Below are 144179 nucleotides of genomic sequence, written 5' to 3'. Positions count from 1 at the left end.
CACAATGTTTAGGCTAACAAAAGGCTAAAAACTCAGGCAACTACAGCACATTATATCAGTGCATAAACTTAATTTCAATATGAAATTGATGGCTATAAGTTTAGCCAGTTTGAAAAGAAAGAAAATAAAAAGTTACATAGGAAACACACAAAGTTTTTTGTGTTCTGCAAGCAGCCAGAAGCGAACAAAAATGCTACTGACCTACTGCTACATCAAAGCTTGACCTTAAGTGGACAAAACTATATGTAAGGTTTATGAAGTAAAGTATTAATGAGCTGCAGTTTAGCCCTCTGTGACAATGTATTGTGCTTCCAGGAAGGAGGAAATGAGAAATTCTGTATAAATTCCAAACTTCAAAAAACGGGATGTTTACTACTCCAAAGCTACTAGGTCACAATGACAGATAACCTCACCTTCTTGTAATCTGTCACCCAGATCCAACACGCTGTGTTTTTCTAGCTAAGGACCATATCTCTACCAGGAAGATGTCACACTATGTGTCCTTTAAAAGTACTGCTAGAAGGCCATATGATTTCTAAAAGGTACCAGTCAGGTAAACCAGCATACATCATCAATGTTTAGGTTTTCTTTATTTAAAAAAATCGTTACCAGCAAACAGCACAATGATGTGGTGCTTATGCTGATTCTTTGCTACATCAATCTTTTCACAACCTTATTTTTTCATTTCTGTTAGAAATATGAAGTTAATTTTACTTGAAGCAAACTGATTTTACTGTGATGAAAGAGAACATAGATTTTTTTCAAACAATACCTGACTTTCCCCTACTAACAATAACAGGGAAATAGAGATAAGCTGGATTCTAGTCATACACAGAAAATCTGGTCAAGTTTCTTTAGCAGGGCAAATAAGGAGTTGCATATTTTGTTAAGAGAAACAGAGATAAATGACCTGAAGAGCCAGTGCTGCTGACTTCTAAAAGATTTCAAAGTATAGGTGCTTTATGGATTTCTGATGGATTTAAATTCTTGCTGTTGCTTTTAGTTGATGGGGCTTAAAATTCAAATAACATATTTTTACAGAAGAATACATTACTGGCAGTAATTTAAGGCAGTGTCATCCTCATCTAGTCTGACCTTTCTTATTGCTAGATGCTATGGAGAAGAGAACATAGGCCTGAGCAGTTGTAATTTACAATCCATCTCAAGCCCATCTCCAACACTGGTGAAAATTAAGATGCTGGAATACCAGCAGAAGCAGCTGAACTACAGGCACATACTATATTCTGCCAAGTCTTTCATTGGAGTAGTAGCTTCTAACAGGGAATCTTGGCAGGCAGTTTTGGGAATAGATCTTGCACAGGGGCTTGCATGCAATTGTGCTTTGTATTTCAGGTTCAACCAAGGTTAGAAGTTCCCTGCACATTTGTGTCTTAGTGAAACCACCTGGCTTTGCCTAACTTTTGGCTGAAGCCAGAGTCAGCATTTGGCTCTGGAATCAATGTCTCAGATTGACGCTTTGGTCTAGCATGTCTTAGAACCTAAAGATACACTGAGTTTTTATTTTGGAGAAGAGAGAGAATATTTGCATGATCTCAGACTGCATGGAACTGAGCATGTGCTCATAAAACCTGACTTTTGAATAATGTCATGAATCTCCTGACCTTGTAAGTTTTCTCTATGCTGGAAAAGGCTTTCAGTGGGAACTTTTAGCTAAGTACAGAGATATTAAGCCCTAGGCTCAGTAGCAGGAAAGTATTGCAGCAGATTTCCTGATTGCTGGGACTGATTTTTAATAGTTTGTTCCAAAGCACTGGATGCAATGGAGATTTCTCATGCCTCTTTCCACTGGGATATATTTATTTTTCCATAGTACATTGTTGGTTGCAATAGGATTTTTAGAATTTCCTGTCTCGTCACTGCAGCTGCCTCCAAGTAACCAGTTCACTTTTCCAGACTTAGCAGCATGAAGGCTAGCACTGCATTCTGTTCACTAGATTTCCATTTTCCTGATGAGAAGTTAGGAAGAGAGAGAGAGCAGTTATCTTGCAATAAGCCACTATGAGTTCAACTCAGTGCACATCAAGATCAGTGCAAAGACTATCACTGGCTTCTGTGAGCTTTGGATCTAATGCACAGCAAAGGCTGAGTTCACCAAAGGAGCAAGGATTTACTAATACAGTGCATTCCCCAGGGAGTGCCCTGGAAAACATAAGGAGATCTGTGAAACACAATTGGCTCATCTTCTCAGAAACGTGATCAAAACTGTGCTACCCCAAGAACTGGGACCAGTGCTGAGAGAAGGGGTGGAGCTGCGAGAAAGAACCAGTATGGAGTTGCCTGGACTTCTTGCCCATACAGCCTCATGGGAGGATGAAAGGTGCGATGAAAGTAAATCATGCTTCTAAAGAGCCTCCACCCTCCCAGCCAAACTTAGCGTCTGACACATCCTGACCCCTCCCTCAGAACAGCACCAGCTGCCAGCCTGGCCTGCTGGGACTCAGGCACAGGCAAAGTAGGCAGCAGGGCCACATTTTATCACTCTTGGCAGTCTGATGATTGAGACAATTGTCTGTTTTGCTTAAGTCTCAGACTGCCGCTGTTCTGAACAAAAGAAAATAGCTGTGGGACTTGGCTGGAAATTCCCCAGACTCCCAATATACTTTGACCTTTTCATAGGGCAGCCAGAGAAAGCAGTATTTTAAGGAAATTAGCTTATTTTGATAGATGTGAAGGACTCCTAGGCAGAGGTGCTATTGACCTGATACTAATTGTGAGCATTCCTCACAGTTTGGACTTAAGGACTGATTTAAAGCTGAGGCATTTCGTATTTTCTGTAAAATCTGAAAAATTAAGAGGAAAAGTAATTTGGCTCAGTCACAAATAATTGCATCAGACATAAGAACTACTGATACCTCTTTAGCTTCTTCTGTAATGGACACAATTTCTGAAATGCACAGGCAACTCCTTGAAAAGACATATCTGTTTATGAAGCACTTGATTAATTTTAATTTAACAAACTGAAACCACAAAAGTGATTTACAAGCAAATATTGGAAAAAAAAAAAAAAAAAAAAACGTTTTTAGGTCTTGGGTGTTATATCTATCAAACTGTGTAGCCAACACCAATTCCCCAATTCATATAATTTTCCTAGAGGTTGCATTTGTCTGAACCTTTAACTTCCTGAAGGAGATTGTACTCTCAGGCATTTGCTCAAAAATCTCAAAGAATAATCAAACATAGTGAAACATAAAGGTAAACCCCCTTCTGCAAGCACTAGTAATGTTCAATATCTTTCAGAATTGACCGTTAATATACTTCCATGAATATATTCATGTACTTATTAAGATTTATTTCTTAAGGATCCTCCACTGCATTTATACTTTTCTACCTTGCAGTCAGATTTGATCAAAAGTCAAAGCAAACTTTACATTTAAATAGACTGGAGCAAAGCTATCCAAAGCAACTGCATAGCTATGTGATGCACTGCTTATCTATTTGATACACTTTTCCTGTGTATCAGTCAGGAAAAACAGACGTGATTAAAACAATAAACGGTTACTATGTTTCCAAGAATAACCAAAACTGTAGAATGTTATGCATAAGAGAGCAGGTGGACTGCAAGATTAAGGGCTGTTTGCATATCATTTGGCTAATTTAGACCAGTCTTTCAATCATATCTCATTTTATTGCAGTTCCCACATTACAGCAAGTAAAGTTTAATAAGTGCTTTGAATTACAGCTCCACCATACCATCCTTTGAGGTTACACTGCAACTCACAGAACATCCTTCTAATATCTAACACTCCATTTTGTCAAAAATAGGAATAGTGAGAGGCATAATACTCAGCTTCACACCTCAGCAGAAGGCAAGCAAGGGGTTACGCAGTCAGCTTCTGTAGCTTGTTACAGGTCTAATCTATGCTCACTGGAAAACTTTTCAGAATATTAGTGGCTTTTGGGCTTAGGCCTGAAATGAGTTGTTTTTTCCTTATGATGCTGCCAGGCAATTCTGCATGAAGAGCCTAAGGCTGTTCTTCGATGTTTTTACTTTTAACTGCAAGGCTGTGAAAAATTAGTACAATGTATAGGTTCAGCACCAAGGCAGAAGTTCATGATTCTGAAATTCTGTTCCCAGTGTTGTCACTGTCTGAACACATTACCTTAAAACAAGTGACCTAATCTCTGTGTTTATTCAGCTGTAAAATGAAGATAAAACTGACTTGGAAGTCCTCACAAGGAAAAATTCAGTTATGTTTTGTAAAGTACTTGGAGACCCTCACATGAAAAGTTCCTTAGAAAGGGAATATTGTGTTGGAGGGAGTGGGACATGCCTTATAAAACAGAAAATAATAGCAAATTAAAGCACAAAGATCAAAAATTAAATATAGTATACAACAAAACCACTTGATAACATGGATGGGGAGAAAAAGTGAAGAGTTTACAGCCCAAACCTAGACTTTCTAATACAAAGAGAGTAAAGGAAATCCTTTCTCATTTAGTCTTTGACAAACTATTAAGAAACCAACTGTGTCTGAACTCATTGCTACCAGAGCACTTATAGATGGTAACTACTGGTAACTGCTAATGCCCCCATACAATATAATGCCCAAAGTCTTTGTTACAGGAGGTAACACATGTAGGGCAGAGTGGCTGGCATATCTGAGACAATTTTGATGGTGCTTAAAACAAATGAGTAACAACCCATGCTACTAAAGTGATCTTATTGCTTTAGAGGTTTTTAGAGTTTACTGTTGTAGACTTCACAGATATTTGCTGGGGTTATGCCCAAACACAGTGTAATATTTTATAATGCAGAGCAAACATGGTTGAACACTTCTTCAACAAGTTGAAGAGTCCAACAAGTTGAACACTTCAACCAGGACGAAGCGTTCATTTGCAGTTTGAGATGGGTTTGAATCACAACATAGCCTCCTAGTCCCTAATGGGGTATGTTCACCTCCAGATTCACATCCTGACACAAGGCCAAGCTTATGCAATGCTGATGAAGTAGATGTTACAAATGAAGTAGATGTTACAAATATTAATCTCACTGCATTGAATATCATTGGTTTATGAGAAAATATGAGGGTGTTATACAGTTTATCAACACCTGTGATTTGTTAGCTGCTATTTGGAATGTTCTAATGTGACCTGGATTGCTTTTTAAGGCATTTATCTTCTATTCAGTCACAAATTTAACTCTAATATCTATACAAATGCTTCCTTTGTGTGTTTATTTTTTCACTAGCTTACTTACCATTATTAGCTTTTCTGATTTCACTATAAACTGTTTCAGTCCCCTTCTGTACAGGAGCTGGAAAATGTATTGGCACAGAATCAATTTCTTTTCTTTTTTGTGTTTGCCTTACGAAAAGCTCCTTAAACAAACAGAACACACTGTTTTACTTTCAGAGGAAATAGTTACATAAGCAGCAATCAGCCTGTGGAGCCTGTAAGAAAAAACAGCTATACCCCCTCCCCCAAATCCAGACCATATGGTTCTGAGAGGGAAATGTCTCACCTGCTACATATAAAATGATGACCAATATAACCTTCCATTTAAAAAAAATAACATTCTAATAATCTTCTTGACTTTGTTATTACTTTATTTTTACAAAAACATCTAACACTAGAGAAGAGTTTCTCAGGATCACTTAAAAGAGTTTCTTCAATTTGTTTTATGTTTTTAGGGATCCCAGACCTGACGAGATCTATAATTTGGAAGACTAACTATGCCTGATTTTGGCAACTAACCTGATTAAATCTTAGAGTCACAAAACCAATCTATTTTGCTGTTCTTTGAGAAATATTTCAGAAGAACATCCACAGATTTCACACTTCACATCTTCTATTTAGGTGCTAACTAGGAAGTGTCTCCTCTCAGTTCCTCACTACATCAGAACTCTTCCATTGCTGTGCTGAGATCAGGTGGACATAGCAGAGTAAAGGCTGAAAAGGCTTGTGCAAAGACAGAAGGTAATAAGAAAATGCAGAAAGAAAAGATTTATGCCTCTAACAACACAACTGGGAACACAAATGCAGTGTTAGTCTTAGCCATCCATTTTTCACACCCGCGGGGTTGCAAGCTCTGTAAACTTCTGTTTCTCTATGAGGTGGAAAGCAAAAAGCTTCTTTTTTTTTTTTTTTCCCTCCCTATTTGACATCTGTGAAAACCTACCCACAGAGTTTTGATACCACATGTTATAACTATAGACAGTTACCACAGTAGGGAAGGGCAAAGCCTTGGCCAAAGGCCTGAAAAGCTGAAGAACTCAGTTTCTCTACAGCTAGTGTAAATGCAGCTCTGGCAAGTAAAAGATTTGAGCAATTTCCTTGCTTTCTTGCATAGTTTAGATTAGTATTAAAGCAAACTGCTCCAGAAAATTGTATGCTTAAAATTATTTTCTTCTGTTGGTATAAAAGGCCATCCTGCCTGCATGAGCTTAGGAGCTTGCTGTCTGAGGATCACAAAGCATTTTAGAAACATTCATTAATTTCATTTGAACTGAGTGATTTGGAAAATCTCAGAATTCTATCAATATCTCCTCTAATTTCTGAGTATCTTCACTGAAGTTAGACTCTTTGTTTTGTTTTTTAGATCTTCACTAAGTTAGATTTTTCTGTGTGAAGTAAAAAATAAAAATAAAATGAAGATGGTTGTATCCTGTCTGCTAGAAAATGGAAAGAGAATTCACATTTCTGGATACAAAGTCCTGCATATTAGTTATAAAAAACTCTTGAAGAATTCAGGCATATTGATCTGCAGCCAGACTAAAAATAAGGACTGTTACTGTTCTGCATTGCTCTGAAGAACCTCAGTTGTTCTGGCACTACATTCTAATTTTCTAAAGCTAATTTAATTTTTGTTAATTCTGTTAAGTGTCCATTAAAAGTTGGGACCTAATACAACAGAATCAAGATGGAAAACTACTATTAATTTCAACAGTAGGAGCTACATTTCACAAAGCACCTAATCACAGCGTTCACACTGCAGTTTTAGCATGAATGTTCTTTGCAAAATAGTCTGAAGATCATGAAATGCTTATCCTATACTTATGGACTATTGCTTAAATGCTCAATACAAATTTCCAGTGAAGCAAGACGTATTCTTTTAAGAATTTTAATGAAAGGTAGCTCGTTTCATTTGGAACACAATTTTTAATAGACTGCAATCCCAAATATACTCCTGTTGACTCTGAGAAGATTTGGTGGGAGGCATTTCCTTAGCTTTTTGTTTTGAAAATTCATTACGTTGAATTGTGAATTAATGACAGTGCCCATGTTACTTTCTTTGCTAATCTTCCAAAAGTTGTCTCAGCGCTTGGAGAAATTACTTTCATGATTTGACATTTTGTTCCCACTGACTTTTATAATGTTGCCACCGTGCAGATGACTAACCAGCTACAGAAGTAAAAGCAGCAGCATGTTATTATCCATGATTAGCAGTTTCTCCCTTCTCACTGTATGGATATTTTTTGATCTTACTTTAGTGCTGACATTTGGTTTAGCTCATATTAATAATAAAAGGTCTAAATCATTTGCCATCTTTCTATACAACTAAGCTTTAGAAAAGGTAAGTATTATATTTTTGTGAGGCATATAACCTCCATAAATATTCAATTTAATCATTCTTGAGAATGACTGCCTCTTTAAATATCAAATTAACAATCAACTACAACTACCCCAAATAAAAGTTGGCTTGTGAAGCTCCAGCTCCACCCCATATTTGAGGTAGCCTCTTCACCCCTACTTAGAAAGCAGGTATCAAGTTATTCCCATGTAGACTTTCAAAACAAAGCAGCAAAACTTTGTACTTAACAAGCTTACCACCATGCATAACATTGTAATGAACCCTGTTCTTTTTTGCTTACCACAGAACCACAGCGCATACCAAGTTTTTGATGCACTAGCCTATTCACTGTAACACTGTGTTAAAAATCATTTTATAAATGGCCAGCTACTGCAGACGTGGCTGAAGAAAACAGGGTGAAAACTACAACTGCTTTAAAATGTATTAGTCCTTTACCCGCTAACACAAAGAGTACATCCTTCTACAACTACATGAACTTGTTCTGAGGTGGCATTCAGTTATTCCTGATTTCAAAAAGCTACCCAAAGACTATTGTTACAGCTTACATATTGCACTCTTCTTTCACACGATACACAAAATCTGATTCTCCTACTCTTCAGATTAGTATCACCATTGACAACAGTGGCAGGAGGAACAAACAGACAGATAAAATAAAATGAAGCTAGTCCTGAGTGATCAAAGAAATCAGGGGTTCTCAAAAGGCAGAAGGAACCAGACTATACATGCAGTCTGCTGGATGAGACTTGCATGCCCAGAGAAGAGACAAGTGTGCTATACTTTGTCTTCATTCATAAAACAGGTGATATCAGAACAGAATTGGGATTTGGAGCTAGATGATCATTTCGAAGGTCTGTTCCCTAACAAGGACTGATCATAGCCCACAGAGAGATATAAGTATTTCAATTTGAAATAAAACTCATGCAATAACACCAACATGATAAAAGCACCAGTGGCAGTCTTATGGCTGTTAGTTTTGTGGGTGTGCTTGATTACTACAAGGGTATATAATGAAACAGATTTTTGCTTGTCCTTTCCCAAAAAATAGTCTCATACTCTCCTCATTGCTAAAGGCAATGCAGAACTGAAAGAATTAAACTTGCAGCTTGGTTTCATATAACGCCTTTCATTTAAACAGCAACCTCATGATGCTCTGAAAGATTAATGCATTAAATGTTTGCAGTGCAGTTGCCATTTATGTGACCAAAGTATGCATTCACTTGTGTACTGGGTGCAACACAAGAAATTGATTAGGGAGCTATAACATCTCAATGTATTTGAAGCGTGGTTCAGCCTTACAGAATAAATTAACATTCTGTATGTCATACATAGGTCTGTAACACGAGTCAACATTTAGTTAGAATAGTCTGATCTAATTTATACACTCTCTTTTAAACATTATTTTGCAATTTAACTGGATTCAGCTATGATGGAAGTCTACATAGCACAGACACTTATTACTCAGTCTGGTATACTCGAATCTCAGAAATGAGATGAAAAGCCTATTTTTAGAGATGCTGGTCTTGCATTTAATAGGATTTTTCATTTAAATTGCGATACATTAGTATATCTTTACCATTCTACATTGTACAACGCACACTCAGAAAACATTTGGAACAATTAAGTATTAGCCCTATTCTGAGAAAGAGTACAGCTGTGATATCTAAGTGCAAAACTTAGCAGAGGTGAATAAATAGCATGCTTAGAATACAGGGAAAACTCTGTGATGAATGATACCAGCATGTCAGAAAAGAGCAAAAGAACAGGAGGACTGGCTTTAGCAAGAGAGCTTTGATGCCAAGCATGAAGAGCGAGCACTTTGACCAAACACCTGTATTACTAGCTAAACAAGCATGCCTTTGGTCTCCGAAATAAGTGATTGTTCTTTCCTACAAGGGAAAAGCAAATTTGTCCATTCCTTCATCGCTTTGCTTCTGATTAAGTTAAAACAAAGAAGCTAAGGTATAGCATAAATGTCTCTGGTGGGTTTTATTCACTCTTAGGTACTTGAAACTTTTTCTAAGTGTCTGAAAGATTTAACAGCTTTCAGCACAAGAGTATAATGATATCACAGTTCTCCAGCTGACACAGATTCAAGTGTGCATTTGATGAATAAATTTTAACAGATTTCTCTGACAAGGTTGCAGAGACACATACCTTAGACTCATGGTATGATTTCTGGATACTGTTGCCATAGAGCTACTGTGAGACATGTGGGCCAAAATTATCTGGGTATCAATATTCTAATTTTTCTGCCTGATGTCTCACAAAACCCAGGATGGTCTCCATCCCTCTCCAGACTAAAAGACTAAGTACACTCTTCTCTCTCCCTTCTCTATCACAAGTGTATTACAGCTTTCATCCTTCAGCCAGTTCCTTTATAAACAAAAGCAATTCCTCTGATTTCTGTTCTCTCTGTTAACCTACCCTGTGGCTAACCTCAAACGGCTGTCAATAACTTTGGACTCTCTAACATGAGCATTCACAACAGGCTGCTTTCTGCTCAGAGACACAGATCTAACTGGGAGCCCTGCTCTGCAGAGACCTCACATGAACAGGATGGGCAAGTGAACAAGAGGATCCCTGGGGAAGAAGGATTGCAATGAACAAGAGCATGGTGGCCACAGCATCATCTACATTAAGGAACACTATTGGCATGAAACCGTCATGCATGCAAAGCACAACCTGCTCTTACATTCATAGATGCCAATGTCAAACCAGAGTCAGGGAGTAGTAACATGCGTGGAATTAATACCAAATCATAACCATAGATGCCAGACAGTATATTACCTCTGTGAGGATCAAGCGTTGATACTTCAACTTCAGTGTACTCCACCTCAGCACTCTCAAGGTCAGGTCCTGCCCCAAAAATATCAAGAAGATATTTCTTTGTAGCACTGCATGCTTCACTTGAGCAGTGGGCCTGATCCTACTGCCACTGAAATTAATGGACATGTCCTCATTGACTTTGATAGGTGCAGGATCAGGCCCTATTTACAGCAGACGTGAGTTATCAGAGGTGTAAGGCCTACCTATTCCTAAGGTCCGCCCCTACCTGAGAAGCAGCAGTACAACACAAACCAAAATTCTGAAACTGTGTGATGTGAGAATTGTGCCTAATTCTTACTTTCTATTAAACACCTTCAAAAGTGTCACAACACAAATGGAGTAGGAGGTTATCTGGGATTCTCCCCTATCCCTGATGCAGCTACAGGTTCTCTCTCTTCTATGTCTCTCCCTGACATTACTTTTTCTTCCTTTTGCATGGCTGCTGGGGCAGGACACTTCCCACTGTCCACTTTGCTCATGTTTAAAAGCCTTCCCTAAGTCCTTCATGACTACCCTCATCACCTCTCATACTCTCAATTTCTGCTTTGCCACAAAGCAATTTCAGCACTTTTCCCTCGTGTTCTCCATAAAGAGTTTCCCTTCAAGTTCTCCTTAGAATATTTACAATGGCCACCCATCTACCTCCTCAAAATGCTCCTTTCCACAATGCCCACAAAAAGCTTGACAATGATTAGACAGATGATTTACTAAGACTACTGGCTGACCAGTAACTGGATGTAACAGAGACAAGAAACAGCTGTTATTTCCTGCTCTTTTCCTCGGGGTTTTCCTAGATGGATTTCTACTGGATTTCTGAAAAAGTTGGAAAGTTTATGGCAGACTGGAACCCTGCAGAAATGCTTGCAGGTTCTTTAGAACAAAAAGATCTGATGACTAGAACTGTAAAATTTTGGAGCAGCCTTTCAACAGCATTAGTTTTGGAGCAACATTGCAATAGCATTGGTGAGAGAAGGAAAAAAAAAAAAGTCAAGAAAAAAAAAAACAACAACTGTTTCAGAAGAAATATTAGTCAATAACAAAGTTTAAATGACATACATCCTACAATAGGAAAGATTCTTGAGGATCGATACAGCTTTATGTTCCTATGTTCCAGCTGTCTGTGTGTTTGTTTTACATGAGGGTGTCTCTATTTCTAATTTGACTTATTCGGGCCACAATGGGCTAAGTTCCATACACTGACCATAAGCTCTTTCCTCTTGCTTGCTGAAGTAAAAGCTATTGTCATACAAATACAGAATGGTTACTGTTATTTTTAGAATTATATAAATAATAGGCTTCTGTATCTGGTACATAGATCTGCAATAACCTAGTTGGTTTTAACAAAGCTGCCCAATCTGTAGTGGATAAAGATTAAAACCATTTATTTCCCGCACACATGCAGGTTGCTACATCAGAGCTAACTTGATCTGAAACAGGTAGGATAAAAGAAAAAAAAGAAAAAAATATGAAGAAAAAAAAAAAAAGGAAAAAAAATAATAATTGAGCTAGAGTTTCCAAAGGTTGGTTCCAAGTTTTTCTGTGAAATTATCCACATATTTAAGTGGTATTCTTTGAATAAATATTTTAAAAACACTGGTCATGAAGAATACAATATGCTAGATGATAGTAGTTGATGACACCTTTTAATGATTATAGATATTATCCCATGTGGTGTGTCAAGGCATTTGGCAGGTCATGTTATTCTGATTCATAACAGATTATTTTTAGGTTTAACGCTTAAATATTTCAAGATCTGTAGAAAGGAATAAAAGACAGAGAAATAAAATAAGTCTGTAGAAAAAAAAATAAATAAAAAATGCTTCTTAATATATGTCATATAGAACTTAAAATTCCTACTATTAGTTAGTTGTAAACTGTCCTCCATCTGAAGGCCTCAAATCCAGCAAAATTAATTACACTTCACAATGATGTTCAGAAATGGGTCCTGTCATTTCCATTCTGCACATGAGGAAAAAGATCTATATTTGTCAGTTTTCTCCACTATCAGAGAGGAGGAGGAAAGGACTGAACCTATCAAATCCTCACTGCTGCCACAAGAAAACATTACAGCCTTCAACTGTAAAAAAAAAAAAATAATAATAATAAAAAAAAATAGAATCTATTGTTTAAGTTTGAAATTACCTTTATTTTCATCTGTTGATTTCATGTGATTTTCACCATCTTCAATGTAACCTGATCCTAAAATATTTAAGTAAAAGTTGAGCTGAGAAAATATTTATTAAAGCCAATCAAATGAATGAGTTAAACAGCTGCAGTTCGTATTGCCATTGTTTATTTACATAGGAGAAATTCTACTTTTAGATTCACATCTAAAAGACAGTCACGCAACAAAGGTGAGTAGGACTTCTTAAATAATCAGGTTAAAAAAAAAAAAAAAAAACAGGATAACTTTGCTCATAGCAGGTACTCTAAACAACACGTCCACCTATTTCATGAAGTGCACTGAGATCCAGGAAAGAAAGTGACCAGTAAGGGCAAGTTAACATTGCTATGTTGCTGCCAGACTGTGGGAGCACATGCCACAACTCAAATTTGCTCTCTGAACTCATTTTTTGCATCTGTCAGAAATCTGTCAAAATGAGGAAGTAATTCTCTTTTACCATCATTTTCCATCTGTAGTATTGGTAACTGATTGCCTGGTAGAAGTGCCTGAGCAGATTTATAAACAAGTCTTTGTATAAGACATGCTCATAAAAAGCTATGCAAATTCAAAATGATAGAAGACACTTTGGAGGATGTTATTGTGATTATAGGATTACCAAAAATTTGGCCCCCATCTAAACTACAACCATGCAAGTCCAGATCTTAGAATAAATATTTAATTAGGTCATTAGGTCAATTTACTACTAGTTTTACAGCAAAATATCCTACCAGAATAGTAGTCTCCATCATTGTGCTGTCTTGCCAGTTTTTCATTTGTTGAGTTTGTAGCCAAGGCAGATCTGAAGAGCAAACCAATAAAAGTTTATGTAATTATCCATAACAGCCAATAAAATCAACATGATGATATGCAAATATCAGTCATTGTCTATGCTGACTACTACAATTTCTTAAGTATTGAAGCTAATGAAAATTTTGTTTCTGTCTTTATGATAACCATAAGCAAGCTTTAAATCAAAGGTGGTCCTTCTTGCATTACTTTAAGACTTCGGTGTTTTTAATTTAATGTCTAAATGCATTCAAATGTAGGTCTGACATTCTTGTATTTCTCTTAGCTGTCCTTTTTCTATTTTTAGAGTATTTCCTCATCCTGTTGTTGTGTAAGCAGGTGGTGCATGAAGCACAACCATCTATTGTTTGCAGGTGTGTGCCATAATAAACTACATTCATATGGTGGAAGGCCCCAAACCTTTAAACAGAAATACTTCACCATTACCAGAAAGCAAGCTATCTTACCGAGACATCTCCATGGATGATTCTTTAGCTTGACAAAGAAGAATAAAAGCATCTATTAATATACTGTACAAGTAAAATAATTTAAAAATAATAATTAAAAAAATAATTAAAAAAAAAAACACACAGCAATTATCTACCAAAATCAGAGTAAATTCTCTTAGATATTACAAAATCAATTACTTAGTGTTCTACATCCCATTTAAATGTCTCTTTTGCAGTGAAGCTAAGCTCTTTAACCTCAAATTTCAGCCTGGTCAATTTAAGCTGCCTAGGACATCCAGGTACTCGAAATTTTCCAAAATATTTTGCAATGTACTCCATATCACAGGATGTTCATTTAAACTAGATTTCCTTACTTTCCAAAAGATCAATACCTTAATAATAAAAGACAAACACAAAAGTGAAATTATATTAGTGTGGGGAGAAAAAGAAATCTAATATTCTAAAATTTCCTTCATGAAGACTAGAGAAATATCTCAATTACCTCCAAGTTGGGACACTGAATCAAATTGTTGTAGTTCTGTAACGGAGCAAAAAGCACCTCAGGCTGCTTCTTCCTCTACATTTGAAGTGTCTGAATTCCAGACCTTGGATTGCATCAGAATAGTGCAATTCTGGCCTACCTCCAAAAACATGTGCTCCACTAGTGCCTTTCCAGCACCATTAGTTAGATGTTCTCCCTATTCTGCCTAAGATACCTGAGTAACTTCAACACACCTACAGCTTAATTTGACCCAACCATGCATTTTTAAGCAGACTTTTAGGTTTTTAAAAGCACATGTAGTCATTTCCCAAGGCCTCACCCCCACGGGCCGTTGTTCCTGAAGCAGATACAATGTTTTTACTGCAATACATTAATTACTAAAGAAAAAGAAGAGAATCATTTCTTACCCTTTTTCTTCTTACATAAAAACCACCATACAGTGAGAGTTATTGCTCCTACGATAAGTATGAGGACAAATGCAGCAATGACTCCTTTCTGCCAAGATGCTAAGATGACTGGAAATACGGAAGACATGTTTAAGAGAGTATATACAGTGACTGGTCATCATTACTAACTTCTGCATAAAGTGAGCTTTTACTTTACTACAAATTAACCTTCCTACACAATGCTGAAAGTCTTTAAGGAGACTTGCATGCAAAGGTCGCTAGTGAGCCTTGCTCTTGTGACAGACATCTCAGTACAACAAAGGGTTGCTTTTAATTTAATATGACTCCTTTGGCTTTTGAGCATCTGTTAAGCTTTTGTATGTAGGTAAAATAACCTCTGTTTATAAATGTTTCTCTGTCTAACTTCTGCCAATGGTGGAACAAAACCAAGTAAGGCAGGTATACTTCATAACATCCCTTACATTTAGTAACTTTACATATAACATGACCTCACCTGCCACGATAGCAGAGTATGCAGTTTATTGTAAAAGTTAACTTACCATTGATGGTTATTGGATGGCTTTTCACATTCACCTTAGCTCGATTAGAAACCATGCAGTAATATGTCCCTGTATCCTGCCTGCTCATTGTTTCCTTGTGCCACACGATTCTGTCTGTGCTTTCAGTTTTTTCATATAAAAGAGTATCGTGATCAGTTTTTTTAAAAATCTTGAAGTGGATTGGCCAAGATCCTTCTTCGACAGAGCAGAGAAAAGCAGTCCCACTGCCATCTTCCACATCCCCATATGGAATACTGCCCAAGCTGGCATTCCTGATTGGTACTACAAAGAAAGGCACAAATGAAACATCTCTCTGCTATTAAAAATAACTTTGATGATAAAATACTGTATTGTAGATATACTTGCTTTAATGCCATTTTACTTAGCGAAACAGAGTGAATGCACAGTATTGTTCTGAAATATCTCTGCCAGATTGCATCCTCCAGTAAATATTTCTATACACTCAAAAATAAAGAGGGCATCATAAAGAAGCAAAGCAGACACAGAAGGAAACTATATCCATTTCCACAGAAGTCAGCCTCTTAAACTCCTTCAGATTCCCACCAGGCCCCAACCTAGAAATTATTTGGTTTTCAGAAATAACACACTCTGCAGTTTGATAGTACAAATAATTATAATTATTTATAGTTATATAATTATTATTTATAATTATTTTATATATATTATAAATAATTTATGTACCTATGCTTTCATAGTTATGTAGGGTTACACTGTTTTATACTAACTGCATTATATCTTTCTCGTAACAATAGTAAACATTGTCAGATGATGCATCAAAGGCATGAGCAAGTCCTAAATTCTAAAGATTACAGGATATAGCAAACAAAATAAAATAGTCTACATTTGAACAAATTGTAAGAATATGCATAGTGAAAATACAGTTTTTAGGCTACTAATGAAAGAAATAACATATACAGAGCTATCTTACAAATATCTTACATGTGAATCAACACTCATAACTGCATCAGGAAAAAAAATGTATATACAGTTAACACTTTCTATGGCACAATGCAAGTGGACTGTCACTAGCTTCCCAAAATGCTTTGGATTTGAAGCACCTGCTTTGCTAAAATTACTGAACAAAATTTTTCTGGAACTATTAATGTGTTTGGAGCAGGGTCATGGATAACACAAGACAGAAGTAAATGAGGAGTCATCAAGGCAACACTGGCACAGAAGCAAAACGAGGAAGCCAAATCTGATATGAAAAGACGCTTGTCATGAAAGCTGCGTTTATATTAGGAAGCTGATTTAGATGCAAAATGTGGGCTACTGCAACTGGCCTCATGACTGTGAGAGGATTGCTATATAAAACAATTTTTTTTTTTTTTTCAGAAAATATAGCCAGAATTTTACTTTATTTTTCAGAAAAGTATAGCCAGAAAGGACAGAAAACAGAACTCAGGAGAGAAAACAACCACATCAGGAGAGAATAGCTGCAGAAGATAGTTTCATCAGGCTCCAAAATGCAAGTTTCTATTCAGAATTTCCGAACGGTGTCACAGTATATCCCGAAACACTGCTGTAATGACTGCAATACACTAGTTCTAGCAAGGATGTGTAAGACACTATAGAAATAGACACTTATTAAAGGACTAAGATTATGCTTTGTATTTGTTTGTTACTCGTTATTTCAAATTACCTTGACTTTACATTTTACTGGATAAAGCTTTTCACAGTTTTGTATTTCAGCTTCTCTCCAGTGTTAGCAAAGCATATCCTAGTGGAACTGATGAACTTGATGTGCACTCCTAGCTCTATAATCTAAGCAAAGGCAAATACTGTCAATTGAGACTTTTTTAGAGGCCAAGAAAACGAAGAGCATGTCCTTCAGCTGTGCAATAATCCAACTGACACAGAAGAAATGCAACAATTCTGGATATATCTGTTCTAGTCATGTACAACTCAATGTCAAAACTCACATTTCTTCAGTAAACTCAGAGATAATCCACCTTTTAGCAAGTTTATATTTTTAAAATGAACACAATTCGGATTCAGGCTAGGACACAACACTGAAAACTCCTTTGAACCACTAGGATCTGAACTATTGTGTGAAAATTTACTACCATCTGCTCGGAGAGCACCAAACAAATCTACAGAAATACAGTATGATGGTTAAAATCCCACCAAAACAAGACACTCTTACCCACGTAAGAACCAACACGCACGTATGTTTTAAGAGTTATCAGTATCAGACTCTTGTAGCTTACTATGAAACAGTTTTTTGCTTCCTGAAGTTGCTCTTCACATCTACCAATTGCACACTTGCAAATCACAGCTTTTTCACTAGCATGCTCCTTCTTGAAGTAGTGTTAAGATACCCAGCATATATCAAGCCTCATGCTTTCTTCTATAGCCTTCCAATTCTTCTTTTTAAAGCTTCAGCTACCTCATGGATAGAGGAATTTTGCCCTTTCTAATGCAGCCTCTGTTTTTCCTGCAGTACCTCCTACAGGCTTTCTCATGTTCTAGATTTGAATATCGTCATCCTGTGTTAAGGAATGTCTGTGGTTATTCAGAGATTCAGATGCATGTTTTTTATTTTTTTTATTTCCCTTATTTCAAATATCCCACTACAGCAGGACATTTCAGCAGTGCAATTCAGTCCTCTCACTCTTAAGGGTTATAAGCTAGTAAAGTCATTGTACTTAAAGCTGGGCACAAAAGTAACTTTTCATACTTGCAGATCAGTTTGCTCATTTCCAGTAACTACTATTTGCAGATACAGCATAATAATAGACTGACTTTCAGAGCTCCTAAGGAACTGCAACCTCTGGTGTTGAACATGCTCAGTGCCTCAGAAAATTGCAATTAATAACAGAGATTTTTAGAGAGATTACTGAAAGTGTAGATTTATTTATTTATTTTTACTAGGAATCTAGCTAGCAAGCTTACATGTATTTTGGTGAGGAAATTCATAGAAATAACTTCAATATCATTACATATGCAATAAATCCAGACCCATGGAAATCAAATGTGGAAAAAATTGATCTGGTTCTGAATTTTTTAATCGTTATTTTACTGAAACAGCTTTTGTTGTTCAAATTTTTGAACACTGAAATCATTTATGCTTTGCCAGTAAGACTACTTCTACAACAGGATTTCAAGTCAGATGTCTTTTGCATTAAAATAAACTCAGCTGTAGTTAACTCAGTTCTGACTACTATCAAGATTGTTACTTCATTGATAAATAGTCTGATACAGATCTCCAACTATTTTTACTCCATTTGAACAAGGATTTATAAACATTTTGAATGAAATAATGCTTTTATTATAATAAACTATAAAGTTTTTATAAAGCATCTATTTTGCTTAGTCTATAATATGCCACTTCAAGCAGTTTCAAGAATCAAAATATGGCATTAGACAAGAAGCATTGAACAGACTTACCTATTACTGTGATGTTGAGAATATTGCTAGTTTTCACGCCGCTAGAGTGATTATTTCTAGCATCACATTTGTACCCTCTTTTGTCATTTTGTCTAATATTTTCATCCAAGAATGTAGCATATGTGTCATTAATTACCACTTTCTTAACTTCATTTCCTTTGTAGAATGTGAATGTTATTGGCGGTGTTCCCATCATTAAACGACAGATCAACTGTAGAGGTTTCCCCAGCACCACCTCCGGTAAACCACTGACAACAGAAAGAGTTGGCTTGGAGACTGGAGCTAAAATGGGAAGAAAAAAAGTGTTGCCAATTATATTACATAAGACTCAAAGATACAATATTATTTTATATAAAACATACAAATATACACTATTTAGCTAGTTTCCACACCCAGCCTATATGGGAAGCTCCTGCTCATCAACAGAATGGAAGCAAGAGGATGACTTGAACAAAGAAAAAACAGATAACAAAACATACATATATGATTTAGACTAAAACAGCATGCAAGCAGAATGCAAAGAAAAACAAGAAAAGGTCAGTAAAACAGCTGTGGATCATCCAAACTCGAGAGCTAGCTCTTACCCAAGGAGCAAATATATAGAGTAAAATAATCTGGAGGTAAAGTAACATCACATGTATTATCTGATATGGATACTCTAGCATCTAATCAGGGACCTCTGTTTCTGCAGTGAGTTACAACCCAATTAATCCCCCTTTACAGACTTGAGAACTGACTGTGCTTGTTCCATGATGGGGAAGGAAACTAGGGTGTTTATAAATAGTGTGCTGGTCAGGGGGTTGTATAGATAGCAAAAAATTTGGCTTTTCTGGAGTACAGTCATCCAGATGACCTCTGTCTCTCATGGCTTTCTGCCTGGAGGGTCAGGGGAAGAGATTCAAGGTAGCTACTGACAGAGTTTCAGATCAAACTGGTGAGTTAAATGTTTGCAGATCATTCCCAGCTCCTGCAAATGGTAATGAACGAGAGTTTATTTGGCACCTAGCAGAACCAAGTGAACAGGACAGAAGGGAAGACATGCTATCTCCTTTCCTCTAGGGCCAAGCCTGTAACAGCCTCACTTGACTAAGATAACAATAGGTCAAATCCTCTACAACTAAAGCATGTAAGCACATCTCACAGAAATTAATATTCCAAAAACTTATGAACACCCTTGTAGTTCATGAAGTAGAAGAGACGGATTTGTAAAAAGATGAGCCTATTTATAAGTTTATGGATTTGATTTCTTTTTTTTTTCCACTGGGTTCTAACCTTCTGTATCTACTCACCATAAACACTTATCCTTACAGGTTTGCTCTCCTTGACTATTCCTTTTACTTCAGCCTTACAGATATAGGATCCAGTATCATTCACATTAACTCTCATTGTTAGGTTTCTAGAATTTTTCAACAAGATGTCTCCATTTGAATTTCTCCGTAATATAGAGAAGTTAGCTTTTCGAAAACCACTAATGCTGCAACTCAAAGTTAATTCTTTATTTTCATCAAGCTTGCTCATAGAAGCAGACAATATTGGCTTGGGGAATAACTCTGTAAGATAAAAAGATAAATCATTCAAATTGAGCATAAAAGAATGTGACTGCCTATCCCAAATTATACAGAATGAAGCATATAGAGAAAGATTACAATCAGGACAAAAACCCATCATGCTATTGTAATATAATAATATTTTCAGGGAAAACAGAAATGTAACAATTGCTTGGAATCTACATCCCATATGTGGAAAGTATTTGAAAGTATTATTTTAGTTGTAAAGTATTAGCGGCTGGAAAAAATCAGAAGTCCAAATCTAAATAGCCTTTAAATTAGGGAAAATTTATACTTGGATCTGGACATTACCTTTGCAGATCTACCAAATTCAAATTTAAATATTTCTTCACTGAGTAAAATCTAAGGTGAACAGAGGTCTTACCTGCCACAACAACATTCAGTTTGGTGGTTTTAGATGCTCTCCCTTGCTCCACCTTACACAGGTATTCACCACTGTCCTCTAGAGTAGCAACTGCAGAATATTTCAAAAGTTTCTCATCTCGTACACTATTCAGTATTGTTTTGTTTTTCTGAAGTATGATTTCAATGTCACGCATTCGAGCTACTACAGTTGAGCATTCAAACTCTATCCTGTCTCCTTCTGTAATATTACTTGTGGACTTGATGATCAGAGAAGGCTTTATAAATGGTTCTGAAAGAGAATACATATAAGATCAGAATCCAACTTTTTAATTATGGCAAGCAAAGAAATGTAAAATGAAAAGTTAAGCAACTTACCCTTGACAGTAACAAGTGTTCTGTTGCTGGGTTCTGAACTTTCAAGTTCAAAGTTTGTATGTTTCACAAATCTCTTACCAAAACAGTCAAAGTACAAAATATTATCCCCCTCTTCAACAGAAAATTCCGCTGTAGAAAAATTCCTGTATGCCTCAAATACAAGTTTTTCTTTAGGAGTTGAATTTGTCTTTGTCTTCCGGAAAAGGAACTGTAAAGGAGGTACTTCTTCTGGCAGCTCACAACGTAATTTTACAACTTCACCCTCTAAAACTTCTCTTTTCTCAGCAGTCAGGATTGGTTTGGTCATTCCTTACAGCAGAAAACAAGGAAAGAAATAGTTTGATTTGGGGTGATGCAGTGATCCATCTCTGATGACTATGGTATTGATTTATGCTAATGGACAGATACAAATAATTTGCAAATACTGGATCTGTTTGTTTTGTTTGTTTGTTTTACTATTATTATTATTTACTATTGTAACTATATTATTGTAACTATTTAACACAGAACAAATGTTTTCCTAGTTGCTTTTCCAAGAGGCAAAACATCACTTTCAGTCAAGAATACATGACTAGAAAGAGTATAGACAGAGGTTGCCCCTGTTCTCAGAAAAGATGAAGGAACAAGACAGAAAGACAGATATAAAATTATCTACAAAAGTAGTCCACCACTGATACTAGCTTTGGCAACAGCTATTACAAGGTGACAATCTTTGTTTCCAGCTTTTCCAGTAATTTAGTCTCCCCCACCAATGTATTTCCAGTCTATGGGTGCAAGCTTTCATAAATAACGCTTTCTCTAGTCTCAGGGGTAGAGCATGGGAAGGTGGCTCAGGAGGCATGAATTCAATTTTTGACTGTCACTGATCTGCCAGGTAAGCTTGGGACTGAGATTTCATTTCTGTGCCTTAATATGAGGACTTAGTACTCAACTCTTGTAAAGCACTGGGATGTCAAAGGACAAAAAACCTTTTGCAAGATATCCTATTTAGCACTGGCTATTGTCACTCACCCTGAGAGGTTTCTCTTTTTGTATCTTAGAAAACTGACATGTTTGAAAGAATACTCACCTGTTACCCAAACATGTAACGATTTACTAGATTTTGTCTTTCCATCTGCTTTCACAGTACATTCATAGTCTCCTGTATCTGCAGATCTAGCGATAGGTACTTCATATCGTGCAACTTCTTTGTCTGATACAATCATATATACAAGCTTGCCATCCTTAAAAATTGTAATATTATGCTGTAGGTGGAAATTGGCACTTTTGCTAATATCAGCATGGCATATAATTGACATAGGAGCTCCATTCTTCACTTTGGCAGATGGCTCAGCCCTGATTTCAACATTGTTGAAGGTAAAAACTTGATGGAGAAAATAAAAAGAGAGTTATATTATCTTCAAATTGTCTAACTGTTACTGATTAAAATGTAGTAGCTTGAGATAAAATTAATTCATTGTATCCTAGTAGCAAGTGTTATCATTTTTGTGGTCAGATCTCACAGATGTTGACAGTAGTAGCAGCTTTACCTTTCTCTGCACCAGTATATTAGATGCCCCTACTGATTATCTCAACATGCAATGTTCATCTCCTCACTCTCTGCCTTGGGCGATTGAGAGAATCACTGATTTGGCCAAATCTGCTAAATGCCCTAGAATAGCAGAGAATATTGGAGTAGATTTGCAGCTATTTCTTGTTTTTTCTGATTTCTTGTAGTTTGTTGTCTCCATCTCCTTTTGTCTGGAGATCTGAGAGATTAACAAAAGTTTGTATATCTTTTTGTCTGAAGAAACTGAAGAATGACAGCATAACCCAGTTTAGAGCTGTATTAAACCCCAAGTCACTTCATCCCTAAACATATGACAGAAATCTCTGAAGTTATTCCAGCATTTATTTATTTTTTTAAATCTGAAAGCAAGATTAGGGTTATGTTAAATTTAATTTTAAACATGTAATTTGCAAATATGCAAATTTCATTTTAAACATGTAATGTACATACTTGGGATAATCTCAAATCTATACTTTAGGAAAACTGGAGCATAGCAAAAGATATTTGGGTTCAAGTTCTGCAAGCAAACTTGTACATGCCTAACTTTACACTGTGACATGTCCCATGATCATACACTCAAGAATCCTTAACAACCATATGGCTTTAAATAATCGAAATACAGAATCATATACAGAACTAATGTCTTTATTTAATTTATAATCTAAACTTTCCAGTCCTTGAAAAAATATGTTGAATACAATATTCCTACTAAAAATGAACAAATAAAAAACAGCTAAGTAGTTTAACAAACTAAGTTTATAATAGCATTAACACATACAGTGCTTCTGTGTTTATAACCACAGGAATGATAAATACTATGTAACAAAATTTTATGATTATCAGAATATCAGTATAATAATACTTTTATTCACACAGCTCAATGAACAAGTACAGGGAAAACTTTTGAGTGCACTCATTTTCCCTTCCCATAGAAATTACAGATTTGGATATGCATACTTTTCCCCAAGATTTTTATTAGAAATTAGGTACCTGAACAGTAAAAATTTTCTGCTATGTCCAGTTACCAGATATTTACAATTTGCCAAGGAGATTTTGGGCCATAAAAGTCAATACAGTACTTTTTGCACATGAGCAGACTACGTGACACAGAGGAGCAAGCATTTCTTGATAGATGGAGAAAAGCAAGGATGCAGAGTGTACATGCTCGGAGCCAGCAAGATGACAACATAAAAAGTAAAAGCATTTCTTTCAGGACACAAGTTCTATACTCTGCTCAGACAGGTTCATGGAATATTTTGCAAGAAAAAGAGCAAAAGAGAGTGAACATAACTTTGTTTGTTTTTAAAACTAATAGAAAATACAAGTAGTTGAATTTCCCCTCCCATCTTTTCTCATTTGTTGGAGCAAGCAAATTGGTCTAGGAAAAAAATCACCAAAACATTAATTAAAAATCTGAGCAGCACATATCTCTGCACATATCTCTTTTAAACACTTTACTAAGAAACACCACCAAGTATATATATATATTTTTTTTTTTATGGCCAAATTTTGTAGAGATTTAGTACAGCAAACCAGATAAACTCTGTTATGGATGCACACTAACTAAAGAGAAAGCAGTTAAATTACGTCTTTTAAATACGTATGTGAAAAAAACAAAACAAAACAAAAACAAAACCACAAAAAAACTATCATTACCTACCTCTTTCCTGAGTGTAAACTCCTGAACCTGAAAAAAGTGAAAAGCAATGTTATTTTCAAAGTTTACAGATTGAGAGACAGCATTATAAACACTAAAAAGTTACCAAAAAAAATAACAAACCAAACCAACCAACCAGCCAAACAACAAAACACAGAAGCACATGTACCCATCCAGATACTTAGTTATTAAACTTACACTGCAAGAAAATCACCAGAAGAGCAAGATGCATCTCGTTCCTGAAGAACAGACACTTAATTACAAAATAAAACAATATTCATCATCAGAGGTAATTTGCTACCAGGTCCCCAAAACAGTTTCTTTTTTAAAAAAAAAAAAATGTTTTATGGAAACTAATAAAATTCTGCCATTAAAATTTGTACATTTTTGCAAATCTTCAGCTGAAACTGGCCAGATCAAGTAATCGTTCCCATTACTGGAAACTGGAAATGGCAAACAATGAGAATCTATCTGCTGCTCCCAGGCAGATTACTGTTCAGGAAGTGACTGGACTTTTCCTGAGGGCGCCACCAAATGCATTTGCTTTGTTTAATTTCTTAAGGTGTATTAAAAAAACAAGAAGGTCCAGTGACATTTATCCTGCAGTTCCTGTCAATACGGGTATTTTTAAGTCACAATTAACCATTTACGAACACAAATTACATCCATTATTTGACCTCTGCAGATCCTTGAGCAAATATTTCTCTTCATCCTGGTATAGAAAACTCATTCAGAGAATACATATACATAATTATTCACTTTTCCCCTTTACCTCCATATCTAGCTCACTCGCCTTTGCTATGGCAAACCACAGCTTTACCATTGAGTTCACAATAAATTCAAATTACTTCAGAAACCATAGCAACTGTTGGGTTACACTAGAATATTGACAGGTGGACCTCTTATGCTACCATCATATATCAAAACCATAGAAGGGCACAAGTTTTGTGCAGTTAGGACAGTGAAAAACATACACAATTACAAAACTTTAAACCCACAACAGTTTGGAGTTTCATTTCCCTACGGAGAGCTGAAGGAGCACTTGCACAATCTGAAACAGAGAATGCTCAAGAGTTAAATCTGCCAGTAGCTTGAAACTGTTTGAATTCAGACGTCCCTGAGAGATCTGCTGACCTTTCCTGTGTCATTTAATTTTGTGCAATAATAAAAGTAGCCTGACAGTATGACAGCCATGCCAGAATGAGGGATGATTAATTTTGCATCCAAAATACTGAAAGCATAAACTGAATGTAAACCAAAGAAGAGGAAAAGATGCATAATATTCTACTTCAGCATTTCAGCTGATGTAAATGTCTGCCTGAGATACTGTAAGGAACTGATGTAAAATTCAGAACACTTGAATTACTCAACTTCCTTTAACAAATGGACGGGTTTGGGGGGCTTTTTTATTTGTTTGTTTGTTTGTTTTTTTCTGATTACAGATGAAAATCTGAAGAAAGTAAAAGGCCTAAAGACAAGGAAATCAGTAGCTGAATTTGTGCTGTAAATGATTATTTGTGAAGAAAACTAAAACGTAATAATTATCCAAAACCCCAGTTTCTTGAAATTCAGATGGGAAGGGGGTGAGAGAGATGGGCATAACAAGAAAAGCAAGAAGATTACAGAGATATTGTCCTGTCCCTATCCCTGCTCTTCTACATTCCTTACTTTGGTACTATGCATGTTTTTTAAGTCTTAAATAATCTGACACTGCAGAAGTAGCAAATTTAAGCACCAATATGATATTCCCAGATAACATTTACCATTTACTTCATAACTTCAAAGGAATGTGCAGCACATTTATTTGTTTATCAATCAACTTTTAAGTCAAACTGAAGTCATTCCACTTGAGCCGTAACACTGACTCAGGTTATAGGCTTGATAAAGTGAGGTGAAATCATGTACTTCAAAAAGTGTTCCTCACTTAAGTCCCTACATTAACTCCCTAAGATCTTAACTCCCTAAGTAGTGATTTAGTTATTTGTGAAAATCTAGTGCTCAACTCTTAATTCCTTAGTTTCTTTCATTTGCAGACTGAGTCAATGCTTTATGTTATTTCCAGAGTCATATTACAGGCTTATTAAAACACTACTTAAAACAATATTAAATACATTCACAGAAATCTATAAATGAGACGTACAGTTCTCATAAGCTTCACTGTTTATATGAACCCCCTTTTCCTTTTTTTTTTTTCCCTCTTGGGGACAATGAAAGCTGTATGTTTTGCCCCAAACAATAGTTTTAAAAGTGCACTCTAACGCTTGTATTACACACAGAACTGTGGTATTGTGTGAAGGGAAACAGGAGGGAAACACTCTTCAGTTTAACAATGTATCAGCAATACCAACCAACATCTATTTAGCTATTTTGCAGGGAGAGTGTTATTTTGAAGGGAGAGAGTGCAAAATGGTACAATCATCATAGCATTTAATGAATAAGAACCAAGCTGGTTAACTAGCAATAGTATTTCTTCTGCTTAATCCAGTCTGTTTGAACTACACCACCAAAAAAAGACCGGTGGTTTGGCTAATTGCCAAAAATGGTCTCCAGAGCCAGGTAAAGGAAAGGAGAATTAGGATACACAGCAGATGGAAAACAAAGGTTTGATAAACTTTTGCTATTGATAACAAAAAATAGGAAGGAAGGAAGGAAGGAGATTTACCTCTTCCCCCATAAAAGAATTCAGCACTACATACAAAGTTCAGCAAAACCACACCAATCTTTCCCACAAGGGGACAAAGGCTCTCCTCTACAGAGAGGGAAAGACAAAGTGGGTGTGGGCCAATATTCTTCAGAGCGATCCAATAAGATCAAGTTCAGAACCAGGCTAGTTTCAAACTGGGCTGAAAGGTCATCTTTTAGGACAAACTAGGTCAGTAGTACAGTTTAATGGTGCTAAAACCAAAGGCTGTTGTGAGACGTCACTCACAAGCCAAGGATGTTCCATTTGATCTCTTAGTCTGATTAGACTGTCATATTCTTGATAAGCCCTCAACATTGTTCTGAGGAGGAAAATCTAGCTGGTATTGGCCAAAATCCAAGGGATAAACTCAGCTGCAGGAATTTAAGCCAAAATGTTATGAAACATGGGAGAAAAGCATTTCAAAGAGGAAGGAATGGCTTGAGACTGTCTTCCATTGTTAAACTGGAAATCATATTGACTTAAAGAATATAAACTTAAACGTACCTATGCTAGTAGTATAGCTGTATATTTTCCTAAATCATCTCATAGTCTCTGAAGATGTTTTTCTGAAACAAGTAATATCAGAGAAAATTAAATACTATACATAAACAAAATTAAAAAATAAATACACAAAATTATTCTAATATGTACACCATTAAAGAACTCTCTTTAGTCCCTTATGTTTCTGAGAAAAGAAGGATTGACATAAAAAATGCAACACACCTTCTGAAGCAGACAAAAATAAATAAATAATAATCTGGCACAATGTCCTCTGAGAACTAAAGAAATCTTCACATTTAATCTAATGCCCAATGAATCAGACCCTTGAAGCTGTGCTCATCTGGGAATACATGATGCCTATTTCTGCTGGTTGGGTCTCCTGCTACTTGCTTAAATATGACAATTCCTAAAAAGCATCAGTTCTGTCATCTGAACAAAGCCTATCAGAGTCAAAACCTATTTCCATAACTAAGGATAAAATGCTGAATAAGATTTTCAAATTCTGCACCAACCCCTACTCCCCAAACACACTGTTTTCAGCCAGCCCCTTATGACAGGAAAGGAAGCGAGGAGTTCCTAGCACATTTCAGCTGTTTGTTTTCATTAACTCCCCAGCTGGTTGGCATGACAGTAAAGAGCATGCTGCAGTGCCAATCGGTAGGACTGACATCTTAATTCCCCACAGAGCACACGCTGAGTACAGTGACTCAGCTAGGCTTTGTCTCCTGTTCTCAAATACCCATTCCTGACCAGTTTTACTTTCTTCAGAAAAGATGTGTTGCCTTCAAGTTATATCTCACTGATTTACTAACAAAACATTTCTCTTAAGAGCACAACGTTCTGGGTCATCAGTGCTTGTCCATGACAATGCAGGTTCTGCATAATGTCTTGTATAAGCTCACTAATTCTATTTTAAAAGCAGTTAATCTCAAATGTTTGGGATTTTATAAATTTTACAAATAATTTATAAAATTCTGAGATCTGAGTCCATCTTTTCTGATGTCAGTGCAAGCTTTCCAGTAACCAAATCAATAATAGAAAAAGCAGCTCTGATGTCTAATCACCCAGCCCCTGACACGTATAATCACTTTGGTTCCTTACAACTGTGAACTATTTTGGTTAATTAATACTTCCTCTTTCAATAGACACATAGAATTATAACAAATGTAATTGTTTTCACACATCTAGACAGCTCCCTGGGGAACTGGGAATGAATTGAGTTTGTTCTGCATATATTTCTAGGTTGTGTTTTCTTGAATGTGAGAAATTTGCATCATTTGTCTTTATTTAAAAAGTCTCTATACTTCCCTAGAGAAGAATAAAAACAAACAAACAAACAAACAAAAAAAAAAAAAACACAACTCATGGATTTGAGTATTTACAAAGAATGTTAAAAAAAAAAAAAAGACTTTTTTCCAGAGCTCCAGATGTTCTACAATTTACAGAAAATCTGTATTGCTGAAAGCTTGTGCTTCTCAGACCATTGCATTTCACAACGGTGCCATCTACTGGACGACGACCCAGGACCACATTGAAATACATTTCCCCCCCACATCCATCTTCTGCAATTAAACCAGCATTCCATTCTGGAGTTTTTCCTATAATTTCTGATATCCAACACCTCCTCCAAACTGAAATTTTGGGATGCAGCAGAAAAACAGCCTTGAGTTCTGCAAGAATATTCATCTCAGAGTATGGACTGTGCCAGAAAAAAAAAAAAAAAAAGTCAGAACCTTATGGCTGGAGAGGGAATTAATTCTGGAAATATTTTCCTTCAATCTACATTCCCATCTTTTATATTGCTTGTTGATTCTCAAAGCATTATTGGAGAATATCCAGTTTTATAAATAAAATTATAAGATAAATGTATCAGTAGTGCCAGTCTTTGATGTCTCATCAAATCTGTAAAATGAAATGAGTATTAATTACTTTAAGCAAAAACGACAGAACTTAAAGGAAGTGTGGAATAGCCTTTCTTACAAAAAAAAAAAAAAATCCTTATTTTTCCTTTGGGGGGCGGGAGAGAAGGCAGAAGGAAGACATACGATTTTTAAATATTTTCCAAATAAAAAATTGGAGATTTGGGGGTTGTTAATTTAATTAATTTGACTACCCAACAGGTTCTTTCACCTATTGACATGTTCCTTCCAATCTGCAGTTCAAATACATTTTTAGTTCAATTGGAAAACTTTTGTTACACTAAAATTCTCATTCAGAACCCAAGGATCACTGCAGGGAATTTAAAGATATCTTAAATACTCATACAGAAAAGATCCCTTCCTCTTCTATTCTTATTTGCTTTCTAGAAAATACAATCTCACAATTGTATACCAAGTAGTTAACATAAACAGCAGGCTTGCTACCACAGCCATTTTGAGTAGGAGTGTAAAAATATGGTATTCCGTGATGATCTAGCTAGCTCAGTAAAACCTTTGCAGACAAAGCAGAAGTGCTTAATGTAATTCAGCACCAGACATAACCACCAATATATGGTGATTTCTAGCAAAACCTTCTGCAGACGTCTACTACAGCAGATGCTCTTCCAGAATGGAGGACCTCTCAGGATGAGGAACTGAGACTGGAAATAACTTTTATAATTCTACTGAAACATGCAAATTTCCCTGGAAACCTACAATAAGACAGATACAGTGTGAAGACTGCACGATCTTACTACATAATGTTATCTCATACTATTTTCATTCTCAAGTCAAAGAATTTTGAGTGAAAAATCTTTTGAGTGAAAGCTGTTTGGCTTTTATTCTCATTCACCTGCTTGCCTGAGGCAGAATATTGTTGCAACACCACATGATACACATCTTCATTTCAGACTTTTTAACTTACATGTTTTGGCTGGATTACTTCTGTACATAATTTTTTGTTAAATATATTCAGCACATTATTTCCAGGCAGGAAATTTGTAGAATAATACAAAGGGAACACCAATCTCACACTGTATCTTACTGATGCTATAAAATTCTAAATATACATCCTTAAGAAAACCACCTAATGTTAGCCTAAAGTCAAAAGCCAACTTGGCACACCCCATGCCACCCCCAAAACAAACAAATAAAAACATGGAAGTAAGCTGATTTATTACTTCCCAGGACACTGTTCAAGAGACTAACAAACTAATAGAGTCAGCATTCAAAATGTCAGACAGGTAATGTCAAGTGTTTTTTTCATTTTTCCACTATTTTACATTGACAGTATGGCCAACCGCCAGCCTAGATACTGTTCTCTTCACCCTGCTGAAGGGCAAAATGAGACACTACCTTTTTGACTCAAATCAATAATACAAGATTTAATGAAGCTCATTCTCTAAATTTCGGGACACTCCCAGCCCATGTTGTAGCAAATACTACTTTAGAGCTTTTTAAAAAGCGGTCATAAAAGACACTATCAAACCTTCAGATCAGTTGAATGCTCATCACTCAAAATATCAGAAACTAAAACCATTATTCCAAGAATACTACTTGAGAGAGCATACAGTCCATTGAGTTATACTTCAACAAAAATTCTAAAACAGCTCTTCCCTGCCCAATAGGACTGAATGATCACAAAAAAATTTCTGGAAGCCCCTTTATATAAACCTATCTTAATAATTTACATTTAAAACTTCATCTGAAGCCTCCTTTTCTAATGAATACATCATTACTTCCTCTAGTGATGTCCTAGCAATCACAGTCTAGCTTTCATACAAACTGCAGGAGTCCTTATCCTCAGCTACCATATCCTACCACAGTGGTTCAGAAATCTTTTTACTTAAGAAGCAACTGTATTAACGTTCTGCAAAGCAATTATAAGAGTTAAAAAGGAAATACGTATTTCAAGAGACGAAATGGGTAGGCATAAGTATTGGACAGTTAAAAGAAAGGAAGTTCTTCTCCATCATCCTACATGTGTAGTTGAAATGATTGCCATGTATCAAAGAAAACAAACATGTTTCAGTCACTAAATTGGCATACATCAAAGAAAACATATATATTTCAGTCCCTACATCCAAATTTCAAAGCAGGGTGAGGGAGGGAGAGGGAACAGGGAGGGCAGAGATGTACCTCCAGGGGGAAGCAGCAGGGTTGCAGAAACTGCACCCATGAGGGAAGGAGTAGGCCGAGGCCCTCACACCTCAACCTCCAGCGGCCTCCTGCGTTCTGACGGCTGCTCCCCCTGACAGGAGGGCGCGAGACCGGGCTGCTTCCCGCTTTCCTCCTTCACCACCACCTGGCAGCAAGCATTTTAGGGACTATTCTGCAGTTTTCTGATAGAGAACAGCTTACCGCTACAGGAAAACGTGCAAATGCTCCCAGTTCTTCTCTCAACGTTGGTATTTTCACGCATGCTTTCTGCCAGCTGTAAAAAAAAAAAAAAAAAAAGGTAGTCTTGTGGTTAGTTGTCAGCATTTCCACATAAGAAACACTTGCAAAACGAGGGTAAAGGTTGTTTCATAAGAAATTAAGTAAAACAAACATCACAGGAAAAAAAAAGGAAGTTGTACGCTAAACTGTGTGAAAAAAAAAAAAAAAAAATCTCTGTTAAAGCAGACTAGACTTTGGGAGGGGGTTTGTGTTATGCAGGAAACATGATGTAACACCTGGTCTTGTTACTTTCAGAGACTGCAGAATTGCAGAATATGTAAGAAAAAAGTCAAGTATAACAACAACACTTTTAAGACATTCACTGTATGTCTTTTTTTTTCTTTGATGACTACAGAGCAGCATAATGACTGAGACATTGTTTTGTTGAATATTGTGTCTGACCAGGAGAATTTAAAGATTATGGTCTGCCCTTGAATTTGCAACTAACATTGTATAATGTCCAAATTCTCAGTTTTGACCATGGGCCTTAGACCAAAAAAGACACCAGGGAAATAAAAATAAAAGAACAGTCATGAAGATATAAAACCAATGGCGTTTTTACCTATGCTAAAAGAACTGACCAAAACAACATACTATTTTATGCCACAGAACATTAGCTGAATATTACATTTACTTTGCACAGAGACAGAGAAAGACAAACTAAGAACATCTACTTCTTGAAACTGTAAAGAAGAAATATCAGCAATATTACTGATTAGATGATCAAATTAGTCATCAACTTGTTTTACAGTGGTGTTGAACTCAAGTTTGTGATGAGATCTGTACCTTTTACTATGTGATTTCACAGCTGAATATTTGAAACTTGGCCAAAATATTTCCAAATAGGCAAACTATCCAGGAATACTTAGCATCTTAAAACTTCCATGGTTTAAGTACTTTTTTTTGTGTGCGTATGTCATTTTTTAAAAATTATATTGCTGATAATAAAAGGAAACCACATTCTCCCTTGGTCACAGCCATATTCTCCCAAAGGATCTCTTGCATTCTCTCTAGTAAATGTGTGGCTGTGAGATATGAACCAGTGATCTCATGCCTTTGTAAGAACAATACTAGAAAAATTATATATATTCTTGTATACTGCCTCGTAGCATAGTTCTATTACACAGCTCTCACACATGAAAAAGTTGATTAAGTTAGCTACATCTTGGAACAAATTTACATAACATTTAGTTGTATTCCAAACTGCTGTTCCTCACTCCAAAGCTTTTCCTTGTGCCCACTACTCTAAAATGACTGTCATAGGCTAAATATAAATGGAATATAACAAAAGTGGTTAAGCAAACATCATCAGTTAAGATCAGCACTGTTTCCCTATTTAAGACTTCCTCAACTGCTAGAGCCACTCCTCTAAGATTTCATTAGTATAACGCCATCAGATGTCTTGAAGTGTACCAGCTTCATTTTTGCAAGAAAATGTATTTTCTCGCAATTCTGCTGTTTTCCTACTGTAAGCCAAGGACATACTTCTCACATATTGTGCATTTTTCTAAATAAGAGCCATTGTTTCCTATCTGAAAGCCTTCTTCTCTTCTAGTTCAAGTCTCTCAGCAGATTCAGAATGCAACTGCAGATGGCAGAGGTAAGTTCTTTTTTTTCAGTTTTGGGATGTGTGCTGAAATGAACTGTTCACAAAAAAAAATGGTGGAAAGATTGAAAATTTTCAAAAGCCTTCATATAAAGTTAAATCTTTTGCCTGTCTGTACATTGAGACTGTTTGCAAGTTTTAATACAAAGCTTTCTTTGCTGCCATACTCATATGTACATTAAAAATTGCTTTAAGATGTTAAAATATATTTTCTCTCTTTATAAGAGTCAGAATTTATCTTAGTCGTGACTTTTATATTAACAATTTCTGTGAAAAGACAAGGCAAGTTTTTCATAAAGGTGTATTTGCATGATCTTACAAACCAAACTGATTTGATAGACAATCAAAGCTCTGGCTGCTACTATTCAACATTCAGGGAAAATAAATTCGGCCTACTTATGTGAGATTAATTTTGCCACAAGTAAAATACTGTTTTCACTTTTAGGTTCACATTCTACCACTCAAGTAGCTTGGCTGCTTTCTCATACAGAAGGGAAAAGTTACTTTCTCCTACAATTAACACCCCATAATATTTCTTTTTTATGCTTCTATTATTTTCATTGCTGCTGTAGCTCAAAAGGTTTTCTTGTTGGTTCATCTAGATGCACCTGTTGGTTTTGTGCGTTTATTCTGTATTTTATATGAAGGCATGCATTTTTCATCAAGTGTTATAAGCTATATACTAACACTGAAAAATATGAAGTTGCATTGCCTGCTACTGGAAGTAGTAAAAAACACAAACATCTATTTCGACAGAAATAAGTAGAGCCTGGTCCCCAACATATTCTTGGGAAAAAAAAAGGGGGGGGGGGGGGGAAGGGATTCTTGAATGATAGGTACAATCAACTCACTCAGAAGTTTTTCTTTCCAGAGATACTTTCCAACCCCATTCTCACACCTGTTCAGGGCACTTTGGAAGTAATGTTGAACCAGAACGTGAGCCTCTCCTGTCACTCAGATTCTGGTTCTCCACCTCTCAAATACACACTGTTTAAAGCCAGTCAGAAGGTATCCACTTTAAATAAGACAGACTCGATGCCAGCATTGTTCAACTTGACTATCAACTCTGCCAGTGATGTGGGTGAATACAAGTGCAAAGTTGAGAATGAAATCCATGGTGGAAAATACAGCACAAGTCTCAATTTCATGCTTAAAGGTATGTCTTACTGTATTACTTCTTGACACATTTAATTTTCTTGGATACAAGGAAGAAATTTTTCACAACAAGAGTAGTGAGACACTGGAACAGGTTGCCCAGAGAAGCTGTGGATGCCCCATCATTAGAAATGTTAAGTCAGGTTGGATGGGACTTTGAGAAACCTGACCTAGTGAAAGAAGTCCCTGCCCAGGACAAGAGGATTGGACTAGATTATCTTCAAGGGTCCCTTCCAAACTAAAACATTCTATGATTGTATAATTTTAGATTTGCATAGCCATGCATTGGCTGATCCAGTGTATCTGCAGCAGTGGGACTCAGCAATTTGTTTGCTGAAGGTGATGTTTTGTAGTGCAGTGCGTGCCTGCCTTGGTTGAGCTGAACTTTACTGAAAACTGCTATTGTTCCTTTGGGAGTCAGCAGCCCTATTCTGATATGTCTTACTGAGCCCTCAATCCTTTATGCCCATCTTATTTGCCAGAGTTGCTGATTAATTCAGTCTTGCTTTGGAGTTTGTCCTGCAATCAGCAATGCAGTCTTTTCAGTTGTGTTTTTTTGTTTGTTTGTTTTCAGAGCCACTTTCCAAACCAGTGCTGCGCTCACCCACCTCTCAAGTAAAGAAAGGCCAAAATGCAACCCTGTCTTGTCTCTCAGAGAAAGGGAATCTTCCTATCACATACACTTTCTTCAAAGGCAAACAGAGCATATCTCGACCAGTGAAGATGCAGAAGAAGGAAGCAGCTGTTACTTTTGTACTTATCAATTCCTGTAGCGACTTAGGAACCTATAAATGCAGAGCTGAAAATAACTTTCGCAATACTACAAAATACAGCAACAGTTTCAACTTTATATTAGCGGGTATGCAGGTGTCAAATAGTTTACTACTGCCAATAAACAGGGACAGAAACAAAGTACAGAACATAGTAAGGATACAAGTATTTTAGCCAGAGATTTCATTCCTGCTATGTAATGCTCAAAATATAATGATTACAATAATAATACTGAGGTATTTTAAAATTTATGCAAAAAGAATTACTCTCAGCCTAGATAGTAGCAGTAGTTGAAGTGACCATGAAGGATGATTGTAAAAGACTCACTTTTACAAGAGACTACTGGTCCAGCTTTCTCCATCTTGGTGAGATTCTAGCTTTGTTTTTCTCTCTGGTTCCTATGAAAGGGACAGTCCATTGGCAGCAGCAAAATCCTTTCCTTCCGCTGTGGTGGTGTGCAATTTGCACTCTTCTGAGTAGTTCTATTAACAGTTAATCCAGAAGCTGAAAGAAATGGAAAGTCTTGATTTCATTTACAGATAATACTTAAAATATGAAACATTTCTTTACATAAACACCTTTTTTAAATTTTGTTTTTGGCAGAGGAGAGTTGTGATTCTCAACCCTGGATCATTTTTCTTGGGCTAATCTTACTAGCGTTTGTGATAGGATTTGCACTGGCAATTCGATTTTTCATCATTCCTTCATGTAAAACAGGTGAGTTGTTTGAATACCTATTTCATTTTCCACATATGCTAATTTATGTTCTCAGTATTTTCAAGCGTGCAAACATGTTACAAGTAATACCTAATTTAAGACAGAACTGTTGGAAGGAATTAGGCCTTTTTGTTCTTAGCAAGGAAAGAAAATTCTACTAAAAATGCCTTTGATTAAGGAGTAATTTTGATCACTAAGATAACATTTTTGCGGAGCTCTTTATTTACCTCTAAGATAAATTGATACATGTATGTATTTGTTATGCAGAAAAATCTACATCTGCTGTGTCCTCAACAGGCCTTCCTTCAACGGATAAAGTAGAAGAGTCAGAAAATTATGTCACATACACAGAGATTAGTAAGTTCGTGTTACTCCCCATATAGCCATGAAATTTACCTGCAGAAGTTTGGTGGAAGAATGTTGTTATACTATCTGCAGCCAACATGGGCCAGTTCCTTTAGGCACTGCAGAAACAGCAGAAGGGGACAACTACTACCAATCAGGAAGTAAACTAATAGTATTCCTACTGACCATACCATTACAGATGCAATATTTGAAGTCCCTTGGTATCCATATTTGGCCTCATCTGTCTGCCATGCAGCCAAAACCACAACCGCTTAAATTAAGTTCCATACAAAAACCTACCGTAAACAGAAATAAAATGAATTGCATTAGGGAACTTAAGGAAATGATAGGAATAGCCATTACAGAAGAAAATTAGATGGGCACTGCACCTCAGATTTACTTACTCATTTAATAAAAGCCAAAAATGGGATATACACAAGTTGTAGAAAAATAAAACTTAGAAAGCTCCCGCATTCTGTTCAAAGTTGTTCAGTATACAATGTTTCTTTATTCCATGTTTCTTAGCTTTGAAAAGACCCAAAATCAGTTCAAATAAATTATGAAGTAATTCTAGACAACAGTCAATGAAGCAACTGGTCTACATTAGTAGAATGTACTACTTCCATTTAAAAAAAATACACAGTAATGAAGACCTTGCATGAAAATCACAATGTAATTTTCTAGATTTACCCTATGCATGTCAGTATGTCAGTATGTCAGTATGTCAGTATTCTTGGGGGTGTGTGTGTTTGTATCTAACAGCAAAACTGTAAGATTTCTTGTTTCTAAATACCCAAAAGGGAATCATTCCTTCCCAACAAGTCCAACTTCCATTCACAGAGAGGACAAGTAGATATCTAGCTACACTGCTCCATTAGCTCAGTGCTCTCTACAGCTGTTCATGCCAAATTTCAATCAGCATTCTACCAACATTGCTTGCAATAACAATGAATATAGCTCTGATAACGCCCACAGGTGCTGCAAAAAGCATGACAGATTTATATCCAACCCTGAATGTCGCTGCTTTATTTACATCATAAAAAATATATATATATTAAAAAAAATCAGTCTCTTGTAATTAATTGCTGTTTATTTTTAATACAGAGCTGATTCAAAAACAGGAATGTGAAGTATTTTCTGTTAGTAGAAGAGAAGATGAAAAAGGTGAAAACCTCATTTTATAGTAGTGGGACATCCAGTATGCATAGATATATTTGGGGGGATTGGGGTGAGGTGGTTGTGGGAGGTGGATAGTAGCAGTTAACATACTGAAATTGCTCACTTACTATGGAGAAATAAAAATAACTATGACAAAAAAAAAAAGAAAAGCCGATCATACTGTAAGACAAAAGTTCAAAAGCTTAACTTTGCAACCATGCAGATTTTATTAGCCACCAAGCTGTTGATGGCTTATTAATTCTTCTATTACCTTTACTAAAAAAAAGAACATTGCACTATTTTATTCTTTTAACAGAGAAGAGGGAAAGTCCTACAATCTATTCACAGGTAGTCATAAGAGATGGTATACAAGGTAAGATCTCTTTTCTAATTAATTTAAGTATTTTTAAAGAATATTTCAATCTCCAGATGTTTAGAAGTACCATGCCTGCTGAGAGGTAGTAGAGAGAGTAGATACTAATTGCCTGGCCTAATTATTTTATAGACAGATCATATAGCTAGTTGTCTACCAGCAAGAAAAATCCCCAACTAATAACCTCTAGGGACTTAAAATGACTGGAATTATAAAGATCCAAACAGTAACCCTGTTAAATAAGCAACAGCTCCTTGCTTAAAAAAAAGTAAAAAATAAAAATAAAAAATAAAAAAGCTTAATGGAGTCACTGTCAGGTTAAATCCTGCTGGACACAATGTACAGTCTGGCATCTTTAATAAATTATCCAAAGCTTTCTCTATGATCCAAGCTCCTGTGGATTCAACAATTACCCTGAAATAGAAACTGGACTGTATAATTTAATCAAAAGACTTTAGTCAAGCACTACAAAAAATTATTCCAACTTTGTTGCACTCCAAGGCATGTGCTAGAGGATCAATATTTGACCTTTGGATCTGCTGTTACCTAGTGGTAAGCATGACAATTTCTCAGTACACTATTCTCAGAGCATAGTAAAATTGAAGACAAAGAAATTATAGTTAGCCCTACTGAAGAGAGACAAGTTTGCCTCTTTCCTCTTTACAAGGTAACCTGGACAACCTACATGGTTTAGATTTGACAGAAAACAGATATATCACCAAGTTTTAGGAGAACTATTTCCAATGAAGTGACTGTATCATTGACCCCAGAAGTCAGTTTCAGGCACAGAAATTCCTTTTATTAGATGAATTTAAGTTTACACATTTTTAGCTGATGTTACGTACTTAGTTAAGAAGTCTTTTAACCTAGATATGTGCATCATTTCCTTCATGGTGGTGTCTCTGCTTCTCAGCTGGACCACTCCATTCTCTAGAGTAGCATCATTTATCAAGACCATGAAGAGAACACTCATCTCATCATATCTGCAAAGAAAAGACCACACCTATTACCACTTTTGATGTATGAAAAAAAGGACTGATTAAGTTATGTACAAATGACGACAAGCTGCAAATATATTTTTTTTTTGCTACAGTGCACCAAGTTTTGTGAAGACACCCATTTTCTTAATGACATTCCTTGCTTTCCTAATTATATTTCTTTAAATTATTAGGTCACTTTAGTACATAAAGTAAATGTTAGTTTTGTATTACAAGAGTATTTTCTGTAGAAGCAGAGTATAACTTTCTTCTGTTATCTAATAAACAGACGATGTAGACTACTGCTCATGAACCTATCAACATACGTATTTTTTTCTTGGGAAAGAAAATATTCATCAATATGCTCAAGGTCCACAGACACAAGCAGTGATATGCTCAAAATTCACTCTTGATCAACAAATCATATATTCCCTTAACTAGAATATAGGTTTTTATCTGCATAAATAACATCGCATACACCAATGGTAATCATTCCAGACGTGAAGAACTTTTAAGTTCAAGACTAGACACAGTGTGCTATCTGAAACAGTACTTAAGAATGGAACACAGAGCCAGTCAAAATGGTTTAAAACAGAACACAGCACACAAATGGGGAAGACATGACATGGTTTTGCAAGTTTACTCATCTTAAGAAATTTATTTTCATAGAAGAGTCTATAAAAGGCATCTCACACTTTCAGAGCAACAACAATAGAAAAAGCGTGAAAGGCTAATAATTCATACAACTCTTAAAACAAACTGTCATTTCTCTTTGTAATAAAATCTACTGAGTGAGTTTCTAGTTTAGGATACATGTACATGCCTTTATTCACACAGTTACTGCACTCAATGACTTCTTACTGAAAATAGGCATATTTTTGCTAGTCCCCAGGAGGCCACCTTTCACCTTCATAGTTTTAACTTACAAAATACTATTTCTTCTTACTTTGTATAAAGCTGTTCCAGGGATACTTGCACGGTTTCAAGATAACCTGGCCATACGGAAATTCTATTTTCTGACAGGTCGTTGAACAATCCTTGACAAACCTGTGTTTAAACCAGATTTAAAAACAAAAGTATAAGTAAAGATTTTGAGGGTATGAAATCCTAGACAAAGAAACTATTCAAACTCCAGAACTTGCACTATTAGCATTTCTAGTTGGTATTAATTTACTTGCTGAAATAATCTCATAGTAGAAAGCAGCTTGACAACTAATCTCCATTTTTATTTAAAAAAATATGCCAGTGTAAGTTTCTTCCCTTCTGTGGGGACTGGCTTAATGATTGACTTTAACAGAAACTTCTGAAATTCTGAAGATGTGACCCACATGTTATAATAACTATGAAAGATTAAGAATCAGAGGGATTTTGTTATTTGTTCTCCTTTAACATTTCATTGAACAAATTCAAACTTTATTAACAATACTAAAAGCAGTGTATTAAAGCAGAGAAGACATCTACTTCCCCACTGTCTGTAGTTCTTCAGCCATGACTCACTAACTGCACAGTGGAAGCATCGTGAAAACTGTACAACTGTGAGCCTCAGAGAACTGAAGTAGCAGCATGATTTTCACCAATGTTAACAGAGTGCCTGACATAACAAAAGGTCACATGGGAAATTAATGCTCAAAATTAAAACACTTTCTTACAACATACCTGTCGCAGCTCTGTTGTTGGGCCTTTCCCTACATCCAAGGCTACTTTGATAGGTGCCAGACAAGGATGAAGTTTAAGTACCTAACAATTTTAGAAAAAATAAATAAATTAGAGTGTTTATTGTGAACATTTAAGCAGAACTCCAGAATATTTAAAAGCCAGTGACCATTGCTTATACTTCCCCCAGAGTTACCTTTCTTTGTGAATTCTTCTTTTTTGTTAATGGATTCTCAGCTAGCTGTAGTGAATCAAAGAGATATGCTAATACTCCTCGGTCCAGATTTCCACTCACAGACAGGACATGAGGAATAACATTCTTCCTTCCATCTCGGCCCTGATGAGGGGAGAAAAACGACATACAAAATAACACACAACAATCAAGAGATACTTCAAAGTCTGTCTCAACTGGCCTCTTGTTTACTTTAAATGTATAATGAGGCATTGAGCTCAAGCACCCTTGTTACATTCAGATATATGTTAAATCACACATACATTTTAAGGTTACCAGCAATCTTGAAGCGTAACCATTACTAGATAACTTTTTAACACTGGGGAAAAGTATATAGTTCGTTGCTAACTTAGAATAAGTAACTCCATGAAAAAAATATTTCATCTGTTTTTGACAGTAAGATCTGCCAATGAAGGTCTGACAGCAGAATTATACAGATTTTACCACAGAAGAATAAGACAGTCACATGCTAAACAACCACCTCTTCAAATAAATTATTCCTCTCATCTTTATAATAAAAAGATTCTCAATAAAGTAAGTTAAAGCTTACCAGTAATTTTGATCTATCCCCTGGATACATCTCTAACAATTCAGTATCACCAAGGTTCTTCAGTGTTTCTATTGTTTCTTTTCCCCAAGGAAAGTTATAATGCAAGTTAAATCCTCTTCTTCCTTCTTCATCCTGAAAGTCACTGCTGCTGAAGTTAGATGGGCCTACTGCAAACTGAAAATTGAAGATATAAGATGTGTTCTACTATTGTGCAAACTCTACTAATTAACAAACCAAATCTGTAAAGCCAGATGTAAAGCCTATAATTTGCAGCACATTTTTTTAAATAAATTACAACCCAAATCAATTGTTCCACAGCTCTTTGATCTCAAGTCATTTATAAACACAAAACACTTGCTTTTCTGCAAGTCTGTTACAAACTACTTAAACTACAAATTTAAAAACTTAAATTTGTCTTTCTGTTTGCTTGTTTGTTTCCTGCAAGAAATACAATATATTTTAGTGATAAAAATTGGCAACATCTGCCAAAAACTTAACAGGGTGTCTATTTCCCCTCTCTTTGAAAAATAAAGGGGCAAGCCAAGATTTGCCATCTGTACACTGCTGTTACCTTTCTCCACCATTGCAGTCTCTGACGCAACCAGTAGTCGAGCCACTGTCCTGCAGTTCTAGGAGAGCTAAACCATGCAAGCAAAGAGGTAGTCCTTTCGCCTATTCTTTAAACAATAGCAAGGTCAGCAAGTTAACTCCTTCAAAAACAACAGGGGAAAAGCAAGAGACAGTATTCAAAAAACAAATTCAAAAGTTGAAACAATTGTACATAGCTTATTTAGGTACTATAAGGGATTAGTTGATCTTTATTAGTCTACCTTCTGAGGTTTTTGTTGTGTAGCTCACTGTCTGGAATAGAGTGAAAACATACTCCAACTTCAGCAAGGCCACAAGGCAATCTCTTGTTTGCAAATTCTAAACAGCTAACATATTGTGCCAAAACACCTGCCAAAAGACAAATAATTAGTTTTAGTAGCCAGAGGAAAATCTTCAATTTTTTAATTATACTGAGAATTAATAGTATGTTAGCTTATCCACAATAGGAAATGAAGGCAATGACAGTGATTGAAGATCACAATGCCATAGATAGTGTCTATATGTGCAATCTAATTAGGTTTCATGTTTTGCAGACATCAGCTCAGCAGCTCACGCACAGCCCGTACCTCCGGGTACTTTGGCAACCGTGACTTTAGCGGGCCTATCCCCTAATTACAGGGCAAAGTGTCAAGTGCACATTAGGACATTTACGCTGCTGAGGTGCTTGAGAAAGCCACGCTCTCGCAGCGTGCAGACCGGACCTTCCCAGCGCGCTGACATAACGGGAGGATGAATTAAGGCCGGGAGCTGGCCTGCAGGGGGCACGGAGCCCCGAGAGCCGCCTCACCCCGGCGCTGGCGGGGCCGTACCAGGCAGCAGCGTTTCCCGGAGCGTCCCCGCGCTGCCCAGCGCTTCTTCCAGGGCGGGCCCGGCCGGCTCCTGCACAACCTGGCGGAGCGTCTCGGAGCTCAGCAGCCGCAGGGCATCGCGGGCCTGCGGGACGCCGGCGTTGTGGCTGCCGTGGAGCGGAGAATCCACGGCGAACACCTGCTCCCTGCGGGCCAGCGCCGAGTGCCACCACTGCTCCGCCAGGTTGCCCCGCAGCGCCGCGCCCAGCGGCCCGAAGCCCGGGTGGCAGCCGCTGAGGTAGGAGCGCCAGGGCCGCGGCTCCGCGCCTCCCCGCAGGAAGCGCCGCCGCCTGCACAGCTCCAGCAGCTGCCGCTGCTGCTCCTCCTCCTCGTTCTCCCCCTCCTCCTCCTCGCCGCCGGCCGCCACGTAGGGCCGCCTCAGCGCCGGCCGCCCCAGGCGAAGCGCGCTGCCACAGCGGGCCGCCCGCCTGCCGCCCAGCGCCATCTTCCCGCCCAGCGCCTCCCTCACGACCCGGGGTATGAGGGGGGGAAGGCAGCGAGCACTGCGCATGCGCACTGGGTGCCGTGTTTCTCTCCCGCTTCCCGCTCCGTGCCCTCAGCCGCCGCCGCCGCCATTTTGTGCCCTTGGGCTCAGCCCCAGCCCTGCCCGCCGGGACCCCGGCTCGGCGCCCCTCAGCGAGGGCAGGCTGTGATCGCCAGGGGGCGGGAAGAATCCTCTAGGGATTTGTCCTTGACACATCAAGTTCTTTGTATGTACCCAGGGAGATTTCTAGGGAAAAAAGCCAAATGTGGATCGCTTGAGAACAGCTACACGTTGATGTGCGTGGTCTAAGGCAACATAACAGCTTTCTAACGAGTTAAAGCTGCAGACGTGAAATCTAATATTACTGCAGTATATTCAGCTAGCAGCGTGGAGGGGGCAAAGTTTGCTTGTTAGCATAGTAAGAGCTTGCAGCTAGCAGCCCAGCCCAACAGCAGAGCAATGGAAATTTCCATACATGCTTAATCACGATTCTGTACCACTGCCAGAAGGTGGAGCTTAAAGAGGAGATACCGCTCTGCACTAGCTGCAATGAAAAAAATCATGCATGCTAAATCCCCAGGAGCTGGGATTATCTCAACATCCGCTCTTTAACATACACCCAAATCCCAAAAGGCAGAGAAGGAACAGACAGAGAATTGAAAAAGACAAGGCATTAGTAGGCCAGTGGGGCAGCTGGAATTGCTGCCAGTCCAGGGAGAAAGGAATGCCCTGTTAAAGCCTGCTACCCTGACCCAGTACAGAAAATCCTGCTAGATAGAACTTCATTTCTCATGCAAGCCCACCACAATGCAGCCCTAGTTCCAAGAGTTTAGTCAGTATTTTATTTTCATTTTATGTGCAAATGTTAAGGGGAAAGATTTCCTTACAGCAAGGCCCTCCTGTGGGGGCAGGTTTACCCTACCTCATGTCCCTTTGTAAAGAGAGGATATAAAACTAGAGGCCTTTCACAGGATGATATCCTTATTGGATAGAAAAAAAGTCTCAGAAATGGTTTTAGACATGTCTGAGTCCAGTAAGATAGTCAGAACTCAAAAATATTTCATCCATGTCTGATTCTGTCTAAGCCCACCAGAAATCTACTGACCTTTAAAAAACAGTATCAGAAATATTACTAGGTAGCATCTCTCCCACTTTTTAAACAGTGCTACTTTTAAGCTTAAAATGAAACAGATTTCACAGTTTCAGTGCTATCCCCCTTCTAAAGGGGAAAGGAGCCTATTTTTTCCTTCCACCACAGTTGATTTAGCTTTGCAAAGTTAATTAACATTCTTTCTACATTACTAACTACAGCTTTAAGTTTACTGTAGTATTATGGGACTTCTGTTGAAGCTCTCATAGCAACAACAAATAATCACAGAAAATACCATCAAGTAATGAAATTCCACCAGACAAACATATAAGAAAATGGATTATGGATTACAGTGTACTTAAGAATATCACAAGCTTAGCCTCAGAGGAAAGTCACCAAGAGCAAAGCACAGGCAGAAGAAAATGGAAGTTCAAGAGACTTGAAGTCAGGGATTTGGATTCACAATAGCCCAGATAGAATCTTGACCTGACTTTTATAGGCAGATTCAACTGTAATGCATTAAGTGGTAGTTAAGCATTGAGTTTAAAACTAATCAGTTACCAGTAAGCGGGAAGAGGGAGCTGAAGATCAGTAGTAAGTGGAACTTTAAGCTACTGTACATGAAAGCATTAAGCACTTTAAACTAGGATCAAGGTTTTTTTGCTTGTTGCCAGATAGGCTCCTAATGAAGGAAATGCTTTAGAACAGTTGCCCACTGAGCATGGGCAGTGCATTGAGATGAGTTATTAGTGCATGTACTGAATATTGATAAAGATTCATCATCTTCACTGATGAACAGCCCACTTCCCTCCCCCCACTTTAATAAAAAAATCACTGCTCAATACCAGTTTAAGTATAATTTGAAATTTTAATGCTAGGATCTTCCCATTTCTCTGAAGCTCATAGTAAGCCTGCATGCTAACTCACAAGGCCTGACAGCTGTAGACACATTACACTCAAGCCTAGTCTGCACATATGCAACAGTTACGGTGCTGCAAAAAAGCTTCCTACACTTGTAGCAGAAGCTCATTAGCAACACCACTTTAGCAGAGTTTTGGTTAGCAAGACTTCTAGCTATACCATTACTCCAATGGATCTTTTCCAGAAACTGGCCCTATGCTAATGAGACGAGGAAGAGTACTGTTTCTGACTTATTCAGAAACCAGCTTTAAATTTCTTCCCCATCAAATAGAGCCTGCCATGCTAAGCAATCTAGCCCAATCAAGGCAAGGCTGGTTTTATATAAGCTTAAATGTTTAATCAGACACAGTTGAGAAACCTTTCTAGAATTTAATATAAAAACATTTGACATTCCATTAATGTAAAGTTGTGCACATGTTGAGAAAATTGCCATCTGAAAGAAAATTCGGTCTTCAAATATCTTTATTGGAAGGCCATGCACTGCCTTCTGTTACTGTATTTCAAATCACTGTACATTTACTTTGAAAACACTGTCTGCATTTTCTAGTACAAAAAACTAAAAATTGTTTCAGGAATGTAGAGAAATATTCAACTTAAATAGCGAAAAAGTGCACCATAATTACTGCTGCACTGCAGTCATTTCTGCGTTTCCCATTTCTTAAATAACTATCCTGTTCTGATAACACACAATATAAAGAGCAATTATGAAAAAAACTGAGACATTTAAATACACTAAGTTATTGAGAATAACTTGCTGGCATTGGGTAACCTATCATAGGAGCAGCACCAGTGGCAGGATATGCATACTGCTGTTGGTTCATGCCATTGTGCATATTTGCAATGTTACTTCCATACTGCTGGTCATAGCCATTCTGGTAAGCTCCCGCAGGGTTACCAGCCCTGAAGCCAGCTTGCATGCCTGCAGCTGCAAAACCATTTCCAAAAGGAGTTCCGTTACTGAAACTTTGGGCAGTGTAGGCCCCATTTTGAGCTTTTGCTCCAAAGTCTCTCTTTCCTAGTGCACCATAGGTTCTCTCAAAATTCTCCCTCTCTCTAAAACTACTAAATCCACCCCTTTTGCCCGCAGAATATCTGTCACGTCGGTCACCTCGGGAACGACCTATTAAAGAGACAAGACATAGTTATATATACATATACACACACACACGATAGAAACTACATTTCATGTACCACCCAGTGAGTTCAGCTAGTAATGATATTTACTTCCTGCCCCAAGCAAGGCAAGTCTATTAGAAAGCTTTCCAGTTACTAACTGGACTCCACTTAGGCACACTGAATTATATGAAGATATGCTAGATTCCTTTCTCTAACCACTGTGGAATCATGCACTCTACTGCTGTAACATGAGCAGCAGCATGAGAACAATGCTCACTAAAAGATGCTCCACAGCACATGGAACACTGGGGGCAGGCAGTTTTGTTGTTGCTAGTCAAGTCACCATAACTGCCCAATAAGCTACCTTCCATGTCCATTTTGGGGAGGCTGGAAAGGTAAATTAAGCTTCCAGTTTGTTCTGGGAAGAAAGCTATGCACCATGCCTGACAACAGCACTTACCTGAACCTCTGTCTTCAATCAACTGAAGCAATTTGGGGTTGATGGCTTGATTAGCCTCCCGAAGCACAGAGATGAGGTCATTTACTTGCTTAATATTGTTAGGAGTAAAGAATGTGTATGCTGTGCCTGTTTTGGTACTGCGGGCAGTTCGTCCAATTCGGTGGATATAGTCCTCTGAGGAGTTAGGGTAGTCATAATTGATGACAAATTTCACATCTTCCACATCTGTAAAGCGTTGCAGTGTGGCAAAAAGCGAGGTACAAAGTTTTGCACACCACAACAGCCAAATCGAAGATAAACGTTAGACAATAGCACTTTAAATTAAATAATGGCTGCAAAGAACAGTGTTAGAGTTATCCATTTCTGCATGAATATTGTGGAAGAGAAAGTTATGCACACTCCGTCTGTTCCCGTCTTATCACCCACCCTGTGATCCAAAACCTTACCATAAAGGAGTATGCATTTGCTTGTCATTCCCAACTCAAGAGTCCCCTTTACAAATCATCAAGTGACATCTGAATGCTTCTTGCAGTAGGGCCACTAAAGCTCACAGCAGCCTCTTCATGTGCTCATTTGAGGACCTTAGAGTAAAAACATACAAGGTCCTTCACATACACACTCATCAGAAGCTCAAAAAAAAAGGGCCACACTGCTCGTCTTGCCAAGACCTTTGAACTGCAGCTGCAAGAAAAACATACCTGTCCCCCAAAAGTCACCAAGTTGTTTTTATGCACTGTGTCTCGTCTAGGCAAGCGCTTCCAAGAAGCCAGGGTTCACTTGAGAATGTGTCTCTCTCTCTGGCAGGTCTCGACATGACGACTACATATAGGTGGAGGAACTTCGACTTTCAAAGGCATTTAGAAAAGCCATTGCTTTCCTGCCCCACTTGCTAAAGTGAGAGGTGGACTTTTTCTCAGATTTCATGTGCCAGTACTCACCAATTTGTACAAGGCTTAGTACATTTTAAAGCTGCTCTCTCCATTTCATGGTTGAAAAAAAATTTCATTGAACATTGTAATTATTTTCTTCGACATTTCAGCAAACTCACTGAAATTCAAAGACCCACAGATCACAGCAGACAGTATGCACAAAACTAACAGTACTGCACCATGGCAAATCATGCAAAGCATGGAGAGAAGAGAAATACCAGGGCAAAGTGAACTGTGAATGAGACTGCTTATTTCATGAGAGAACAGTTTATGGGGTAGTAGTTTAAAGGATGATCTTTGCCTTTTGAAGATTACTGGCACACAATGCTCTCAGCTTTCACCTCTCTATTTGACTGGAAGCAGCCAGCCGATCATTTCCACTAGTCCTCCATCCCCCTCGAGTCCTCCGATTGTCATGCCTAGGCCTTGCCACAAAGACTGCACCTTTATGTGAAGAAAACTTAGAAAAATGCAGAGGTTAAAGAAAGCAATAGACTTTCTTTAAATAACTTTGGGCAACTGGCATTACGAGTTTTACTAACCTAGACCTCTGGATGCAACATCTGTAGCAATCAGGATTGGTGCTTTTCCATGTTTGAACTCTGTAACACAAGCAACTCTCATCAGTTTCTTCATGTATCAAGTAACAAATAGAGCTTACCAAAATTGCTCAAGTACTTACCATTTAGAACCCAGTCTCGTTCCTGCTGACTTTTATCACCATGAATACCCATTGCTGGCCACCTGAAAATACAGAAGATTATCAACTTCAAAACATTCCTTGAGTACTTCCATTAGTCAGTTACCAACAAGTTCTAAACAGCTTCTGGATTTAACATCTCAGCTAACACTCGGCGCAGTGTCAGTTTTGGCACCATAGTTTTAAGTGGTCACTCATGAAGTATCGAGAGCATGTTCGGCCCTAGTGGGGTAGCTCACTTCATTTCAAGCTACTATTTAGTACTATTTAGACTTACCCATCTCTCCTCATTTTTCTGGTAAGATCATCACAGCGTCTTTTGGTTTCCACAAAAACTATTGTTTTGTTTTCCTTCTCACTCATGATTTCTTCCATCAGACGAATAAGCCTGTCATGAAGACATGGTAGTTAGAGCTTTCATTACTTACACTATACAATCACTTTGCTGCCAGCTTTGCCAGCCTCATTTTCAACATAGAGTTTTCTTAGGGGTATCAGACTGGTGTCAAAAAATCCGCTGAGACAAGTTCACCTGAGTTAATATGTAATCTAAAATTAACCATTAAAAAAGCCTGCTGAAGGTTCTGCCACTAACTACTTACTTGTCATCTTTCTCTACATCATGGCACACATCAACAATCTGAAGAATGTTGTGGTTTGCACTCAGTTCTAATGCACCAATGTTGATGTGTACATATTCTTTTAAGAAGTCTTCAGCCAGCTGCCTTACTTCCTTTGGCCATGTGGCACTCCACATCAGAGTTTGCCTGTCAGGCTAGAGAAAGAGACTGTATCAGTACAAGATTCAGTGAAATGCCCAATCAAGTCTATCCAGACAAATCTGAGTTAACTGAGACATCCTTGTTTCATTTAACAGTGCCATTTGTTTCTGGAATGCCAACAAATACCACTTATACTCACTCTTATCTGATCCACAATTTTTCTGATCTGAGGTTCAAATCCCATGTCAAGCATCCGGTCAGCTTCATCAAGAACAAGGTAAGTACACCTCCTGAGATTGGTCTTTCCAGCTTCTAAGAAGTCTATAAGTCTTCCAGGTGTTGCAATGCAAATTTCCACACCTAAAAAACAAACAGTAAGTCAGCTGAAATAATTTTCACAGTGAAAGTCTCACAGTTTTCACAAGATGCCTTAAAACTTATCTATACCTCTTTCTAAGTCACGAATTTGTGGTCCCTTTGGAGCACCTCCATAAATACATGTAGACTTCAAGCGGCATGCTCTGCTGTATTCAGCGGCTACTTGCTGCACTTGTTGAGCCAGTTCACGAGTTGGTGCCAGCACAAGACACTGGAAGTAAGATGCCCAGCTTTTAGTTCCATATTTACTTTCTAAGTTTCTAGTCTTATGTAAGCTTTAAATCAGAAGCTCATTATATAGCACTTCATTGCTGGAATGACTAGAGTTGAGTTGCCCAAACAAGCAAAAATAAGTTAAGTAGAACCCATTAAGTAGAAAAATTACCAAACAACCACACGTCTTAGGTAGGAAGATACCCAAAACTCACAAGCTTCCAGTGAAAAGCAACTTCCAAAGTGGGACATCTAGCCCTATCCTATAAAGCTTTACAGAATCAAATCAAGGCTTATGGAATGTTCTTGGGAGAACACCAAAACATGGCACCCTTTTATTCAGTGAAACACTAGTGAAGCTACACACTTTCATGGGCATGGATAATTGGACTGCAAAAAAGTCAACTTCTCTAGCAATTATGTTCCTCTTTCATTTAGAAATACTCACAATAGGTCCATCTCCACGCTCTAGGAATGGCTGATGATTTATATGCACAATAGCAGGCAACAAGTACTGTTTGGAAGAAAAGAAAATGTCTATTAGTGTCTCTTCTCAAGATTGCCTGCTGTACACCGCACTGTACTTCCACTGCCAAAAGCCAACAATACTCCACACTACTTGAAACTTACAGACAGCGTTTTCCCTGATCCAGTCTGTGCAACTCCAACCATATCCAATCCACTCAAGGCAACAGGCCATCCTTGTGCTTGGATAGCAGTTGGTTCAGTAAAGTTCTGCCTCTGAATCACTTCCATAACATTTGCTTCAAGAGAAAATTAAAACTTATTAACTCACACTTTGTTAATCAAGCTTACAAGAAACAAACACTATGGCTTTCTTCACTTACCAGGAAAGTTGGCTTCATAGAAGTTTATTATTGGTTTTGGACAGTTATGGCCCCTAACTGTGACTTCTTTGCTTGACCTGTACTGCTCAACCTCTTGCTGCAAAAGAAAAATCCCATTACTGGAAATAAGCTTTGATACCAAAGTTATTTAAGTTACTCCCACCCCCAAGCCTACTGGGCCCTTTGACCCTCAGCATGTTTGTACTTATTTGTTTACTTTTGCATGAGTTGGATAGGGTACATACCACAGTACGTCTAACTACATCAGGATGTTCTTGATAGAAGTTCTTTTCAAATTTGGGCAGTTCATCTAAATTCCATTTCTTTTTGGTAAGTTTTTCCCCAGGGTTTCCAAATTTCTTCCCAGAAAGAGGTCCACCTCTACTTCCTCCAAAACGAGGTGCTCCAAACCTAGAGAAAAACATAACATAATATAAAAACCGAAAGAAACTTTCTCGTCTTTTTCTTCCTCCTCCACAACTTAACTGTTATCTCTGTAATCTGCTGTGTGACTTTACAATTCTGATTTATCAACCTTATCCACGTAATACTTAAACTTCCAAAACACATTAAAGTTGTGGATGCCATAATTTGCTTATCTTTCTAGTCAAAAAGCTATGGTAACACATTACCCTGCAGTTTTCTTAAGATGAAGCTACAAGGCCTACTTGCAAGTTGCAAAGTAAGAACGTTAACACATCTGTATTACTCCACGATCAAAATGGTTTCCTACCCAAGTGACACTCCTATTGTATCAGCCTGCAGAAAGTGGGCAGGGTCTGTTATAAAACCTCGGAACAACTTCACCATAAGCGTTTTTTCAATGTATTTTAAAGTACAGACTTCTCTCTGTAAGCAAACTTTATGAGACCACACATCTTCTGTTTACATTTTAGGTCAGGCCCCTCTGTTCTGAAAAGGCTTGTCTCAAAAGCCTGTTCTGGCATCCCTGAGGCTCGATGCGAAGCAAAGCCACATGCTGAGGAGCGCTAAACCAGATCCAAGCACGGGGCTCCCTCCCCTGCCCCGACGGCTCCCCAATTTTTACGAACTGGGAGCGATCCTTCCACACTACACAGCGCTCCCAGAGGGGACCGGGCTGAGTGGCCGCTGCTTCCTGCCAGCGCTGTTTCCTTTGTCTCTCATTTCTGTCTACGCCACATTTTCCAGCCGCTGCCATTTTAGAGTCGGAGCTGGGCGGGGGGAGGAGGAGGAGGAGGAACAAAGGCAGCAGCAGCAGCCGGCATTTTGATTTCCCCTCAGTCACCGCATGGCGGGGCCGGCCATTAACATCCGCTTACACAACACAAAGCGGGAGCCGGCCGGCTTCTGCCAGCGGCCGCCACAGCCGCCGTCCCCCATGAGGAGAGGCAGGGAGGAAGCGGGAACCGCCCTACCCACGGCTCCCCGAGCCCCCGCCGTCGGCGGAGCGCCCGGCCAACCCACTGACCCACAAACCTCGACCGGCCCCCCCCCCCCAACGGGGGGGGGGTGGCATGCGTAACGGAGCCCGACGGGGCCCGCCCGTGCTGGGGGCACGTCCCCGAGGGGCCTCGGGTCCCCCAGGGTGCGCCCCCCCCTCCCCGGTACGCGGCCGGGGCTGCGCCGAGGCGCCCGGAGCGGGCCCCGCGGCCAACCGCGCACGGAGCCCGCCCCCAGCGCCGCTCGGGGGCTCCTGGGGCCGCTCCCCCTCCCCCGGCCGCCCGCTGCGAAGCTCCAGAAACTTCGAGGCGGAGAGAGCTGAGGGGAAGGGCTGCGGGGCCCAGCCCCCGGGGCTCGCCGCCATTTTAGGCGGCTTCGCAGCCAACCCCCCCGCGGTCGGGCTCAAGAGTCCGGACGCTGGCGGCGGCTAGCGCCGGCCGGGCCCCCGGACTCACCCTCTGTCCCTGTCGCTGGAATACCCGGGCATGGCGATGGTGGCGGTGGGCGAGGCGGTCCCGGTGACTACAGAGGGCGGCCGAGGGGCACGGCAGGATCCTGCGCCGTCGTCGGGGGGCCACTGACTGTGGGGCGCCTCGCTGCCCGGATGCCGGTTATATAGCGGCCGCCGCAAAGGCCGCCGGGAGCCGCCGCGTGACGCAGGCGCAGAACCCGCCCCTGCTGTTATGTAAGCGGCCCCGGCCGGCCGCAGTCCCCGCCCCCCTCCCCTGTGGGCGTGGCCGCGGCCCGGCCGACTGACCGGCTTCGGCGCGGCCGGCCGGAAGTTCCCCTCCCCTCGGGGGCGTGGCCAGCGCCGCCGTCACCGCCCCGAGAAGCGCGCGAGGGGCTGCGCGTGCGCAGAGCCGCTGGCGGTGGCCTGAGGCGACGGGGGAGCTGAGGGGCAGCGCTCCGCCAGCGGCCTGTGCGGGTACACGCGGGGCGCTGCCTAAGTCATAAAAAGTCATAAACACACGCACTTGGAAACAGTAACTCCCTTCTGATCGCCCGATGACACAGGAAGGCGGTTCGAAGGTCACGAGGAGCGTGGCTACTGAGGCACTGAAGGACAAGGCTGCTTAGCGCGGGGGTAACGAGCAGAAAATACCTGAGGCGGCTGCGGTGCTGCTGCCCTGCCCTGCTTGGCTGGGGGCTCCGGTGCCTTGCCACCTGTGGGTTGGAGCACAAAAGGTGCAGCTCGAACCCCAACCCGAAGCAGCCATGTTGCCCGCCGCTGCTCCCAGCAGCGGCCAAGGCAAACAAACACAACACAAGGTCGGAAATGCTGTAACAGCCCTCCCGGGTGTATCCTCCCACCTGCTCGCAATCCATGCCTTAAGGCTCTTCTAAGACAAAAATCACTATCTTAACAGTTACGTATGTTCCCTCCCGTTTTTGTTTTATTCATGCTAGCTTCTAACATACCATGACGACATACTTCAGAGTTTAATCATACACTACCTGGAAAATATTTCCTTTCGTTTTCGATAATGTTGCCAGATAACAACAAGGGAATACAAAACAAAGTTATTAAACAGTGAATAATTAATTTCTATTTAATTATTTGTACAATTTCTGTACATTAATATCTTCTAAGTCACCTCATTTATAAGCCAAAACTGCAGTCTATTTCTTTTTCTCCTTTAAAAGCAATTCCACACTTATGATAAACCTTGCCACTTTAGTGACAAGAAGTGCACACAGTATGCAAGATCTGGGCCTTCATACAGACTTACATAGGAAGGCATACTGATGTTTTCAATCCAGCATGTATTATTTCCTAATGATTGTGTTTTTTTTTATTATTATTTTATTGTTATTTTTTCTTAGATTAGTACTAGGTATTTCCACAATCTCTTCCTCAAAAGTAACCCAGTGAATAGTAGCAGCTGTTCCTTCTTCACATATACTACTTTTTATCCACTCTTCATCTGGCGTATTTTCACTTGGTCAGTAACATGAAAACTTTCAGACACTCCTCAGCCAGCTTCAACCGTTGATATATTGGGTAGTGTATTTAAAACATAAGGCCCTTATTAAGCATCTTTACATCACTTCTAAGTGTATTGAACTTTGTTATGAAAATTGTCTATTTATTCATACAGTTTTTGCCTTTTAACTGCAGATCAACAAAGAGATTTAATTACTTTTTTTAAATCTTATCAGTTTATCTTTTTTCCTTATAAGACCTTGAATAAAGCATTTTGAAAGCTTTTTGGATATTCCCATATGTTACATATACAATCAGCTATATTAACGAGGTTCTGTCCTATATACCTAGTTATTGACTTTTGCAAAAAAAAACACATGATTTGTGAGATAAATGCTTTTGAGAAAGCTGAGTTTGCTTTTTCCCAGTTTAATATTATGGCTTATCTCCACAGGCAGGTAATTAGCGTCTAGAAGTTGTGTTTACTGCATTTTCAGCTTCCTTGGTATAAGGAGCATACATTTTAGCCTGAAGTTCACTACAGATTCCCCAGAATTAAACTTAAGCCAGTTATTTCTTCCCATTCCTTATTCTAAGATGAATTTATGAAACCGGTCACATGCTATTTGTAGCAGATAAGCAATTTGGAGGAATACGACCTGATCAATCTTTTTTTTGTTGTTGTTGTTAATTCAGCAGCACTTGGATTTCACTAGATTCCATAATATTGTCCCCTGTATATTTCTGATAGGGGATCCTCCTCCATTTTTTTTTTTTCCAACAGGAGTTAGTGATGTAAAGAAGCAAGCTATGGATTTATCTCCCAAAATATTCCTCTTAACTAACACTCTTCACCTACTGATCGTACAGACTTGCTCATTCTGATGAGTTTGAAAAAAGTTTTTGTAAGGGCTGTGAAAATTAATAGCAAATTATCAGATCTTCTCTATTAAATTTAGCTTAACGCATCTTGATTTTTTTGTTTGTATATATATAACTGCTGTTACTGCGCTCTTTAACCTTGCTAAGTTTCTGAAGAATTGAAAAAAATAAACAAAAGCTCAGAGTCTCTGATGATTTCCGCCTCGCTTGCATGCATTTTAGCCTGCAAGTAACTCCTTTTAATTTCCTCTTTTAAAAGAAACTTCCTCATTTCTGTTCCACCCCTTCAAGTTAAACATCTTTGTTGATTCTTCTGTTCTTGCTTTGAGCAAACATACGCAAAGCAAATCAAAAGAACTTTACAAAGCTGTATATGTATCAAACAGAAATCTATGCTTAATTTCAGAAGTACTGATGTGCATTTGCTTCCATGTGCAGAAGCTCTTTTGTTTTTATTAAAGTGATCTGTGCATTTAATTATATACCTACAAATTATGTCCTCAGACTATTACAGCTGTCATTTTCTCTGTTTACTTGCTGCCAGTCATTTATTTCCACAGTCACAATTAGGTTCTCAGCTGCTTCTGTCATGCTCCAGGAGCTGAAGGATAAAAGGCACCATTATTTATATTTTTGCGTGACTTGATGCAACATGGAAGTTCCAGAATACCTAAGCAATGCCCTATACTGCTGCTTGGTAAGGATAGTTACATGCTTTCACCATTCAACACCTCCAAAAACCTGTACTCTAGCACTTAACAGCACACTAAGCTTCTCTAGACAAAACCTCATAGATTTTACTTTTAAGAGTTCTCCCCTTCACTTATGAACGTCACTGTTACCCTGCACTTCCCAGGCAAGCTTACACAGCCTACAGAATTACAACGAGCCTCCACCCACACAATAACCCCGTCAGTGTACAGCCACCATCACTGCCCACTCGCAAACAACCCCAGGCCAGGGCTACAAGTTTTTAGAAATCTCCCCTGCCCCACCTGACCTCCATGCTTTATTTTGAGAAAAGCAAATGCTCAAACAAAACAAAACAAACTAAAAAAGAGGGAGGGGGGGTCAAACGAAAAACCCGTCCGGGTCCAGTGCGATGGGGGCAGAACACCTCCGACGAGGCCTCGCAGCGGGCCAGGCGCTGAGGCCGCGCCGCCATTTTATGGCCCAGGCCCCGAGCTCGGCCCAAGGAGGCTCGGGCGGCCGGGCCGGGCTGCGAGGCCTGGGCTGAGCTCGAGGGCCAGAAGCCGGCGCCTGACACGGGGCAGGCGCTACGACCAGGGCCTGAGGAGAAGAAGAAGGGGGGGGGGGGTCACGGGGGTAGAAGGGGCCGCGCCCCACCCTGCGGCCTGGCTTCCAGCCCGGGCTCCCCCGGCTCTGTTTCCACAGCGACCGCGGCTCTCCCACAACACCGCCCCTACAGCCCCGTACACACAGGGCCCGGTAACGCCAGGCCCCGCCCGCCCGGTGAACGCGGGGCCTGCCGGGAGGCGCCGTTTGAAGCGCGCAGCGGCCGTTGGAGGCGGGCGGCGCTGAGGGGCGGCCATGGACAGCGCCGAGCGGGCAGGTAGGGGCGGTCGGGGGAGCCCCGCTCCCGCCCGCGGGCCCCTCCTGAGGGGGCCTCGCGGTGAGGTTGGCCTCACGGCTGAGGCACCACTAGGCCTTATAGCAGCACCTTCCGTTCCGTTCAGACGTCACGTCACTTAAAGTTCTTTTTTTTTTTTTTCCTTGTGTCATGGGTTTTTAAGCATTTTATAGCCTTCCCCCCACCTTTCTCTGGCGACAAGTTCAGACAGATAAAGCTGGAGGTGAATGGTAGCTGAAGCTTTCTAGGGCTTGCCCGGCTGATCTGGAGATGCTCCTCGAACCTCTCATTATTATTTTTTAAAAAGTTATTAAAATGTTACTGTAAAGTGATTTCCGGATCTATATGAAGAGACAGAAAAGTTGTTCTTTCTGCCTCTATAAGAAAAAACAGTACAAAACAGTCTGTTGTAGTAACCCTGCACTTTCTTTTTGCTTCAAAAAATGTCTTACGACTTTTCTGGTAACTTGAAGTCCTTGACAGTACTTACTAAAAACACTGTATTGTTTGCAAAAGCAACAACTAGGGAAAAACATCTTAAGATATCATAAACAGACAAGAAGACTTTTTCTCTTCCAAGGTGATATTTGAATTGGGTGGTGAGGAAAAACATCTGTAGAGAAAGCATGTCCCTCAGAGCACTTTGAATTCAGTACTCAAAAGTTGCGGAAAAATCCAGCTCTGTGTGCATCCATCTCTTACTGTGCTCACTGGAGTGAAGTAGCTCCATATTCTTGTAATCCTTAAACAGCGAGCTGATAAAAATGGTCCTTGAATTTAAACTTCCATGAAAAATACATACGTTCGTAGTGTTATCATAGCCTAAGGATGTGAGAGAAACTGGGTTTATAGGATGTGTGCTTTTTTTTTTTATAAGTGGATGTCATTTCTGATTCTTTATAAAGGAACATCCGTGCTTATTTTATCGTGTTGTACAAGGTTTGAAATTCCTAGTTACTCATCCAGATCAAAATTTGCTTTTCTTTATTTGGGAGGAAAAATGCCTGCCTAGTCTGTGGTACTTAATACATAAGTACCCTTTGGCTCTCTGCTCCAGCTGTGCTCCAGCTGTGTACTTGAAGCAGATAGTGGCGTGTGCCATCCCTCATGCTGTGTGTGGGTGGAGGAAATCGGGTGTGGGACAGAAAGCATAGCACTGGTTCAATACTTTGGGTGATCGAGGTAGTGTGATTGTGATCAACCATGTATGGTGGAGTCAAAACCACTTCTTTCACTGTAACCATGTATTTATTTATGTGTCTTTCAGTTCTGTTGTTAATCTGTTTTACTTCTTAATAGATTGGGTTGATGTTGCCAATGAACTTTTAAGGCGCTGTCACATAAACCAGAACATAAAGCATCTCTCGGAATGTGGTGCTGATGTGTTTGTTCGTCTTTATGAATCAATCTTGGGGGAAAAAGTACCAGGTGGGAACATTAATTTCTAAACATGCTTTTTCTTGTCTCTGCATGTTTTGTAATGAACAAATTCAAGTTTGCACAATGTATTTATTACATATATAGGGTTTTTAAAGTATTGTATCATTTCTAAGACAAACACATAAGACTCACTCTCTGAACAGATTTAAGTAACACTTTTTTTTACTGCTATTAACAGCAGCTGCAAGGGAAGCGCAGTAATACAGCTACAGTAGAATGTTTTCTAATGAAAATTATGCCTTAAAGCTAATACCTGTGAAGGGTGTGAATTGACTCATTTCTGTTAAAGCAGCATTACTATCAAATCCTGTTCTTATAAAATGCTTAGTACCTAGTCTGCTAAGAGAAACTGCAATTTAACTCTTGTTTAGCCCACGTCCGTTTTACTACAGTGACAATTGTTCAGGAGTTATACATTTACATATTTGCTTGTTTTATGGTAAACTATTTTGTTTGGGGAGCATTAAGCATCTCCTTGCTGCAGGAGATTTAATAGCACTGACCTACATGCCAGCTGTTGGAGGTAGAAGTTCTGTTAATATAAGCCCAAAACTAAAAATAATTAATGTTGCTCCCAATTAAGTAGAATACAAGACTGTCCTGCTAGTTGCTGACAGAGAAGGAAAAGACCTTAAGGCAAACTGTAATTCAAATTTAATGCTGTTCACTAGATACGTGTGCTAGGAGTGAAGGAGAAAAACTATATAACTAGTCCCTATTTTTGAATTCAGTATCACAGCTGATAAAATCGTCACACCTTCCAGTGGATATTCCATGTTTGTGCTCAGTTTTTATTAAAGATTTCATACAACCATATGATTATTGGGCTTTTTCACCAAATACACAAGTAATTTTTACTTACAAGTTAGTATTTTAAAAGTAAAAATATTTTAGTAAAAATATAAGCAATAAACTATCTATTTATGTAGCCTAAAATGTATGCATTTGTTTTAAATAGATTTCATAGCTACTCCTAGAACTCAAGAGGATGATGCACATAATGTACAAGCGGTAATTGATTCTCTAGCACTGGACTACTTGCAGGTCAGCTTGTCGCATATCACTGGTGAGTACTCATTTTAATATTGACAAGCACTAGCTGAATGTTTGTTTTAATTGAACACTTTATAAGAACCATATGTTACAAAGCGTGCTATCGTACAGCAGGATCTTTTCACCTGCAGTGACTGTCATCAAAACACCGAATCCTTGCTGTGGACATCAGGTTATACACTTAGAAAGTCAAGAATAAATATGAGTCCTCTTGTGTAACACAGATTTGTAGGAAACATGAAAGTTAACAGTAATACTCACTTTGTCTGCTAAAGCACTACCTGAAGTTTTTACTGGCTCAATATTTTCACAGAATCATAGAATTTTACAGTTAAGCTTGGAAACTGAGCTTTAAAACCTGAGCCTTGAATTTCGAACTTGATATCAAATTCTAATATTTGATGTGTAAAAGATTTGGACCACATCATGTCTATCCTTTACACACACAATCACTTTGAGTATTCATATGTATAGCCTTGAATAACATAGCCTGCAAAGAATGAAAACTGCTTGACATGCAGTACCTCTTTCTATCTTGGTAACTGTACAGTACCGTATAGCTGATATTTGTAATCCTTCTTGCCAGTTCATAGACGTGGTTGATGCTGTCGCTAATATGCCTAAGTGCATAGTAATAGCGTCCCTCTCTGAGAATATTCCTGTGTATTTTAGATATATATTTATGTGTGTGTGTGTGTATGTGCTATTATTATTTTTTGTGGAAGTAATTGTAGAATCAGTAAGCTTTTGATTATTAGAACTGAAAATATGCAACTTTAGGATGCTTTTAAGATATATTAAGTTTATGCATGTAGCCATACACAAGTGACCAGCTTTTCTTTGAGCTGACACCTTCACAAGAATTTCCAGTCTTCAGAATTATTATTATTATTATTATTATTATTTTTTAAGAATTTCAAACTTATTTTTATTCTAATAATTAGTAGAAGTACTGATTATTAATGTGTGGCACTACCTTCTCTTAAGGTGAGAACATTGTGAAAGGAGAAAGGGAATCTATCAAAAACCTCCTTGAAATATTTGATGGCTTATTAGAGTATCTTACAGAAGAAGTCAGTGAATCCTCTTCTCAGAACGGAGGTGAGTGAATAGACAGATGTCCAAATTTAAGGTATCATGTTCTGATAATACAGTATTATGGACAGCTGCTTACTTTTTTTTCTGTTTGTCTGCTATCAAGTCAGCTTGCCAAGGGCTTGAAGTTCTTGTGACCAGAGTTCTTCACAGTTCAGTACTCATGGACAGAATACAGCTCCCAGAGTAGATAAAAACCATTCCTTTGCTGTTCTCTTCAATAGCACCTACAGGGAATGATTACCACTGGAAAATGCAAGCTTTGTGAAGCCTTGTTTTGGGGTGCCCAAGATCAAAAAAAAAGTATTTCCAATGTAACAAAGATTTCTTTGGTGTTTTTGCCATCTTTATGACCATGGCAACGCAGAAGAGGAGAGAGACTGACACTGACCACAGGGGGGGAGGGCTGGAATTTGGAGGCCAAACTGAGTAACTACATTCAGTGTTTTCTTGAGCAGTAATTATGAAAAAAAATATATTTTTTCCCAAAACTTGTTAAAAGGTGAGAATTGGAGAATGTAATCTTTCTGCTTCACTTGTGTGGTAGGGGTTCTGATTTTTCTAGTTATAAGTACAGGATTTAATTTTGCGGAAGAAGAAAGTTCATAATTTTAGATATCATCCTTATTATGTTTTATTATTCTTAAACTATTCTGATAATATTGGTAATAATATGTTAGTTTATGCATAGAATTAGTTTTCCTGAAAATTAATGCCTCTTTATTATTAACAGTTGAGATAAATGAGCCGCCCAATAACAAAATTCAAATCGTATCTCCAGAGCAGCTGGAAAGCAATGGTGGTCAATTTACGCTGCCTTCAAAACTTTCATCAGTTTCAGGGTAAGAATAACTTTGAACACTTTAAGTATTTATACAGTAATTGACTACTGTTTTTGTATATCTATAGAACAGCTAGTAGTTTTCAATACTATGCAAGTAGGAAATGTACTAATTACATCTTTCTGGTTAGGCAACAAGAGATGTCTAGAACTTTTTTGTCTATGAAGAATGCTGATGGCATTTTGTTTCCCTTAATCTTACTTTGCATGTGAAATGAGACTGGTTCAAACCTTTGTCGCAGTTTTAAATGATCACATTTTAGTTAAACTGCATTAGATCTATCTTTATGACTTCTGCATTGGTTTGTTTTGTGGAAGCAGGCCTCTGATGTCCTGTGCTATAGAAGCTAACTGAAGTAGAGCTGGGACTCTTTTGCAGCTCCACCTTGTGGACTGAAGAGGCAAAGACTTTTAGAGTAAATATTTTGCCACTTCATGTTCCTTTTAGTTCCCAGTCAGAACTTTTCATTCCGTCCCGTGATGTAGATGGATCAGAATCTACCAGTGAATTAATTAGACTTGGAGATACTGCTCATTCGTTCTCAGAGAGACGGGAAGGTGAGTTTGGGTAAATATATATTTAAAAAAAATAATCTATAGTAATATTTATAGGCTTTGCAGATAGTAAAACTGTTAGGCAGTTTAAATATGTCAATGAATCACAGTAAATAAGTAACAAAATCAAACGTCCCTTTCTTTTGAAACTTCTCTCAAATTTAAGTATTTATGCTTCTGATAAGTCATACTTATGCATATATAGAAATACACATTTAAAGAGCAATGCATAGCCTTTAAACAACTGTTATGTAGGCTTGAGGTACCAGCACTTTTCACCTTTTTATTTAATGTTATTCCAAACAAATACTATCTTAAATTCTTATTTTTCAAAAAATAAAAAATAAAAATCATACAGTAAGGAAAGTACCTACCTGCAGTTGATCTTGTTGGAGTTAGAATGTGGATTTCCTAGAGTAGGTATTTGAGACTTTTTCATGGCTGCTGAGCTACGTTACCTGAATAAAGGTTTTGTTGTTTGACTTCTAATTCAGTCTTCCCTACAAAGATTTTTTTTTTCCCAGAAGATTAAGAGATTTCTGAAGCTTTTAATTTGCAGTGTAAAGAGTATTATTTAAAATAGTAAAATGACAATTTTAAGTTCATTTTTAAAGGAGATGTTAGAAGTGTGGGTCACTTAGTAATATTATGGATGGCTCTTGAACAAATAATATGCACATCATTTAAATGGAGCCCATTCCTATTTCAGTGACATTCCTATTGGTGACTAATTTTTCCAAGTGGAAGCATAAAGAAATATTATGAATTAGTATTAGAGAATGAAGGTACAAGTAGACATTAAGTCAGACTTATTTTAATGCTTGCCATTTGGTCATAGTATGGATCGCTGAGGTCAAGTTACTAATTATACCTAGTAAGAAAGTTGTCTGTCTAAACATCTCATAACAAAATGCTTTATAGTTTTTAATTTGATCTTTTTCAAACACCATGTCTAGAATTCCAGTTTCCTGAATTGTTATCAGCAGAAGTGAGGAAGGATATAGAAGAACTAAAAAACTCAGAGGTTATTGCAACAGCATCTAGACAGTTCTCTCAAGCTGAAAAGGCCATTGTGAAGGAAAAAGAAGATGGTAAGTACCCAGTCTCCACATCTAACCTACCTGATTCTGACTAAGGGAACATGGAGAAGAGCTTTACTCATGGCTAGAAGCACTCTAGCTATATTTTTAAAAATAAATAAATAAATAAAGTTCTTCAGAAACATTATGCTTTATATTTTATTGTCCCAGAGGCTGAAGTTCACATAGTCTAGGGTATTTCTGCTTAGCTAGGTATCAGCTCAGCTTCAGCTCTTTTTTTTTTTTTTCCTCCCCTTTTTGTGGTTCAATTTGTGAAATACAGAAAGTAAAAAGTTCTCTTGGAAGATTCTAGCATCCAAAATCATGTTCTACAGGGGGATTTCATGCTGTTCTTAAGGACAGTGATGAATAGATTATCTTGGGTGAATCATTCTGACAGATGGCAGCCATCTTCAGTTGTCCCTGGCCTCTAATGAGTATGGCTCTGTCAATGCTCAGAATTCCTGCAAGTTGTTAGGAATTCCCCAGCATGTGTCTCAAATGACCATCTTTTTGGGGAAAATAACACCCAATCAGAAGGTATTTACCAGGTAGGCATATAGCTACATTCTGAGAACAATATGTTCTACAGTCATGGAAAAACATGATGCTCTTTGAGAAGTGGTAAAACAAGGAGGGCCTGCAGTATGCAACATTGTAAACAGAGGAAAAAAAAAAAGTACCATAGAAAGGCATAAAAATCTTACAGTGCTATTCTGTATAATCCAACAAAGATTGTAGTTACCATTAGATACTTAAACATCCATCTAATATATGTAGAATATATTAAAAATAACATTCTGCTTTAATAGATTAGATAATGCTTCAAGTTCTTTATATTTGTCTCTTAAGAATCAACGGAGTTTGTTCATACTGATGAACTTCAAAAAGACGGTTTGAGTTCCAGTGCTAAGAAACTTGGGGAGCCTATACGCCAGGCTATTCCCTTGCTACCACCATTTCAGCCTGCTGAAGCCAGATCTCATGATCCTGTGGAGAGACGTTATCAGAGCTCAGACAGCCAGTCAGCAGCTTTGGTTAACTGTCAAGAACTGGAAACTCCTACTGTAAGTAGAAACCCATCCTTTGATTTTTATTAATTAATACTGCTTTCCTTTTAAAACTGTCTAGTATATTTGCAGAATGAGAATAATTGGTACCTGAAAAACATTTCTGAATGTATCTAAAAATGGGTTTTAAATTAATTCGTCACTGAGTGGTCCAGACTGGAAGTTAATTTGAGTGTGGGGGTGTTTACGTTGTATGCATGGAGATACATATATATGCACCTCCATAATCATAGATGGAGTTATAAGTGTATGTCCAAAATCAATGTAACTGCACAGTTAACAGTGAGGTAAGCAATAAAATGATAGTTGCATTTTCTGTATTGCTACCAATAAAATGAGCATTGCTTGCCATACTCAGACAAATCTAATGTGCAGCTTTCCTGTCAAAACTTTCCTGTAAATTCATATAAACCAGGTCAATTTTTCTTTCAGCTTGAAACATCACTTACACAAAAAACTGAAGATGTTTGTAGTAGTCTTCCTCTATCAAGGAAAATCCCTGGTGAGAGAGAATTTTGCTTCCCATAGAACAACTCTGTTTTGTCAAACGTTGCTTTTAATTTTATTGGCACTATGAGAAACATGGTTTTGAAACTACTAGTGCATCTTTTTTAAATTCAGCCACAAGTTCATATTTCTATCTCTGTTTTATATATAGAGAAAAAAATAGATTACTTTCAAACTGTTCATTCTGCTCAAGAAAAATAACTTGTTCCCAGTACAACTTCTTTCTTAGTTAATCCAATTAGATGTGCCTATGCTACAGAATTTGCTTCCAGCAGATAACTCCTACAGCTGAGCTTACTCTGAGCAGAGGAACATGATCCAAATATAAGCCATTTTCAGCTTGAAGAAAAAGTTCTGAACTGCTATTGTATAAAAGATTTAGAAACTGGTTTTCAGTGCTTATTTGCTCTGTTGTCTGGGAGACACCAGATGCCTCTTTAGTTTCCATAGCATTCCCATGGCACTGAAAATCCAGAAATTGAGAAATTACTGAAACGAAAGTCACAACTCTGTAAACACAGTTGCCTTGTTCATTATGTTCTCTTGGACTGATTTGGTTCAACAAGCTATGGATTACATCTTTTTTGTAGTTGTTCTACACATTAGTAGGCACAGTGTGGTCTACGCTATCAACTAACACTTACCTGTCATATGTTTCTGCAGCAGGAGACAAGATGGTCTCAAGTGGTGCTGAAAACAACATGGCAAAGGTAAATGTTGCATCTTTACCATCTTTGTGGAAGTTCAGTCAATGCATTTGGAATCACACAGTTCTTTTGTTATTTTGTGGCACTTCAGAGCTTTCTTCAAACCTGCTTTTGGGCTTCTCGCTTCGTTATACAATTAGTAATGCAATGTTGTTATACTGCGACCACATAGTTTTAAGTCACATCAATTCTTTCAGGAGTTGTTTGCTCCAAGAGGTATAATTGCCAGTACCTATTGTGTTTCAATTCATAAGAAACAGCTACTAGTTATCTTGTTTTTATTCAGAGACGTATAAAACACAAGAGGACATTTCCTTTCTCTGAAGCGTATCAGTATTCTAAATTAGTAAGAATTTTTGTTTTCTGGGGTTATTCAGATGCCAGTAAAATTTAGATTTTGACCCCTTTCTAAAGCTCACTGAGCTGCCTGTTTGGATACTTGCTTTTTATTTCCTTGTATTGTCCCCTGCTTTTCAAAAACCGAATGATGCAAAACCTACAAACTCATCAGCAGATGCCATTCTGTGCTTGTAGAAGCATGTCTGTGTAGGAAGTTGCCTGCTCTGGAAATTTTTTTTTTTTTTTTTTTTTTTTTTTTTTTTGCCTTCTGCAGCCACAAGAGGTACTCGCAGACTTCATTTGTTCCAAAGGCTGTTTTCAACAGTCTTTACTTTTGCATTGTCTGCTTAAAACATTGTCTTTAAAATTATTTTTCCATTGGTGCATTTGCAAGTGTATGTGTGCTAACCCTGAACATTCCAGTTTGAACAGATCAATTACCATGCAATACCGAACTGTTGTAATTAAATGGCATAAGGGCATAAGTACATAACTGATTTCTTTTGGTATGTTTGCAGCTTAGACCATACTTGGGGAAGTTCAGCTTACTTGCATTACTTAGCATTAGTTCCAAGCTAGTGAGGTAGTATACAGGGGTACTGATATCTAGACTTCATTCTTCTGACATGGTGGTTTAGCTCCAGATGATTCTTAAACTAATCTATATTTTTGCTAGCTTATTTCTTTAAACATCTAATTTTCTAAAACACAGTATCTTCAGTCAGGGGTCACGGACATGTAACTACTTCATTTATATTTATATATAGCATATATAAAATGCATATGCATATATATATATTATGTGATTATATGATTTGAGATGGTTCTTTTATAAAAACTGTTGTAGGGTCTCCCTACCACCATGATCTATGGTATTTTTGAGCATTATTGTGGAAACCTTAATAAAATCTTAAATAATCATTTTTCTAGGTTCCTTGGGTATATGGGACTTCTACATCTGCTTCCCCCTTAGATCAAAAATTCTCACTACATACTGAGCAAGTAGCACAAACTCCAAGACCTCAATCAAGGCATCTGCCTAGAAAGAAAAGGCAAGTTCAGTTTTCCTTTTACTGATCCAAGCAAGCACTTTCCTATACAACGCCCACCACTTTTTTTTTTTTTTTTTTTTTAATGCAGTCTCTTCCTTGGCTGCACGACAGTGAAAGGTTAATTTTAACAAATATCCTTCCTACTTCTGTCACATACACATTTTCTTAAATACAGTTATTTACACAACCAGATTTTACTTAATCCTATAAAAATGTGCTCATACAAAAAGTGAACTGGAATTGTATGAGGTAATGCTTATCTATAAGTTTTTAGAATAGAAATGAAATCTCTGTTTTGTTTTAGCAGATATGAAAATTCTACCACAGATTCACTTGAAGAGTCTCTTTCCCCCAGAACAACAAAAGAAAATCTATCTAACCAAGAGCTTCATCAAGTATCAGAAAAACTTTCTCGCAGGTTAAATGAACTAGATTTAGTAAGTGAAATCTTTGTTGTATCCAAGCAAACTGTCCTTAGAAGTAACAGCTGGAAACAAGAATATACATTTAATATTAATGAAAAGAAAATCTTCAGTTAACACCTGACTTGACAGTTCTAAATTTTGAATGAACTATTGAACCTGAGTCCTGCCACACCCTCTTACCCCCAAATCTATCCAACAGATGTTAAAGAGAGCTTTGGGCGGGCATGCCAGAGAAGAGGAGTTGACAGACGAAGACAACCTGTCTCAGCACAGTGACAGTGTCATGGATTATCGCAGAAGGAAAACTAAGCAAGGTAATGTCTCTTATGATGCTTAAGTATTAGGATGGAAAGGAACATCAAAAAAAAACAAAACACCACAAATCCTTCTCGTCAAAGCCGATGCATTGAACTACACCTAGTTTCACTAAGTTTTGTATTGTGCTCTTTGACTTGTATTTTCTGTTTTAGATCCAAATCTGAGCAACAGTAATAGAATTACAATTAAGTTCCCATTTAATGGTTTAACTAGCTATGGTAAAACTCCACAGAAATACAAGGCAAATACAGCTGCAGTGAAAAGCGTACACGAAGTGGGGCAAGAGACAGAACACACAAGTGCATTTGACAGAACTGTGACTTTAAAGTGAGGGCTTGTTCACAATACTGTGCTTTCTTTGGTACTGAACACAACATACACATCTAGTTATCTTACACCAGGCAGTGTGTGTGTTGGTAGCAATACAATTATATAACTACCCTTATAGGTACAGGAGATTAAGAAAAAAAAACTATCACATAACTTGATCTAATCCACATGTACAACATCATGTTGCAAGATGAAGCTGTTTATGACCCTTGTCAGTCTCTGACCTTGAGTTACTTTCAAATGTTTTTGCTGCTTTATCCTTTCCTATCTTGAATATCTCCTGGCACTTCTGCTATTATACACGCCCCAACACATGTGATTCAGGGCAGGGATAATCCTAAAGGCAAAGGCTTTAGATTTTTATGATTTAATTTGTGCTAAACACTTGAACTTTTCTGCTGTGGAAAGATTTTTGGTGTGTGTGCCTTTTTTAAAAAACAAACCCCCAAGCTTTATTTTTCCTTACACATGGCTGGAGGCTTTTTCATTTCAAGTTAAATAGTTGATGCAACAACTCTCCTTACAGACACACCACATGCGAAGTACCCAGTCAGGCCACGATCCCTGTCTCCGTCCTCACCCTCATCTCAGCGTCAACTTTTTTCTGAGTTAGATGTACTTCACAGTAATGGAAAAGGGCAAATGAGGAAAATACGTAACCAACTGCAAAAAGAAAAGGATGAAAGAACACAAGAAGCAAAGGTAACTTCAGGGTTAGACCTATCGACTATTCTTACCAGTAGTTATACTAAAAGTATTAAAACTGAATGTCCTTACTGCAGACACTTGGGATTTTGTACTGCTGTATTGGTAGACTGCTAAGAAGAGATGTAGACCCCAAATCTTGCCGCAAAAAGAAAAAAAATAAGCGGAAGAATCAACTTTGACCCATACACTGAGAAGTTAATGACGTAGTCATATGGATTGGTCATTTGCTTTGCAAATCCTCTTATTTTTGCTTTCTAGGTGGTTGCTAAAGCTTATGAAGATGAACTAAGAATTTATGAAGCTAGGGAGAGGCTTAGAATTTCCAAACTCAGAGAAGAAGTCAAGGAAATGGTATGTAATGCACTGTGGTGCTCGTTATCTTAAAATTTGTCTAAATGCTCCATCTAGACACTGTGCATGGCATGAATGCAGAAACATCTTGACTCTAGTGTCAGTTACTGTGCTGTATGCTGTTCAAATAGTGAGCAGAGGGACATCTTTTCAAGTTTCAACATGTGTAGGTATTATTCTTAGGGGTAACTTAACCACCGTACTTTTTACATGAAGTGATAACTTCAAGAGACTCTGATTTAAAGAACTGAAGCAAAGTAAGAAGATAGTTCAGGCTAGTCTATGGAAACTTCTCGTGATGATTTGAAAAGTAGTGTTAGTGCTAGTGATCATTCCAAGAAAACGTTTGAGTAGTGAGATATTGCAGGCCTTCTCAGATAGGTACTTCGTCATACCTGCCCCCAATCCCCTTAAGAGCTAGGTTGATCTGGTTGGATCCCCCATACATTACAGGTAATTACGGCAAAATATTGTCATAATCTTTTTCCAGCTACTGTAAAAGTCAGGTTTTTTTGTGCAAGGATGATTCTCTGCTGCTATGAATCTGGCAAAGGGGGTCTTGCTACTTACTTGCATACTACTGGAACAGCAAGGAACTTAAGCTGGTAAGCTGTGTCATCCTCATGTGGGATGCACTGGCCATTTTCACAGCCTTTGCAGAAGTGATCCATAGGCTGCTGCGGTAATGCTAAGTGCTGCAGAAGAACTGAGGTTATGCAATAGTGAGATTTAACCTTTATTTGAACCCTGGCCTGCATTTGGTAAATTCTCGACTTCTGGAGAATCCAATTCAGTATGTCCAATTTCTCATTCTACAGTTTCAAAGCCATTTAAGTTCTGATATCCAAACTATGTGATCTATCAGTCTTTCCCTTCTCATACCTGTTCTCCATCTGTTTTACATCTGCTCCTAAGGAACAAGAATACAAAGAAAACATCTTTAAAGAACCTCCAAAAATGCCTCAGCCAGTGAAAGTTTATTCTAGAAAAACCACACCTCGGAATCCCAGATACAGCCAGTGGATTCCAAAACGAGGGACTGTGAAGCCAAAGAAAGCAGCTCCAAGTAAGAAATGCAAAACTATACTTGGTGGAAAACTGGCATCCTTTGAAAGCATTAGTTGAACTCCAAGAATAAAGGCATTGGTCCAACATATACCAGTCAGCTGTAGCATTTTCCCCTTCTTATGACCTCCATATGTCTGGATTTTTGTTAGGGAAGATAATGCTTTAAGTAAATGTAAACCACCCATGCACAATTCAAAACTGTGACCCATTTGCTACCTCCTTAAAATCCCCTGGATTACTTTCAATGCTTGTTTCCATTACTGCTACTCCTGTACTTGCTCCACTATACTCTGAGCTCAGTCTTTTTTTTTTTTTCCCCCTTTTTTCCTTTTTTTTCCTGAACATGTATTAGATTTAAATTTGGGCCTGTAGCTTGAGTGGGCTGGTGCTGAGCCATGTGCAGGTAATAGAGCAGAATGTTTGGTAGGAAAAGACCCTACTGTTGTAGCAGTAACACTGCCACTGGTTTTGCTGAGCAAGTGATGTTCCAAGAACAGCCAACACAAATCACAGACTCAGTCTGTCAAACAGCATTATGCATGCTTATATATAAGGTCACGGTATAATCTCCAGTGTACCCAAATGTTGCTCAGGTATACTGTTTTTTTTCTTTTTGAGTGTTTAAGAGGCATGTACTTGATTAATACCCAGTTGTTTCATTTCCCCGTAACTTTTTCCTGCCACGAAGATCGAAGAAGTAATGAATGCACTGGTTGCAAAACAGTTTGGAGAATGACCTTTTACTCAGGCATATAACGATAGGACTAAGGGAAGTGGTTTTAAACTAAGAGGAGATTTAGATTAGATGTTAAGAAGAAATTCTTCACTCAGGGCGTGGTGAGACACTGGAACAGGCTGCCCAGAGAACTTACGGAAGCCCTATCTCTGGAGGTGTTCAAAAACAGGTTGGATGAGGCCCTGGGCAACCTGATCTAGTAGGTAGCATCCCTGCCTGTGGCAGGGGGGCTTGGAAAGAGATGCTTTTCAAGGTCCCTTCCAACCCAAGCCGTCCTGTGATGATTCGGTTTGTTTTCCACCTATTTATTTGATCTGGCTCTCTCACTGCTACTGCTATATTAGCATTAAGTTGCTGCAGCCAGTGAGAGATGGAAAGAAAGTAATTGCTAATTAGTGATCATCTGAACCATTTGAAAAAAGAAAAGGGTACCTGTCTAAATCAGATTAAACATGGTAAGAGGGAGAGAAATCAAGCCTGAGCTATAAAAGCAATTCTTCACCAGAAAAAAAAAGCCACTTACTTTCTCAGCTGCTGTTCTGACAGAGTGATGCTATGTCCTCCTGGGTTTAAGTTGACATCATAGTAACAGCATGGTAGTTGCATACAGTGTTCAATTTGAAATATTTTGTAACTTAGGCTGACACCGTCTGGAAGACTTTACCACTAAATATATTCTCCAGGAATTTATTGTTTACATCTGTCTTTACCTTGTAGTGGAAGTAAGAGATGATGACCTCCTGCTTCAGCTACTGGAAGAGTTTCCCCACCTGCATATTTCCAACCACATGATGAATAAAATGTGGCGTCAGCAGCTTGCACAGACTGAACAACTTAAGGCAGCTTCTGGCAGAGCTAAGCTAAAACTCCAAAATGAGGTGAGCATTCTTATTCTTACCTTTTAAGTGTTAGCAAGGACAGAACTTCTCACAGAACAGTAGTATTCATCAGTTTGTATTTCATAATAAATGATAAATGCTCTCTATATGCAGCATAGCTAGGGTACACACACATCCAAAGCACAATGTGAAAGGATGTATATCTGAGCTTTGAGATACAGAATGTGGATACTGCTTCTTTAGACTTGCATTTCTATTACAAATATGATATGAGCTAGGTGCATTTTAAAGTACTGTTATCAATGCCATCAGTAATGTAGACAAACTCTGCCTTGAAATCTGAGCAAGCTCAATTAACTGCATACAGTGTCTAAGTAAAACTGCTTTTACTACTGTAACCCCAGGTTTTACAAAATCTCTGCTAAATATTTCTTAGACCTATTTTCTGACAAGACATCATATGCAACTACAGTGAATAAAGTTAAGCCAAATAATACTCATTTAGTCTTAGAAGCAGTTGTTCAAGAAATATCTTCTTCCTAAGATGAGGAGGTTGGTTGAATAGGAGATGTACACACGTAGACAATTGGGCTCAATTTTTTTTTTTTTTTTTTTTTAAAAAGACTGTAGTTTTAAGTACAAATTCTCAACAGTCTTGTAGCTTAAAAGGTATCCACAACATTAGTTGTTTACCTTATGCCTGGTAACTCTCAATATAAATAGCATAGCAGAGGGGCAATATTTATCTTAAAACTCCTACGCACAAATGTCTGTTCTGCAGAATGATGGAAGTAACTGGTTGGTTTTGTTTGTTTGTTTTTTAAAAAAACACTCCAGGTTCAACAAGCCCTGAGGAAGCATGAGCTTCTTGTTGCAATTATTAAAAAAGATCAAGACCATAACAAGAGACTGGTATGTTCTTTGAATGGTATTTGTTACGTAATTTGGAAACTCGCATGTTGAGCTAGCTAGAATGCATACTCCCTGGTCCATGAAAGTGGTTTCTTATTTTATAACTTTGTCTCTTGGGTAGCTGTGGTCTCAAATGCCACAATCTGCTGCTTGCTGTGTGGTCACTGAGGTCATACGAATGGAATACTATTATTACATTGCGCTGTTGCCTTACAAGTATAAAATTCTGAGAACATGCAAGGAGGAAGAATTTCAGGCTCCTGGTATTGTTAAAAACACCAGCAACCACTGCAGCGTTGGCTGCTTAACTATATAGTACTGTTCATGGCAGCAGTTTGCTAAATCAGTGTTAATTACACTGCATTCATAGTTTAAAACTTTAAAATTGGGGTAGGGAGACAGTCCTTCAAAAGGGACCCAACTTATTAGAAATGATTAACAAAGCTTTGCTTGCAGAAAATCTATTACAAGCTTGGTGGTCTTACCTCTATTTTCTCCACTTAGCAAGAATTTAAGCAACGTATCTGCCGACAGAAATGGGCTCAGAATAAGGTGAAAGAAAAACGCCAACAAATTGTTAGAGCCAGGAAATACTATGAAGATTACCGGGTCCAGTTGCGTGCCAAGATGATGCGGGCTAGGACACGGGAAGAAAGGGTAAGTACAAGATGTCTGTCTTGCTTTTCAAGTGTGGAATTCTTCTCTATTGGTTGGACCCTGGTGCTGAGAACTGGCGTTATTGTAGTTGAGGTAATGGTACAAGTAGACAGAGAGCAAGTTAAGCGAACAGAATTTAGGAGCCTGGATTAAGTGGTTAGGTAGTCAAAGCCACAGCTGAAAAGGTTCCTTCTTTGGAAACACTGATACAGTTTAAGGCAGGCCACTGTAATACAAGAAAGGATGGTTGGTGGGGTTAAGCAAAGGAGAAAAATGGTCAGTACCCGTATGGAAAAACAGGGCTGGTAACATGACAAATTGGGGAAATGAAGTTTCATGAAACAGTACAATTAAGAAGTTCCTATAGCTACTCCCCAAAGAAAATATCCTAAATCTTCAGTTAAGGAAACTGATCAAAAACCACTCATTCATGTTTGTTAGACAAAGTGGACTTCTTGACAGATGATCTCTATTCAGGGCTGCACATCAGAGAGCTAAAGTAAGCAAACAGTTGGTATATTTTACAGGAGTAAATGCACAATTCTCACATTTTAAATTCTATAAGTTTAGTGCATAATCCATTTTTAGCAATCTGAGACCTGTGCCTCTCAAGCTCTGCAGTAGTGCAGCTGCTAAGTATTCTTTTGTATGAATGGAAAGCTTGAGTACAGGCTGGATTTCCTGTTACGGGAAATCTGGATGAAGGTCCCAAAGTTAGACAACAGAATACAGGGTGGGCTGTATTCACAGTGCACATTCAGAGTTGGGCTTATATTGTCATATCTTGTGAAGTACTTTTAGAACTCAATAAATATTTGCTGTTCAAGTCACTTTCTTATTAATCTAACTGAACAGATTAAAAATTTACTTTTATCTAAAAATTCCAGCTAAGTTAATACTACCAGTACAACTCAGCTTGTCTGTGCCACCAGTACAAGATACTTACTATACTTATCCACAGGGAATGACCCTATCTTGTGATCATTCTTTCATCATGAGATAAAGCAGCTGAAAATGTTAATATATACTTAAAAGCATCTTATTCAAATTAAATTGGTTGATCTAAGCCTTATATTCAGAAAAGCTTAGTGCTTCCAAAAACAACCAAGCTTTTGTAAGTTTCTGGGAAAATTTTGTTTGCTTTTTTAATTGTTGGCAGATATTTAAAAACTTATTTGAAGAAGGCTTAGAAATTCAGAAGCAAAGACTAAAGGACCTCAGAGCATATGCTCAAGAGATGCGTGCTGAGCAAAGAAGAGAGCATCAAAATGAGTTAGAGTCCATGGAAAACTATTACAAAGATCAGGTAAGTTTAATCAGCAATAAAAGCCAGTTAATATTTTAAATACTAAAAGCCGTTCCTTTAATTGGTTCAACTCAAACATTCTTTATGCTTAAGTTTTCCATGCTAGCAGAAGCTTTATCTCAAGAACGCCAAGAAATCCAAACCAGAGAGAAAGCACAAGCACAAGTAAGGATTTCAATTTTATAGTTACTTTCTTTCTTTCTTTCTGTGATATGGTTAATACTTGTATTTTCTTCAGATGCTGCAGAAAACAAAAAGAGAATTGAGATCAAGGATGGAAAAGGAAATACAACAACTGCAAACTGCAATAATGCAAAATGATGACGACACCTTTTTTCAAGAACTAGAAGCAGACAGACTGAAATCTCGACTTCAGATGGCTTCCTTTCAATATAGCAAAAGCAATTTCTCATAAGGCATGGTAAATATCACTGCAGCTGTCTGGCTAAGCTGGTGGGAATCTTTAAGAACTGCTGTAACAAGAAGATGGTGTATAGCTGTTGTTCTCTAAGACCAGATCTGTCATCTTGACGGGTCGGAGGGGTAGTTGCTGGTGTCTGGAACTTTGAGCACTTTTATGATCATCAATAAAGTTTTAAAGTACTTTCTATCTTCTTAGAAAGGCTGAGATAATGTTGAACTCAACACAGAAGTAGGATGAAGTCATCCTAGGATGGCTTCATCACAGGATGAAGGCCACGTGTGTTTTAGTGAAGCTGTCTCTGAAACAGTTGATGCTAACCTTCCTATATTCTTATGCTTATTCTACTGCTGGAATTAAAAAGCCATACTAACAGTATTGATCAGAAGTAACTGGGTTAGAAAGCTGACAAAAAAGACAAGTAGATCTCGAAAACAATATCAACACTTCACATTTCCTTTGGAAAGATGAGATAGAGAATGCTGCCATAAACCTGACAAACATCAGTAATTTTAATATATTACTCAAGGGAAGGCTACCTATGTTACAGAATACTGTTTGCAATGAAGACCATATTTTATAATTGCTGTTATTTATAGCAAACCGTATAAAAGACTATTATGTAAACTATAAATATATTGGAAAAAACATTGCTTGAAATAGGAAACAATGGAAATTCTTATGAAGCAGTGATATACAAGCTTCCGCAAGAACCAAATCTTTTGAGGGACCCGTGGATGGCAGTCTTAAATGGTATGTCCCCCCTTGAATGTAATTATGTACATATTTTTAAGTCTCTGCAATTTTTTTCTTACAGTAACTGCTGGGAGAGGGCTACATGTTAGGTCACCTGTATTTGCTGTGCTGCCTTTTAAGGCCTTTTTGTAGGTGTTTTGATCACTGGATTTCACACCAGGGTTTCAAAACTACAAAAACCAAGGCACAAACAAGCAACATTTTGCTTCACTTGGTCTACTTCAAAAGGTGAGCATGGTAACCCTACATACAAATAGACAACCACTAACAACAATCATTTTGTTGTCTTAAAAGCTGATTGTTTGGACTAAAGCAATGTGTACTTACATTATTTTTCTCAAAAATACCCTATGATTTTGTTTAGATGGAGGCAGAGTAATTCTAGTTCTGTCAGCCATAAGATGTTAGAGCCAGTAGCAATTAAAAATTCCAGCATTCAGCTTTTACCTTACTTCATGGTTATAAGGTCTGTTTTTAACATTGTCACTGTAACTATCTTCACAGACTCATCACTTACTTCTGCTCTAATACATTTAGTAGAAAATTCAGGTTTCAGCAGCTATACCCTATGAGATGGAAACATATGCAGGTGAATGCTTAAACTGAGAAGTAATTGCATAAAGACAAACTGCTAATTAGGAAAGCTGATTACTGATATATTCTCCTCTGCTTGAGGCAATTGGAATTTTATAATAGTCTCAGTATCGAGGCTGACCTAAAGAGTAGTTCAGCTCTAGTACAGGAGTTCTTGCTCGTAATTGCCTAGTGCAAAAAGTGATATAAACATAATGGAATGGCATTTTATAGTCAGAACCTGCCATGAGATGGTGTCTCTTACGGAACTGACAACAGAGTGAAGTCTCATGCTTGGAGGGAAAAAAAAATCTGCCAGGAAAAAAAAAACAACTGGACATGTTTCCTTTACAGATTAAACAAAACAGCTGGTAGTTTAAGCATGATATACTTCACGTAAAAAAACACACCCTGACTTTAACAACCATTTGCAAGGAGTTACTAAAAACTAGGTTAATTTCAAGTCTCTCTCTATTTAAGGGACAATATTTACCAGCTAGGTTAAATTTTAACAAGTATTTACAAGTTCTATCCTTTTCTTCCCATAAGGAAGGTGGTTTAGCTTTTGCTGACTTTTTGGAGGAGACATCCATTCACTAACACTGAGATGAAGTCCTTTCCAAGAAACACACATACCATTAACATGAAAGCCAAAAGTAAGACTTTTTTTCAACCAGGACATTCAGCACAATTTAGCACAACTGTAGGTAGCAGCCTGTAGAAAGACACTAAGAGTTGATTTTTTTTCTCCTGAGACAAAGCTGAGTTACTGAAAAAAGCTTTTGTTACATTTTAATGTTTAATTAAGAAACACTTAAAACTTTTTAAACCATTGATGCTGTGACAGTGCAAACAGCATACAATTTATTGCTAAACTTCTGCATGGGTACATACATTAAGTACTTAAAAACCATTTTATACAGATTTTTTTTTTTTTGTTAAAGCTCATGTAACAGCTGGGTGAAAATACAATGATATCAATGCTAAAACACTCTGTAATAAATACAATGGAAATGATAAACTAAGAACGGTCAGTTTGTGGAGGAGTAATTACACTTGTATAAACTAATTACAGCTACAGACAAAGCTCTGAGGATGTGGTAGAGCCAGAAACCTACTACATAGTGTAAAGTACAACAAATGGCACCTGTTAACTATATGGTGCTGTTTAAAATCTGAAGCATGCTACATTAAGCTGTATGATGCATACTTATGATATAGAAGCAAAGCTTTTACTTCCATCAATGCAGCTAGTTTAAACGCACCAGAAGTTCAATACAGATGTAGTGTTGTAGAACAAGAATTTAAAAACAGCTTGTGTGCTCTGGACTTTAGTACAACACAAAAATTTGGTAAAAATAAATCAGTTTAGGGAAACTGAAACTATGTGCAAAAAAATTAGAATACATACTGTACAAAGCACCATTACAAAACTCTTTACACCGAGAAATTAAATCCTCTGAAACTCAACTGTGTACTGTATATTTGAAATCTACAAAAGTCACTGTTCATAATTAAACATTCATAATGAAAAGCAACAGCATAAAACCATGATGTGACATCTCTCTAAAACAACTAAAGACTGGATAAAGTAAAACCCAGTAAGAGGGACACATTGAAATAAATATTCACATTAATCATGGGGTGAAAGTCCAAGGTTAAAATGCAATATTAGGCTTAGCACCTTTTTGAGGGGAAAGTAGTTGACATGATCTTGAAACAAAATTTTGCAAAGGAATGAACCTTTTAACATTTTCTGATAAACATGCGACTAGGTGATGAGGTGCTTTAAGTTAAAGCTCTCAGTCATGAAGGTAGAAAGGCACTCAAAATACTTGGTATATTCAACCTCATCTGTCAGCTATGGGAAGTCAAACGTAGATTTATCTAGTTTTGCCTATAATATATTAAATTTACAATATTTATCTGAGACAACTAAAAAAAAATCTCTATGCCATACCAAAATGTTTGGTAGAACAAACAGATGAACTGCTAAGGCTGCTGTGAAAATGAATGGTATTTATCAGCTGATCTCCACTCCATTCTGCAGAGCTCATCTCCCCCCTCCTCAGAAATGCTTTTTTGTCACAAGGGTGGCCATAACTATGTGCTCAATACACTTACCAGCCTAAGCAGGCTGACAGGGAAAAGGTTTCTAGGAGGTGGGTACAGGTGGTGTGCTCAGGAGACACTTAGAGAGATGTTTTTTAAATAGTGCTGAGGTGGGCTGTCTGGTGCCAAGGGAACAGCACACCTTCTCCCTGGAACTGCCAACTGAGCCCTGACTTCTCCCAAACACTGGATCAAACTGAATTTTCATGCTTTCACAATCAGGGTGGCTGCAGCCATAGCCTGAGCAAGAGCAGAATGAAATCCCTTATGCAACAGTGGAGACTTTTAATCCTGTGAACAGTGGTAAAAAAAAAAACAACTAGTCTCTGTAAAGAGTAATTCATGTCATACCTCCAAACTTGGGGTGATAAGAGGTCTGTGGGCATATCTAAAGCAGTGGTCCCCAACCACAGGCAGCAGTAACGAATAAAAACACACTGGGCAACATCCTACTTTGCTCTCCCGGGCAACCTGGACAAACATAGTGGTAGCTTCTCTGGTAACAGTATTACCTGAAAGCCTTGAATTAGGGATTCCGACTATAAGCAAAGGTACCAGCCATCGTAAGAGTGCAATAATCCCTTGAAATTAAGAAAGAAGGGTCTGATATATGTCAAATCTGGCTGTCAAAGCAAGTTTCTTGGCTTTAAGTTTACATCCCTAAGTAGCCTCTGCTCTGCAGCCAGCCCAGAACTGGGAAGCAACAGCTGTACAAAAATATATATATAATCAAATGAACATGTGGATTTGGCTCACCAGATTCCTACCACAATTCTAAAAAGTAGTCTGTTGCCCACTATTCTAATACACAACATCCAGTAGTAGTTTACTCACTGTGGCAGTCAGATTTGGCAGAACAAAATTAAGTTCAAGCTCCATAGAACAAATAGAAAATTAGCTAGTTCACTGTGTGGCCTACACTGCGGAACAGAACAGCCATTTACATCCCATTCTTTCAGCATTTTCTGTACCCTTGACTTTCTTCTTATTGGCAGTGTAAAAAATAGTGCAGATTTGATGGTCAATTGTAACCCATGTTAAAAAAACAACACTGATTGGAAAAAAATGCTACCTATTCCAGATATTCTCACCACTGATAGGAGAATGCCACTGTCTAGTAAGTAGACTGATTCATCTACACACCATGAACAGATCACATAGACCTTAACTGAGAATTCCCAAACTTACTTCAAAATTCAGTTCCCTCTACTGGTAGTGCATTTTATTCCCCTTTGAAGAGATCAACCCATGTTATAATTCATATATATACTTACTTCCATCCCTACAATCAATAAATTATGTGCTTTTGAAACCTTTTTTTCAAAGCACATCACACATTTCAGATAATACATCATTTTTTATCGCCTTTTTCCTTAGTTGTAACAAACCCACATGTCATGAGCAGCTAGACAAAGATTAAAATATGTTTTACCTGATAAATCTTTAGCATCAACAAAGATATAATGTGATTTGGCTGCATTCAAACAAACTTTGGTCGACTGGACAGGATGGGTTCTGAAATGAACTGCAAACAGGTTTCTGCTGTCAAATATTACCTCATCAACATGCTAAAAAAGTTGAAAAATGCAGTGTTTAAAGTCAAAAGCAACAGAAAATACTCTTGACAGACTTACTAGAAAAATGCTGTTTAAAAAAATCAAAATGTCTACTGTTCATTAAAAAAGGCCTATTCCACATGTTAACACAAATACTGTACCAAATACAGTATGTGTCGCTCATACTAGAAATTTTAAGGAATCTGACAAGTGATATAAATAGGACCCCAAAACATCATTATTTGTAATTCATGCTTGAAAAAATATAGAAAAAAAGCCCCCTGTGGTAACATTTAAGTTGAATTTACATTGCAGAATATAATGTTTTACTATAAGAAAATGCAGTTAACATGTAAGTGGCTTTAATTAAAAAGATTAATGATTCTTTCAGCCAATTTTATGCAAAGTTAGAATAATCCAAAATATTTTTTTTCCAAAAATAGCAGGTATAGATGCTGTTCAGTATCATACATTTAAAACAGGCTGAAACGTGACTTGTACCGACTGCTGAAGTTGTGTCTTGGTATCTGAGAATAGAAATCAGGTAGGCAAATATAATAGATTACCTTTTACAAAAATAGTAGTAGTCTTTAAGTATAGAATACTGCTTAACTGTTGAAATGTAGGAAAAGTCAGCATTCTGTATGTTCAAGATATTAGTTTTTAATAGCAGCTGAATGATCCTATGGCAGGAACCACAGAATCTATTTTCTTGAAGAAAAAAAAATTTCCAAAGTTGTTCTTTCCCTTACAGTGTCCTAGTGTAGAAAAGGGAAAGTTTCCTGTATTTCAAGCATTTCTTGAGTCTTGGCGAGGGAAGGGCTTTCTGGCTGACAGGAGTATAAATAGAGTCTCAGGTAAGCCTGTGAAGGGTCATTCCACGGCAAACCCACATGTTTCTTCAATGGCAGTTAGCAGCTTCTCATATAGCTTGTCATAGCTTTCATAAGGAGGAATGTCTATTCGGTTAAAGCTGCAAAGAGAAAGCAAAAGTTTCAATTATTTGGAACTTCAAGCCTCACCTAGCAAAGTTCTGCTATACTTCATTTTAACCTGGTTGAAACAAGGACAAGGCAATATTTAACGAGGTCAACTTCATATACATAAAATCAATTTGCAGTTTTCACACCTGTACTACTCTGTAATGGACAGTATTTATGACATCAGAAAATTAAGTTCGAAGTATAGAGAGAGCAAATCTATACATCACAACAGAGACCTGAAGCAGTCTTACCAGGTATGAGCTTTCGGCAAATTGTTAGTGCTGGCATCAATCTGGTGTATTGTAAATAGTCGTGGGCCTGCAGCACCTGAAAATCCAGAAAAGGTATCTATTACTACTGTATCACATAATACAAAATTGCTTTGTTGCACTGCAACAAAAAAGTAAATAAAGCAAGAAAAAGAGAAACTCTGCAGAAAAAGTTGAAACCATGAACAACTAGCAAAAAAAACCCTCACGGTGTATATCAGACAATTTCTTCCCATTCACCCCCACAAAATAACCATGCAGTTATTTATGTCACTGGAAGATAAACAATAACAAAGCATCAATAAGGCAGAATAAAATACCCGTTTTACACTGTGCACTATATAATTATAATAGTTCTGAATCTAACTTTTCCCACCCTTCCTAAAGAAGGAAACTTAACACAGCTCTATTGGTCCCCATGTTGTAACAGCTGTTGAGTAGTGGACAAACTGGACAGAAGAGTCACAGATACCAACTTCTATATTTTTGTGAAATTATGACTGTGTAGCGATCCCCTTAATCTCTGCTAAATGAAAGACTGCAACACAGCAGCCTTTTAGACAAAGGCCAGAAGAGCTTACAAACGCCCTACCCTTAATAAAACCAGAATTTTTGCTTGTGTAGACAGACATTTAAGAATATAATCTACAGTTTCGAATCTTTCTAACGGGGATACTTTGCTGTCAACTAGGAGTGTAAGCAAATAAAAGCGTACTACTGTGTTAACACAACTCCAGTCTAAAACCTGATAAGGTTTTATTTTTTTTCAAATATGTAGGAAAGCAGGCTTTGTTTTTCACAGTTGTTTTTTTTCCCCACTAGCATAGTCATATTAGAATATACAGTGCAGGTAAAGTTAAACTAGCATTACCATACTCCAAACAATTTGCTTCACAATACTAACAGCATTCACATTAGTAGTAGGGTATTCCTACATTCAGCTATTCTCAGGCCATTAACAGTTACACAGTTTGCCTGAAGAAGTCTCTCCCCAATATTATTTAAACACTTAAAGTAACGAGGGCCTTCAAAATGTCAATCTTCCTCAGCTTCTAATGCTCCCGAACATTTTAGAGCTTAAGAAGTGAGGAAAAAGAAACACGAGGGCTTCCAGGTGAAGAATGGATGATGGAACTTATTTCTATAGCAACTCACTATTGTTTGTAGCAGCTATTATCACTGAATGTGTTCTCTCGGGATCTTCTACCTATTAAAATGGTTCATGGTCAACACTTCCCCTGGGATGCTTTCTCTCATCTTGTGAGAGAGTGAAATACGGTAACTAGTGCATTAACAGAACAACAAGGGATGCAGCAGAGATCCAGAGTTTTGACTGAAGTTCAGAAAACAGGTCAATAACCAAATAGATTGTTTCTGTTGCCTGGGATGCTTGTGATTATGTTATTCTTACAATAAAGCCAGTACAGATTACTAAATGCATCTGCTGTCAGAACCACAAGAACACTCCATGTTGGTGTCTTCTGCCACAGAGCTGTACAGATGATGAAGGCTTACAGAAGAGAGAAATGAAAAAACAGGAAAAAACATAAGGAGAACCCTGCTAGATCTCCACTGATCAGAAAGTATTGCTAGAGAAGGAAGGAAGTGCGTAATTGAAACAAAAGAACCATTTACAGCTGATTCAAAAGGTAACAAACGAACTGGCAAAAAGGGCATTTCTGAGATTGTTACTCATCAGACCATTAAAAATCCCCCTGAAAAAAGTCACAGTACAGCCAACGAGCCTTATATTTAGCTAATGTTTCTGTAATGTGTCTCCAAATACAGGCATTTGCAGTTAATTCTGGCAAAACATTACCTTGCAATGCCTTGAAGCCCTGCAGAGGCACTCTGGATGAGCCAGTCACAAACTGGAGAAGTCGTGCTCTCCTTTCTTCATCAAAGAATTCCACAGCTTTCCAGAACCATTTCACAATGTTGCTGTCTGGTGTACAGTGTTTTAACCTAGTATTTGCCTTCCAGTCATTAACATCAATTTTTCCAAGTCCACAAATGATGAGCTGTAAATTTAAAATATAATTAATGATTTCATAAGTGGGATGGGAGCTAGGAACTATCCATCTTCCATTGGGAAACGAAGCTGGGAAGGGTCTAAAGAACAGGGCTTATGAGGAGCAGTTGAGAGAACCGGGGTTATTTAGCCTAGAGAAAAAGAGGCTCAGGGGAGACTTTGCAGTGCTCTACAACAACCTCAAAGGAGGCTGTAGCAGGGTGAAGGTTGGCCTCTTCTCCTAAGCAACAAGTGATAGGACAAAAGGAAATGGCCTCAAGTTGCACCAGGGGAGGTTTAGGTTGGATATTAGGAAAAAATTATTCACTGAAAGGTTTATGCAGCATTGGAACGTGCTTGCTGACCAAGGAAATGGTTGAGTCACCATCCCTGAGGTATTCAAAAGACATCAGTGTAGACGTGGTATCTAGGGACATGGTTCAGTAGTAGACTTGGCAGTGCTAGGGTAATGGTTGTACTTAGAGGTCTTTTCCAACCTAAATGATTCTGTGACCATTAATAAAACAACAACAAAAGATTTGGAGCTAGACAAATGATGAATTACTGAGTCTGAAAAATTGACAGATTTTAAACCAAAGGAAAATTATAACTTCTCACTAATATTAGGCGATGTAGAAATGCAACATTTTTCTTTAGAAGAGCCTTCCTTACCTTTATGCACAGTCTTTCAAATATCTTAATTCAAATAAAAAAAACATTTCATAAGCTTATATGAAAACGTCTTGACCTGCCCATCAAATGCTAGAAGCATAGATTCCTCCCCTTATGTGAAAGTGCACACATAATTCCCATTTGAATTCAATGCTTCTTTGTGGAGCAAAACTAAGGGTGAAGTTTGGCTCATTCAACTCTGGACCCCCAGAAATAATTTTGTTGTTGTCATACCATACAGGTAATACAAATAGGATTTCTCTCCTGAAGATGAGCTTTTGGCACTTCTAAACAGAGAACCACAATGGATTGGCTTAAGCTCAAAAGGGATATGATTATAAAGACATCTGCTTGTGACTAACAACACCAGACCTTCACTGTTCTTCCTCTGTCTGCAAAACGATTCTGGATTAACGGGCTGGCTGGCTGGTTGTTGTTGAATGAGAACATTCAGGATTAAGGAATAGCACTCATTGACATTCTAGTACAGGGAACAAAAGAAAGCATTAATCATTTACCTTGTGGCCATTTTATATGGCAAGAAGCTCAGCTCTGCAGCTGACAGACTGTATATTAGACTTCAGTTTTAAAACAAGCTTGAGATCTATGGGATTTGAACTGATATGGTGAGGATGCTGATCTTGACATTTTATAGCACATTTGTTGGTGACAGCACCTTTCCTTATGCTATATTGCGGAGCCAGTTTAGTCTGGCATAACCCAGCTCTGCAAAACTGCATAGCTGTCTGACACCGATGTCAGTGCAGTACACTGGAGGGGCTGGGAACAAGGTGGGAGGGAGTGACAGAGCATTTTCCTGGCAGCACTTATATTTAATATCATGAAACTACACTGTGAGAAATATGCACCACTGCCTCTGCTGGAGTAACACTCAGTGAAATAATCCAAGGTCACTGCAGATCACACACTCAATGGGTTCAGCAATTTGTTTTTTTCTGTTTTGTTTTGGTATAGGAGAAGGTCTCCTCTTCTACCACTTACACAGTTGCTATGAAATGTCACCTTGAGAAGCACTCTCCTAATTCTCAGTGGAAGATGCATGCTGTCCATCTCAGAGACTGCGTGACCTGGTAACCTCTTATGCTAACTGTATTTTTTGCAATAGCACACCTGCAAAACCCCTAAAGCACTGGGGATACAACTTCACATGTTCCTTAGTCTCAGAAGAATGCCTCGGGCTTTTATTATTACACTTGACGACATAACATAACATTAGTGTACTGACCTCTAACTCTTTCTCATCAAATGTCTTCAGCAGATGTTGTGGGATTACTTCATTAAATCCCTTCTGTAGAGCCAGAAACTGAGCTTCAATTCCTCGTAAAAATCGCCAGTTTACATAAAGCCTGTAAGCAAGTGCAAATTGGATTTGTGAAAGATGTATTCAAATATAATAAACCTGCAATTTATTCAACCCAAAAAATGGCCTCACTGACAGCAATATGTAACAACAAAATTATTACACTACCATTTAGGAATAAAAAAAAAAAAAAACACACCATAACACTTAATTACTTCAAATAAATACCTGACATATTCCTTTTTGTTCTCTTCTGTCACTGGGATGCTTTTGCCATTGGGTTTCAGTTCATGTTGAATAATTTCCCCATATGCATTGTGTTCTACACAGAACGTATGGTCTAAGACTCCTGTGATATCATTCTCACTGGTGGAAAGAAATAAGTAAGTGACTCAACAAAAATCTATTCTGCAAATATATTACAGCCATAAGGCTTTTGACAGACATCATGATTTACTTTTTGAGTGACATTTAAAATTATTGCTTGGAAGCAAGAGATGAATATACATTTTTGTTACATTTTAAACCGATTATCAAACTTCCAATGTTATATTTCAATAACACGCTGTTTATAATAGGCAAAAATCAATGAACAAATACAACGGAACAACAGAATACTTTACAGCTCAGTAATCTTTCATTCCCTCCAAATTTGAATACTTTGAGCATGTTAAGCCTTTAAAGAAGACAAATTGTGCATGTAAGAAAGATGTTTCTTAAATCTGCCAGAGTGGGAGATCAAAATATACTTAATCTCTTTTCAACAGGATTTAGGGACATATATCATGTGTTAAACAGAAAGAAATCTAACATTGTAAAACATAATGCACAGTACATACAGTATCCAAACTAAGCTGTTATGAAGATCAGGGTCAACCAATTCCATATCATCCAAAGTAATTGGCTTTCCTAGCAACTGCTTATAGAAAGGCAACGTGAAGCCCCCGTCAATATAGTGTCCGTGAAATACAGCCATCCCCATTATCCGTCCAACAAAATGGAAATATGATAAGTGTTCCTAGAATTGAAAAAGACTAAGTCATTCAACTAAACAAGACTGCTAGATTGTATCTGCTGAATATTAAACAAAATTTCAATAAAACTAAAAAAAAAAAAAAAAAACAAACCCAAAAACATAGCCAGAACTTTTCTTTTCTTTTTTGTTTGTTTGTTTTTATACACAGTACATTTAGTATATTGCTTCCAGTCCAGAAGTCTTACTACTAAGAATCAAAACAAACTTAAAAACAAACTTCCAAAGGAAATATGAATTGCATCTTAAAGAAAATTAAGAACACATTTGGGAGGTTTCTTTGATCAGTTCTAAAAAGAAATTATCATATTGCACAAATTAAGTCTCTAGCAATACTAATGCGAGAACTAGATTCTTAAGTCTAGAACGTTCTCTGCACGCATTTAATTTCTAGGTCACAAAACTCCTGTTGCCAGTCATACCGGGTTAACTGCAGAGTCTGGGTTGATTTGCAGTGTATAGATATCATCTCGGGAATATTGGAAGAGACCGTAATATGGATTCAACATTTCATGTGACAATAGGTACAGCCACTCCCTGAAGAAAAATAATAATAATTTATAGTGTACTTTAGACAAATGCATTCATACACTAAGAATACTTTCAATCTTTTCAAAAGGAAGTTGGCTATGAACATGTTTAGAGAAGGTTGAAATCAAAATTATTTTTTTACTGATTCAGTAACTGCACTGCTCCTGACAGCCAACAGAATTCCTAGAACTGGTTTAATATATGAAGGATCTCTTCATATAATAAAAAAAAGTTCCTTTTTATAAAAAAGTCAAGAGTAACCTCACAGACAACTGACATATTTCAGTTGCCTTCCAACTGCTAGTTCTTAAAATATTGCTTCAAACAGTAGTGGTAACTTGCAATAAAGCATATTTTTGATCAGAACTCCTCTGTAAAGTTGAGTGTTTAGTGGTGCAAATTCTCAGATACCGAAGGCTTTACAAACCAAAAACAAATAGTGTAATTTTGGTAGATATCAAAAGAGCATCTCACACATGTGATAAGTCTTTGATGCAATCTGTAACGCATTTTGATTTATTTACAAGGAATTAAAAAAAAAATCAAATCAAATTGAATCAAAACAAAACCAGAGCTGTTATAAATCCAGTCTTGGATTCAGAGCAGTGTAACTGGTGAGGCTGCAGGAAGAGACAGAGGATGCACTGTTTACCTGGCAACACCTCCATAATCAAGGCCTTCCTCCCCACGGAATTTTATCATTAATCGTTTCCACAGGTCTTTTGGCCTCATCTTCATGACTTGCCTGTAGGATTCCTGTTAATACACAACACGTTCTTTTATTAACTGCTATTTACAGACAAGAAGAAGCTACTACTGTTTATTAGAAATTAAGGGAGTCTCAGATTCTAAGTCCAAGGGGGATACTATTTTCCTAGATACTAACCACTGCTTCTCCGACCGCAGATGGCTACACAGTGTTCTACAAATGTGATAATGCTTGTCAAATAAAACAGACATGAGAGAAGAACCACCTCTAAACTTCCCAGGTTGTACAGTGATCATATTTTCTGTCATTCTCACATAACTTTACCCCTTCCCCCCAAATCTGTGTCAGTAAATTTTTGTTTTCAAAAAAATTAAATAAAATAAAAAATCATAATAATGAAAATGATAATTTTCACTGCTGTATGGCAGCATTTTCCCCTTTCTTTTTTAGTTGATTATGAAGCGACTTGACAGTCTCCAAAGGGAAGGCCAACACAAATCTTTCTTGGCTGTAAAAACGGTGACAACACAGCGGGCTATCATGTTTGTGGGTGGGATAAAAATGCAACAGGGATGGGTGGGATGGCTGATAAAATTTTCAAGACATACTGTTCTTCAGAAAAAGTCCATGTATAACTGCATTTCATCAATTCAGCAGAATTATTCTGCTAAGCAATCTCACAAAATAAGACGTAAATGACTCAATGCAGACATCTCTGGTCATTCAGAAGCCTACTGAATGCATAAAATGTCTGATTCTGCAAAAATATCAGCCAGAACTGAGATAGGTGCTAAGCAATTTTAACTCCAAAGATAAATATTATTCAATAGTATTTTTACTTAACTTACAAAAACATCAAAGATCTTTTCAGATTGTTTAGTTTTCAGATTGCAACGTCCCCTCTGTAAGAGACACTGCCTTAAAGTGGTGGAAGAAGTGAGGAAAGTGTCCATCTCCTATCACAGGAAAAGCTTTCCTCCTTTTTCTTCTTCTTCTTCACAGGGTAAATACATCTACTTTACATACACAACTGTTCTGATCACACACACAAAATGATTCCTGTCCTCATATACCACTGGTAAAATTTCAGCTTTAACTCCAGGCTTCAACATTTCAGCTACCTGAGTGACTTCTTCAGACACTTGCGGATAACCCTCCTCCCCTTCTCTCAACGTTAATAAATGGGTTAAGTTCTCAAATTACCTCAAAAATCTCTTCTCTGGAGACCTCAATACGACAGTGGCCAGCTTGAGGTTGCTGCTGTGACAGCTCTTGCCTCAGGATCTTGAGTTTCTGCACCAGGTCTCGCTTGTACCTTGGCACAGTGAGACACTCCGCCTCATCTGGAAGCTGACACAAGGACACTACCTGCTGCTGCTGCTGGTGCTGCTGATCTTTAAGTTGATTCTGGCGGCTAAAAACAAACACAGCTGTTTGCAGATATTCAAGTCATACGTCCCGTGTTTTCTTCAGATGTTTCTTAACGGTTAAGTTTTCGTAACTGAACTACTTACATTTTACTATGATTATTACTGTGATTACACTAAAAACATTCAGGTCCAGTAAAAAATAAATTCAGAGAGATTTTATCCTGACTAAAGACACATGTTTCTGTCTTTCTTGGCAACTATCAATTGTTTTTAGGGTTTGTTATTTCTATTAGTACTACTCTACAAAGTATGTAAAAGGTTACAGCACTATATAATAAGGTATTAGCCATACAATTTTACTACTAAGCTGCTGACACTGAATTTCTCAGATACCATTTCCATATTTCCCTTGCATGTTTTGCCTTCCTCCATTTTAAAATTCAGGGGTCTGCCAAACACTATGCCTCTAATCTACAGTCAATACCATAGTCTGTTTTAAATGGCTTGTCTGAAAAAGAGTAAGCTTACAAAAAGATGTTTGTACTGGCAGCTTGGCAAGGACCTTGTCCCTTGTACCTGGCCTAGTCTGGACCACAGGAATGTGGGGAGTTCACATGTAACTAATTGGCACAGATAAACAAGTATTTTTACTAGCAATTCTAAGAGATTTTGTAAATCTAACTTCTTACTAGAAAAAGAAAATTTATCTTGAGCAGAAATGCCCTCCCTCGTGTCATTTCTTGTAGACAGTGAGTGGATATTTTTGTATTTCGGTATGACATCTCCAAACAAGCCAGGATAAAAGTTGTATTTTACATAAACCGTGGGAAAAAAAAAAAAAAAATAACAACACCTCTCAGTGTGGGACACATGATAATGTCCTAAATTTGTTGGATAAATAGAAAAGGTCATAATTTAGATTTTTTTTTTCAGTGGAATATATGTTGTTTTTTGCAACATAAAGGACCAAAAATATTAGATAGGACCACACACAACTTTAATATATTTTACATTTTCAGTCTTTTGCCTGTTTTGAAGCAATGTCTATTAGAAAGCTCTCCTGGCCAACCAAAATTCATTTCCAGCAGGCTTTCACCACAGCAACATTCAGATTTGGCAATTAAAAAGGGGTGGGGGTGTTCCCAGTTTGCCATGTGGTTCTGATAGCTATTTTGTTATTTTCAAACATTTTATTTAAAGTAATTTTGCATGAACTACCCTCAAGGGAAACTAACAGCAGTTGACTCCAATGTTTTACCTGTAGTCCTACAAAACCTACTATTTAGAAACCTCTACAATGGCACACATTTTCGATCACTTCAGCAATAATGCAAGGCTTACTATTAATAATATCTCTTTACTTCTGGACTAGAGGTAGGGAATAATGCTCACAAATCTTATTCTGTTACTGAAGCCCTGCATACTAGGGCATAGAGATTAGTTTAACTGATTTTGCTAGATTCACAGATCTTTGTGGTTTGTTTTTAAATAAGGCTACATTAACTTTATTCTCAAGCTGATCACATTATAGGTGATCAACTACAATAAACTGCAGTTACTTAAAAATTAACTCCCAAGAAACTAAGCCATTACAGTAACTCAGAGATACTTGATGTGGTTCCAGAGTACGGTTCAACATTTATCATGATACTTTCAAGTGAGATTCTTATTTAGAGCTAATCACAAGTAAAAGAGTATTTAATTGATACACAAATTAAAGCAGAAATCATAGAATCAGACAACCATTAAGGCTGAGAAAAGACCTCCAGGATCTAGTCCAACCAGCAAATGTTATTGTGCCTTCTGCATTTTCTGATTCCATAAGGACAATCTTGTGAAAATAACCAGAGAAGGTCATAATTACATACTAAAGTGAGCATACATTCATACTGCCTTTATGTATACTCTTTTAGTATAAAAACACAGTATCCTAGACATAAAACTAGTTAGTCAAACGAAACGTAGTCCCCAAAATGAGCATGAATTTAAGATCTGTGCATCAAATTAAACCAAACTAAAATAAAGCAGCACTAGAAGAAGAAAAATAAAATGCCATCCTCCATATTAGACTAAAAATAATCAGTGTAGTATTAGCTAAACAACCTGCCATACTTAAAGTAATTAAATGTAATTTATTAAATTTGTTTTCACAGCTGAATGTATATGCTTGATTGCATACTGTGCTTTGAGGATATAGCTAACTACTTTTCAGGTACCGTAACTATCAAAACCTAACATGAATTTTTGGCCAATATTTTAAAAACGGAATTGGTTAACAAGTTCGATTATTTTCATAACGTCTAATTTCATCACTGAAAGAACAAACTTCTTTACTCAGCCCAACAGAAGTCAGTAGCACCGAACATAAAACCTTTATTACAGTTTTGAGCCTAGAACTATCACACCCATTCCACCCAAACACTAAACTTATTTCTCAGATAATTTTTTAAATGACAAGCCTAAGGCGTATTGCCTGATTCTTTTTTTCTGTTGTTGTTATTGTTTTTTAAAGAACAAATGATGAGGTGGGTTTCATTTTTTCACATATCCCATTTTATGCAATAAAAGAATAAACACCAGAAAAGATTTATCAGGCAGCAGATTTTGCTGATGACACTGTTGGTTGAATTTCTGAAATCCTTCCCTAATGAAAGACAGATGTACAAATGAAAAAGAACTACTACAGTGTGCTTAAGTTTAAAAAAATGCAAAATGGTTCTGGAACTTGAAAGCCAAAGTGGATTTTCTAGATGAAAAGCTACCTATGTATTGTCCTTCACAACACTTGTTGACCTAGCCACTATGTGCCTACTACCATTTAAAAATAAGCATACCTGTGAAGGACAGTTTATTTCAAATACAGACCAGTTAACTAAATGTTCTACAGCTAGGAATTACGTTGTTGTAGTTAAGAGGGTCTGAAGTTTTTTTATTGGTTTACATATCTAAATCTCATTAACTGTCCGGACGATGGGAACTTTTACTAATGTTCTGTAATATACAAAAATAAAATCAATGACTCTCTAAACAAATATTTGTCAATATCTAGACTTGCCTCCCTCTTGGGCTAGTAACTTCAAATGGGCATTGGGCAAAGGCTAGCCAACTTTTATGCATAAAATTACATGCAACTCCTGGATATTTATTCCTTGGTTCTGTCTTTTCAGTGCTTGCTGCCATTATTGTTTCCTTCAGCTTCTCTTCCCAAGGATTCACTTCCTTAAAAGGACTATTCCTCACATTTATTCCTTGCCCAGGGCTGCACATGACTTTCTATCTTACCAGTTCTTTATTGTTCCTTCCACTTAACACCTACTTAATAGGTTACAGGTGTTTCCCAAGAGTATTAAAAGGTGTTAATAGGAGAAACAATAGAAGCAAATTCCCGCAGAGCTTGGACAAACTGATAGCCATGTCGAGGCAAAACAGAAATGTTTGCCCACTTTTTGGTTTCCATTTTCAGTAGAGTTCCTCAGTATGAAGTGAGTACTTGGGAATGAAAACAAAAGACAGAATCCTTTTTGAGTTTCCCTTCCTCTTTTTAAAATTGTGATATTAAAATGTGGTATCTGCACTAATGCAGAGGAAAGAGTGTTTTTTAATTGTAACAAATCCAATTTAAATTATTGGTGTCTTATTTTTGAGAGCACCTCAACTAGTCTTACTCTAAAACTGAATGTAGGGGCTGAATTATTTCTCTTTCTCTCAGCAAAATAGTTGGGCACTTCTGTACCCTTGCCTAACTCAATTGGGTATTGAATGCAATCTGATATTTTTAAAGCAAGCACTCCATCACTGAAAGTAGTACAAAGCAAAAAGAAAAGGAAAGAAAGTCCTCTCGCTGTTGGAATGAATTCCACAGGCCAGTCTTTTGCATGGGAAGGCACTTGCTTCCTCCCTCCCTCCTGGCCCCCACACCTGGCATCACAATAGCCACATTCCTGTCTAAATGCTGCTAGAGGTTTTTTTTTTGTTGTTGTTTGTTTTGTTTCACTTTTTTGCTTTGATTTGTTTTGTTGCTGCTGTGCTTCAAATACTACTGAATGGCGGAATACATCTTGATATAAAATCTAGTATCCCTTAAGAGTCACTTTCTTTCCTCTATTACACTCAACATGTGCTGGAGACTTTAGACTTACTTTAATACTAAATGCAAGTTAGCAGAAAGCCGTGGATCCGTAAACTGCGTTGTCCTGTTGTTATGGTCAACAAAATAAACTCTGCCTGTTGCTGTATTTCGGATCTCCCATCCAGGAGGCAAGGGACCAAGCTCTTCACAATTGATGTTGCTAAGATCCCTGTGAAAACAAATATAAAATGAAAAATACCTCAGCATTTGGCCTCCGAGCCAAACAAGCGTAAATGTAACAGAACAATTCCATGAAGTCTGAGAAAATGTATTGTTTCAGAAACTTGATCTGTTCAGCTGGAATCTTTGCTCCCAAGGTGCAAGCCCACCAAAGAAAAAACACACACCCCAGAACACATGCCGCGGGGAAAAAAAATTCTTATCAAATAACCTTCATTTTTACAAACTAACTTCAGATGTTAAATTAATAGAGGCTTAAAGCAAAAATAAAGGCCACTGACATATTTGCCAGAATGGAATTGCAGTTCTACACCAATTCTGACAGAAAACATTTTTAAAACAACATTAGTCATGTAAGGAACTCTGAATCACACTTCTAAAACTCCTACAAAATAAAAGTATATTTCTGAAGAGTTACACTTTCCATGAAGAACTATACATGGAATATGCATGAAGGCCACAGCTGATTTTTGCTCCCAAACCCCAAGTGCCAGTGGGAAGCAAACAGGTCTCTAACAAAAAACAATGACTCAGCTCTGCACTGAGCAGTGCAGAGAAACCTTAATTGGTCTCAAGAAAGTTCTGCTGAAATTCGGATTACACAGATTTGTTTCAGAGGCTCACTGAAGAAAAGTATTAGTTTTTTAAACGTCAATAAATGTATGCAATTCACACCTTGGATACCTCACCCTGTCAAGAGCGTTATTTTTGAAGGTGCAAGTCTTCATATCATGCAGTACCATCAGAGTTGATGGGAGTAAAGAGATGAGCAACAGAGAGCCTGAAAAGATGCACTCTACAGGGACTCAAAAAGCTTAACAGCTACTAAAGGAAATACAGGCTCTGGGAATGAGCTTCAGCTGATATTACCCATACACACAGTGCTGCTGAACTGTAGGGTTTATTTTTACTAGCTAAATGTGGCATATTAGCATAAAATACAGTGTTTCTTAGAAATGACATAAGCTCTATCCCCTGTCATCGTGGCTGGTACATGCAAGCAGCCAAATTTTGTTCTCAGAGACACTCACACAGTTTGTTGCCACACCTAAAAGCAGTCCTAGCTTGGATTTTGTACAAAATCATTACAAAACAAACTTGAGGAAACTTAACTTTCTTCATTCTTAATATGACTTCTTTTTAGAGAAGTCTAGTTTCTAGTTTTATATAATACGTAAATCATGTAAACAAATACTTCCTAATACACAACTGCCAACTCTATTGCACTCTCACGTTTCAGATAATGCATCATAACAAAGGATAATTTTGTAGCACAAAAGGACTACTAAAAGCAATTAGAAGAATCATTTGAAAATGCAATGAAGTTATGGCTACGAGGCACTTTATCCTTCCCAGGAGAGTCAAAATCCATTTCCATGGGAATGAACACCAGCAGCAACTAACAGAGTTTTTACAATTCTCATAAATGCCAATACTGGCTGCCAATTCCAAACTGCACACATTAAGAAAAAAAATCCTGTTGAAAATTATTGTCTTCTAAAATCTCAGGGTAGTATTGTAAAGAAAATCAAAAACCAACAATTAATTCCACGTTTTCTTGCTTTTCTTTCATATACATCAGAAATAATCATGTGCACAATCATATGCAACGTTTACACACATACACATTGTATAAAGATACTAAACTAAAAGGACACTTCAGATTTATTTTCTCCTAAGTGTTGAGATAACTGCAACAGAAATAGCAGCTTGAGTATTTTAATCATAGGTCAACCTCTTTCAGCTTCTCTATTTGCCTCTCCCCAGAATTCCCATTTATATAGTACTAATAAGATTCTTGAAAGCATACACAATTTCTCTATGAATATACATGCTAAAAGTGTATATAGTCTTTTCTGCTCTGTATAGGGAAAAAAGCTGTAAAAAAGCCAGTGCAGTTTTAGATATTTGCTACCATACCCAAGTGGTAAAAAAAAAAATAATTGTTGTTGTTCTGTCTTGTTTCAGTTGGTTGGGTTGTTTTTTATTTAAAAAAAAAAAAAAAAAATCCCCGCACTTTGAACATTGCTCACCATTTCAGCTTCCAGGCTTTTTATGACCCAGTGTCTCCAATTAATTTCTTCAAAATATACTACACTTCCCATTCCTTGAGTTAATTATATTTGGTAGTCTGAACATTGGACAATAATTCTCACAGCCAAGTAAAATTAAGTGAATTTTTAATGATGAGTGCTGTTCAGTACAAATGCTGCATCTTAAATATACATGACACCCACTAGATTTTCCAAAGTTTTCTCCCTTGTCTGCTCCCTATCTAAAATGATCACATTTTACTATCACATTTGTCACACAATTTGTTCCTCATAAACTTATATTGCCAGTTTCTCAGGTCTTGTTAATTTCAGAGTCTGACATTAAAAAAAAAATCTCTACATCACTGTAGTTTGTTTCTTGATTCTCCATTGCATTAAATTAATAACCTGAAGAAGTGAGGAAAATAGACCAATTTATTTTGACGAATGACTTGTTAAAATGAGTTTTTTAGAACCAACAGTAAATATTTATATATTAAATACTATAGAGACAACTATTAGAAGAGCACTGGTTAAACTATTTTAATTTGACACCTTAAGGATACTTTCATCATTTTCTTACCTAGGTACTCTTGGATCATGCCATGTGCTAACACCAGTCTGAGTATGCAGAAAATAGACCTGACCTTGCTGAGTCGTCCTTTGCTCTGTGAAATCAAGACAAATTAATAACAATAAGAACAAAACATGCAGCACAAAAACTCACAAAGACTGATTCTCCCAAACTAAGTAATCAAAAGCATTTAATATATGATGAGATATAACCCATTTTCCCTGCTCCCCAGGAGAAGTACAATACATTATTTTTAATTTACATACCATAGCCTTCAGGTAAATCAGGAGGAGTGTGCAAGTGTGTCCTGCTCATGTAATTCCTGTGCCTCTGTGACCTGACTCTCCTCTCTGCCAGCCGGGGATCTGATGATTGCCCACATGTTGCACCGTTTGTTCCCGTAATTGGAGTGTTCTCATCCACAAAGCAGCTCAGCGGTCTGCCTGGACTGGAGTATTCAGATGCTGGCCTGTTGGGAAAAATGTGAAAATTATGTGCTTCCTCTACCCGAAGCTTCTGTCACGGTTATCCGTGGAGCAGGATGCCCTGACGATGGACAGCAAGCTGCTGTTCTGTTCAGCCCAAAGCGATCACTAGACCTCCTCATCTGTGCTATGGTCTGACCTGACATGTTAGTACATGATGCTGCAAGATCAAGATCATATCAAATGCTCATGTGAGCAGTTCCCACCCTAAAAAAAAAATAGTAAAAAACAGAGAGTGAAACTTATTTTATGAGCAGTATATAGCTCAAGATTTCTCACTTGCCTTCATATGGCTGAAGAAGCCATAAGGTCTAATTAGTCCTTTTAACTTTTAAGGAAGGTTATTAGGCGAGGATGGTGAAAACGGGCTAAGTGAGATAGAAACAGTTGTTCTCAAGAGCTTGACAGCAAGAGGAAACACTGAATGTTATGGTTTCATATCTCAGTGCTGCTTTTAAAAGGATGTAAAATGGATTAGAGGGATTGATAAGAATGCAGGAAACCCCCTAACCAAGCTATGTATTTTGTATTTATTTTTCTATGGTGAACATATCTAGTGCTTAGAATAGGTGTTTTAACATACCAGAAAAGAATAGACAGACATTAAAAAGCTGTTCAGTACGTTCAGTCACTTTAAAACTGCTAATATATATCAGAGCTGGCAGCATTAACAGTTTACATTATTTTAAGTCAAATATGGTTACATACAGAGACTGGAATAATATTTATCGAGGGTGCAAGAGAGAGTTACTAGGCACAGACAGTCTGCAGAAGAGTGGAAAACATGCACTGACACTGTCCACAGTTCAGGTAACAGCAAAACTGGTTTGAAGAAATGCTTTGCAATGCATATTTTTGGTTATCAGAGCAGGTGATTGTAATGATTTTAAAACATGTTCTGTAGCAACCAGTTTTTAAAGTTCTGCTTTACACCGTCATAACATGCACATAGCTGAGACATAGATCACGATCTTTATTCGCCTCTTACAATGTCAATGTCTCCACACTATAATGGCTGTATTTATATGGTTCTACCATAGCAGCTATACAGGAGAACAAAGATGCTAGTATTTAGGGAGAAGAAAATCTAGTCAGAAGGATTATTCTGAAATAAATACTGGACAGGATGAAGAAGTAAGATGTTAGAAAATAAAAGCACACGGCGTTTGTACAGGGACTCTAAGGAATGCTGAATACTTCCTGGTAGAGACACTTAGACTCCCTTGCGGTCAGTGCTCCTGGTCAGCAAACAGACTTCACCACATACACAGTCTCCTGAACAATTTCTTACCGTGTTGGTCGTTCCCACTGAGTTGTTCGTGTAATATGATTTAAATACTGGATCCTTCCAGAAGCAGTTCTCCGTTCCTCCCACCTAGAATTCAGACATTGAGAGATAAGGCAATGAGTGGTATTTCCAGGAAACCAGGGCACTAAATGTTTCCAACATAAATGCCAACTCAGGAAGACGTACACTATTATGAATCATATTAGCTGAACAAGGTAACAGGAAACAACTGAAAGTTCAACTCTCAATTAATTTTACATGCTTCTCTCCCTTGGAACTAGGCATATCATTAAAAATATCATACCATGTTCAATAAATATTTGAATTCTAATTAAATCCAATTAACCATAAACAGAAACTTTTTGGAAACATCATGTTTAGTTTTCTAAATTTAACTTTGTTTGTCCTTATAAGTCCTCTTGTAGTGTTTTCACCAACACTTGCTTCACTGAAAAAAATCACTTTCAAATAACAAGATTTTTTTATTCCTATTTTTGCACTTCAAAATACATGAGACAATACAACTGTGAAGTTACACAATTATGTAAGCAATATTTACACAATTAACATTTTAAAGTGAAAATGCAAAAGCATTTTCAAATATGCTTTTGACTTCCTCAAACCACAAACTAAAAAATTGCTGTTTAGGACTTGGATGATAATTTACAATTTAAAGCTCATCACCTGAATTATCAGTTTGTCTTGTCTTTACCTGCAAAGAATCACATTCAAAGGTTCTATGTTTGCTCTGAAAAAGTTGATGACAGCACCACAACCTAAAATAAAGAGTTTTTCTGTATTTGCAAAACTTTTTGCTAGGTGTTAATGATGTCATTAACTCTCACAGGGATAAATCAAAATCCCAAACCCAGCATTTGGCAGGTAAATACAGCAAGAACTCAGGCTCCATTAGCTCTTCCAATCATGTTTTATTCACAATTTACATGGAAGAAAAAAAGTGATCCATTTTTACACGGCTCTGTAGAAGACAGCAAAGCCTGTGTGCTCACTACATTGCTACAAAACTACTATACGGATGAAGCCAATCAGCCAGCAGTGACTTAAGCTTATAGTAGCTTATCAATTCTATAATGTGGAAAAAAAAGTGTATTTTAAAACTGCATTTATGTTTATATGCCACCTCTCATTTAAAAAAAAAACAAAAGAGAGAGTGACACGGGTCAAACTCTTAAATACTCTGCATAGCCTGGCTGGCTTATCACCTGTTCCTAAATTTAAAAATGCAGTACTCAAGTGTAAGAATAAAAATAAATTAACCTATTTTTACTTTGACTTCTCATTACTGCAGAAGTCTGTTGTCTGAGCTGTATTTGTATTGACAGTGGAGTCAACTTACCCATCTGGCAAATCATTATCAAATAAACGACTGCAATCCACAACTTGTCCTCCTGTGCCTATTCGGTCTCTGGACTGAAGACTTACTATTAAGATAATAAAAGAATTATTAAAGATATGACACCTGCATGTGAATTACAGTTACAGTTGAAAGAGAAACAGCAAAGTTTGGAGGGCTAAACTGAACCACGTTCTGGATATTTTTTCCTTCCCACCAATCAAAATTATACAGCAACAACACATTTTCACACACGTAGTTCTCTACATACTACTTTAGAAAGCTACCTCAAAGAACATGAATGCAAGTTAAGGCAGGAAAAGAAGCTAACTCAAACTGTCATTAGCTTTTCCCTGTACGAAGCAGACTGTAACGTAACAAGCTGCCCTGGTAGCACCTCATGCAGAATGGCCCCAGCGGCAAGCGGGACAGTGCTAGCACCAGCACTGCTAACATGAAGGGAGAACTGCTCATTGGAGGCTCTAAAACAAGAAATTCTTTATAGTTTTGTCTCCTTACTATGTATTTTGTGTGCACATTAAATTCTACACACACAAACACACAAAATCAGGCAGAAGTTAACCACTTTTTGTTTGCTTTTGGCTTTTAAAGAGCTTTTAATTTGCTTTTAACAACAAAGTGATTATTTAAGAACTAAGTATGTGCTGTGGCACACATTTCTTGAAGTGGCACTACTCTACCTCTGGACAACAAAGCCGTGTTTACATGTAAAGTGAAAAACTCAAAGACCTTAATCTAGACACAAGCAAACATTCATCCAGATCACAAAGTTGCAAACAGATGTAATAGTACTGGTAACTTTTGCCAGAGACACCAAACTTTCAACAACAACATGTTTTGAAGCACCTGACTGCCTTATTCCTTATTGGTATTTACTCCTTGTCTTCCATGAACACTAACATTACCCTGCACCTTTGTAGAGTGAAAGACACTTTAAATTTAATTTCAAACAAAATGAAATCTTAGACGATGTATTTATTCTGCAACAAACCCACACAAGTTCACACTGCTGCATATAGGTAAGGTTTGGCAAGCAATACACACAGAAAAATGAAACTAAACAAAGGCAATTACCTCCTCTTTGCCTATGTGTGGACCAAAATTTGTGTACGGCTTCATTTTGTAATGAGTAAGGATTCATTTTTTCTGCGCCGCCACATCAGAAATAAAATGGTGGCACAGAAGACAGCTGCAAGATTAAGACACAGTTCAGGTGCCCTTTGCATCTACTACTCACAAGAGTCCCCTTTTCTTTCCCCCCTTTGAAGATAACCTTAGGACTTTAAGATAGAGATCCCCTTGCTCCCTGACCCAGATTATGAAGTCATGACCACTGTGCACTTGATTTGTAACATTATTATCCTCTGAAGGTATCACATTTGAATCTTGTTTTTCAATTTCCCATAGCTTCTTCATTTAAGTGGGTTTATCATTAAAAGTACTGAGAGTACATTTATCTCTTATTCTATTTTGTTACTTATTTTTAAACAGCATTTTCTCACCATGTAACTGCAGTAGAATTACCTAGTTCTACTCAGGCTCATTGACTCATTCAACAAAATTGCATTAGCGAAGAAATATTAAAACGTAAGGAGATTAACAATGAGAATTTCAACAGAAGGGACAGGAGTCTCTGCAGTCCTACCACACATGCATCAAATTCAAACACAGCCATGACCGAGGAAACTGTTCAGACAGTAACAGCATAAAGTAGAACATACAGATGTGTTCTAACTGTCTCTGCTGTAACCTGACAAGCTGTGTTTTTCCTAGGTTTAATGCATGACCCAGCAGCTCCTGCTAACTAGGGACGCAGCCTAAGAAGCATGCCAAATGAACAAATGCTGCTTTGGCTATACCACTTCTCATGACCACATCAGGTTAGGCCAGCTGGTCAAGCTGGTTTCTGGCCACATCACTGACAGTGAGTTATCTCTGACACATCTGAAGTGTATTGGCCATGCCCACACTGCATAGTATTTGACCCAGGTTTCCCATTTGGCATCCCAACAGCCTTGAGAACTCTTTGTTTGTTAGCTTGTTTTGTTCTCTCTTGTTTGAAGTGCCCAAATTAAGACTATTATTCTCAGCTTGTGACAACAAGGATGCACGTTGCATACTCTGGAGGGCAGCATGAGAGCACATCACGGTGTGAGGGTACAATCCCTGCTAGTATCATGTCTGAAGGACTGCTGTGGGCAGAGGGCATCTCTGCTGTTTGGAGCAGGCCCTGAACAAGCTCCCTCCTCAGCTGTGCTCAGTCTTTTTAAAAAGCACTCCACAAAATAAAACAAGCAAACAACAAAAACCTAACAATAACCCAACAGAAGCAAAAAACAAACACACACACGCGCGCAAAAAAAAAACAGGATATACACAGCATGGGTGATCCAGGGACCAGCATACTGGAGCACAAACTAAAAAGCAAGCCAAACTGACAACACAACACACCCTAGAAGGATGACTGTTTTATTCTTTATTCCTCTGTGCAAGCTCAAATGGAAAATTTAATGTTCAAGAATGGTCTGGAAGCATCAGCAGTGCACTTACAGTTCCACATTTCTACCATCATTTGATCCTATTCTGCCACCTTACTCTTATGTGAACACTGTGCGAACACTTGCAGATCGGATGCTAGACAGATGATGAAAGCAACATGAAGAGAGAAAGTCTTAGATATTAACCAACAGGACTTTGAGGAAAACAAAGATGTACAATGAAGCCCCTATTTGCCAATTGTTTTTTCAATAGCTTTCTCTGTTTGACTAAATAAGGATGATGCCTGGATATTATTTGAAATAAGAATTGAACTAAATACTGAACATACAAACTCACTTTTTAAACTCCCGTCTCCAAAGACTCTAACACCTTGCCATAAATATAGACTTCTTATCCCGATCCACATCTTTTTGACATCTTACGTTACCTGTTTGAAACACTGTCCTCTGAAACAACCAACAATGCACCAAAAGGAGGTTTATGAAGTTATTTGTGGGATGCTTATTTTTCAATTTGCCAGCCTCAAGAAGTTTCTTGTTTGTTTGTTTTTTTAAAATATAATTATTTAACGTTTATGAAGTAGCAGAACAACAAAGCACAGTTATCAAGACCGGTGACAGGCCTCTTAATAACCCTAAATGAACTGACCATTTTAAAAATACTCTCCTGTTACAGCAAGATGTTCTATCCTTGCACAAAACCTACAGGAACCACAGCTTTACTGGAACTCTCAATGGCCAAGACATTTGTACTCAGTATTTCCACAGGGGGTTCAGGCTTGAACTGCCACCATTGTTTAGAGTGAAATTCAACACTTTCTAAATACATTTTGTATTATATGTGTATGGTCTTAACTATCCCAACAGTTATAATTTTACACATACACACACTTTTGTCTTGAGGTCAATGGTTTTGGCACTAGACACTGAATTTAAAAAAATTGATTTCTAGGTAGTGTATTTCCACAGCTACTTTTAAGCTCTAAGTGAACTAAAAGATTAAAAACCTACTTTTACCTACTTACCTACTATCTGTCCTCTAACAGTATCATTATCATTTGGCCCAAGTTTGCACAGATCCAATCTCTGATCTATAGAACAAAGAAAAAAGTATAAATCATACAACATTTTGTTGCTTTTGAAATGCAGGCTGAAGTACCATCAGAACAAAATTCATCCTAACATAAAATACTTAAGACTTCAAGATATGGGGGGAGCAAAGGGGAGGAAGCAGGGAAAGAAAATTAAAGATCGTAAGACATCATCTTCTGTAATTCTGAAACAGAAAAAAAGATTAAAGTACGTTTTCTTCCTACTATATGAAGCTCCATCAGTTGACAGAAGTTTACATTATGCTAGTTTAGATGGCTCAAACAACTCTCCAAAAGCAACTTGAACTCTCACCCCTTGTGAAATGCCACTGCCATCCCTATATGTCATCTCATATTGGTACAGCACAGAGCTAGCCTACAGAATTTGTTCCACACTATGTAGATAGAACTTCATAAAACCAAGCAACACATAATGCACTGAAATGTTTATCTAGTAACAAATATTTAAAAATGAGAATTTCATTTATGATTGTCACCAGGAAGCCTGTTACTTGAAATAGAATCAGAATGCTTCTCTGCCAGCAGGTTACTTTTTTTTTTAAAGTGATCTTTATTGGCAACCACCAATTTTCCATCACAAATGGTGTGCCAAATTTTGTTCAGAAGTAGGTGTGCATTGTGACCGATCACTGTAAATGGCATCCAACAGGATAACAAGAAAACTTCATCGTACATGTTAATTTTTTCAGGAGTAAATACAAAGAGCTGTGTTATAAAGCACTTAATGTTTTATGACAAAACTTACTAAGTTACTTTTGAAGACCCAGACATTTTAAAATGTAACTTTCACTTGAAGAGATACTTAGTTTTCATCTACCCTTTAATGCACCTATTTTTGAAGGTAACCTGAATCTGTCTTCCTTTAAAATTCCAACACATACAAGTTCAGTCTTAACAATCTGCAACCAGACTGCCGCACTGAAGTTACCACTGTCTACAGGAACGGTGCCAAGAGAATTGAAAAGCCAAAGGCAAGTTATGTTCTCTGACCTGCCCATCCTACCTATAGCAGTGCTTTGTGGCAGAGGGTAAACTACCAAACCAATTGGAATATACAAGCTTCATAAAACAACAACAACTCAATTATGTGTCAATCTTCAACAATTCTGTGCATAAAAGAGGTCTGAAAGAGATGAAACAGTAGTGTTGAGCTTACTTACAACCAGTGTCTTTAAGGCGGTTGATGGCGTTTGAAAGAAGTCTCACACAACCCAGAAAACCAGCTCCCTGCTTTTTATGAATTTTCTTGTGATTCCACACGCTGATTGTTATTGAATCTGACTTCCCAATATATCTGAAAAATGCGAAGAACAGTACTGTGAGTGGCACTCATTGAATACTTTGAAGATGCTCCAGAAATCACCTTAAGGAAAAAAAAACAACAAAGATCATCAATCATTACATTAAAAATTGAACATACTGCAAGAGAGCACAACTCATCTGCAGAAATAATGTACACATTTAGTGAAAGTACATCTTATGAAGGAATTTACTTGAATACAAAGTAATCTAAAATCCCACTTATGGAAGAAGGCTACCAATATCTGTTTAAAACAGTAGCATTAACAGACTCTGGACTGTCCCAGGTGAACACATCTCTTCAAGGCTGTAAGCATGCTTTGATTCATGCCTATGTTCAGCCTAACTGAAAACAATGGTGATGCTTGTGGAAGATGTAGTTATTAGCAGCGCTAGCAGGCAGAGCACTTCAAATGCCAGGACAGAAAATAATAGTTTAGCATCCTTTTGCAGCACTCCATCTGTTGCTTCTTTTCAGGCTACTCTTCCAAGCACTGGGAATGCAACTCACCCTAGTTTCCATGCTCTTTTAAGTGCTCAAGGGAACCAGAAGGTAAAGCTATTTACACACCTGCAGTTAATGAACCTTTGGGAAGCTAGTTTAGTACTAAGAAAGCTCAAGAAAGGCCCAGTTTGAAAAATACATTACATTACAAGTGTGACTCATTTCAAAACGTTCATGTCATACCTGTTGGGAAGTGCCATGTTCCCTTCCTACCCACTGCTGAAATGGGAATCATGTCCTGTCAGCATTACCATGGGAATACACTGCAAAGCCTAGATCTGCATCTCACCAGCTTCAGGGAACATGGACACTATAGGCTATTATATTTTTACTTTATTGCTTCAAGTTTTGCTCGTCAGAAGCAATTACTTTGTGAGCTAGTTTTGGTTTTCAGAGGACAATTTCAAAGCATCTAAGATACGTCAGCCAATGCCAACATTGAATAATATAGTTATTTCAAGTTGAGGAAAATTAATTTGTAATTAAGGCTTGGGGCCTGAGAACTGTTTGTAGTCCTCCATTCCCAGATCACAGATTCTGGCCTTCTGTAATTTAGTTCCAAGAGTTTTTTTGTTTCATTTTGAAGGAAAACTAATCAAACAGTTCAATTAATTTCTATATACCTTTCCCTCGCTGATGAAGGCTTTACTGGCTTTAAAACACCTTAATATTTTCATAAAGGTACAAATGATACTGTCAAGGTTGGCAAACCAAGCAATTGAACTAGCACTCATAGTTTAAAATTGCATTTCCGATCACATAAGCTCTCAATTAACACTTCTCCCTTTTTTCCTTTATTGTATAAAACTCAAAGCATAACTTTGACAACTTTTTTTTTTTTTTTTTTTTTTAAATCACCTACAGACAGGGACCGATCCAAGAAGTAGGAGACAGAAAAGACTAACTATAGGCACATACATTAGTTTAGTTTAAAATAACCAATGCACAATTTAAAAAAGAAAATAATAACTTAAACAAAATCCAAGGTTTTTGGAATAGTAAGCTGATTACATAAGATATGTAAGATTTCTGGCCTTACAACCTTGACAATGCCAATTTTGCATAGAGAAACAAGAGATGACGATGGGTATTCACGTGCACAGTTGCAGTCTACAATGTTTCATGTACTTAAAATAAATTCTTATGGAGAACAAGTTAGGTGCACTTAAAAATAAAGACTTATCATGACCTGTCTTGAATTTTCCAGTTTTCCTTGTTGCTTTAAAAAAGTCAAAGGTATATGGTTAAACACAATTTCATAACAGAACAGTTTGAATAATACGTAGAACAGCTGAATATACAACACAGTTTCCAAGAATTACTGTAACATTTCAGGGTGAGGTGCTCATGGTTGAGCTACAGACAGCAAGCTATCCGTACCAAACAGGTGAAGACTTCTACAGAACTACTAGAGCCTACTCAGTTTTTTGCACCTGAAAAACTGGCTAATTCACATTTTTAAAGGAAATACGCAAGATGCTGCATTTTCAAAATGAAAACGTCCTTTTTTGTTTTTTTCCTAAACCAAAGGAAGAAAATAAATAGTTCATAACTGCTAGTTGGCTTTACAGTGAAATGCTTCATCTATATTTCTGCATAATTTCAGGCATGAAAATATATGGTTGCATTTAGAGAGTGATGGTAGGACAAGTTGACATTTCCAATTCGTTTGGTGGATAAGTTACATTTGTTTTACATCATCTGGCAATAAAGTTCCAACATAAAAGCTTAGCTAGGAATTTTACTTGTTATTAAAAAAGAATGTTCCAAAAATTTAAGTGAATAAGTTAAAATAAACAATTTCATTTTATTGGATGCTTCTTTCTTCCTCCTTACACTACTTATTCAAGTTCTTGGAGGTTCTTTTTTATTATTATTTTTATTTTTTAAACTCAATCCCATCAGCAGTATCTATTTCACAGCTTAAATCCTTCAACAAAGATAATAGGATTAGCGAAGTGGAAACCTGGAAATTCAATTTCCATATACATTTTTTTAACTGCAGAGCATCTGGTCTATTTTCCTGTATTTCCTGAATCTGTAAAATTAGGGCTTTGGATAAGAATTGCGTGTTTGGAAATTTTATGAAAACTGCCTATTCTTAGCACTTTCACTTCTAGACAAAAATCAAGTAAATGCAATACTGGAAAACTCTAAAATATTTTAATCAAATTTTAAAACATAGGGACAATTGTTAATTTGTCATCTTTGCTAGGGTAGTATTGCCTTCTGAGCCACCGTATCACACTCAGGAAGGTTTGGTATCGAGCAACTTTTCAGCCCCATGGCATTATACACATTTTCCCTGAAGAGTTCAGCTTGGTAGAAAAGCAGAATGAAGAAAGTGGAAAAAAATTACCGCTGAAAAAACACATCTCTTCCTGATCACAAGCCAGATGTACTCCCTCCAGAAAGAGAAAAATGCAACATCAAGAGGTATGAACTCAGGCTTGGAAGCCAGGAATTCCCTATTTCTAATCCATGCTGTCACATAGACTCTTTTTTACGACCTGGACAATTTATTTAGTTAAGTTCTCCATTTTCCTATTTATATATTGAATATATATATATGCATATATATATATTCAATATAATGGTAGTGTTATGCTTTGAGGTATCAGCTGTTTTCATACTAGAGAAGGAGCAGAACAAAAAATATCATCCCAATTTTTTCCTCTTCTCCCCACCCTGACATAGCTCTCATCTCTGGGAGTAGCTGAGGGGTATTTTGAATCTGCAGGATGGTGAAAAGAACACCAAGCCAGGGGCTGTGGCTTAACACAGGAATACAGCACACACATGTGGCACTGGCTGGCTGCTCCATTCTCCTCCCCAGTACTTCCCAGCCCAACGCTGAATTAAACCTAAAAGACACTGTAAAATCTAGGATCGTTAGCAATAACTAAGCAGCGGCAAAGCAAAGTTGGACCGTAGGAAAGTGTGGTGATTCTGCCAGGGCACTGCAGTGGCTTGAGAAGGCAAAGGCACCACACAGCACTAGAACCTGCAGTGAGATTTTGGGAAGCTGCAGAAGCTGGGTGAAATTACAGCAAACCAATTGCATCTGAGAGGCGTAACAAGGAAGTAAAGCCATGGGTCCTTCCTGGAGCCGGGGGGTGCAGATTGGCAGGCCACAGAGTAAAGATGGGACCAGGAACTAGGTTTCGATGGAGATTTTAGATCCTTTAAGAGGTAAATAGATGTTATGACTTGCTATACCTTAAAGGCAGAGGCTGAGAGGGAGGGCTAGAACAGGCTAGAGAGCACAGGTGAGCATGGGAAGGTTGTAGGAGAGATCAACACTATGACAGAAAGGAAGAAAGGGGAAGGAAGAGAAAAAGACTATTTGATAAGTTTCTAAACTACTGGTTTAGATAGTGGTTAAATGCTTTGGAAGCAAGAAGACCTGTAAATGCATTAAGTCTGGTTATCCAAAGCTTTGAGCAAAGGCCTGAACAACAGGAAAAACACAAACAAGACTGAAAATAAGGAAGGGGAATACATCCAGGGCAAGCATGGTATTTTACTGACATTGAACTGCATCCAGACAGCAACTATTTGGCAATCTCTTTCTGGACAGCCTCCCAGATTTCCCCCTCTACACACACCCATCTAGACTGAAGAATCTAAGCAACTAATTCAGCTGCTTCCTTTCACACTAAAATCTGAATTAAGGGCCATGTAAGGCAAAAACAAACCCTTTTTTGTTCTTTACAACACCACAGAAATATATGTTTTTTAAAATCTTATACAACAGAGTATCTATTATGCTGAATCAGGTTAACCAAACAAAAATTCTCTTTGAATTAGCCACCTAACTCAGACATTATTCTGTAAATATACCGCAACAGATCCATCTTATTATGCCATTTACATGATACACAAGATTAATTAGCCACAGTGTTAATCCAACATAGCTAAGAGACAGTTTTCCTGCACATCAGTCTATTACAATCTGTTAAAGAACAGCAAAATTCTTCATGGATGGAAAAAAAGCAATGTTTTGCTTAAAAAAAATTAAATCTATATAACCCTTCCTCTGGTGGATTTCCTACACTTTGTGGTGACAGAAGCAAGCAGGCATTCTGCCACCGAGACTCTATCGGTTATGCTTGGTGTGCAAAGTATTTCCTGTAACAGTGGAAGTGTCGTAAGTCAGGCTAGTGTTCCCATGCAATGGTGTGTTGTTAGGGTAAATATTACAAAGTTGTAAGAGTTGTAAAATATATGATTATTTTCAAAGAAAGGGAATATTAAGTCCAGTAGGCTATGAGGTCTGCCATCAGGTGTTTAGCAGTAGGATGGTAACTATTACTTTTTTTTTTTTTTCTCTCCAAAAGGAGAAGTTCGTTATCTTATTATCTGGTTCAGATAATAGGTTCAGTTGAGACCTGACACTAGGTATATTACAGTAAAACGTTATCCTAAAATAAAAGCCAAACAGTGACTGGCAGACAGACTGTTGTATTAAAGACAAGTGATTGTCTCTTGCTGTTTCAAATAGGAATTGAAGATTAGTGAACTGGTGCTTATAAATGGAAATACATTTCCATAGAGTTAAGCAAGGAATGACAGGTAAGACAATAAGATGGGATAAACGATAATAAAGAAAATTTTGAGAAGGAGGGGCTTATTTGAAAATTACAAGGCTTGCCAGAACACTGAATTGTAGTTTGGATTAGAAATGCTCTGTATACTTGCATGTCATAAAACAATGTAAAAATACCTTCTATTTGTCTTTCCTTGAAAATTATAACCAGAAAGGATTTTTTTTTCCAAAAGATTTTACTATCTTTTCCATTACTGTCATTGCATATTAACATCCTCCCTTGTTTCCCACGTCCTCTGCTCCCCCTCCTTTCTAAAAGTTACCCAAGTCTCCAAATCATGAGAATGTGGAGCATTTAAAAGCCCTCATAACCCATTCCTGTCAACTGCTCATTGGCATTGCTACCACAGCGCTTCAAACATGAAGTAACAGCTGGCAGATACTGGGGGAAAAGTGGGGAACTGCTGACAGTTTCGACATAGAACTTAGCAGCAGATAACCACAGAATTAAGGTCCATCATTCCTCCTTCGCAAGCAACCCTTCACAAGCTGTCCAGAGGTTACAGGAAGGCTTTACGCATAAAGACTCCATCATATTGACAGCATTTTCCTTTCCATCTTACTCTCTTTTTAACCCTGTAAAGCTATGCATTAATACTCATTAATGGGCCCACCTAGCTAAACAACAATAAAAGCATATGCTTGCTTTTCAGTGATTTTTCTTTAGACTAGATCTAGTATGATTCTGTCGACTCCAGCTCCTGTGAGCAGCAGACCATCAGTGACAGTCAAGGAATGCAGCTTGTGGTTCAGCTTCATCCAGGGAGATCCAGTACAGAGATGCTTGATGCTGGAAGCCAAAGCACAGCAAGTGGAGATGACCGAGAGATTTACCTCAAGAATTTGCTCCTGATGCAAGTTAATACAGTAGCACAAACACACTGCTGCTGACCCAACACAGCTGGTTTAATTGGCAAAAAATACACACATAACTTCCCCCATCCAACTGCCTTCTTGGGGGTTACGTAAATTGAATCCATTTACCCAGAAGTCAGATAGAGCCAGTGCAAGGGATGCTGCATGCGCATACGCAGTAAATTGGGAAAGAGGGTGAAAAGGGACAGAAAAAAAGCCTTCCAATACAGGGGGCAGCAGGCTGCAAGATCAGGGCAATCTACTCTAGAATTCCACCGTAAATAAAAGTCACTGTGCAGACTGTTAACTACTGTTGAAAAAGCTCAAGCTAAATCTTCACAAATGGATGGCCAGTCTTGGAGAGGGTGTGGCAGGACAGAGGTCTGAAATCTGCATGCATATGTCTTCAGGTAAATTCTATACAAATCAGCATTTAGGTTAAGTAAGACATAAAAAGAGGTTTAAGAGGTTTAGCAACATATAAAAACAAAGTAACTTAGAAGTCTTTATGAAAAAGATCCATGACTTATGTGATCTTAAATTGATTTTATAAATCCATTTTTCTGATCAATCTGAATTATGGTCTCATGCAAAATCCAATATTGGAGTGAGTTTCAACAATAAAGATATAATTCAGAGCTTTCCTCGGTGAAAATTCTGTTATTTCACTAAACTGCCAATGGTATTTTGTTAAGTACTAATGAAAACGTTTTGTGTCCTGCACTGAATTAGGAGAAGTGACTTCACCCATTCAGTCTTGGATACTCAACTGCAGTCTTCCACATTCTGCTGAAAGACCTATCAGGCTGCTTCTCTCCATTAGGAAAAACAGGGACAGGCAATTCCCTGTGTACTAATACTTGATTTAACATAGGTTTGCTGATGTCCAAAGCTAACCTTTAAAACAGATATGTTGCTGTACTACAAAACTGGGTTACCACTGTATAAACCCTTCATATAAACATGCTCAAACAATTTCTAATATAAATACAGAATGGAGCGATGTAAGGAAAAAAAATAGATCTGAACAACGCCTTAGAAAGAAAGAAGGACACAATGAGGTGGAACTGTTCACTTCTTTTCCTCATCTTTTGTACCAAGGAAAAATAGAAAGACACAAGGATAAATGGACAGGGAAAATAAATCATGGATGAACACAAAGAAACCTACATGAAAAAAATGAAAGCTTTAACAATCATATTGTGTGGAATATTATATGCTTTAGAAAAACGAAGGAAAAACATGACATATACATGCTATACTGATTATATTGCTCAACAGCACTGAAAGATGATCAAGAGATCATGACACAAGAATTTATAGTGAAAGAACATTTGAGACAGAAAATGATATAAAAGAGAAAAAACTGTCGAGGCAGACTGACGGAAAGACACTGTAATACTACAAGACCAAAACATGAATTGAAGAACAGTCCTGAAGACTGTGAAGAGGGAAATACTGTCAATTACTTATTTCATTTTAGAGAGGTGTCAGTATGAAAATATTGCAATAAAATAATGCTTTAGTACACGTAAGGCATGCGGCAGACATCCCTAGAAAATCAAGTACCATGTTTACATTTTGAAGGAAATGAGAAAGTGGAATTTTCATGCAAACTAATAAACTCTGGGACATTTTCCAAGCTGTAAATAGGTCAGCATTATGAATATTGGAAAATTTCTGTGTACTTTAGAGGATTGTACTTCAAACCTTTGGCTATCACTGTTACCACCTACAGGTCATAATGCTGATTCCATTTTGGATCAAGTGTATTCTTCACAGTATCTGTAGAATGGCATTGGCCAGATCCGTCCACCACAACTTTAGCAAATGGATCAGGAAGTCCTAAGAGAAAGGAAAGAAAAAAAAAATATTAGCACACAAATCAGAATGCTTTAGACTCCTAAATCATTGCACTTTCAAAAAAATTTAAAAAAATGTATTTGAAGATGGCTTTTATTATGAGTCATATTTCATGAATGGGTTATAACAGAATTAAATTATGTATTAAGCATGGGAAAAGGCTAAATTAGCAAGTTACTCCATACAACTTTTTCTTGGTCTGTATCACTAAGTTGAATGTTTAGAGCAGGGGGTGGGTGGATGATCCTCCCATAAAGCCCACAAACACCTTAATTTTCTTAATTCATAATTGAGTAAGTTTTCAGTATATGGAGAATTCAGCAAAAGGCTTGGAAAACAGAACTGAATTCTTTCAATTTTTAAGGTTAATTGTAATCAATATTTTAGTAGTTACTTGTATTAATGGAAACTACCTATAGCAATTCACACTTCTGAGGTCTACTTTGTTTTCTACTTCATTTTCTCTTATCTTAGTACCTTAGAAAATCTTACAACAGGCTCAGCTGCTAACAAAACTCCGTGAAAAAATTTGTGCTGGACTACGCAGCTGAGGATGGGAAAGAAGCAGGACCAGTGCAGCAGTCTACAATTAGCTCTACTGCAACTGCAGTCCAAAGCTCTTAACTGCCCCTGAAAGAAATGGTCCCACCACTAATGCCTTTTGCCCTCATACTAATTCTTGTCCTCATCTGCATGCCCAGTGAGTCAGCTGCAGTGGTGAAACATTATTGACGTTTTCTGTAGCGTAAGGTTTGCACCAGCACTGCTTCCTTGGCTGACTCAGGATAGAGCCAGTCAAGCACCACCATCCCAAGGCTGCTGCCAGCCAAGGCAGGTGGGGATAAAGCCAACACATGTGGGGCAGGGAAGGACAGGACCTTGTTGGATATGTGCTGCCAACTGTACAAAACTGCAGCACAGATTGCACGTTGGGTTGGTTTTAGGCATTATTAAACTGTTCAACAACTAAAACTTATAATCAACAACAAAAAAAATCAGATATAAGGCAAGGTTCGTAAGCATCGTAAGCTACAATATAATTGTGTCATCCTTCTTCAAGGTTTTTCAAAGTTCAGGTCTGATCTTTTGAATTCTCCTACTTCCAAATGGAGGGCAGCAGGCAGGTGATACATGCGCACATGCCCACATAGCCAGTAACATTCCTTTCTGCCTCTTTCATCCCCCTTATTAATTAAAATATAATTTTGGAGTACATAAGTATTATGACATGATCATTAATAATGGAGATGTACTTATGTCTGCTGGACAGAAAGCTCTTATGAAAAACATTTTAATAAGTACAAGGCATTAATGCTGAAAAACATGTCATTTGTGTGAGAGTAAATTTGTTTCCCACTCCCATCAAAAACAGAGGGGAGCAAGGAAAGGAGACAGCATATTTTGTTTTTAATTACCATCATGAATGTCATGAGTGTCACCTAAGAAGAAATTAGAAGCCCTGAAATAAAATGTTCCAAAACCTCAGAGCCCCCAACCCATGCTAATGCAACCATCCTAATACATGTGCAAACAGGGATTTACAGAGCTTGCATAATATTTATCCCAACTATAAACATATAAAACTTTAACAGCTACTTACGGAAAAAGTCCTTTTTCACCAAGTTTTTTGCACACAGTACTGTAGAAAAACAAGAAATGCAAAATGAAGTTACTGAAGTTATTAACAACAAGGTTAATTTACCTGTGTAGTATTGCAGAAAATCGTGCTCAAAAACCCATGAATGAACATAAATGAATTGTGCTCCTACATCATTTGTATTATCATGTAAAATGATTCCTGAAAGCAGAGCCAGAAGTGTCATCTCTTTTGGCAGTTTACCTTTAGGTAGATTACAGTAGAAGTGATATGGCAGCATTTCCTCAAGCAGTAGGTTTCACATGCATTTTTTTCCACTACTGCCAACTTTAGCTGTTCCTGTGTTTGCTTATTTAGTGAGCCAGATTATTTCTAACTACCTCACCACATGGTGGCATGAACAATTGTTCCAGTAGAATTAGTGGTGTTTCACATGCAGGGTCTTATGTTCTGTTCTACAGAACAAGAAAAGCTTTCCAACCACAAAGAATAGTGCACTAGGCGGTCTAAGCTTTTCTGCTATCCTACATTGAAAATAACTAAAATTTTTTACCTGAAAAACACTGGGGTAGAGTAGACTAACTTCTAACACCAGAGTTTTGATGGCTCCAAAGATATGCTTTATTTTTGTAGAAGCTGAAAATTGTTCCAGGCTTTTTTGATTAAAATAAAAAGAAGGAATATTTGTATTTGTCCACCAAAAACACCAAGGGAAAAATAAGAATGGAGTAAATAAAAGTTGGGGAAAAAAGGAGGGGGGATAAGTTTCATATAAAGACGCCAAAGTACACAAAAAGACTTCTCACAAAATGCATTGCTGTTCAACTACATATTCTTATCTATTACTGCAGGTACTAAGCAGGAACTATTAGATTTCCCTTTAAAACACTGAAGCATTTATTGGTAATGCAGAAGGATTCTCAGATATAGAATGGAAGCATGAATTCCCACAGCTAGTAGAAAAAGAAGATAGAGGTACTTTGTTGTAATCAATGCTGTAGAAGACTCTTCAGTATTAGATTCCTTTGGATATTTTTTCCGTGAGATCTCCAATATTAATTACTACCAGGAAAAGCAAAGACAGAAGAGAGCATCCAGCAAGTGCATCCCACAGACACCACCTCAAAACAGTCAGGCTTTGCACTACTGAATATCCTCAATGCGATACTGCAGAACACGTGATTTTCCATTTTTTTTCACGGTATTTTGCCAAATAAAAGCAAGCAAAGATAGTCCATGAACACTGTCACAAAGATTTCCAAAGTCAGGGCAGAGAAGCACCATCCCAAATAGTTTTGTATGCTAGCCCAGTCCAAGTTATGTATTATTCTAAATCAGTGGAATGAATGCTTTCCCAATTCTCATGTGGCCATGTTCATGAAGATGTTGATTTTAGTGAAAGCACTTTCCAGGCAAATTCACCACTGTAAAATCTAACTAAAACTCTAGTCAGGTCTAACAAGTCTTGGTCCTCCATAAAACAGAAAGCTATACTCATTAACAACTACAGGTAATCATAAAACAATGCATTAACATATACATAGAAAAGGCATATATATATAAGCTCCCAGAAAAGTTTCAGTGAATTAATTTCATGCAACAGAGTCCTAATAACAATACTGTTAATGCATCAGAAAATTGCCTGGTACCAGGCTGTTAGTTGTTTCTTTGTAAGGAATAAAAAAGGTCAAGAAATAATTTCTCTCAGTTCAAAGACACAATGAGAATTCCAAAGCGTAGCTGCACTTAAGGATTTTCAGCCAATAATTTGACTGTAAATGGTCAACAGTGGTAAAACTGTAATAATGCACCCAGCATTTTAGGTATTTCTGATACCTGGAGATCAAGCATGTATAGCAAACAGACTGTCTCATCACAGTCCACTCCACAAAACCTTCAAATAAAGTCCTTAGGATCACGTAATAAAATCCACTAGAGACCTCCAGATGCCCAGCAATTTGAGAACTAATTAATCCATACACAATTCACAACTTAACAGATATTTATGGAAACAGGTAATAACAAACTTTGAAAAATGCTTCTGCAGTTCCTTAAGATTTTATGACAACGGGAATATCCCTGGCTTGACAGCTAGCTGTCAGCTAACACCACTTACCCAAGAACAGAAAGAGATTATTATCTAGCAGCCATCTTTCATTTAGAGGTAAAAAAAATAAATAAAAAAATAAAAAAATAAGCAAACAAAAAAACATTCAAATAAAACAGATGCTTGTATAGATGGCCACTTTCTTAAATATCTCAAAAAAAAAAAAAAAACAAAAAAAAACCAAAAAAAAAACCACTATTATAATGGATGAAATTGTGCAAATAAAATATGGGAACTGCCAAATGAAGCTGAAGCTTTTAAACCTGACAGTTCAGGCAGAATTCATCTACAACACAGAAGGCCAGACTGTATGCTCCTGAAATTGTGTAATGTCAAAAATAAAAGAGGTTTGATTAGTCTTTTCAGAAAGAAATCATAAAGTTAATTCATTATGAAAACTTCCTTTCAAAATATTAATCAAGTCTGTCACTGCAATTTAACCAAAGTCTCACGTCGCACAATATACAAACTAGTAACTGTTTCCCCAACAATTAGCCACTAGTGGACAAATTAATACTTTTGGCTCGAGATTTCTCCTTCTAGTAACCACATTTAAGGACACTCAGATGTCATCCAATTCCGGCTTTGTCAGGTTAACAAAACAGAAGAGACGCTGGGAAATCATCTATTAAGAACAGCCTCTCTGCCAGGTATTTCTAAGTAAAAAAAAGCCCAGATCCCAGGAGCATAACCTCAATTCTAGATGAAATGATTTTTTTCCACACACAGCTCTAATCTATCTCAGGACTTTTTTGCACAAAACTTTTCCCACTGACGGGAAAAGTACCACAGTTTATGTTCCATTTTTCTAACAGTTTCAACACTATTAGATCTATTCTCAATATTCTGATAACCAACTGATTAATAGTTCCTTTAGAATAAGAACTAAGGAAGTTTGGTTTCCTATGGATTTATGTTTTATGGTTGACTGAAAGCTAAAGCTGAAGCTTTTCCCATCGGTTGGGCCTTTACACGGACACTCTCCCACGCAGGCTCTCCAGTGGTCTAGCAACACCTGATCTCTCCCTGAAGTTTGTGCCTCTCATTTCAGGTCACTGCTAAGGCTCTCCTCCTTATCCAGGCAGCAATTCTCATAAAACTCATGGGGCTTAATTATCTTTGAGATTCTATCCTACGTCAGATTTGAGCCAAACATTCAAAAAAACAGAAAGAACCAGAACGAGATCATTTTTTCCCTGACAAAGCCAAGTCAAAATGCTGATGATTCTGGAACCAAACCCACATCATTACCAGACCTATGTGGTTGTACCATTAACAGATCCTCTAGAGGCGCACAAGGCCACAGAAGGATGTTATTTGTTCTAAAACAAACATGTACAAATAACATTTTTATTATTTTTTCTTCCTAAACCAAAAAAAAATGTTAAGCTATTTAAACTTGCACTGAAGGTTTTCAGAAACTAGAAAACAAATCAACGCCTGGATATCCTGACATTGGTTTGAAAAAAAAGAGGGAGGGAGGAGCATTGTACTGTAAGTACATCATCAAAAGACATTAATGGTTTCTAGTACACATAAGGAGATAAAGCATTTATTACAAAATATCAGTGACTCAGTGGATATCTATGCTTTATATTCATTACAGACTTCCTGGGTAGTCTACAGAGAACATTAGTATTCCAATACAAAGGCACAATGTACACGTGCCAAGACAAACACACACATCAATTTTACATACTATACGTTCATTAAATATCTTTCTATCATGCCTTATGATCTCATTCTAACATGTGCTACTCAGGTCAGCTCACAGAAACATTAAAAAAGCAAAATGGTATAAACCACACAGTCTCCTTCCATGACAGCTTTGCTATGCGCAGGTCTCAAATACTGAAAAATCGGAATTAAGTGAATCACGTTTGCCAATTTCTTTCTTCCGATTACTCCAAGGACTGACAAAGAAAGGTTTACTGACGATTTTACTATTGCAACTAAATGGAAAATATTTAATACCTCCAAACTTTTGTAATCTAATTCACATATTAGCCATTAAAATTTATGTGCTATTAAGCAGCCATCATTATTGAAAATTAGATTTTTTTTTTTTTAGAAAGATAAATATCATTTTCTGAACTCATCTCCTTCAGTAATTAGCAAAAAAAATAACTTGTTACAACCGTTTTTTTTTACTTTGGAATTGTATTTACAGGCAAATCAAACTTCTCATGACTTCAAACAGTTGTTATGGAAGCTATCCTATGCCACACACTAACATTTTATTTAAATACTAAAAATTATGTTTATTTCAGAACAGTAAATATATATAATGCACGGTCTCCATACTTAAAGCGCAGGCCAAGTGCCGGGTCCTGCACCTGGGGCGCAATAACCCCAAGCAGAGCTACAGGCTGGGAGAGGAATGGTTGGAAAGCTGCCAGGCAGAGAAGGACCTGGGAGTGATGGTGGACAGTCGGCTGAATATGAGCCAGCAGTGTGCTCAGGTGGCCAAGAAGGCCAACGGCATCCTGGCTTGTATTAGGAACAGCGTGACCAGCAGGGCTAGGGAGGTGATCGTCCCCCTGTACTCAGCTCTGGTGAGGCCGCACCTCGAGTACTGTGTTCAGTTTTGGGCCCCTCGCTACAAGAAGGACATGGAGGTGCTTGAGCGGGTGCAGAGAAGGGCGACGAAGCTGGTGAGGGGCCTGGAGAACAAGTCCTATGAGGAGCGGCTGAGGGAGCTGGGCTTGTTCAGCCTGGAGAAGAGGAGGCTCAGGGGTGACCTTATTGCTCTTTACAGATACCTTAAAGGAGGCTGTAGAGAGGTGGGGGTTGGCCTGTTCTCCCACGTGCCTGGTGACAGGACGAGGGGGAATGGGCTTAAGTTGAGCCAGGGGAGTTTTAGGTTAGATGTTAGGAAGAACTTCTTTACAGAAAGGGTTGTGAGGCATTGGAACAGGCTGCCCAGGGAAGTGGTGGAGTCACCATCCCTGGAAGTCTTCAAAAGACGTTTAGATGTAGAGCTTAGGGATATGGTTTAGTGGAGGGCTGTTAGCGTTAGGTTGGAGGTTGGACTCGATGACCTTGAGGTCTCTTCCAACCTAGAAAATTCTGTGATTCTGTGATTCTGTGAAAATAAGAAAGCAGGGGAAAAATGCATTTGAAAACACACAGAATGAAAACAAGTGGAAAACAAGAGAGATCATCAGATTTCACAGAATCAATGAATCTTAGAAACGATCTAAGGGTTTTCAATGATCCCAACCACCTTCAAAAGTAAGACAACAGATCTCAGTTGAGTCTGGAGGAAGGCACTGTTCAGAAAGAAAACATTCGCTGAGCTTATGGAAGAGTGGATGGTGCTCTCACTCCCTGGCCACCACTAAAGGTATCCACGTGGTCTTTTTCTCATCATGGCTGCTCAGGTGCAGATGACTACACCAACTCCTTTCTAGCAAGTCCATAGGACACTACAAAGAACGAGACAAAGGCAGCACGGGTATGTAATACTCAGTCCCACAGGAGAGTTCAAGCCAACCTAAATGCCAGTGCCAGCACCAGCATGACCCATCACTTCACAAAACCCATACAACAAAATAACTAAGTTTTTACTTTTTTGTGTGTGCAAGTTATGTTTTTAGCTGGATCTATTTTCTGAACTGTCTTACTGCACAACCAGGCAGACAATAATGCTAACCTAAGGCCAGGAGCAACAGGTGAAAATGTGCAAGGCTGAAGGAGCCCAACTTGGATCAGCTGCAGCCGCCACCTGCAACATCTGAGCACTGATGGGCACTTAAACATAGAGACCTGGTACTCAATCCTCATGGGCATATCCAGCCTGTATCAAACTGTTTATGCAATCTGTATCAAACTCTTTACATCAACATTTCCTTGCACCTTCAAAATAGGAATACTAATACTGTACCTCACACGTACAACATGTTTTATTGGTATGCTCGTACTCTCATCTGTTAGAATGCATCTCCTGATTTATGACAAATTAAAAAGGATTGAATAAGTGTTTGTACCCAGCAATGAGTATCTAAGGACTACAGATGTAGATCAGCACAACAGAAACAACGGATTAACAAAAAAAAAAAAAAGTATTAAAAATTAATATTTCTTAAGCTATCCTGTAAAGTTAGTAATTTTAAATGTGTGTATCTAATACTTTGAAGGGAAGATACAAGAAGAAAGGTAAGAAAATAAAAAGTAATCAAATGCCAGAGGAACTGAGCACACAGGCTGAAGCAGCAGAAGGAAACACACAATCAACACATTTACAATTCAGTACGTGACTTAATAAAAAAAACAACCCCCATTTCATGTCAGGCATTCGCAAGCAACCAATATTGTGTCAACGGACAGCCCGGGGTTTACAGGAGGAAGAAAAGGAGCGGGTCCAAAAGTTAAGATTGTGTTTACTGATCTTCTGGCTTTTCAGTGTCATCACCACAGAGAAACTGATTCAGCCTTCTGAATTCAACCAGCCGTTTTAGCATTACATTTTTGTTGTTGTTGTTTCACCCAAGGGTTTTTCTCCCCCAAAAAGCGCTTGTTCCAGAGCATATGGAACACACGGGACAGTGAGCAGAAAGGCAGGCTGCCTATCAATTTTTACCACAACAGCTCATTTTGAAGACAAGTCTTTCTTCCCTCTACAGAAACACCATCTTTTAATGAAAGCCATTAGCATTGCTTTTTGTGATCAGATCCCAGTTGTTTGCATGTAATACGCACTGCAATACAATCACTAAAATAAGTCCCAGCTGTAGAAACACAATGCTGTGCTGTTGCTAATGCGTGTTGTACTGATAATGAATGGTCGTCTATGCTTTAATCTGAATAAAGCTCCCAACTGCTCTGTCTCTTCTTGCCAAAAATTCCCCTTCCTCCTCCAGACTGTGGTTGCATTCCAATTACACTGCTGATTGGAATGAGCCTGGCTGGGGGGGAGGAGAGGGAGGGACACAACCAAGCACACGCACGCCCCTCCTGGCTTTCAGATTGCTGCCCCTGGGACCCAGACACTGTTTGGGGTGTTCTGAACCTATGGCTGACATTGCATGCCTTCCTCCATAGTGCATAAAACTCTTCAAAAGTTTGTTTTCTTAAATAAAAAAAAAAAAACATTTGAGAGGGGCAAACGATACACCATGCACAGGTTCCAGCAGCATAGCTCAATACTTTAAACATTTCTAACAAATTCCTACTGTTTTCATCCATTGTTGGCATGCTGCTGAGCAACTTATATTTTTCTGCTTGCACTCCCTCCTTGGACCTGCCTAAATTCCCACATGGGAAGATATAAAACAGGAGGTCTTTGACTAGTCATTGAACAAACAGAGCTGTAAATAACGCCATATAGATTTACAAATACTGCTGTTCAAGTAATAACTTTCTCAATTAAAGTTTTAAAATAATATTGTTTATCCCAACTATTCACATTAAGTTTTATTTTACAATTATTCTGAGGATTTTTTTTTATTTATTTTTCACGTCCGATTTTCATTTCCTTTGAAAGGTGTTTTTTTTCCCCCTGCAGCTGAACAAGCTAACTGAACATGATCATAAAGAATTTACTTTTAAGTTAATGAAATTTGTGCATTTTAATAAAATGACAATTTATTATCATCAAGAAGGGGCACACAAAGATACATAAACATAACAAATGTGTGCTTTACAGGTGCACAGGGGTTCTGAGTTAAGAAGGTACTGAAACATGAAATACCTAAGAGCACAGCAGCTGACTATTATTCTAACCATGATCACTAATCAACACGAGCTGGAAGGTTTCATGTTGCACCTAACAATCAAGAGGGCTGCAGCTGTTCCTCTCTCAAATCAGGTCTAGCAATCATATGGATGCAAGGTAGATCAGGAAGCTGAACTGGCTTAACAGAACGTTAGCCCTCTGGGGAGGTGGATTCATTTTCCATTGGCTCCAAGAGCTGCGCTGCCTTATCCTGCAGCCGCGCCATCAGTAGGGCTATTGCAAAGGAAGTAGCAGAAGCACGTGGCTGCAGAGGAGGTAAGGAGAGACCAAACTACCTTTCTGACAGCAACTTGCAGTTGTCCTGTAAAAACGCACTCCATACCAGTCAGTATTGCAGCTCTAAAACTGAAACAGTACACTCCCATATTTTTCATTTTAATATAGACCGATAGTTTTCCTCCTGCCTCTGCTGTGCAGTTCCAGACATTTATTAAAATATATATATAAACATATTTTTCCATTAGGCTATCAAAATAACTACCCAACACCCTCCAGGCTTTCAGAGAAACAAATTGAATCTTAAAAATTCAGATTAAGTTTTATTTTTTATTTTTTTTTATTTCCTAAAGCACACAGAAGCAACAGAATCCAAGGTATTTCTGAACAAGGTATTTCTCTTGAAAGCATACACGCTTTATCGCTTTAAGGGTGCTCCAATTTTACATCTTAGCAGCTTCTCTTTTGAAGTCTCACAAATCACTAGAAATTAAGAACAACCTACCAAGCACTAAACAAGAATCAGCACCAAGTATATACAAACACAGAGGCTGGCATGCCCTTCCTAAAAAGGTTTAACTACTTTTTCCCCATACTTAACTGGAAATCCAGTGCTACCCCACTGAAAACTACTAACACCATCCTCTGAAAACGTGAGCGAGCTGAAAGGGTCACCCCGGTTCTGTTCTGTTGCAGGGAGCAGTACGGAGGCAGCACGTGCTGACACAAAGGTGCCAAACGACATGAAGAGGGAAGTCCAGCTCAGCTGGGACAAACTGGTGATGATTTCAGACATACCCTACTCCATTAAATTAGATGGGAACCCTGCACTAGGGAAAACCAACATGAGCACTACCTTGTCTTCCTAAAGCAGAAACAGCCAGGTGAACCTCAAATCACCATCACTGTTTCATCTGCATTTCTTTTACTGCTGTGAATTAGGAAATGCATACCAGACACCCTTCTGCCCCCAGAGCTACAGCAGCCAGGACAACTTGGAAGGGTGTTAGCTTCTTCAACTGGCACGGTTACCTAAAGAGCTAACATCTGGCCATAGGCTCACCACATTCACTTCCAGTTCATACTGGTGGAAAACTAATTTCCAACTCCCTTTCAGAATTATACATGTAATTTTAATCCAATGTAAATTTAGAATCACATGCCAACTCCAGTTGACTTGGAATACACATTAGAACAATTCAGAAGTGCGGACACACTTTTAAAGTGCTAACCCTATTAAAACACAAGGTGTTTTAATACAACCTACCTTTTTATTTGTTTAATATGCCAAACACAAGGTAGACAGCTTTTAAGTAAACTCTTCTTTTTTAAATACATATTAGGGTAATCCCAGTATTAGAAAAGCACTTTTATCAAGAATTTCCTTTAATAATGGTTACAATTCTAAATTGTCCCATAAACACATCTCTGTAAGCTCAAATTCAACACAAGACACATATTTTCTTATCTGTCTTGTGTTGTGAAAATCTCAAAAATGAAACCCATTTCAAAGGATCACATGCACCTGCTTATATATACTGTCAGTTAGAAGCTTGTGTCTCCACAAACTGGGATTAATCCTTTTGGACAAAAAGGAAACCACCATAACCTGCATTCAAACTACAAGCAGCAATATGGATTATCCAAACATGACAAAAAAAAAATCTTCTAATAACATAATTTACAATACTGCAAAATACAGGAGAAACTAACACAGTAACAGTGTATTTTCCTTTCTAGTAGATTCATTGTATCAAATTCTGCCTATAAAGGTAGGTTGTGTTTTAACTCTTTAGAATTCTAGACCCAAATTACTTGCATGTAACTCATGGAGATTAAAGTTCAAGATGAAAATACCCTGCATTTATCATGGAAGAAATGTTAATAGAGATGCATTGCAACACTGAATATAAGCAGTTAAACCAATAAGTCATTCATCTCATGCAATAATAAAATTCTGGGACAGAGTCTCCAGGGCTACTTTAAATTCCAGTAAGGGGGGAGCGACCCGACAACAACTCAACTCCAGCAGTCTGTGCCTGGCATGTCTGAATGACTTGTGGACACGGCCAGATGGAGTCTGCTGAGATTTGCCATGTTTAGACTCCTGTTTTAACATCATGATGTCTACTTCACAGCATTGTTTTACTGTAAACAAAAGGCTTCCTTTTCCACTTCTCCTCCCTTATTCCACTCTAAGCCAAAAGTAAAACAAAACACAAAAAACCCCACACCACAGAATTCTTCGTTCGAGCAAGTAATGCATTCACATTTCCTAGATTCATTCAGTGATGGGCTTACTGCCACACACGTCATGAAGTCTATTCAAGTGTCCAGTTTGTTTGATACGCCTGTCAAGAGGTAAAGGAAAGAAATTATGCTGCCACTTTCGCAATGAAGGTAGCAAACCCTCCCCAAGCATTTTAAATCTTACCATGAAGGCTTACAAGCCTTTTACAGAGATTCACGTTTAAACCAGCAAAACTGAGTATGTTGCAAAACACAAAGATTTTTTTTTTTTGAGCTATATACCAAAAAGGCAAATCAGATCTGAATATTACAGTACTAAACCATCCCCATCAGGGGGATGTGTAAGCTAGGGCTTCAATCAGAGCCTCAAACAGCAAAAAAAGAAGCAGACATAACACGTGGGAAATTTTAAGAAAACAAAGGGTTTACGAATATTTGCATTTCCTGGTTTAGTGTGGATGGAGCCTCTCAGACCAGCCAGGATGTTTCTAATGCATAACTTTCATACACTAGAAATTCCACTTAACTTCTCCACCCTGCTATAAAATGGCCTAGCTCTCACATCTCATCCATTTTTCAACATTTGAAAAACACTGTTGTATCATGAATTCATCATAAATACAGCACTTACGAACACTAAATACGACGCTGGTCCATTAGAGGGCAAAAAATCCATAGCTTGAAATTAAAAGCTATTAAGATACTTTCAAAAAAAAAAAAAAAAAAAAAAAAGAGAGATGTCAGCAGTCAAAAATCAACTTCAAAGTTCTCTCATTTGTTTCTCACACTTTAGTACATATAAAATTGTACAGCAGGAAACAGGCTGGGAAGCAGAAATTTATTAAATACCAGCAAACCAACCAGCTTTACTGTTTTATTTTCTGTATGATCCTCTCTGTTGCAATGAAATGTAATTCACCTTCCTGCAGCATTAAAAACATAATTCCTTTAAAATAAAGTAATGCAACATAACCAAGATCACCTAAATTCAAACCTGCAGAAGTGGTTACTAAAATTCAAATGTAAGCAAAGTAAACTCTTTTATGAGCATTACTTCTATTATCCTAGAAATACAGAAATATTATTTAATATGTCAGGAAAAGGGGATGCTCTCATCTCAAATTCTTAAGAATCATTATGCTAAAATCTTACCTCAGTTCTCAAAAACACGTTTGAAATCCCAGCAGCTAGTTTTTAAAGCAAGACCCAGGTTAGACTGAAGTGATTAGTCCAAAATTATGAAGTCGCATGCCCCAAAATACTTAGCAAACATAGGATTTTTCCTCTGAGGATGAGTAAATAAAAAACTCAACACGGAAATTTACCCATATATTTCTCTGCCCCCATAGGAACAAGAGTTGGGAAAAAAGCTAACAAGAAACAAATTATAGCTCTGTTCTGTCTGATGTATTTCATGTACCTATGGAAATGTACTGAGGGAAAAAACACGCTAACAAGAAGCAGAGCCCTCAGATTTGTCTCACTGCAGTGAAACTCTCCACCCTCTGAATGAGCTATAGCAGAGGCAATAACAAAAGAAATTCATGATCTAATTACCAACCAGACAAAAATGCCCTGAATTTTAAAAAGGGCTTCAGACAAGAGGCACCTGCAGCTAACCCCGGCTCCCGGGTATGAGGAGCTGTAGATACCAGAAGCTTTTCAGACTTCAGGATCACTGCTGTCTGTCAGGACACAGTCACAAACTTGATTTAAACAGGAAGTCTCAAAATTCTCTCTGCTACAAACATGATCCTGGTGGGACACTCTGCTACTGCCGGGGCTTTTCTGGGAAGAGGCAAAAGGAAAAAAAAAGAAAAAGGATGCATATTATTTACCCTTCATACTCACACAAATTCTCATGTCACTCTTCAGTGAAATACTGCAAATATCTCTATACTAATATACTAATAAAAGAATTGTCAGCGGCTTTGTAAGAAGCAATTCCTAAAATGTGACAATAGCCAAGGTGAGAATTTTTCTGGGAAAAAAAAAAAAAAAAAAAAAGTCGATTCTGGCATTTCAAAAATAAAAAAGTATTTGAGTGCATTTTTTTTTTAAATAAATTCCTTTAAAAAAAAATCAATGTTAAAGAGTTAATGAGGATCATGATCTCAAAACTATCATTAGTAAAAATCACTGGTTAAGGATCTACCCTAGGTACTTCACAAACCTGAACTCCACATTCAGCACAATTTTGTTTTACTACTACACCTGATGTACTGAAATCACATTGTATGGGGAAATACAGATAGATGATGTACTCTTCACATCTTCGTACTGTATTACCAACATCCATAACTTCAGACACGGATTGTGATTTATCTCACTAATAGAATGGGGATCCTGCCTCCTCCTCCTTCTTTAATGTAGTCGAAATATTTAAGCACAATGTCCCTCTATTTACTTTTGTGGTGAAAAGCCTTTTAGTGGAGTGCTTTCAACTCTGGAAACTGACTCTATTCAGCTTGACAGTTCAATTTACTCAGAAGTATGGTCTTGCTCTAAATAATATTTATTAAAGGCTTCTGCCAAAAAATATGGTCAGCAGAAAGATCGGTGGACTACATATACCTTTACCTGGTTATTAAGCTGATGACTCTTACTACTTGGTCTCTCTACCTACAGAAATGTAATACCATATAAATGGGGAAAACACCAACTGCTTACAGGAAGTACCTACAGAAAAGTAAGACTGTATCACACACCCATACCTTGTTAAAGATCTCACGCACCTCAGTTCAGCCTTCCCCCCCAATCAGAAAACCGTGACTCCAAATCTCAAAGAGGTGATTATAATCAATGCACTATACAATTTATAAATGGATGTAGTTACATCACTGCAGTCCTTTAATATTAACAGATACAGTTTAGTTTCTCTGCATAAACAGATGTGTTCTACAGAACAAATCCAAACAGTTTAAGAAGCTGTTGCTGTTAAACAGAGATGAGCTAATTGGATGTTTAATCCTATTTACTTCAACAAAAGTAAAGAAACTTACATTAAAGCACCAACTTTTCATTGTTTTGCTTTGCTTTTACACAAATTGTTTAAATTTAATCAAATCAGTACAATTTATGTACTACTGTAGGAAATAATATGAAAGGGATTTTAAAGAAACAGAACACTAAGGGATTTGGAAGAAATAGCTTGACAATATATGGAAAGAAAGAATCCTGCCACCAAATAAGCTTACTATGCAATTTAAACTACAATTTCAGAAATCTTTTGGGAAGATGCAATGTTCAAGTGGTGGAAAAAAAATAATTTTTTTTTTCTTTTTTTTTGAGAAAGGAGCGCACACGGCAGATACGCAGTAGAGTGAAGCACAAGAAAAACAATGGCTAGCAGGTGAGACTGAAAGAGGAAGGAGTGTAAAGCACTAATGTAAAAAGTTTAACACTGTGAATCAACACTTCTAGCAAAATAGCAAATGAATAAAAATCCAGCTATTTCCAGGAAGCTGGAGGAGATTTCATTACCAGGCATCTACAAAGACAGAATGGCTTTCAAACGTAACAAGCAAGTATTTCCATTGACCTCAAACACCAATTATGAGCTTCAGAAAGTCTGAGTGGACAAGAAGGGGATTTTGAGGGGGCACAGAAGTGGAAGGACCTCATTTACTCTCGTACCTTTCACTCCAGAAACCCTCAACTACTGGCAGCTGTGCTCACAAAATATTTTACCAAACATTTCTCCTCCTGATTCCTACCATTTCTTTCTTATACACATATGCATACAAGGGAAGAGGCAAGGAAGCCAGACCCCATTTTCCAGAGGAATTTTACATTAATTTCCTAGGCATACTGTTCCTTGGATATTTCAACTGCTAAACCCAGTGCTATCCCAGGCATGAAAAATATAGAAATGTATTAACCTAGCAAGCAAAATCATTTTTCCTCTTGCATTTCAATTATTTAATAATAAACAACTTCCATGACCTAATTGCTTTAGTTTCTCTATCATCTACATATCTTAAAGCTGATACGATATCTTACATTAAACAATAACAGAGACATACTGAAACTCAGGAACACAAGCCTTTTCCAACCTCTACATCATTTCAAATAGCTTTGCACATTGTACCTGCTTTTTGCATTGATTATTACCTAAATTTAAGAATTCACAAGTATTTCTCCTGTTTGTAATATTGAGAGGCCTGACCTGTTCTTCAGGTATTGCAGAATACTAATGGCATTGTCAGTGTTAAAGAAAGACAAGTTTTTAAAATACTAAAAATTAAAATGCAATGGCCACCCTCAAACTAGCACGCTACATTAAACTACATCTCTTGCTAATCACGTATTTTCACTAAACATAAAAACAACAAAAACAAACAAAAAAGCACTACACTGAAGTCAGTTCACCAAGTCCTGCCAGGGTCCCTCATGTCATGCTTGCATTCCAGATGCATAACAGTCCTCACTAAAATGTAATATTGCCAAAAAGGTCATAAGATTGGAGTATTTCTAGGATGCATCCAAATATCTTATGGTTTAAAGTTAGAAAATGTACCTATACATGTCCAAACTTACAAAAGAGAAATTAGAATAATTAAGTAAGTCTAGTAGATTTTGATGCTAAATATAGGCTGCTGTTCAGGAGACAATAAAAAACACAGGATTGGAGGAGATAAAGTGTTAATCGCATATTTGGTGGCTTATGAGCCAAAGGAGTCTGAGGTTTAAACTGCTTCTGCTCAGTGCTCATCCCATTCAGAGACGATGAATCATTTCCCATTTGGCAACACTTCTGCCTACAAGGCTGTCTTCTGTGAGATTTCTCCTGTATCCTTGTAATAGATTTGCTAATTTAGTACACCTGACTTTGAGCAAAAACTATTGTTGCCAGCTGTCAGACTAGACCTCGTCCTGTTTATCAGACACATCTAAACCATCCTGTTCTGCCCCAATCATAGAAACAGAACACTCTTTACTAATCCCAGCGCAGTAAATTACTTTCTAATATCCTTGTTTTTCTTACTCTGCCAAAATACCAACACATCATAGATTTAAAGCAACAGCAAAATCAATTTATCCACAGCAGCTGGGCTCATACTAGTTTATCCAATAACTGCTTTTTTTTATATTTGCTGTAATATTTGCTGTTCTGGTCATTCTGTCCATGAATTCCGGAGTCTCAGCAATAGAGTTTAAATGAAGGTAATATAAGCTCACAGGGAGCATATTCCAGCTTTTTAGGCAGACCTCCACATCTCTTTGAAAGATAAATCAGAGCAAAAGAAAGTATTAAAAGCCTCACACACACTAAAACATTTCCTCATTTTCCCCAGGGCTTTGTACATGCAGAAGAGACTGCTTTACTTTCTGTTTACAAATATTTGTCCGGACAGCAGCTTAAAAGGGAAGGGTAGGGTAAGGGCTAAAGAGAATTTATTTTTTTTTTTTAAACGAACAAAAAAGAAAACCCACCCTACCTAAAAACATCAAAAAACAATTTGTGTATTACACTTCTGTTCCTAAAAACAAAAACAACAAAAAAAAAACACACTAGAACTTAACTTTACATTCTACATTACATACATCAGTTTTGCAGATGCAGGAAGTGCACTCTTTTCAGGTGCCCAGACTTCCAACTGCACTTTAAAAAGTTTACTGTGTATACTTGTCTATATTAGATGTTATGATACTTTTCCAAATATTTTAAAACAGCATAATCAACAAAAATACAAGAACACATCCACTCCACTAACAAAAGAAAATATGAAGTATTTACATTCCTCTCTTCTGTTTTCAGAGGGCCATGGAACTGCTTACTCAGCTCTAGCATTTAAATCTGGCTCTGTGAATGCCTGCTGAATACCCGAGGAGCTGCACCTGAACTCCTTCACCTGCGACTGACTTTGAAGACAACTCAGAAACTGCAATTCAATGCAGAGGCCATTAACTTTGAGCTGGTTCTGCACCACCTTATGGCTGGCTTCTGCTGCATTTGCTAACAAAACTAACCTGTATTTGCTACAAATACATAAAAATATATTAAATACGTAAGAGTAGTCTACAAGTGTAGACTAGCTAAGGATCCCCACCAATGTTTTTCTTGATGAAAATAGTCATACAATGTTCAAAAACAGGCCAATGTCTTGATTGACTTCACAGCAAAAAGAAAAAAACAACAACAAAACAAAGCAATAGTAAAATATGAGAAATTAAGAGCACTACCTCCACATAGGAAAGAACTGCAGGCCGTTTACACTACAGGTAGCTTGGCACAGATTGCTTTTACATTACAGATAGCAGGGAGCAGTGCACAGAAAGACACAAACAGCATTGCTACCACATGTTCAGAGTGAGAAAAGTTGTAGCAAGTTCCTAAAAATGGGTGCAGGGAAAAACAAACAAACATAATTCAGAGCAGTTGACAGCAATTTAGCAAACATATAGGAAAAGATTGCTATGATGTAGTTACATTTAGCGTGAGCCCACCTACAAGCAACCAACACAACTTTGTGGGTATGTGCAGACAACAGAAGAACATGAGGGCTGCAACAAGAGCTTGTGATGGCTGTGAACACAATTGTCCAAGGTCCCAATTCAGGGACTTTAACAAGCGATGCCATTCTCACACAATAACCCCCATCTCTACAGACCTACCTGAGGCAGACCACCAAGTTATAACACTTCTGAGAGTGCTGATTCTAGCATACAGAGAAATGACAGTGTTTAGTTACAGAAACTGGCCACCACTTCTGGATGCACTTAAGAAGCACTATTGTTTCATTGCCCCACAACAGCTACAATCAGTCTAGTCCCCTGTAAAGCTATTGTTCTTGCAATAAAAGGCAAAAGGTCTGTATATATTTTTACAAGGTTCCTCATTGTAGCATTTGCAATGATGAATCATACTGTATTTCAAGTGTTATTCATCTGTACAATTTAAGCTATCCCCAAGTAATCATTAAAGAAAAATATTTGCCAGGAAAAAATATCCCAGAATATGATTCATTTACTTCTGAAACAATAAAATAGTTCACTATAATTAAAATATTTACAATATAGTTATTTTTGTTAAGAAATTTAAATACAACCCAATAAAATGAAGAAAGCATGCCCTTAAAAAAAAAAAGTGTTCAAATAACAACAACAAAAAGGTTAGAAAAAGGTAATTCCATAACATACTGTTAACACCCTATCTGATACAAACTGCACTCTATTCTTTAGCTATTTAGGTTCATATTCGTAACAAAGATACAGCTCACCTCTCAAACACTGGCAACTCACTATTAAACTAATAAACAGATGCTTATTTCAGCACAAAGGTGATGCATGCAGTATACCTGAAAATGAAACAGACATCTAGCTCTGGAAAGTTCAAGACAGTAACATCACAGGGATTGCTAAACAATTCCCCAGGAAGTAGTTAGGGCTTTCACAGACCTTAAAACATGAAAAAGTGGATCAGCTGAACATATCAAGAATTTAATGTCTTGATAATTGCGCAAAGCTCACAAAGAAGAGAAATAGAGCAACATTTTGGGAAAGAGGTCTTCATAGGACAGACTTTGTTTTGACCTTTTGTCGGAATTAAGAAGTAACGCTGTACAAATATGAAAACAGTTTTTAAAAAAAAAGCTGCTCTTCTTCATGGTTAGACCTTCATGGTTAAGTGCAAGTTTATTTAAAGTGAAACATAGCAGTTTCACATTCTATCAGTTCATTTATTTTTAGTTAACTAAATAAAAAAATGCATCTGATATCATTCTTAAAACTTCTCCTCACTTTGTCTATATATAGCCATTTTCGGAAGAGGTCTCTAAGAGATATTTAACATGCAACGCAATGCTTTTCTGTTGCTGGAAATACACCTGCCCTACATTTAATTTCTGAGTTCCTCCTTCACTGTAAATATTTTCAAAAATGTATGTGTTAAATAGATAATGGGAGCAAAGATCAAACTGTTTCACAGCACAGGCCACTCAGTATAAGCAAAGCACAGTGTATTATATCACTCAGCTATCACAGCAAGCTGGTCCTGTACAAATCTGGTGGTAACACACTGTAAAATTAGCAGTCCTCCCCTCTTTTATAGACGTATCTTTACACAGAATGCAAAATCCATCAGGAAACATCAGTGATAAACCATTCAGGATCAATACAAATGCATTATCAAATAGACAGAGAAAGATAACTAAAAAAAAAAGGTCAAATCTTTCACACAATTAATTCATCATCAACAGGTAACTCTTTAGATGACAAAAAGTATTATCTGTAACTCCAAAATCTTTGCAAATAGGTGTCACGTAGATTACACAAGGAAACATCGAAATCTACAGAATAGAAAGTCTTCTGACCCTTTTTAAGCAAGAAAATACTAGCATTAATGAAGTAGCCATTACACTGCATCATTTCTTAGAATCAAGGATTTAAAAAAAATAAACAAACCACGCTTCAGCTAAAAGCTGAGGAACTCCTTTTGTTCTACATGTAAGAAGTAATCCTGATCTTATCTGCAAGCTTTTCTTAGAATTATATTATGAATCATGGCCCCTTATATGTTAGCCCTTAATTCCCTACTTCTACATAGGATCAAGGTGATGAACACGCAGAGCAAAGTAGCAGGTGGGAGATTTTTTTTATTTTTTTTTTTGAAGAGGAGCGTGGAGTTTCTTTCTTGCTGTTTGTTCTTCAACTTTTGTCCTCTATCTACCTTTAACTGCTTGCATTCTTTGCATGTTATATATCTTTAGTTCTCATAAAGCACCTCTGCTATATGAGGACAGCTTCTTGTAAGACATATACTCAAATCAGTAACTGTAACATTGTAGACGCAGCATTATAAAGCCAAGCATTAAAAACTTCAGAAAGGTGAGAATTCATGCTGTCCCTGCAAGCTTGGGTCTTGTTCACTGCTGCAACCTTAGAGTCTGGGCACCAAAACATTCCCAGCGTCTTGTCCTGCCAAAATCAGTCTCCACCTCCTGTCCATTAGTCCCGGGTGGTTCCTTGTTTCAGGTTACGCCCTTCTCCACCCTCACCCAACTTTTGAACCCTCAGCGTTCTGGTTATTGCCCTTCTTCACACCACCAAGGTTAGCATTAACAGGATGAGGCGGTCTCCCCGCATGCTCAGCTCCTGTCCCCAGCTGTTTGCTGAATCAGATACTACTTCGCTGACTCAAAGACATCTGCCTACTACCAGAGCCCCGCTTGATAATGTCCTGCCCAAGAATACAAGATCTGAGACACAATTTTTTTTATCTCCTTGAAAAGGGTTAGATTTTAACAGACACTTCCCAAAATAAATTCAGCCTAATTTAAGCACTGGGCACGAAAAATGTCTGTTAACAGGCTGCTTAACTTAATAGCAACTGAAAAAAAAATGAGAAGCACCAACTGTAGATGGTGTCATGGGCTTCAGCTTGGTGTTACAGGTTCAACTATAGTTCTAAATTCCACTGACAGTGAATAAAAAGCAAAGATGTTCATACAGACAAAGCAACTCAGAACTGAATTCAAGTTACATGAGGCAGAAGCAACTGCAGGAACCGTCGCTCCCCACACTGCTCAAGTGCGGATGTAACACTCACAGGGGTCAAACTGTCCAGGGCCATTTTTTTCCATCTACTGCTACTCCATCAGTGATGCAGGCGGGTGCAGAACATGAGTAAATCCCCAATCTTGGCCCACACCATTACAAACTGTTTAAATGTGGAGAGCAAAGTCTCTAAATTTCAACAAACGTACGCAAAATATAAAGCTTTTGAAGGGGTCCAAAGCACTATCCCTGCATAGATTAAGTTACATTATGCTGATACACAGGAAATAGCTGACTTATTCTACAGGATGAACAATTCACCAGAGGAAAGGAACTTTCAGGAAAAATGATAAATATTGTAATGAGGAAATCCGAGGCACATATTCACAATGCCACATTCAGATCTCACAAATGAATAGAAATTTCTTCATGATCTCTTGGCCACAGAAGCAAGCGAGACATGGGTAGATCGGGATATATTGCAGCTCCCCAGGCAGAATAACCATTTGCTGTTAGGGAGGGGTACCAAAAGCTTTGTCTTAAATAGGACTACAGAAATTTTAAACTCCTATTAAGACAGGTATGGGGAGGGCATTATGAACAGCAGGAACAGACAATTTAAGGAGAGGTGAGAAACTACACAACTATTTTCTGACATGCCAGGTATGATGTTTATACCACTGATAATTACTGTAAGCCGCTTTCTCCTTAAAGGCCTTCTCTATCCCTTTTACAGAATTAAGTAGAAACCAACAATATTTAAAATCATTCTTCAACCCAGTTCTTAAGTAGAGATCCCAAACGTGACAGATTCTCACAAAAAGGCTACCATGGAACTTGACATCACAACTTCAGGCTAAATCTCAGCCAATCCTTCATTAGTACAATCACAAAAATTCATAGCCTTCAACTTTTTAACAAATACACAATTATATAAGGCATGCCCAAATTATTGCCTGGCATCTTGAATTTACAGATGGCATTTGCTTCTATAAGAACGCATGGGCATTTCACACGTGCAGCAGCATTAATTAGTTTGACCAGAGGTCAATAGCAATTTTCCCCAATCCACACTTTACCAACAGTTTCTTACAAAAACGTGTGATATATACATTTGAAGATTCTGTTCACCCAGATTCCTAACACCTTGTACTGAACATCCAGAATTGCTAATTAGACATTTGGGAACACTACTTATATGACCCATTTAAAACTCTGAAAGACGGCACTTAGAATTTTTACAGTTGTTCACAGGCTTTGATTACTAGGAAGATTCTGTAATAGCAGCATGAAACATTTGTTAACTTTCTCCTAGAATTCTCTAAATAAAAGTTCTAGAAAGTTTCCATTTTAACAGGCATTACACCTGTCTTTAAAGTTTGGTCATTTAATACCTCATACACTGTGAACTCTTTCTTAATCAGTCTTTCTTAATTTCTTAAAGAGTAAAGCTCTACTACCATTTAGATGTTGTACTTCACAGCATGAATATATTGTCTCTCTCTTAAAATGCATGCCTGAATATTAGCATGATCAAAATGCGATCATCACTACATGGCTAAGAGCAGAATTTGTAACCAGCAGCATGAAATACGATGGAGATTTCTGTATGTTTTACCCAAGTACAGGACCCTACTTTTGTTTTCTGCTTCCACTCTAAAATGACAAAACTGTATTGCCCCTCCACATCCCTCTGTTAGTGCAGCTCCTCCAGCTGGTTCCTGAACACATCTGCCTTTCCTTGTCCTGTTTCACCATTACTAGTGACTCTTTTCCCCTCCAAACAACCACTAAACACCTACCTACACCAGCTCCATTTTCACAAAGTTTCTTAGATCACATCTGATATCACCTCTTATAAACCATGACAGAAGTACTTATGCCACTAAACAACAAAAAGGACACCTTAATATTTCTACACCTAGGCACAATGCTACTACCCAGAACAATAAAAGGGTAAAAAATATCTGTTAAGAGTCAAATTGAAAAACTATTTGCCATAAGGACACCTAAATGTTTGGCATAATTAATATGACAAATTTCTAATCTCAGGCAGTTAAGCATGAATGTAATTCTATACATTTTACCTGGACACGTTCAGTTCTTTTAAACACACATTTAAGGATGTATTTATTTTTTAAACAAGCCATAGTCATAAACACTCTAACCCAGATATATCTTTCTTCCCCCACCAAGAAAGATGATTCATTTACATTTTTCCCCAAAAACACTTGCATATAGCTGACTACCTTTTACTCAAATGAAGCAAACTTTTACTGAGTACACTCCATCTATGCTCCTACGATTTGCACAAAGTAGCAGTTTTGCCACATGCAGCTTTAGAAGCACACAGCCTGGTCTTTATTTGTATTATTAAAAAGATCACCATGTTGGCTCAAGTTTTCAGGAAGCATCCCTACTATTACTGATACAGATTCTCACCTCCAATTAAATACGAGCATGATTGCATCTATAATCGCATTTATTTATGCAGCTATACACCGAACTCCGCATCAAGTAGCTAGGTATGTTAAAAAGAAGCATCATTACAGATATAATTAGTTCTGACTCCACTTAACTGCATTAGTAATATTAAAATCTGGGTCAAGGCAGAACAAAAATGAATGTATGTCACTGGTTTAAAACTGTTTCCTGCGATGGGTAAGGTAGGCCCCCAGCCCCACAAACAGCCTGCTGTTCTGCAAGCACCTGGCTGGCTTAAGTCACTGCTCACCCACACACAAGCCCACCCACAACAGACCTCCTCTATGCCCAGTTAAAAAGAGGGATGAGAGGAAGAGATTGATTTTAACTCGGATATATTCCTTGGCCCATCCTGTGTGCCAGCACAGCACGGAACAAGCACAGCATGCATCCTGAAAATGGTGCTATGGGTGGGAGTGCTCGCACCATGGCATTGTCATTCCACATCTGTGGCAGTACGGCACCACACATGCTGATTTAAGCAGGAATAGTAGAACCTGGGTACATATTTTTACTGTGACCTGTAAATAACAGTTTGTAAGTGCTCTGCATATTTGAAACAACTTAAATGAATTCATTATAGAAAGTACACACTGAACAGCAGCAAATGACACCACCAAAGCCATGGTTGGAGCAACTCTCCCTTTCTGCAAGAAAATCCTTGTCACTTGTGTTAAATACATACTGATCAACTCTTTCCAGAAAATTAACAACAGGATACAGCCATATAAAATGAAATATTGCTTTTTCTTTCACTTTCAGAATTTTGAGGATATGAGTAACACATCAGCTGAGCAATACTTTTACACACTTCTGGAGAGATCAATCCTTTTAGTTTAATTTCCCTGAGCAACAACCAAAAAAAAATCTCTTAAAGTAGTTTGAAGTATAAAAAAGTAATTGCCAAGAACCCGCAGCATGCTAAAATACAGCTGATAGCGTAACACAAATATACTGTGTGAGAGAGAACTGACCCTGAATCACCCCAAATGCATAGTCCCAGAAGGCCCAAAACAGAACCACGTTTGCTGTGGATTTACATTCAAGAAGAACCATGTCCATGGGCAGAAAGTCAAAAGATAATGGCTCTAAATCCCAGCTTTACCTGGTTTATCCTTTTTATGATCTCAACCGTGTCAATTCTCCATTCTGGGCCTGTTTCCCCACTTAAACTGAGATGATAATGCTTAGCCAATTTAGTCCCGAGCTTTGTTATCTACAGATGAAGATTTCTTTAAAGTTACAAGCATTCTTATCTATGCTTTCTCTGAGAGTATTTAAAGTTTAAGTACCAAGAAAAAGTCAACAGTTTGCTTCCTTGAATACGCTATCATCAAACATCCCACAAGATTTTGATCCTCTTTCCCCAAGAGGAAATGTGCTCTGCTAATAGCAGAAACAAACAGGAGCTGCTCCTGTATGCATTATCTAATATTACTGACATTAATCTTCACCAGCCTCTCAGAAGTCACTAAAATGATCTCAGACACCGCATGTGTCATGAATGCTTAAATTTTATGTAATAAAGCACGCACAAAACAGCCGGCGTAGCAATGTACACGTGCCATGAAGTCGCGTCAGAAGTCCGGTCATCTCATTATTGCGATGACAGGAGGGAAGACACCCAAAGAAATTACCCACATCTTCAAACACATGCAAGAAAGATGTGGCCCAATGGCAAGATGTCATCTTAGGTAAGATGGCAAAGCAAGGATAAAGATACACTTCAAAGGCCATGAGATAAAACAGAACAAAACATTAAAAGCTGTCTTCTTTTAGGGATCAACTCATTCACCTTAAGGACACAAAGATAAAATGTCTTCATCTTGGGCCTGATCAGATTTTCAGTGATTACCAAAAAAGAAAACAGAAAAGAATTTGTCACTAATAGTTGAGTTACTCAGCTACGCAGACAGACATTATGGTATAGCTTAAGCTCTTTAAATGTAACTGAAAAGTGCAATTCTGAAAACTAGTGACAATTTTTCCAACCCAGAAATTCTATTTTATTCCCCTCTCAGCTTTATTTGTTATTTTCTAAACATGAGAGCTGTCTGTGGATTTCCCCATCTGTCTCCTACATATGTCCCATACATTACCTACAAACATAAATCCTCCACTAGGCTTTCACTCGATGCTTTCCTGATTCTACAACTAAGGACAAATATCGGGCCTTCTTACTCCTTTAACTGGAAATTTGTGTAGGATGGTTTTCCTACTATGATTGCCTTCTCCAAATCCTTTTTGATCTTTGCCACTATATCTCATTGCATATCCTTGATCACAAATACCTTATTTTATATCCAGACGAATAAAACTCTGTCATATAAGCTGATCCCACTGAAACAAGCAGTTGAGAATGCTCTATACAGCTGCCCAGTTGTTTACTGTAATTCTACGGAGTCTGATTTATATGTATATAACTATCTACAACTACACACTATATATATACACATACACAAAGTATATCTCTCTATATACTTATATATACATACAGAACACACACTTAACACTTTAATGAAAATATGGAGCACCCCTCATTCCCTATACACTCTTACTACTAGATACATGCCTATTGACTTTGTAATAACTGGACTAGTTTCATGCAGCTACTATGTAATTTATTGATTCCAATCTCTTAAATGCTAGTTTTTAGTAAGTCAAGTCATTAAGTCAAATACACCTTACGTGAAGGAACCCCATTGTTTTACTGTTGACTAAAGCCCATCTAAATACAGGCTGCTGGTCAAAGCAGCAGTCCTGCCCTCTCTTCAGCTTCTCATGGCACATCCCTTCACCGCAAAGAACCATTTCTTCTTGGTAGGATTAGTTTTCAGCTCATTACACAGCTAGCTACATAGTTGCTGGAGTCAACACAAGGGACAGGGGAGGAAAGTAAAACCAGGGTCTACAAAGGGAAAAGAGACAGAATTCTGATTTTAAGCTGATCTAGACTTGCACTACCATTTAAGTCAACTACGAAACCAGAGCCTTGATGCTCAAAAATATAGGTAGCTACTTTTATCCATCAATCAATAATACTATTCCTAAAGTGAGACTCCGCTATCCATAAACCTCAGCCCTGCCTCTAACAAAATTAAAAGGTTTGGACATTCCACATTATGTTGCAAAACTTAAGAGAATATTCTGGTTTTTATCTAACTAATATATACCTTTCTCAAGGAATATTATTAGTATCATAGCAAGACTTCCTAGGAAGTGATTAAAAAAATGTAGCACTTTCTGCCTTCAATAGTATAACCTTATAGTAAAGTACAGTACCACCTTCCTACTGTAAGAAATTAAGATATAGTAAAATCAACAAGAGAGAAAGGAGATGAGAGGCTACCCATTTTCTCCAACACACAGATCCAGTGCTTTTTATTTCCTCAATTAGCAAACTGTCAGGCAACCTGAAAGCCCACTGTAAGGAGAAAGCCAGATCTAACAGCTCTTCAGGCCTGCCTCCAACTCTTTACCAACAAAACTTTCCCAGCCCATTCCCACTCTATCTGTGGGATATTTATTACAACCTCATTTAATACAGTGTAACTGTGCTTTGTAGCTATCAGAATATCTTCACTTGTTAACTCTTCTGACAACAAATGCTAGCTGGAAGACCTAAACTAAGTTTAATTATGCATTAGCCTTTATTTAACTCAATATAGTTTAGCGTTCACGTAGCTTTGCGGATTTCAAAGTGACTTTGAAAATATCTTTCTGCTTGATAAGGACAGCCTTATAGACTTCATTCAGATAACTGTCACCGTAAATGAAAGCAGGCAGAAGTAATAGTTCAACATGAGAAAATTCACAGGTTAGGACATACAATATTTACTGAGCAACTGGAAGCAATGGTCATTGCTTGGTTTGAAAAATAAGAGATTAACATAGTCTTCAGCAATGAGGGTGGCTTTAGAAAAGAGTATAGTATATTTACAAATCCACAAATTCAATAAAACACCAGGAAAAATCACAGTAAAAATGCAAGGGGATGACTGCACTTGCAGTTCTAATAGAATTCAGATATACTCAGAATTGGACTAGATAAAATAGTGGTAAAAAAAAATACGGAGTTAAAGGAATTTTCCTTACATTACAGCTTCCTTGGATAACATTATTACAAGCTACTAAGATAAATTTTGGAGAAGACCAGCACGACTCTAGGCTTTAGCTAATCTAAATTACACTGCCTATATTTTAATCATAAACAAACATTTATACCCCCATACTAGAAGTTTCATCGAAGGTATAATTTTTGTATTTTAACAATAATCTAGCATAGTTCAAGACTGTGCAAAATGCATCAATATACACATCACTAAAGACCTGGGTGATATTTACAACAGACAACTAAGACTACAAGCAGAAGAATAATCTTTGAAGAAACATATAACACAGATGCACTGTAAACTAAATAAAAACTTACTAGAAGTATGCCACCGCTGTGGTTTTTCTCTGTTATGGAACCCAGACCTAAATAAACTGTTAAACACTTAGTGTAAAGGTATGCCAAACATTTCTCAGAACTTTCTTAAGGTCCCAACAAAGAATCAACCTTTTTTGCAAAATGAGGCCTAGGTTAAATATTTTATTTGGCTCCTCAAGATGGACTGAGAAGTTGGGCACTAGCTCCAGATCAGTTCTTGGACTCACATCAAACATTACCCTGTCATTTATCCAGTCAGTCAAAACAATGTTTTCCATCTAAACCTTTAATGTTTATGTCCTGAAAAACTGCTAATTGAATCCAGTTCTTGAAATCCATTTTTAATCTATACCATCTAATTTAGAGATAATGAACAGAAAAGATAAGTATTACACAACGTTTACAGAATTAATCCTATAAATATTCAAGCCAAAACAGAAGACTGCTAGTGTCATAAGGCCAAAGAAAATTAAGATTATATAGCATTTGTAAATTTGAGAATAAACTTTTAAAAACACTGAGATATACAGATTCTTTTAATTCCAAACAGTTTTAGAATTCAAGAGTTCTCAAACTGCTTTTCCAATCAAACAGGGTAATAGAAACCACACAGAATCCTTAAAACTATTCCCAGGCAAGAACTGACAACATGTCAGCTCAATTAATAAAATTAAATGCTTATAACAGCTTTCCTTAGACATGTAAAACTTCCTTACAACAAATGACTTTATACAGAACAACATACAGTTAGCTAAAGCATAAAATACCTCAAGTCTTTCTAACTTGAGAAATAGGCTAATATTTCATATAAGCTTCCAAATAACAGAAGTGGTACTCGGCAACTGCAAAGAGCTGCTAAATGGGGCATAGTCCCTTTAAAGACAATTTTGCTGCATCCATCCCTCTGAAAATATAAAACGATAAAAATCTCAGAAACATTCCTCAAGAACATACCTGCTTCTTTTGGGGACTGATTGCTCAACTACACAGTCTCCTCAATATATAAAACCACAGCCTATTTCTGGCTTACAATCACATTCCCTATAACGTATTTATATTGTCAAAGACAGGATTAGATGACATGCTTAATCCTTAATAAAAATAATATAAATATAAAACAAAATAGAACACAAAATATAAAGCTGAAATGGACAACTGTGTAAACAGTATTTTCCATATTTTTACAAAAGGCTCCAGACTATTTTTAATGTTTCAAAGATAAGCATGTCTGAGCACTCAGGAAAAAAAGCATTAAAGTACTGCATCAATAAAGCAATAACCTGAACAGAAAGCTACAAAACACTCTGCAAAAACAAGGCAGTGCTGTCCCCTGCTATATCCCAGCTATGCTTAAATGAAGGGCTTTATTTCTAAGTGCAATATATAGACAACCACAAATCTCAATGAAAACTAAATTATAAATCGAGTCAAAGTACTTCCAAAGTAAAACATAAGCAGATGCATTTTATTTTTCCCTATGAAAACAGCATACCTTGAAAAATATGTAGGAAACCACCTCTTTTTATTAAGACATTAAACTAAAAGTATTTCAGATGCACCAAAAGTAAATACATTGATTCTTTCATTTTTTTTTAAACACATTCGTTTTGCAAGCTGGCTAAAAACACTATTTGCAGACCAGAGTACTTGCAGCATTACCCATTATCTTCTAACTGCTTACCTTCACGCGCTCACAAAACACAAAATATGGTTTATCTTATGGGGGGAGGGTAGGGGACTTACAATGGTTTTAGGTAGCTCTTTTCTATAAAGCATTCTGTATTTTTTTAAATAAAGCTCTTGTAGAACTTCTGTATTTCTTCTCTGAACCTATTCACCCAGGTTCTTACACGTAAAACAAGATACTTTAAGTACATAGAAATAACTTATTTTTCTTCCGACCACGTAGATGAGCAGTTTTTATGATATTTTCAAATATTAGAGGTCAAGTGACTATTAGACGGCTTCTGAAATAGGGCTGGCCCCATAAGGCACTATATCAAACGAACTGTACACAATCTCAACTAAGGAAGTTGGCTTGAAAAAAAAATAAACAAACAAAGAGATCAAAACAAAGCGTGTGACAGTTTCTTTCAAGTTCGCACTGAGAAGACGAAGGGGGGGGGGGAAATAAAATAAAAAGAAAGCGGGGTTAGCCGGGAAGCAGGCTCAGCTGCCCGCTGCCTCAAAGTTTCCCCCAGCCCCGGCTCTCCCGCTCCGGGCAGCTCCGGGCTGCGGCAGCCCCGGGCAGCCCCCGGCTTCCCCTCGCCCCGGCCCCGCCGAGACTTTTCGGTGCCGAGGCGCGGACCCCGCGGTGCGGGGCAGTGGGAGGAGAGGGTGGAAGGAGAAGGAAGAGTTCACTTCTTTTTTTCATTCCTTTTCTTTCAATTGCCCCCTTTCTTCCCCCCCCCCCAACCTTCTCCTCCTGAGGCCTGAGACTCCTCCAACCCCAGGTTCAACCTCAAATACACATGGAGGGAGGGAAGGAGGGAAGGAAGGAGGGAGGGAGCTCCCCGCCGCCCGCTCCCCGGCCGCTCTCCCCGCCGCTCCCCGGGGACCGTGGGCTTCCCCTCCCCGCGGCCCGAGCCCCGAGCCCCCGGCTCCGTCCCGCTCCGTCCCTCCCGCTCCCCCCCGGCCCAGCTCGGCCCTGGCGGCGGCAGGCCCGGCCGGGGCTCCCCGGCGCAGCGCTCAGCCTCACCTGTCAGTCGCAGCTTGACGGGCCCGTTCCTCCGGGCCCCCGGGTTGGACATGGCCCCGGCCGCGGCTCGGGCTCGGCGCTGCCCGGCCCGGGGCTGCCCCTGCCTCTGGGGCCGGGACGGGGGCCGGGGGGAGGGGACGCGCTAATGGAGTCGGGCTGGGCGCTCAGGGCAGCGGCGGCCGCCGGAGGAGGAGGAGGAGGAGGAGAAGCCCGGATGTGCCCAGCGTCGCCATGAGCGGGGCCGGCGCCGAGGAGGAGGAGACGCGGCCGCCTTCCCTTCCTTTCCCTTCTCTTCCCTTCCCTTCCTTTCCCTTCCCTTCCCCGCCCCCTAGCCCGCAGCCCGGGCGGCGAGCACAACAAAGCCGGGGACGGAGCCGCACGACCGACAGACGGACAGACAGACGGACGGATGGACGGCCGTCTTCCCTCCCTCCCCCGGCCTGCCCTGCCCTGCCCTGCCCTCGGGGGAGGCCGCCGGCAGCCCGGGGTTGTCGCTCCCGGCTCCCGCTCTCCTCGTCGGGGCCCGGCCGCGAGCGGAGCGCTGGGGGCCGCGGCCGGGTGGTAGCGAGCTGCCCGCTGCTCCTGGGAGAGCTGGGGGCGGCGGGGGGGGAGAGGGTGAATTGGCACGGCCTGAAAGGAAAAGAGAAAAAAAAAAAAGAAAAAAAAAAAAAAGGAGAAAAAAATAAAAGAGGAGGAAGTTGATAATGAAGTTGCGCGGGGGTTGGGCCAGGAGAGTCAAAGGTACAAATGGGAAACGAGCACACGGGTGTGAGTTGCAAGCCGGACTGAAACAGGTACAGCCACGTTCGGGAGCGCTTGTGGTCTGGGGCAGTACTTTGCGCAGGGAGGGTGGCACAGGCTGGCCCTGGAAACTGTAAACTTTGGACTGATTCACTCGTTATCTGTGCTTCTTCAAAATTAGCAGTTAATTGTCATTTCTCAAAACTGAACATCGTCAACAAAAGGCCTTGTATTCACACTGTGTGGCCTAATTCAGCTCTCAGACTGGAGGAAAGGTGACTCCTTCCAGGTCTTCCCAACCCTGCGTGCACCTCCTGTGAGCACCACGCTGCACTGAGTCTCAGATAGCTTTCTGTAGTGCCCAGCACAAGTGCCAAAGGGGCCTCTGAAGGCTGGGAAAAGCTCCCAGAAAAGCTGTGAAGGTTGCCACAGTAGTTTAACTTAGAAAACTCTGCTAATAAACCATGCACCTATGTTTTACTATCAACCTTACTAATATTCTATACGTTTGCATGCAACTCATTCGGTCCTGTCATTGTACTGTCTTCTTCCTGTTGAGGCAACCTGTAAAGTATTATCATACAGGTAGTCATAGATTAGGATCCAGGCTATGAAACACGATCCAGACATGGGATGAAAAGATGACCTATGCTTCATAGGTCATATGTTTCATAAAGTTTATAATGTAGCTTCTGCATGGCCCAGAAGGTTTACCTTCTGGAGTTATACACAATGCAGAACTGAACTAGCATGTCTAGAGTTGTCCTGTCTTGACTGAGCTCAGGTCTTGGGCCTCATTAAATCAAATTTGGGAGCAGGAACTGTTTGTTTGTTTTTTTTTTCCCACTGAAGGCCTTGAAAGTGGGATATGATTCTCAAAGTTCTCCCCCTTAAAATGAGAACGTGTCCCCTCCCCACACTGGGTATGTGTAGACTCACATCTCCTTCCTCCCAAAGCGTTTCTTAAGAACCAGGTTCTTCCAGGTGAAAATTTTCAATGCTTTCTGTTGCAGTAGCACCACTGCTCTGATGTCACTTCACCTGGGAATGGAGAAGTCCTGGGATTGAGCCTCTTCCTCAGCCAGGATTATGTCTGTTTCCTGTGCAATAGCCTGTTGAGTATAAAGATAGCAAGTGTTAGCAAAGAATCTTTCTTTACAGTATAGCTAGAGCACAAGAGATAATGCCCTGATTCATTCATTGCTTACCCAGTATTTCAAGCAAAGAGAATTTGAAACAAGTCTAACCTTAATTTACTACAAAACACAGACACAATATACCTGCTGATTCTATGGTTTATATGCTGCACTGAAACAGTTAAAAGCTGCTTTATCATAGTTACATAAATTCACATGTACCTCAAAGACATTCCAGGTGTCCTGATTCTTGCATTAAAAAAAGAAAAAAAAAAAAAAAAGGAGGAAGAAAAATCAGCCTTAATAATTGAAGGTCATATTATTAAAGTTTCAGTCTGCTGTAAATTCACATAGCCAGGTCATTATCCATTTCCAAAACCACCTATATAAAGCAAATGGCTGATGGCTTGCAAATATTGCAACATTACCTGGC

General features: G+C 38.0%; 6 protein-coding genes across 21 annotated transcripts in view; 2 read left to right on the top strand and 4 right to left on the bottom strand.

The window, feature by feature from the left end:
• Positions 1–35686, bottom strand: part of PECAM1 (platelet and endothelial cell adhesion molecule 1) — a 42499-nt gene extending 6813 nt beyond the window's left edge. For 2 of the 9 annotated variants that reach the window (XM_084491871.1, XM_084491873.1), the window contains exons 1-13: positions 24329–24634; positions 24134–24160; positions 21994–22287; positions 20925–21233; positions 20569–20838; positions 19926–20186; positions 18637–18918; positions 15226–15507; positions 14687–14794; positions 13796–13823; positions 13271–13341; positions 12521–12577; positions 10340–10408 (exon numbers count right to left, since the gene is read on the bottom strand). In XM_084491871.1, the coding sequence (XP_084347997.1) occupies positions 10340–10408; positions 12521–12577; positions 13271–13341; positions 13796–13823; positions 14687–14794; positions 15226–15507; positions 18637–18918; positions 19926–20186; positions 20569–20838; positions 20925–21233; positions 21994–22287; positions 24134–24160; positions 24329–24362 (2092 nt within the window). In that variant the 5' untranslated portion in view covers positions 24363–24634. Of the gene's footprint in view, positions 1–5218; positions 5340–10339; positions 10409–12004; positions 12132–12235; positions 12338–12520; positions 12578–13270; positions 13342–13795; positions 13824–14686; positions 14795–15225; positions 15508–18636; positions 18919–19925; positions 20187–20568; positions 20839–20924; positions 21234–21993; positions 22288–24133; positions 24161–24328; positions 24635–27317; positions 27380–27536; positions 27856–31591; positions 31665–35528 lie in introns of those variants that run through there. The other 7 variants (XM_084491874.1, XM_084491875.1, XM_084491870.1 and 4 more) reach the window with 7 other exon arrangements.
• MILR1 (mast cell immunoglobulin like receptor 1) lies at positions 33034–41523 on the top strand. 5 transcript variants are annotated; one of them, XM_084491882.1, is made up of 10 exons: positions 33034–33137; positions 33225–33269; positions 34147–34431; positions 35005–35289; positions 35805–35918; positions 36216–36275; positions 37368–37427; positions 37738–37794; positions 41054–41190; positions 41296–41523. In XM_084491882.1, exons 1-10 carry the CDS (start codon positions 33104–33106, stop codon positions 41314–41316), a joined length of 1098 nt encoding a protein of 365 aa, XP_084348008.1. In that variant the 5' UTR covers positions 33034–33103; the 3' UTR covers positions 41317–41523. The 5 variants fall into 5 exon arrangements, with proteins under 5 accessions (XP_084348008.1, XP_084348007.1, XP_084348010.1 ...); XM_084491881.1 differs by having other exon boundaries at positions 36186–36275; XM_084491884.1 differs by lacking the exons at positions 41054–41190; positions 41296–41523 and adding an exon at positions 38708–39092.
• Positions 38572–43606, bottom strand: POLG2 (DNA polymerase gamma 2, accessory subunit). The gene is made up of 8 exons (XM_084491880.1): positions 42625–43606; positions 42037–42163; positions 41778–41883; positions 41207–41380; positions 40621–40761; positions 40428–40508; positions 39718–39818; positions 38572–38777 (listed from the first exon to the last, which is right to left on the bottom strand). Exons 1-8 carry the CDS (start codon positions 43172–43174, stop codon positions 38612–38614), a joined length of 1446 nt encoding a protein of 481 aa, XP_084348006.1. The 5' UTR covers positions 43175–43606; the 3' UTR covers positions 38572–38611.
• A 1996-nt stretch (positions 43607–45602) lies between these two features.
• DDX5 (DEAD-box helicase 5) lies at positions 45603–52597 on the bottom strand. 2 transcript variants are annotated; one of them, XM_084491879.1, is made up of 13 exons: positions 52402–52597; positions 50770–50935; positions 50525–50621; positions 50307–50440; positions 50125–50190; positions 49533–49674; positions 49285–49445; positions 48966–49138; positions 48641–48751; positions 48346–48407; positions 48206–48265; positions 46735–46959; positions 45603–46278 (listed from the first exon to the last, which is right to left on the bottom strand). In XM_084491879.1, exons 1-13 carry the CDS (start codon positions 52431–52433, stop codon positions 45896–45898), a joined length of 1812 nt encoding a protein of 603 aa, XP_084348005.1. In that variant the 5' UTR covers positions 52434–52597; the 3' UTR covers positions 45603–45895. The 2 variants fall into 2 exon arrangements, with proteins under 2 accessions (XP_084348005.1, XP_084348004.1); XM_084491878.1 differs by having other exon boundaries at positions 52426–52580.
• Positions 52598–56206: 3609 nt separating this feature from the next.
• On the top strand, positions 56207–74341 carry CEP95 (centrosomal protein 95). 2 transcript variants are annotated; one of them, XM_084491836.1, is made up of 22 exons: positions 56207–56325; positions 57643–57771; positions 58742–58849; positions 59824–59937; positions 60665–60773; positions 61221–61330; positions 62284–62418; positions 63259–63473; positions 63909–63978; positions 64647–64693; positions 65960–66081; positions 66389–66518; positions 66706–66820; positions 67681–67856; positions 68121–68213; positions 69129–69279; positions 70735–70895; positions 71694–71768; positions 72273–72425; positions 73585–73731; positions 73825–73896; positions 73970–74341. In XM_084491836.1, exons 1-22 carry the CDS (start codon positions 56304–56306, stop codon positions 74144–74146), a joined length of 2631 nt encoding a protein of 876 aa, XP_084347962.1. In that variant the 5' UTR covers positions 56207–56303; the 3' UTR covers positions 74147–74341. The 2 variants fall into 2 exon arrangements, with proteins under 2 accessions (XP_084347962.1, XP_084347961.1); XM_084491835.1 differs by having other exon boundaries at positions 66386–66518.
• A 1961-nt stretch (positions 74342–76302) lies between these two features.
• SMURF2 (SMAD specific E3 ubiquitin protein ligase 2) lies at positions 76303–142474 on the bottom strand. 2 transcript variants are annotated; one of them, XR_014684487.1, is made up of 20 exons: positions 141870–142474; positions 112454–112492; positions 110727–110835; positions 102883–103016; positions 101636–101701; positions 98095–98179; positions 96741–96824; positions 95231–95433; positions 94974–95058; positions 92188–92346; positions 87882–88092; positions 86622–86725; positions 85861–85975; positions 85245–85423; positions 84634–84771; positions 84331–84451; positions 82221–82422; positions 80384–80459; positions 79716–80122; positions 76303–79118 (listed from the first exon to the last, which is right to left on the bottom strand). XR_014684487.1 is itself a non-coding variant. In XM_084491837.1 (19 exons), the coding sequence occupies exons 1-19, from the start codon at positions 141919–141921 to the stop codon at positions 80023–80025; spliced, it is 2262 nt and encodes a 753-aa protein (XP_084347963.1). In that variant the 5' UTR covers positions 141922–142474; the 3' UTR covers positions 76303–80022. The 2 variants fall into 2 exon arrangements, 1 of the variants encoding a protein (XP_084347963.1); XM_084491837.1 differs by having other exon boundaries at positions 76303–80122.
• Positions 142475–144179: the final 1705 nt, after the last annotated feature.

The sequence above is a fragment of the Aythya ferina genome (genome assembly GCF_964211825.1).
Source record: "Aythya ferina genome assembly, chromosome: 18".
Classification (NCBI taxonomy): domain Eukaryota; kingdom Metazoa; phylum Chordata; class Aves; order Anseriformes; family Anatidae; genus Aythya; species Aythya ferina.
Note: the sequence above shows the minus strand (reverse complement) of the source record. Positions and strands in the feature narration are given on the sequence as shown.

Bases quoted from the DNA above. Each gene is read 5' to 3' on its own strand.
- POLG2 (XM_084491880.1), bottom strand. From the start codon at position 43,174: ATGCGCAGTGCTCGCTGCCTTCCCCCCCTCATACCCCGGGTCGTGAGG. The intron at 42,164-42,624 runs GTACGGCCCCGC...GTCTTTTGGCAG, and splicing joins CCGGGAAACGCTGCTGCCTG to GTGTTTTGGCACAATATGTT. The intron at 41,884-42,036 runs GTAGACTAATAA...TATTGTTTAAAG, and splicing joins CACAACAAAAACCTCAGAAG to AATAGGCGAAAGGACTACCT.
- SMURF2 (XM_084491837.1), bottom strand. From the start codon at position 141,921: ATGTCCAACCCGGGGGCCCGGAGGAACGGGCCCGTCAAGCTGCGACTG. The intron at 101,702-102,882 runs GTAAGTAAGCTC...TTTGTTCTATAG, and splicing joins CCGCCTTAAAGACACTGGTT to ATCAGAGATTGGATCTGTGC. The intron at 95,059-95,230 runs GTATGTAAATTA...TTGATTTCACAG, and splicing joins TGATTTACCTGAAGGCTATG to AGCAAAGGACGACTCAGCAA.
- CEP95 (XM_084491835.1), top strand. From the start codon at position 56,304: ATGGACAGCGCCGAGCGGGCAG. The intron at 61,331-62,283 runs GTGAGTTTGGGT...CACCATGTCTAG, and splicing joins GTTCTCAGAGAGACGGGAAG to AATTCCAGTTTCCTGAATTG. The intron at 63,979-64,646 runs GTGAGAGAGAAT...ATGTTTCTGCAG, and splicing joins TCTATCAAGGAAAATCCCTG to CAGGAGACAAGATGGTCTCA.
- DDX5 (XM_084491879.1), bottom strand. From the start codon at position 52,433: ATGCCCGGGTATTCCAGCGACAGGGACAGAGG. The intron at 48,266-48,345 runs GTAAGTACTTGA...CTTGTGTTACAG, and splicing joins ACGAGACTGGGTTCTAAATG to AGTTCAAACATGGAAAAGCA. The intron at 46,960-48,205 runs GTTAGTAAAACT...AACGCTTTACAG, and splicing joins TGTTGCATCCAGAGGTCTAG to ATGTGGAAGATGTGAAATTT.
- MILR1 (XM_084491881.1), top strand. From the start codon at position 33,104: ATGTATTTTCTCGCAATTCTGCTGTTTTCCTACT. The intron at 33,270-34,146 runs GTAAGTTCTTTT...TTTTCTTTCCAG, and splicing joins TGCAACTGCAGATGGCAGAG to AGATACTTTCCAACCCCATT. The intron at 35,290-35,804 runs GTATGCAGGTGT...TGTTTTTGGCAG, and splicing joins TTTCAACTTTATATTAGCGG to AGGAGAGTTGTGATTCTCAA.